This window comes from Medicago truncatula, chromosome 8, assembly GCF_003473485.1.
Source record: "Medicago truncatula cultivar Jemalong A17 chromosome 8, MtrunA17r5.0-ANR, whole genome shotgun sequence".
In the NCBI taxonomy this organism is placed as follows: Eukaryota; Viridiplantae; Streptophyta; class Magnoliopsida; order Fabales; family Fabaceae; genus Medicago; species Medicago truncatula.
Window position 1 is genome coordinate 43654237 of NC_053049.1, and position 144179 is coordinate 43798415.

The window sequence follows — 144179 nt, forward strand, 5'->3', positions numbered from 1 at the left end:
ATACAGCATATGTTTATAATCAAGTATACAGCATAGTTTGAAAGAAATTGACTTGCATACATAAAACGCTGGAACACAGCATATGTTTATAATCAACATGTTTGAATGTTTATGTCAGCTCTTCTGGGGGCATTAGTACAGAATATTGACAACACTTGATTAACATTGTTCGGCAACATCAATTCTTAAAATAGCTTTAATAAATTTCATCAATGGTATTTATTGCATGATAACATAACGTGGGCATATACGCAAATGAAATAAGTATATGCTGCAATGCAATAATAGAAAAACATACTGCTACACTTCATAGTATGAACATCAATTACAGCCCGGATATCTAGTTTGTAATTATTTTAATCATGCAGTGATGGTGATGCTTCCACTGGTTTCAAGTCATGAGTGACTGGACTAGGTTTTTGCTTATTTCTGATGTTCATTAATCTCATTCTGGATCATCCTTAATCGCAGGCAACTACCATTCCCACCTAAATACCCTTCCCACATGGTATTTACTATTTAACCAAACAAAATCAAACGCTAAAAGGCCTATAAAGCAAAACTGAGAAAGATAAGAGATAATAATGATGATAAAGGGATGGAAGTATAGAACTCACAGTAACAACTAAGAAAGCCTCCCCTGATACGTGTGATTTATTTGATGAAGCTGCAACTCCGCATAGAATTGGGAAGCAAGCCACTAAAATGCATTGCATAAAAAATACAGATGCAACAGTCAACGTCAATGTTACCGGGGCTATACTTGGATTTGATTAAAGAGCAATCATGTGTTATTTTAAAATATTGGTTCAGGTTCCAGAAATACCCAGATCAAAATACTAGGATGTTTGGCATTTAAATCACTCAACAAGTTATTTTCATTCTTAAATTACTTTACCATCTAAGCACAAGGCAAGAGTAAAACTAATCATGACAAAATGAAAACAATATTCAAACAGATAAGTCTATTTCTAAGTGAAAAACTGAGATCATCAACCCATCCTTCATTTGGGCTTCTTCACAAAACTCAGCCGAATCTGCTCTTTTTGGGCTTTTTCACAAAACTTAGTCGAATCTGTTTCAAGCGTCTTCTCTTCCTAGCCATTTTCTCAGGCAAAGTTTCCCTCTTCTTCTCAGCCTTAACAGCCTTCTTCTCCTTCTTCTTTGAGAATCTTGGGTCAACAACATGCTCTTTTAGAGTCACATCCAATCCTCTACTACGAGCTTCATTGAATAGAGCATTAGCCTTATCAACACGATCATGCGCACCTAGTTTCTTCATCAACAAGTCATAAGTCTTAACACCAGGTTCACATCCATCAGCCTTCATCATAGTAAAAATCTTCAAAGCATGATTAATCCTCTCAATGCCACACAAAATGGTAAGAAAATCAAAATAAGCTTTCTTATCAAGAAAAGCACCGTACCCAGCCGATTTCATTCCATCAATCATTGCATCTCCTTCTTCCAACCTTGCAGCCTGATAAAGACTCTTAATCAAAACAAGAAAAGTAGTTTCATTGGGATTACATCTCCATTGTCTCATAAAATTGAACAACCCCAGAGCATCATTAGTTTTCCTAATCTTACAAAAATTAGTTATCAACACATTGAATGTCTCCAGATTCCTTGGAACCCCATGAGAATCCATTTCCACAAGCACTTTCTTAGACTCCGAATGAAGCTGAAATGGATCCTTTTCGCGACACATTTTACAAACACAATCAAGCATAGCATTATAAGCTCTCACACCAAGCTCAAACCCTCCACGATACATTTCTCCAGCAAGTCTACGCGCTTCTTCAATCTTCCCATCAATGCAATAACCAGCAACCAGCAAATCACAAATTTCTTCATCAGGAAAAAATTCCTTAGCTAAATCCGTCGTCATCTTCTCAGCATAACTAGCATAACCCTTCAAACAAAGCTTCTCCACAACCACCTTCATTGAACTCCGATCCCGTTTCAACCCATAATCCTTCTCCATTCGCTCAAAAAATTGAACCGCCTGGCTCTGCCGACCCGCCCGAACAAGCCTGTCAACCGCTGATAATAACGTTTTTTGCCCCCCACCACCGCCGGAGAGAATTTTGTCCGTTGCCTTGAAATCTTTCCGGCGACCGAAATAGTCGACAAAGTAAGATAAAGTTTCGTCGGTGTGTGTGAATTTGGGATTGGATGCAAGCCATTGATGAAACCCTAAAACGTTTCTACCAGCTTCAAGTGATAGATTTAGGGTCTCGAGAATCAAATTGGGCGTTGGTGTAATGTGTGAGAAGCTGAGATTGAGGCGCTGAGTGACAGAGGATGGATCGGAGTCTGGTTCTTTGAGAAGCTCCGATGAGATTGCAATGGCAATCGGATCGGGTTCAGTTGTAGAAACGGGTTCGGGTTTGGATTCCGATGAGAAGTGTTCGATTTGGAAGAGTGAAGGTGGAGTGAAAAGGGCTCGGTTGTGGAAATGTGATGAAAAATTGGAAGGGTTTATGTGAGGAGGATGATGTGGTGGTTGGATTGGAGATGAAGAAATGGAAGATATGGAACGAAAACGAACGGATCGGAGTAAGATTCTTCGGAGTTGCAGAGACGCCATTTTTAGGGTTTTAGGAGAAGGAACGTGAAGAAGGTTGGAAGGGATGGGAACAATCGTTACAAAGGAGTTTTAGTTTTGGAATAGACTTGCCTACAGTACCATACACACAGTTCTTACTGTTCCCCTATCACAACAACAAGCCACGTGTATTAAAATTCTCTCTCTTGCGTAGGTTTAAGGTACCGTTTGTCCCGGTTTTTTTTCAGCTTTTCTACAATTTTAAAGAGAGGTTAGGTCAAACACAATATTAATAAAGTACCTTCGAAAAAAAAAGTACTTTTTTTATGATGCATAAAATTGAATGGAATGAGCTTTAACCAAAAGTTGTTGAATGCTACTTCAAAAAACTACTTCTTTGTATTTATTTCACAAACACTTCTCCTCAACTCACGCACGAAACCTTATCTTTTATTTTTTAATATTATATTTCAATTTGTTTTTTTCTTCCATTTTTTTTTTAACCGGTACATATATTTTTTTTTAAAGGAGGATCAATTTAATTTTATTATCTATTTTTGAAGGAAATTTATTATCTTTTATCACTTATATATTTAATTTTAATATCGTTTAATTATCACAACCTCACAAATATTTTTATTCATGTTGTCATTGAATGACACCAAATATTTTTATTCCCTTTCTTGAACATCGCAAATATACACACACATTAACGTTTAGAGTAATATTTTATGTCTGCATGTCTATTTTTTTTTTGGTACGCTAATGCGTATAATTTTTTCAGTGTTGCGTAATGTGTAAAATTATTATTTTTATAAAATTTTGATTTTAACTAAAAGTACTAGTATAAATTCCTAAAAAAATTATACTTATATATATTTTACACATTTATATTGTAACAAACTATGCATATCTTTTTCTCATTAAAAAAATTAAACATATCTTTTTCAATAACACCAACAATGTAAAAAATATAATATCATATAATATAAATTCTTATCTTTTTAAATGACACCAAAAATATGATATTCTTATAACAAAATTTGTTATACAGTATAATTGGAAAAGAAAAAACAAACTATTCTCTAGTTTAGCTCAGTTGATATAGACAATGTATAAATATATGCAAGGTCGCGGGTTCGAACCCCGGACACCACTAAAAATAATAATAAATTCAAAGTTTTGCACAATATTTTGCCAAACAACTTTTAAATTAAAAATAACTTTAGAACTAAAAAAAATAAAGAAACCAAACAACTTTAACTTTTTTCTTATAGAGCTTTATTTTAACTTTGTTTTAAAGTAGCTTTTAGACCGAAAAAAAGTCTGGCCAAACAGTACCTAAAATTGTTTTACCTGAGATTTTTGGTTCAATCGGTCCAACCGGTTAAACCGTTATAAAACCTACGAGAATCAAATAAAATTGAAAAATCTGAGAAATCGGGAAGTGAAAAGCTAGGAGAATGGTTGTTTACGGGAGTTTTGGAGGATTGATGTTTGTGATGATTTGTCTGAAGTCGTCATCAGAGAAAGCGGGTTGATGGGTAAAGCTAAGTCGGTTCCTTCCAACCCTTTCTTTGTGTTCCCTTCTTTTAGGGGTGGATAAACGGTCGGTTTCGGTCGACGGTGAACCAGAACTGCCAATCCGATCAAACCCACGGTTGCACAATCAAGGCCAATCCCGTTCGTTCATGTACTTGGTTATCGGTTTGGACGGGTGACGTTTTTTCGGGTTGTTCATCTCCGTTATCAACCAAAATCCAAGAATAAAAACAAAAAGACAAAATCAAAGAGTGGTGAAAAAGTTATGTTTTTGATTTAGATCAAAGACTATGTCTCATACACACCAGCAGGTCGAGAAATAAGTATGATAATAGAAGATGAAGAGGGGGGGTGTTTCAATCAAGAGGAAGATCTTTGTTCTGCGCACTATTTTCTTCTTTGTTCACAAATATAAGGATTTAATCACTTTAACCACCAGCTCTCTTTGAAGCAAGAAACACAATGAAGAAAGAAGATGATATTTATACAATGCAAATAAACACATCATCTTGCTTCTCATTTCATTAACTTGTGGAATGTGTTGATAGAAAAGAGAGAAAGACTGGTGTGTTGGCGCTAATCTTGTTCCGCGCACTATTTTCTTCTTTGTTCACAAATATAAGGATTTAATCACTTTAACCACCAGCTCTCTTTGAAGCAAGAAACACAATGAAGAAAGAAGATGATATTTATACAATGCAAATAAACACATCATCTTGCTTCTCATTTCATTAACTTGTGGAATGCGTTGATAGAAAAGAGAGAAAGACTAGTGTGTTGGCGCTAATCTTGTTCCGCGCACTATTTTCTTCTTTGTTCACAAATATAAGGATTTAATCACTTTAACCACCAGCTCTCTTTGAAGCAAGAAACACAATGAAGAAAGAAGATGATATTTATACAATGCAAATAAACACATCATCTTGCTTCTCATTTCATTAACTTGTGGAATGTGTTGATAGAAAAGAGAGAAAGACTAGTGTGTTGGCGCTAATCTTGTGAGAGAGACAAATGCAAGAACTTGTATTTGTGTTTCAAAGCAAGAGAAACAATTAACAATTGATTGAGAAAGTGAAAGTCTAAAAGAAAATACTAGACAAAGTCATGTGATAGCCTGTACAACTTTGGATTCCCGAGATGAGCAATGCTAGGGACAGATGTTGTGACAATCGCTTTTGACCACTTTCCTCCCTATTGGTCCACATCATTGTTATTAAAACATCTTTTAACCGGCAACCAGCTATGTTTTTTATATTAAAAATTCTATATTTTCTAATTAACTTTGTCTCCCCTACGCACGCCTCAAATCACCATTTACTGTCATAACGACAAGCATCTTCATTGCCAAAGCTTGATGTAGTTGTGGAAAAGACAATTGGATCTTTGAACTGTGAGATTAGATGAATCTTTGAAAAATATTTCAATAATATTCCATCAGATTGGGTGTGAGACTGATGACAAAAAGCTCAATTTTGCAGGCAATTTCTCTTTGACAAAACACCACAACTCAGTCCTTAAGTCACTCTGCAAAGAAAATTCAGATTCATTCAAACCCAGATCTGCCAATTATTTGCATGAGAAAAATAATTTATTGTAGATTTAAAGTTTATTGGAATAATTAGACTTGACCCTTAATGAAATTTGGGAAAAGATTTGGTTTTTGGTTGATGTTTATTTGATTAAGGGGCTGAAACTTGAAGGTTGGTTATGGGGTTGTTGTGATATCAGTACAAATTCTTAATTCTGCCAATTATTTGCTATGAGCATATGGGTTGTTGTGATAGCCATGAGTGATGTGGGCATGTCTTTCTAGATCTTCTTCCTTCTTGCAAATAATAATAATAAAAAAATAAAATTAAACTTGAGGAGCCTGGAAACAAGTAAATGAGTTTAAAGAGAAGTGTGATGTGGCCCAATCCGTGAGAGAGTCTCCGGCCGAGAGTGTACAAGCGACTGATGCTAGCATGGCTCTTCCCAAGATATTAAGTAGAGATAGCTACCAATCTGTACACTTTTTTATATAGGATAGGACAAGACGCAACTTAGCCTATAATAATAATACTAGTAAACGAATAAATTCGGTCGGAGTTGGATTCCAATGGTTCAATTTTTGTCATCCGAACCAGCTCATTTATATCCAACACAAGCCGTTTTTTTAACCCACACAACCCGTTCATCTGATTGAACCCGCCCGTTTCAGTTTTCTATGGTCCGGTTTACGCGGGTTTGGGTGTGTTTGGATATTTTGTCCACCCCTACCTTCTTCCATATGAAAATAGTCAAAGGAAATTGGAAACTAAGCGGGTTTGGGTGTGTTTGGATATTTTGTCCACCCCTACCTTCTTCCATGTGAAAATAGTCAAAGGAAATTGGAAACTAAAGGTGTTACAATGAAGAATATTAAGCTTCTAGAACGCTTTTACACGTTGATGTTTCAGTTTTGGGAGGATTATACTACGGAGGAACATGAATCTAGCATTGCTTGTCCAGCAACAACTACAGACAAAAAGAAAAAAGAAGAATATAAATAGACAAGTTTGATAAAAAAAGCACAAGTAGTAAGCACATACAATTGCAAACTTGTTCCAAAAAGGGCGTAGTCAGAAGCAACCTCAAATATTTGTGATTAGAGGATTAGGAAGGTTTGATACTCTAATATTCTACGTAATTGTTGCTATGTCTCAGTAGAATTTTTTAGGGGTTTGTTTTTCTTTTATGTAAACAGGTTCAGACATTCATCACAGTTTGCAATTTATTTTCATTGTTTTGAAAAAAAAAAATCGTAAATGTTTCAGTTTTAGTGTTTTTTTCTCGCCATGGTCTAACAAAATTATCTCTTGATTTAATTTTAAATAACAGTGCTATCATTTATCTTTTTTCGCGTTATCTTTATGTAATTTTGATCGTTTGTATATGAATTTTTAAATATCAAACTTAAGATTCATAATTTTGATCGTTTGTATATGAATATTTAAATATCAAATTTAAGATTCATAAGAAAACGTCAGCAAAACAATATAGATTTAAGGCTTAAATATGATTTTCGTCCCTGTAATTTGGGTCAGTTTTGATTTTTGTCCCTGTAAAAAAAAAATTGAAAAACATCCATGTAACATTTTTTTGTTTGAAAAAGATCTCTGGCCCCATTTATTTGCTGACATGGTATGGTTTTGGCCACGTGGCAGTTGCTGACTGTGCAACTTTTGCCACGTGGCAGTCCATGTCATTAAAAATTTGAAAAATATTTTTTAAATTCTGAAAAAAATCATAAAAAATTCCAATATTTTTTTAAATATGAAGAAAAAATATTGGAAATTACTATTTTTTTTTTACATATGGAAATAAATGTTTGAAAATTTAAATATGAAGAAAAATAAAATTAAAAATTATATAATCTCAAAATTTATAACTTTTGAAAATATAATTTTTTAGTATTTTCGAAAAAAATGTAATATATAATATTCAAATTAAAAAAGAGAATTAATTTTCACTTTTTTTTTCAAAATTTTTAACTTTAACAGTTTTTTTCTGATTTTTTAATTTAAAAAAATAATTTTCAGAATTTTGGAAAAAAATATTTTTTTAATTATGTGGCATGCCACGTGGCAAAAGTTGCACAGTCATCAACTACCACGTGGCAAAAACAATGCCAAATCAGATCGGAAGTGGGGCCAGATACCTTTTTCAAACAAAAAATAAAATTACAGGGATGTTTTTCAATTTTTTTTTTACAGGGACGAAAATCAAAACTGATCCAAATTACAGGGACAAAAATCATATTTAAGCCTAGATTTAAATACCATGAGCTCAAATCTAAACAAAATATATATTTGAATCTTAAAAATTTATATGCAAATTGATCAAAAGAACAAAAATGACATTACAAAAAATAAATGACGAAAATGATATATAAAATTAAGTTAATGGACGACAAAAATCTTTTTTTTTTTGGTATAGTAAAATATTATTTTTATTGAGTATGATAATGGTATTCATTGAATGAGAGAGTACAATTAATTCATTTTAACAACTCTAAAAATTATGATTCTGAAGATTGTTCTGAACAAATGCATAGCAGAAACACAATCTGCTTTTGTTCCTGGAAGATCTATTCTTGACAATGCAATAGTTGGCATTGAATTGGTTCATCATATGAAAACTAAAACAAGAGTGAATGAACAAAGTGTTGCGCTAAAGTTGGATATCAGTAAAGCTTATGATCGGGTTGATTGGTCTTATCTCAAGAATGTTATGATTAAAATGGGTTTCTCTAATAGATGGATAGATTGGATCATGATGTGGGTCGAAACAGTGGACTATTTGGTGATAGTTAACAAAGATATGGTTGGACCAATTATTCTGGCTCGTGGATTAAGGCAAGGTGACCCTCTATCACCGTATCTCTTTATTTTGTGTGATGAAAGTCTCTCAGCCTTAATCCGAGATGCAGAAGGTCGTGGAGAACTCCAAGGTGTCCGTGTTTGTAGGAATGCACCGGTGGTATCCCATCAGCTCTTCGCAGATGACTGTTTTTTGTTTTTTCAGGCGGAGGAGAGTCAAGCCAATGTGATGAAGAGGATATTGACTACTTATCAAGAAGCCTCGGGGCAAGTTATTAGTCTGCCCAAGTCAGAAGTTTACTACATCCGCAATGTGCATCAAAAAGTCCAGCAAAGAATAACTGATATATTAGGTGTGCAGGCAGTGTTGGGAACTGGAAAATATTTGGGACTACCGTCCATGGTAGGTCGTAGTAAGAAGGCAACGTTTAATTTTATTAAAGATAGAGTGTGGCAGAAAATAAATAGTTGGAGTAGTAAGTGTCTGTCTAAAGCGGGACGAGATGTTATGATCAAATCAGTTCTTCAGTCTATCTCGTCGTATGTTATGAGCATCTTCAGGTTACCGAATACTTTACTTGAGGAAATCGAAAAGATGATGAATGCCTTTTGGTGGGGGAATGGTGGCGCTAACAATAGAGGAATGCATTGGTTATAATGGAACAAACTTTCGGTTCATAAAAGGCATGGAGGAATGGGTTTTAAGGATCTTGCGGCATTTAACGTTGCAATGCTTGGGAAACAAGGTTTGAACCAGATTCTCTTGTGGCTAAGGTGTTTAAGGCTAAGTACTACCCAAATAGTAATTTCCTTGGTTCAAAGCTGGGACACAATCCTAGTTTTTTTTTGAGGAGTATCTTTAGTGCGAAGCTGATTCTTGGGAAAGGTGCGAGATGGAAAATCAGAAATGGTTTTGATATTCTAATTATAAGTGAACCGTGGCTAGGAGCTGGCTCTAGCAAGGGCGGCTACACCCCCCCAGCTAGCCTGGGCTAGTGCCCAGGCTCTACTTCTACTTTGTTTGCTAAAAGCCCAACCCAATAGCCCATTCCCACTTAAAAAAAAAAAAATGGGCAGAATGATGTTAATTTTTTCAGGGGTGCGTAGTAAAAATTAGAACTCTTCTCCTTCAGAAATAGTAACCCGCGCGACTCTCCCTCTCCGGCTCTTTGCGTCTCTGTTTAACTTTCCTCTCCCTCTCTCAACTCTCAGTCTCTATTTCATTTTCATTCCTTCTCCTCTCCTTTCCTCTCCACTCTCCACTCTCCTCCACCAGGTTTGTTTTTCTCTGTTATTTTTTTTATTTGTTCTATTTTATTGCTGCTTGTTATTTGTTAATGGGTGAATCAAGGAGTTGAGTTGATTATTCAAATTCAAAACTACAATTTAGATTGTTGATTATTCCCAATTTTGATTTTCCAAACCCTAATTTAGAATTGTGCATTTTGTGTGAGCAGTAGAAAATTATATGAAATAATGAGAATTAGAATTGTGATTTGTGATGTTTATAACTTAGGCAGATGAACTGAACTTCATTTCAACTTTTTGTTTTGTTTTGTGGATGGTGAATGACGTAGTGTAAAGAGGATATAAGGGCAAGGATATGATGGAGCTTCAAACATGAGAGGTGAATTTAATGATAGACAATTCTCCGTGCTTATTGATGAGTCACGTGATATATCCGTCATAGAGCAAATGGCGGTGATGTTGAGGTTAGTAGTTGTATTTTCCAATTTCTATTATAAGAAATGACAGTAACTGATATGAAAATGGCCACATTTTGTTTTATGTTTTTCTCATTGTTGATGTATTTGTACCAGTCACAATAACAATGATAGTAGCAATGACGTGATCTGCATACATAAAGCTGGATATAGCATCAATTAGCCTTTTGTTTTTGCTTGTTCTTTTTATCTTATGGGTGCAGCTGGATCAATATATATGACTTGAATGGTTGATTTGTTAGATTTGGCACGTGCTTGATAAGTTGATTGTGGCTTCTTTTATGTTCTTGTCATTTCTTGTATGAACTTCTTTTGGTTGATATTGATTAGTCTTGTTATCTTGACTTTTAATCAACCATTATCATTATATACTACTACTTATTTATGTCTAAGTGTTGTTTTGTTCCAGAAAATCATACATACTTCGGTTGATTATTAGTTTGCCTCTTGCTATTGAGTGTGTTGCCTTTGCTTCTCAGCAGTTTGAGTATTTTATGCCCTCAATCAGATAACTTTTCTTTAGAAAAGTCTGTCAAATTTTCCATTCCTTGAGCTAAACATATGCAGCGCCCAATTTTGCCCAATTTTGTCACATGTGAATTTGCAATAAATTCTTCGGTCAGGCTCTATAAAATTCCTGGCTCCGCCACTGGGCTCTAGTATACTTCCTGTAAGTCAAGCAGCTATGTCTTTAAGAGGATATACGGTTGGCAATTTAATGGAGCAGAATTCAAAGTCTTGGAATGAAGAGGTAGTGCGGCATATTTTTACAAAAGAAACATCACAAATGATATTAAATATACCGCTGTTCCCGCAAGTAACTGAGGATAAATTAGTGTGGAATCCGGAAAAGAATGGACATTATTCGGTAAAACGTGCGTATCGCTTGTGCGTGGAGGAAATTGTGGATAACTCGCATTTACGGAAAAATGGATTTTGGGTTGGAATCTGGAAATTAAAAGTTCCTCCAAAAGTCAAGAGCATGGTGTGGCGTGTTTGTAGAGAATGTTTGCCTACTCGCGTCAGACTGAATCGGAGAGGGGTTACTTGTCCGTCTACGTGCGTGTTGTGCAATGATCCGCATGAGGACAGTTATCACATTTTTTTCCACTGCTGTACAGCAGTAGGTGTGTGGCGTACAGCAGGATTGTGGCACTTAATTGAGCCGTTACTAAACAGGTTCAATGACGCGCCGGAAATCATTTTTCATATTTTGGAACATGCAACAACAACACAAGCAGAACTGTTTGCCACGACCTTGTGGAGCATATGGAAAAGGAGAAATCTTACCTTGTGGCAGCAAGTGACAGAAAGTAACAGGAATGTGTTTGAAAGAGCTACACACTTGCTTGAAGGGTGGAGACATGCTAATATAAAGCAGCTGCCGAGAACAATTCCTGTGGAAGAGGCAGCTGCTGTCACGAGACAGCATGGCAGTGCAGCTTCGGATAGCAGCAACAGGATACATAAATGGCAGAAACCGCGGCGTGGAAGGCTCAAGTGCATTGTCGACGCTTCCTTCTCAATGGCCGAGAACAAGTTGGGTATAGGTATGTGTATCCGTAACGAAGAGGGGCGATTCATACGCGCAAAAACAATGTGGTTTTCCCCGGTTTGCTCAGTAGATGTTGGTGAAGCTTTGGGACTGTTTTATGCTATTCGATGGGTTCATGAGCTAAGACTTCAAAATGTTGATTTTGAGGTTGATTCGAAACGTGTAGCAAATTATTTTAACCGAAGCAATAGAGCTATCACTGAGTTTGGAAACATTATGGATAGTAATATTCATTATTGCCATTCCAATTTAGAAAACTCTCATGTTGAGTTTATTAGGAGGCAAGCGAATGTGGTTGCCCACGAATTAGCAAAGGCATCCACTTCCTTGACTAGCTTCCGTATTTTTGATGATGTACCGACATGTATCCATGACTTGATTTTTAATGAAATGTTATAAGGTTATTGCTCAAAAAAAAAAACTCGGTTGGTCATCGATTCGACATGGGTATTGAGTCACTGAGTCAATGGTCGAACCACTAAGTCATTGGGTGAACCGCATGATTGAATCAAATTAAACCGAATAACTATCTTAGATGACCCGGTCTTAAAATTAAATTTTTATATTTACTTAACCAAATTCAATCGGATCAAACTGGTGACTCAGTCACTTAAAAACTAAAAAACTTACATATAATCTATATTTATATTACGGGTCTTGTTAACCGGTGCCCCCGGGCATGGGTTAAAGAATCTATAATTAGAATTTCTGTCTTGAAAATATAAACTGTCACCCTTTATCAAGTAATAATTACATTACTTTTTAATAAAAATTTACCTCATTTGGTGCTTAACTAACGCCCTGGGGGCACTGGTTAACATCTCTTTATACTATATATATAAAGAAAACTACCCCTTTTTGCACTTTTGGGCTGGATTTTTCCTTTCCAAAAATACCATTAATTTTCAATATTTAAATATTGAAAATGTCCATTTATTATAGATAAGGGGAAAAATGGATATTTGTGTTTGTTACACTTTTATTTTAATATTTAAATTTATTCTTATCTATTTATTACATGTGTTATTTGTATTTAAAATTAAGGACTTTTTTGAAAAGAAAAATCTAGCTCAAAAGAGATGGTAAAAATTGTTTTCTTTATATATTAGTATAGAAGTGTAGATTTTTATAATTTTCGTTAATTGTATTGTAATTCATATTTAATTTTATTATTTATTTAATTAATTTTTGTCAAGAATTTTATTATATATATTTGTTTCCTTTAATTTTTTTCGAACACCACACTACTAAACAATAATGATATCTTTCTTTTGTAAAAGAACATGTTTTTTTCTTCCTTATAAAATAAAAATCTCTTCTTTTCACTTAATTTTCTATCCTTTATCTTTCCTCCATCAACCAAACCAAAAAAAAAGAAAGGTATGAACCAAGTTATCCCGATTTATTTTCCAGACTTCTTTTTAATGACAAATGTTAGTGGTTAATTGTAAGATCAATATTCTCTCCTTTGTGTGAGTTAGAACCCAGAACCTCTAACCCCTTATACCTTAACCCAAATCACTTAAGTTGCCCAAGCTCTCTCTCTAAGACTAAAATTTGCATTTATTTTTCTCAAGTACTAGTTACGATTTTTCTCATAGATTAAAACGGGTCTTAACTCTAAAATAAATATATTATTAAGTGCAATAGAAAATGGAAAGATGAGCATATTAGTGTTTGTTTTGACGCTAGTATGTATGGAGTCTGCACCATCATTTAGTCATAATTAATCCTCGTTAGAGAATCTATAAGGAACACTAGGTGAAATCTTCCCTTTTATCCGAATTTTCATTGAAGTCAAGGATCAAATCCTAATTATTGCTTAAGGAACCTAAATCCCTTACCACTTAAATCAATATATTAATTGTTGCGATTATATATTGTAAAATCTTATTTAGATGGTAAATGATCATTAGACAATTTTAAAGAACTCCAATGTAGTGAGATATTGAACAAAAGTAACATATGGCAAATGCAACGAGTTCTCACTACATTATGGGAATCTAGTTTGTCATTATCAGTTTCAAAAATCTCACTCCAATCTAGTTTGTTCAATAGAACGAACTATTCTTCCTCGCTTCTTCCAAAGATTTCTTAACCTCACTTCCCTCCACGTCACTGGCCTATGCGGAGACACTCACGTCCAAGCGCTTTTTACCCACCCCTCCACTTCCTCTGCAGACATCACCTTGGAATGTAGCGCATACCAGCAGACACAGAATGGTGGTACTGGTAGTAGGATTGGAACTATTTACATTTTCTTTTTAGGCTATGGATAATTATGAATTAATGATGATGATATAGTTGGAGTTTTATTTTATTCTCATTTTGGTTTCACGTGCAAACACATGATGTATTGAGTTAGATATTATTTATCCAACTTTGAGTTTTTTTCCCTTTTATTTGCCGCATTATTTTGTTCAACCCATAGAATGTTATTACTGGGACTGAATTATGTCATTGTTTCAAATTATTATGTGTTGGTGGCCGTGGTTGGTGTCAGTATTTGTGTCCATGCTTCACAGGTTATAGATGAATGCATGGAGGAGACATATACCTTAGATGATGACGAAACTGCATATAGTTTTATAGGTTTGTTTATAGTTTCACTAAATTATTATTATGCAAGTCATGTTCATCCTTTTGTCAACTCCTTCTGTTGGAGTTGTTGTGGAAATGAAATTAATTTTATCTATTTGGTGGTTCATTCCTACAATTGCTAGTTGAGTTGACAGAATGACAAAAATGAATGATGTTTTTTATTTGGAGTATTTTTTGATTGATAATTGGCCTTTCATGGGAGAGTAAAATAACTTAGATTTATACTTGAATATTGAGAAAGCTACATGTTTAAGAGATGTAAGGGTTTCATTTGTAAGCTTAAACATGAAAGTTCTATGAGTCCTGAAACAACTTCTGTCAACATTAAGAACATGATTTTTCATACTAAGTTTGGTTAATGATTCTTAGAATTTTGTTTGAATTTTACTGTGGTCATACTATGGAAACTTGTTTTAAGAAGCACGATTTCACTCTTCGATCTAAGCCAAAGGGAAAATATTTTAGCTGCGAAGATTGTGGTAAGAAAATGGATAGTGGCAATCATTCTGAAAAAGAGATACCAGTTGCAGGGAAGGGAAAAGAAGAAAGAGCTGAACGTGCCTCACTAGTAATGAATGCAGGATCATGATATACCTGCTGCAGAAAACGGATTTGCACCAATTCGATGTTGATTTGCAGGGCACACATCAGATCAATCAAGCTAGTGTTAGAAGGACTGGTTCTTTAAAGCAAATTGAAGGTATAAATCATGTATTTACTTGTAGATCAAAATAGAGGTAGTCAAGTATGGATAGTCGATTATGGTGCAATTGATCAGATTCGCACATCATTGAATTGGTGTGATTCTTATCACAAGACTCTTGTCAATAATTACTCAAAGTCTTTTACATATTTTATGTTTATCGTTCAACAAAGCTTTTAATTTGGTTGACTCTCTAAACATCTATCCTCAACACTATCTTTAGGTTTGGATGACTAATCTAATATTTTTCTGTCGTTTAAACTTGTTAAGTTTCCTTATTTTTTTTATTTGATAGCTTAATACTTATTTCATTCATTTTGCTATTAAATTAGGCACTTTTCCAAGCAGGCAGAAATTTGGTGAAAGAACCCTTGTTCATGGCTCTGGACAGAGATAGCTCAGTTTGTTAAAAGGAATACGTCAATTGACTTTATGAGTTTGAAAGTAACAATGCTTTGCTGTCTTTTTGGTATTTTACTGTGCAAATTGCCCTTCAAATTTTTGCTGTCTACTGAGGTAGTTTACCTATCTTTGTAAATTTCCTTGTTTTGGTTTTTTGTTTTGGCTCATACAAAGGCTATTGTTCAACTCTCTTTCAATTTTTCGTCACTTTTCTTAACTTTCTCTGCTTCTCTACTTATAATACATTGATATTAAAAAACCGTGCCTTGATGCCGTTTATTGATACATCAAATTTTAGTCTCACAATTCTCTTTTTGAACACCAACTACAAATTACAAATCAATTATAACTGAGATATTGTTGTGTGTCAGTCATGTGTTTCGGACAACCTAACAAAACTACGGGATCCATTTCAAAATTTTAAAAATCCAAAATATTATGGCCATTACATTACGGCTGACTGGATGTGTACTGTGTCTCTTCTATGGCTACACAATCATAGAAGATTTGGGTTTAATATGCCAAAAAGATTTGAATTTGGCAACTGGTTATTTTAAATATGAAAAGTGTAGTATCTTGGGCAGAACTGCTAATTTTTTTATTTGTTTTCTTGTTACTGATCTATGAATTGGTAGGGTTGCAGACCCCTTGCCATGGAGACCCTTTGCAATTGGTGGCTACAAGGGCATCAACCAGGTGCTTTTTGCATAGGCAAAACATATTTGGTTCCACTAACTTCAAGTTTTGAAGGTTAAAATTTGGTTACATTTTAATCAAACTTTGTGACTACTACATTGAATAAAAGTGAAAAAGAGTTCATAAGCATAGCACCAGAATCTCATTGGGATAGCTATAATTGTTTGTATTCCACTTTTGTTTATTTGCTTTTGAGGGTTTTGGTTTGGTTCCCCCTTCTTGTATATGTTTTCCCTCTTTTTTAATATTTTTTTCTAAGGCGGAATATGATAGGGGTCTCTTCGGGGTGCCAAGTGCCAACCTATTTGGGATGTCGAAGGTTCCTTTTGATGCCTGTCCTACCTCCTAGCCTATTTAAATTTACATTCAATTACTATATTTCCTAAATTATTACTCGGGTTTACGTGTCAATGTGGTGTCTTTACTCTTGTGTCCATGCTTCATTTATTAAGCTCTTTGAAATCACTTGGAATGACCCTACTTGTGTTTGAATTATTGGTATTTGAGGCAAATGCTTAGCGTCTTAGTGATAGTGGAACTTGGAAGTTCAAGTCAAGAAATCTTAATTTGGCTAAAGAAATTTGCAGTAGACAGGGTTAAGTTAGGTTATGACCTGGGATGAGGGTTGATGATTGGCCTTTTATTTTTGAATCGATCTTAATTGGCTTTTTAAATTCTTGAAATGGTGCAGCTCTACGCTACCATTGGAAACCAATAGATACATCAGAGTATATTGCTACTGGGCCTCAATCAGATGCAAAGAGATATGAGTGCTTGAAGAGAACTCTTGAATTTTAATTCCAGGCCCTTAGATGATGTTGAATACGTTTTTGCTTGTTTCTTGAAATTGAAACAAAATCTGTCATGATTGCAGCTCTGTGATGGTGTGGGCATTGCTCAACTGTTAAATGGAACAAAAAATGGTTATTGGTTTGTCAAAAGGTTACCACCGGAGATTTAAACAAAAAAAACCTGTTCAAGTCGACTGTTGCAAAAGGAAAGGCCAAATTTCTTTTCTTTGATTTTCTTCTGTCTCTGCATATATCCTTTATATGCAAGAGCTGCTATGTGTCAAGCTTGTTACAAGGCGACCAAACCCTTGGAACCAGGAGCCTCCAAGCTTCTAGATTCAATGCCTAAACCCTTTTTGTCTCTCCACTTTCGTTTGGAGCCCGATATGGTTGCATATAGCCAGTGCCAATACCATGGCCTCTCACCTGCTTCCATCAAAGCCATAGAGGCAGAGGTAGCATTAGTGGAAAGAAAACCTGGGACTTGAGAGTTAGCCCGCATTTGGAGTGAAAGAACACGGGAAGTGTTCCCCCACACCTAATGAGAGCTTTAATACTTCAATCTCTTTCTATTCGGCCAACCATGAATATACACACACCGCGGCTTGAGATGGTCTGATGGAAATTGAAGGGTTAACATATATTTACAGTTTTACACCAATATATTCACAAATTCTTGCCTTCTCAGCGAAGAAGATTTCTCAAGTATACATGGCAATGTAAAAACTGTTTTGGATTATTTTATATCTATTAATAGTGATTATTCTATAGATACATATTTTGGGAACACTGACAAGATGGTTGCAGCAATGAGAGCTTTCAAAGGGGTTGTACAAAACTATTTTTGAGTGAAGAGAATTTGCTGAATTAACCTCATAAGGTTTGAAGGGAAAGGATACAAGCCCTAATTGTGTCAAGCCTAACTACAATCATCATGCAAATTAACATAAAATTTCAAGAGTATGGATACATTTTATTTGACTGATATATGTGAGGAACTTCTAGGATGTTACAAAACAAGTCATAATGGAATCTTCTTGTTTACGTTGCCATACAAGTCAACCATTAAAAAAAATCTTATAGTCTCATATTCAAATTAGGATTTTATAAAGCGGTGTTTTAATTTTTTATAGATAAAGCAGTTTTATTTATACTTTAATCGGAAGAATGGTATGAGTCTGACCTGCATGCATGTTATGCCAACTCTGTTTTTAGAATTAATTTAACAGATCCTGTTTACGGTTTCTTAGTAGTTGCTTGTTGCCGTTTTGGACAAAGCAAAGTCAAAATTTGATACTTCATGTTACGTATTGCCCATGTCATTTCATATAACATAGACAACAAATGCCCTGACACAATCATGTAGACAGTATGTACACACACACATTAATTGACTTGAGCATCCTTGTTATAGAAGACATTTGCTTGCAAATTCAAATGGCATTTTTTTTATCAATTGTATGAATAAAAAAAGACAGCCATTGTAAAAAAATGTCGAAGATTGGACTAATCAAACAGGCTTTTTATGGTTTGATATGAAATTGAACCAAAGTTGAAACATAATTTGGGAGCTGTGGTTAATTTGTTTCAGATGAACCTCTTTCTAATTTGATTTACATTAACTTAATTTTGTTTATTAAAAAAAATTAATGTAAAAATAAAAGCAACATGTTTTAGTTTTGCAGTTGAAATAAAAGAAAACAAATGCTACATCAAAATGAAGAATATATGTTTCCTTATTTTTCTTCATCTTAATGAAAATTTACATAAACATAAAATCCTAGGTAGTGCTAGATAAGGTACCCTCACCCAAACTCCCTTTGATTGAAGAATTCAATGCAATTAATAGCTTATGTCATGAATTATGGATTTCTCCCTCCCTAATACCTTGATTACCCTTTTTGGCATCATCCTTCTTCTTGCCCCATTCATGTAGCCTCAAGTGCAGCTCAGCAGCTGCAATCAAGAAGTGAATAGCTTGTTTTGGAGTCAGAATATTGACAATGCCCTGCAAAGCTCTCAGCCTTAAATCATCAGCTCTATAAAGAATCTTTTCCAAACCTTCCACCTTAGGTTCAAGAACTGATTCAATTCTCTCTTCCAATTCCTTCTTCTCATTCTCTCCTCCTCTAATCATCTCAGAAACCACATGAGACAACTCCACCATCGGAGCATCGGCAACTGTTTCCTGATGCTCGGCTAGCATATCAGTGATTTCCCTCTCTTCTCTAATAGTCTTCTTTTGCAAATCATCGAACTCGGCGAGCTGAGATGCGGTGAGATCTCCTAAATCGCATGTCTTTTGTCCTTGAATAAGGTCATTCAACCTTGCTTGAAATTGCATACTGCATTTTGAATATAGTAAATGAAATGCCATACTTGGTCTCCAACCACCAATCCAAAGAAAAGCTTCTTCTAAAGTACTTAACCATGGTGGTGAAAACATGGACAAAACATCTTTCTTTGCAAAACTTGACTTTGTTTTATAGTAACACTCATAATGCTCAACAACCTTATCAATCAGTGTATGCATTCTGTCATTTGTGAGCTGAGGTTGAGCTGATTTAGCTGCTACAAGCTCATTCAGATATTTGTTTTGCTCAACCATCCAACACTCAAAAAATTTGTTGAAGCTTTCAGCATCATTGCCATTACTTGGAAGCAAAGACATCATTTTTGGTGTTGTAGAATATTGCTCAATGTTGCTAAAAGCAACGTCTCTATGCTTTTATAGGCAAGTGAGGTGCTACACATTTATAGCGGTTTTCAGTTTAAGGTTTTGTGCCGTTGGTTTATATTACTATACATTTTTTATTTGATTACTAATATATGGTTGTTAATGAAGAGGTTTGGATGTGTGTGCGTGAGTGAAGACAACTTGCTCAAATTGTTTACAAGTGGGGTATGATATAATCATAGTAAGTTGAGATATGGTGAACTTGAAAAAATGAATGGCAGAACTAACTAGAAAGCTGTCTAGTGCAGGGGATCATGTGCCAGTGCCACTAACCTTGTTTCCCCAAAGTATTGATAACAAACAAGAGCAAGTTGTATTATGGTCATAGTGGTATATTCTTTTGACACAAAATTTACATCAAGACCTTACATTTATACTATTTCTATCTTTTATATTATTTTTCTCTCTCACCTCAATTCCTTCCGTTACGCTCCGATTTTTAAAGAAAAGGTTTTTATAATTTAGAGTTTAGTCTGGAGGTAAGTAAAATTTGGTATAAAATGTTTCATCCATGAGTTAAATTCAATTCTTTTAACAATTTGTCATTGGTGCAAATTGCTTGATATTATTGATTAGTGACCATCACATACTGAAAAAAGATGAACACGCACATGAAAGGGAGGATTATATGTAAAATATTCTCAATACTAAACCACTAGATTATAACAATTGAGTATCTATAAATTGATTTATTCGATCTTAACTCAAATTTCATAACAATCACTTGATCTCAAAAGGTGAGCTAGATACTATGTATCACTGATACTTTTAATCTAAGACGTGTTCGGTGTTCGACATGTATCAGTGTACGACAACGACATGACGGCAACACATGTAATTACAATTATGTCGTTTTTAAAAGTTATTAACGGTGTCAACGTGTTAATGTCAATGCTATATATATATTAAAATAATTAGTTCATAAATAATGTTTTTGGAGCTTATTCAGTTAATGTGGTCGAATTGACTAAACTTGTAGTCCAAAAAATTAATGTTTGTGAAATACTCTATAAACTAAGTGGGCACCAACAAAGTCTACCAAAGATCTTAATTACAACGAGTTTTAAGAATTGAAGTTTTTGGAGCCTTCCAATTTTCTCTACGGAGTATTTCATATTCTTGATGAGTCGTATGACCTAAAATTAAATCACTTAAGCATATTACAATTACGAAATTGATTATATAACGTCAGCAATTGGTGTGCATCTCAAAAACGTAAAAGCGGTCCAATGTCGACGACCAGTCGGCAATGTGCATCTTCACAAAGAAACAAACTAAAGAATACACTTATAACATTTTGTGAATATTATATTATTTTATATTTGTAGTAAGGTATAGATATGGATATTTGGAGGGATATAGATTTTGGTTGTCTATTTTCTATTATTATATATAATATAAGTCATACTTTGACTATTTGATGTTTTATGTTTATGTTATAGTCGCACTGGCATGTTGTTACTCACCTCGCATCTGATCTAGCTGGACTGGAATTTCATATTACGTTGAAGCATGTACTTGCTCCTTAGCACATTAAACCCATACACCTATAATTGAATAATGTGACTTATAACCCAGACAATGATGCACTCGTATCAAGGAATATACACGAACATTTACTCGGTCAAGGATACAAGCAACACGATAACATTATAAGGACAACTTGGCAACATTTATACGAAGGTCGTGATAATGATCACAACGAGGATACTAACCAGTACTTCACATCTCTCTATATATAGAGGATTTGGAGCAAACCCTAGATTATCCATTGTTTTACCCAAAATACTAAACACTTGGAGGTTTCCCCTAAATAAATAAATAAAAACTTAGAGGTTTGGTCATAGCACACTGCTAACAAGGTTTATCATCCATTAACTTAGCAAGAAAACACTATAAGCTAGTAAAAAGTTATACCTTTGATCATGAGTTTATAAACTATAAATTATGTTATAAGTTTGACAATTTGTATTGTCAAACAAAAGCTAAATATAAATATGAACGCTGCCAATGCCCCTAACTTGAACATTTTGATTTGAGGAGTGTTATTTGAACAATTAATTTGGTTGACAATCATAATTTACAAAGAAAAAATAAGTATTTGCACGGAAAACAAAGCAATAGAGAGATAAAGTATTCCATCCGTCCCTATATCTAAGTTCCCATTTGACTTTATTTTTGTCCCTAAATGTAAACCCTTTTTCAAATTACTAGATGCATTTATTTATTTTTTTCCTAAACATCTCCTACTTAATGCTACTAACTTGTCTTGAGATATGAAAAGTCAAATTTAATACACATACAAACAAAAGACAATTTGGTAATAATATTAACGCACAAAACAGACACATTAATTACACGGACAACATTTCTTAAGAAATATGAAAAAGGCAATAGGTGCCTACATTAAAGGACGGATGGAGTAAGAAATAATGTCAGTATGAGAGAGAGAGAGTTGTCATAAAAGTTGTCACAAAATTAACGTTGAAATATCATTTTTCTTTTGATTTAGGTTAAAGATAACGCAACATTCATATCCAAACACATTCAAGGTAGCACACTTTGAAATGTAGCTCAATATCCTTTGGGAAAAGATACATCGACACACTTTTAAGCATACATCCCTCCTACCACTCTTAATTTAGAAAAAGAAATATTAAAATAAGATACTAAAGTGACATGGAAAACCTATTAAAAAATAATAAAAAGTAATAAAACAAGAGAAAAGGAAAAATAATCGGATCTTGAAGAAAGAAGAAGGCTCTGGAACAGTTTTCTCTACCTCTCCATTCACCTCACCGTCCCACTCTCCTCCGCTGTCACCATCCGCCGCTCCTTCATCCTTGTCTCCGTCGTCCTCAACACAACTCTTCCCTCTCTCTCTCTCTCTCTCGCTCCTTCTCTCTTTCTCTCTCCGCCGTTTTTGTCTTTCTCACGCCGCTCTTTTTAGACGACGGCGGTGGGGGTTCAAATATAACTCATGTCCTTGTCTGCGACGACGTGAGGTCGCCGACAACATGAGTTTTTGCTACGGCGGTAGGGTGGGAGGCGCGGATCTGAGATGGGAAATATGACGTCGCCGGCGTGTTGCAGAGAAGACAGAGGTTTGAGGTGAGAATGGCAGCGATGACCGTGGGGATGGTCAGAGGGGCTGGATGAGAAAGTGGTTGGAGGCAGAAGAGTGGTGTTGAACACGGCAGAGAGATGGATGAAGGAGCGGCGGACGGTGACGGCGGAGGAGAGTGAGACGGTGACGGTGGAGGGAGGAAGAGAAAACTGTTATTTTGTTTGATTGTTTTCATTTTTTTTACAAGGTTTATACGAGCTTTGACAAAACTGCCCTCAATTAAGTGTTGAAATATCAAAATTGCCATGCCAGTTGGGGGTGTATAAGGATGTGTTGCCAGCTATTTTATTGGTTATTTGAACCTTAAATTCTTTTTACCTTCAGATTCTTATCAATCTAATTTGATGTCGGTTGTTCTAAATATATTAAAACAAGTGGTGTATAATCAAAGTTTGTAAAAGTAAAAAAATAATGGCTTAATACATCATTTGGTCCCTTAACTTATTTTCTGTTTTCACTCTGGTCGCTTAACTATAAAGTGTCTCAAACAAGTCCCTTATGTTTTCTGCCATTATCTATTTTGGTCCTCACAGTTAATTTTTTGATGTTTAATATTTTTAAAATGATTATGACCGTTTGATTGCAGGTCCATAATCTATTAGAGTAAACCAACCATCCATATCTAATTTGGTTCCCTATTCTTCTTCCCTATTCCTCCTTTTAATGTTCATCATTTTAACGTTAAATTCATATAAAAAACAATTGAACAAACAAGCCTAGAAAAAAACAATTGATTGAATCCTTCACCATCTTCATTACAAAAAACTATAAAATCAAATTCAATTTTTTTAACTAATAATTTTTTTTTTATAAAAAATAACACTAGAAAATCAAATCCGAGTTGTACGTTTTTCTTCTTCATTCCAAAATCAAACTCAAAAAACCATAACACTGTAAACCTTTTTCTTCTTCTTTCTCTTAAAAAAAATGGATTACCGAGAATCATCATTTCTGTATTTGTTCCTCCTTCCTTCTTCTTTTCTCTATCTTTCTTTTTTTATTCATGATGATGATTATGAAATGAAGTAAAAAAGATATCTCTCTCTCTCTCTCTCTCTCTCTCTCTCTCTCTCTCTCGATCCGCTGTTGCTGCAGTTGTTGATTTGATAATGAACATATGCTATCAGAAAGAGTACTCTTTCTACCTATAACACAAATTTGTTGTTGCTTCTTCTTTTGTCTGTTTTAATTTTAATTCATGATGATGATGAAAGACAACTCAAACTCTTTCATCTTCTCTGCAAATTCAATTTCAACCAAGAAAGGTTCAATGGCTTGAGATGCAACTACAACAACCAAGAAAAGTGGAAGGGGCAAACCCGAAACCACCAAGTCCGTTTCCAGATCAAGCAAAGCTGATCTCCAGTTCCCCGTTGGCCGCATCGTTCGCTTCCTCAAAGCAGGTCGTTATTCTCAACGTGTTGGACATGTGATTATTGCTAATGGTGGTGATTGCCTAACATTCACCAGACTTTGTTACCTAAGAAGGTTTCTGGAAAGAAGGGAGAAATTGGATCCGTTAGTCAAGAATTTTAGGGTTTTTATGTGGTATTTGGTTTTTTAGATTTAGTAGATTCAGTTTTATTGTTATTTTGTTATGTTATCGTGTTCTTATTATGAGATTAGGTAGGATTAATGTTGGATGATGTATAGATCTTCATTCTGATTAATATGATATTAGATTTCGCCAGATTTTGTCTTCCACTTATGCATATTTCTATTGTTTGGTATTGTTAATAAAAAAAATGATGATGATGATGAAAGAAAGAAAAAAAGGGTTGAATTTGAATTGCTATTGTTGTTGGTTCATTGTTGTTGCTGTTGTTGTGGTTGATTTGTTGCTGATGTTTTCGTGGATGATGATTAGAGAATTAGAAGAAATTCTTTTTTTTTTTTTTTTAATTTAAGATAAGGAACTTAAAAATGACTGAATCTGGATTTTTGTCTGAGTTAATGGAAGATTGATGAAGATGAGAGAAAAAGATGAAGAAAAATGAAAAAAAATTAGGTGTTTGTGGTTCACGGTAAAATACAATAGATCCCACATGATCCAACAATCCTCTTTTAAAAAAAAAATCAAAGGGTTAAAATTAATTTTTTTACTAAGGTCCATGGTGGACCACCTTTAAACATGGTTCATCTTAAACATTTGATGTTAAAAACTAACGGAGATGACCAAAACGGTAAACGGCATAATATTTATGGGACCAAATTGAGACACTTTAAAGTTAGGGAACCAAAGTGAAAACAGAAAATAAGTTAAGGAACAAAAGGATGTATTAAGCCAAAAATAATTTATATTTGTATCATTTCAATATTATATTATTATTTTAAGATCTCTACCAATTAGTAAATAATGTCTATATTAAATATATTTTTCAACACACACGCACGCACGTGCTCTTTTTTCTCCTACAAATGATAATGTTATCAGTAGCACTATACTCACACCCTCTCTTGTCCCCATGTTACTAAGTGAAAATCTGTTTTTGTACAATAAACTAGTTAAGGAGTTTGGCCTCTCTGTTACAATTATACCGATTTCTGACGGAGATTCTCGTTCCAAGAATGCTCTGGAGTTGTGTAGTGGTCTTGCTTTGGATTGGAAATACACGAATCTCGAAGATGCTCGTTCCAAGAATCTTGTGGAGTATGGCAGTGGTTTGTGTAATGGACCTGCTTTGGATTAGGAATACATGGTCCCATCGACATAGATGATAATCATGGTCCTGCTCTGCACCGACATTCCAAGAAGTCAACTTTTTTAGCCGGAGATTCTTCTAAGAAGTCAACTATTTTTGCCAGAGATTCTTTCAAAAAGTCTCTCCCCAAAGATGCTTTGGATTGGCACGTGGTAAAGCAAGATTATTGATGCGGAGAAGATCGACTTTTCAAATCACATGCGAATATAGCAATTGCAATTGCTGCGACGGTTGCGGCGACGAGAACAACCGTTGCCGCAACCGCTGCATTAAACACAACACGACAGCAGTTGAAGCAACTACTGTTGTCGCGGATGCGGCGGCAACGGTTGTGTCAGCAGCATGGGTCGGCAAACGTGGTTGATAACAAGTTGAAAAGAATCAAAAGCATAGCAAAAAATATATTTTTTACAAAAGTGTCTTTTTACTTTTTGCATTCGCGTAACAGAAAATAAATTATATAATAGAATAAATGAAAACAAATGAGAGAAAAAATAAATAATTAACTTTGTTGATATTTCCGTTCTAGTTTTAAAGTAGTATAAATGATGTAATTTATAATATTTTTTTTCATAAAATAACATAACATTATTAAATCTTTTGTTCCCTAAAAAAAAGTTTACTAAATCTTTTGTGACTATTTATAAAAAATTAATTAATTAATTTGATAAAAAAATATAAACATAATTCACAAATGTAATAAGGGTTAAATGTAAGAATATCTTCGTAATACTATCATTTATAATATTTATTATCACATAACATACATGATTTAGAGAGGCTTATTTTATACATGAAGAATGAGAAAAACATGTAATCTTTAAAATATATAATTATGAATCATGCATGTAGTTGATGTTATTTTTTGTGATTGAAATACATAACTTCAAAAATTATATATTTTTTTTGGTGGTGTTCAAAAGTTATGTTTAATACATGAAGAATTAAGGCACGTATACATTGTAACCAAAAAAAGAGAGGCACATATTTGAAAGAAATATTAGTGGTGCGTGCATGTATAGTTTATAAATGAAATACATTAGTCCAAATTCATGTTTATTTGATGACTCCGAGAGAAAATTAATTATGTATGATTTATTTAATATTCATTTTTTTAATTTAAAGATTTATCTAATAAAATCTTGCACTGTTAGTCTAATAAAATTGTCTATACTTTATATAGTGTTTTACCTATTATCACGTACACGTACGTTGAGGAAGATTGAAAAATGTAACCGATCAATTTTTTATAAAATTGAGATGTATAAAGTATTCATTATGCAACATGAAGTCAAGTTAATGAGGATTTGTAACTTACACGGGAGTCTTAGATTTTTGGATAAAATAAGATAGGAGAAATTAAGGTTTTCTAAAGGTGTCACGTATGGACAATTCTAATTTACAAAGAGATATATAAATGGATGAACATCTCAAATTTTATCATATTTTTTAATGATAAATATCACTGGAGGATCAAAAGTAGGACAATTGATCTTCTCTTGTGACCGGAGAGTCCAGTGGAATCCTAGCCATTAAATAATAAATACATGTGATATTTGTTGAATTTGACATTAAATATCAAAATGAAGAGAAATAATATATTTAATGGTTTAGATTTAAACAGTAGAAAACTGGAAAAAGTTTTCAGAGGTGGAAATCTGCTCCCGCCATTGCAAACCTATCTTGTATTTTTATTCCAAACAAATATCATCATCTTTTTCTATGATGACAAGACAATTAATTTTAGCACCAAAGTCATCGGCAAATATGCCTAACAATCTAACAATGCCCTCCATGCACAAACATCAAACAATATAATATTAGTCGACAGAAAAAAATGTGAATATGGATCACTTAAATTTAGGTATCAAGGGAACTAAGTCATAGAATATATATAAATTATTTAATTAATGTCAAATTCAACGAATATTAACACAATGTAGAATAAAAATATTCGTTTAAAATACAAATAAAAATGGAAATTTTGTTGGAAAAACCTTCTATTGACCGTTTTCCAAGAGCGGATTGAACATCATATAAATTTATATCGTATGGATTTATAATGTTTGATTGTGAATAGAGATGTGAGATGAGAGTGGTAGGACAAAAAGAATTGATGTGCACCACCAAAACTCCATATTTATAGTGGTAAAGAAGATATTTGAGATAAGAGGATGAGGGCTAAATTGTAGAATTATGACAATAAATGGAAGGTAAAATAGTCATTTTAGACAATTAGGGTTTGGAATAAGGTTTGCACCTTATTCTCGATCCATTTTTCAGATTGCTCAACACTTGAAATGAATTGAACGAGTTGTATCTCCCCCGTTTAAAAAAATGATTGGATCGTATTATGTGTTAGGTTTAATGTGATTGAGAGTTACTATCCAATAATTCAAGGGGCTTTCTCTATCGTTTCATTATTTTTACACAATATCTTATTGGACTGATTATAAAGATAAAAAGTTAGAAGGAACAATCATACCATTAAAGTGTGTCGAAGAGTTTGTTAAGATCCCCCAACACAATGAGATATGACTTGGTATCAAGGTTCTTCCATCATACCAGTCAAGATGTTGATCTGATATCAACCATTAATTAACTTATTTGTTTTAAACTTATTCATGATGGTACTATTATTATAACTATAACAATAACAATAACAATAACACGAGGCAAGAAAAAACATTTGGATAGCAACTGTTGAGTCGGGAAGTGGCAGAAAGCGTGGAAGCAGAACAACCATACCAATCAAGTTACTTCATTTCTTCAATACTTTCCAATGTTCATTTCTCCAATACTACTTCGTCGATAAAATCCAAACCCTAACTTCATTCTCTATCTCTTCTTCACAATGTCACACATTGCTTTATCCGCATCACCCTCCCTCGTCGCTTTTCACCGTACGCGCTTTCTTTCTCTTCAATCAAATTATCACTATTTTTTCTTTTAACAATTATTTACTTTCAAATCCACACACTATCAGATTCACAATTTTTTTCATCTATTAGGTGGAGCTAAACAATGGAGCACGCTGTTCCCAAGCAATTGGAGAAGCAGTGGAACAAATCCATCCCTATTCGCTAACTCTAACCGAAAACGGTTACAGTTGCGGTTTTTCGCTTCGGGCAAAAATGGCGGCAATGGTGGTGTTGTAGATGAGATATCCGAAACCGTAAAGGCGCACGCTAATTTCGTGTGGCCTGACAACAAGGTTTTGAATCGTTCCATTTTTATTTTCGATATTGAATTCGTATAGATTTTGATAATTTGTTTGTAATTTTGTGTTTACTCTCTGATTAATCCCTTGCAGAAGCCTAGAGTGTGTATATTAGGTGGTGGATTTGGTGGTTTATACACTGCTTTAAGGTTGGAATCACTTGAGTGGTCTGAGGATAATAAACCGCAGGTAAGTGTTTTAACATTGAAATTTGATTCAGTTTTTTAAGCTTATGGAAGTTGATGCTAAATCCAATGATACGAGTGACTTAGGAGCATCTTCGTTGATGAAATCGTGTGTTAATAAGGAACATTCATCAATGCATGAAAAGGGAAAAAAGGAATCACATTAGTGCCTTTAACATCATGGAAATGATTATTTTGATGTATGTATATTGTATAGTGGAGCATTATGTGTGATTGTAAGAGATGAGAGGAACTGATTTTAAATTTTAATTTTAATCTTAATCATGGGCAGTGTTGTTAAATAGCAGCTATAGTGTAGCTGAATTTAGACAAACCGCTATTGTTTTGTGATACACTATTGAGTATGAAGTGTTGTCAAATAGCGGCTATAGTGGCACTATAGCCCAATTGCGTAGCAGGATTTTAACAATCTTCTATCTTCCTCTATCTGCGATTGACAACTCTAATCATAGGTCATAATTGCATGGCGAGGTATGGTTTAGAGATCTATTTGGATTGACTTATTTGAGATTATCTACGGATATAAGCATTTGTGAAACTGTTTGGGAGAATTTATGGAAACAACTTATGACATGTCCAAAAGCTGTTTTTAACTTATTTTTATAAGCTCTCCAGGAAAGCTTATGAAAACAACTTATAGCTTGTATGAAGACAGTTTAGCTTTATTTTATCTTTTATTATGGAAGTAGGTTATACATAAACACTTATATGATAAACACCTATGTTGTTAGGTGCTTGAGTTGTTTATCCAAAGACGGCCTAACTCACCCACATGATAAGCTTCCATGTATTTTGTTCTTTTGCAACTTGATTGCACAACTATCATTATGATACTATCTTCTTATACCCATTCACTGTGATGTGACTTAATTGTGTAGTTTTTCTGCATTTTTTGCTTCTCGGGGATGTTTTGAATACTAATAGAATTCCTTATTTGATATGGAACAGATTGCTCTTGTCGATCAGTCGGATCGATTTGTTTTCAAGCCAATGTTGTACGAGCTTCTATCTGGTGGTATGCAGTATTATATTTATGCGACATCTGCAGTTTTCTCTGATTCAAATACGATTAAGCAGATTTACATTATGGCATACAGAAGTGGATGAATGGGAAATAGCTCCTCGCTTCTCGGATTTGCTGGCCAACACTGGTGTGCAGTTTTTGAAAGACAGAGTAAAAGTTTTGCAGCCCTCTGATCATTTGGGCGTGAATGGATCCAACGCATCTACTCATGGAGGAACTGTTCATCTTGAAAGTGGCCTTCATATCGAATACGACTGGTACAAATTATGCACTGTTTAAGTCCCTCAGGGTATCCTGGCATCAATTATGTTTTATATTCTGCCTAAGATGATATGTTTTTCTCTGGCTTGGTGTTCTGCATATTGATCTAGGTGTGAAAAATGGGTTACCTTCAGTGACCACACTCTTAAGTTTATTCTTATTGTAATGATTAGAGTTTATGGGCAAGATGCCTATGTTGTAGTATTCTGAAATGTTTCTGTGTATCTAAAGTATCTGCTAAAGGAAAATGAACCCGTCTATTTTTTACTGGTAAATGAAGTGGACTGTCAGTGTATAGTGTATAGAATTGTATAGTTTCTATTAATTTGAACATTTTTCATTTCTTCGACAGCCAGGCTGGTTCTTGCATTGGGGGCTGAAGCTAAACTGGATGTTGTACCAGGAGCAACAGAATTCGCAATTCCTTTCTCAACTCTAGAGGATGCACGTGTAAGTGCAATGAAGGACGGGTCAATTATTTAATATCTCAGGACTAATATGCAAACTTTATATTTTTATTGATTTCACATGCCGGTGTCTTGTTGCAGAAAGTTAACAATAGATTAACAATATTAGAGAGAAAGACCTTTGGTAAGGACTACCAAATTAGTGTGGCTATTGTTGGTTGTGGCTACTCTGGGGTTGAATTAGCTGCAACAGTAGCAGAGCGATTACAAAATAGAGGAATTGTGAGAGCAATTAATGTTGATACAATGATCTGCCCAACTGCCCCACCTGGCAATAGGGAAGCCGCACTGAAAGTAAGTGGTTTAGAGTTTAAATTTAATGCTTTCTGGAACTTGAATATCTATTTTGTACAGCCCTGGCCAAGTAGGTGATGGTCCACAATGTTGCTTTGCACTTCTCTCCATGGCAAGGCAGTGAGATATACCGCTCTAAAAAAAATCTTTTATACAAATTCATGTTGATAAAATGTGATTGAGTGAAGTCAGATATTTAGAGGCCAAAGGTTTATGTTTGAAGATGTTAAATAACATAAAAATTTAAATGTTCTAATGACTCTAAACCTAAAAACTAAGTGCTCAAGTTTACAATGTGATTATTTGTTGTTTGGATTGAAGAAATGTAAGTATGTATTATGTAACCCAATTATATATGTCAAGACGAGTTGATCCTTGCTTAAGATTAATGATGCCTAAGAAAACATATATAGTCCTCTTAGAAAGACTTGATAATTTATTTGAGCAATTACTCTGTAAGTTCCTGTATTTTTATAAACACTACTTTAACCTACTCATAAAAATTATTTGGAAGGAATTAATTCTGAGAAGTTTGAATACATAATTTCCTTATACATAATAATTCATATTCTCTAACAAACACATTTCAAATTGATCTGCGAATAACTTAAGCCTAAATTATATAAGCATTAGCCATGATTGAATGCTACATCAGTGCCCCAGGATGAAATTGAAATACCAAATGCTATTTTAACCCTCGCTTATAATCCTGGTTTTGTTGTTAAAGCTTCTCCAGCATGCAATTATCCCTTTTCTTAAACTACGGCAGCAGTAGTATTTTATTACCATTAATTTTAAGTCCTTAAATTTCATTACCAATATTATTGTAAGAAATTTTATAATATCTGAAGGGAAACATTATGCTGTGGATGTTAGGTTCTTTCATCCAGGAAGGTTGAACTTTTATTGGGTTATTTTGTCAACTGTATTCGGAAGGCCAGTGAATCCGAGTCTTCAAATACCCCAAAAGGGCTTGATTTTGAAAAGTATATATTGGAGCTACAACCTGCTGAAAGAGGAATGCAGAGTAAAATCATTGAAGCAGATCTGGTATTGTGGACTGTTGGATCCAAACCTCCTCTTCCTCATCTGGAATATTCAGATGTACCATTTGTTATTCCACTTAATGCCAGGGGACAGGCGGAAACAGATGAAACTCTTCGTGTTAAGGGTCACCCACGGATATTTTCTCTTGGCGACTCTTCGGCATTAAGGGATTCAAATGGAAGGATCCTTCCAGCCACTGCACAGGTGTGATTTTATTGACATCGTATCTAATCTTATAGTACTAGGAAATGTATATATTTTGAGCGTACCATCATCTTTATTTGACAACTGTTTTCCTTTACTTTGTAGGTTGCATTTCAACAAGCAGACTTTACTGGTTGGAATCTCTGGGCTGCAATCAATGGGCGTCCGCTTTTGCCATTTAGGTATTGTTGCATTTAGAAGTTTTTATTTGCTGATAAAAGGGGAAAAAGCCAATCTGGTCCTATAAAAGTCCCATCATACCGATCTTCGGGGAAGTATCAGACTCAGAAGTTTGTTATTTGCTAATAAATTTGTTTAATTGTTTTGTAATGTACACCTAACACTATTCATTCTTAATCTGGGTGCTAGGTTTCAAAACCTAGGTGAGATGATGACTTTGGGAAGAAATGATGCTGCAATTTCTCCGAGTTTTGTTGACGGGTTAACTTTAGAAGGCCCTGTTGGCCATGCTGGTATGTTGGTCTTACATGCCATTCTTTATTATGCTGGAAACCCTATTAAAGACATTAATAAGAAGAAAAATAAGCTTGAGGTTTTTCTGTTTTTACAGCTAGGAAGATAGCTTATTTGATGAGGTTACCAACAGATGAACATAGACTTAAAGTGGGGATCAGCTGGTTTACAAAATCTGCTATTGATTCAGTGTCATTGCTACAGAGTACCTTATCCAAGGTCCTTTCAGGCTCCACATCTCGTTCAGATTAATGTATATATAGAATGGCTTAGCATTTTTATGTAGAGACTAAAGCATATTAGCATTTAAATGTTATGGCCTTGTTCTTGGCATCACAAATGACTGTGCAAGATGGGTATCATTGATCCAACTTTATAAGTATGAGATCCAGTGCACCAGTTATTCAATTTAAGTTTTAGCCTCATTTATGGCTATCAATTTTTATGATAGTTTTAAGAACATATTGTATCACTGGCTTTTCTAGGATCAAATATCTGGTAATATATGGAGCCCTGCCAATAACGACTCTCAACTTAGGAAGAAAGTTAATGTCTTTATCTGTGTCGTCCTTAGTCAATAGACAGCTTAACAATATTCTTTATCTCTAATTATGTACCGAGTCGTTGTTTTATCAACCAACTTTTCCTAAATTTTAATTTTAAGTAAAAATGTAAAAATATTGTTAAGATTAAAACATTCTAGTTTCTGCCATTTTATGCTGGGCTTTATGGTCTACTTTGTTGTATGACTCCATTATGGTGCAGTTCCTCAAAGGAGTTCATTGATTCTCAATGCTTAGTAACTCACGCTTTTATTTCCATCTATAGCTGAGCTGAGAACTAACCAAACACTTGGTTCTTGGTAGTTATAATATTTAGTTGATATTATTGTGACATGGTTATAAAAGTAATTATTGGTCCATTACACAACTGGTTATGAGCTTTGAGCGGATTTTGCCTTTTAAATAGAAGAAAGGTTTTAATTTGAATAGTTTGCGTACTATAAAAATATAAATCATGCATGCCTGCATACCATAAGCCTTGTCTTGAAGGAAAGTGTATAATTTTTTTTCAGGGGAAACCTACACAAGTCTAGGTCATCCCTAATTTGCCTAATTTTGCCTTACAGGTTTGCTGAGGAAGTTAACACGATCACATGCTTACGAAACTAGAAAGATCCAAAGCAATGCAACTTATACGAATTAAGAAGGTTTATAAATGCAGCCGCAGAAATATAAAAGCAATACAATTAATTAATAGCACTATATCAAGACACATTGCTACTTTTAAAAAAAGGACACATTGCTTCTTCTAAGTTAAGACGGTCACTTTCGAAGATCCAATACTGGTAGTGATATCTTCTCACTTTCCGTTGATTTAACACCATTTTTATAGTTTTCAATCTGTGAGCACAATTAAGTTTTCACTCTCATTTGATCAAATTTTTAAAGTCATTACTTTTCAATTTCTCGCGCGTCCTGTTCAGATTTTAAAATCTGAAATGTTTCAACGTGTTTTTGAGATTTTTATAGGGTGTTTATGTTGTTGGATTATATAATTCAAACTGCATAGGACACGCGAGAAATCAATAAAGTGAGTCAATTGAATTAAGATTTGTGGACGTTACACCATTAATTTCATCATTAATATGCGGTGCTTATAAAAATTGAGGAAGGGGTACTACTATTTTCCATGGCCCATCCTGATGGCTTCCACCACGCTTTTCATTTTCCTTACCAGATTATTATTATCATCATTATATTTCCAACTGTCATATCTTATCTTTTCCTTAACGTTCGTTATACATTACATCAGTATATGAATGAATACTCTACATGCGTTGTACACTTGCTTGCGAGAGATGCCAATCAAAGCAAAGCATAATATCGCATCATAAACTTATTTTTGATCATTTTAATCACTTCTAAAGTGATGAATAACCTGAAATTTGGCACACACTTGCTAAAGCGAAATTGAGCAGAAGGAATATACTGTAATAATTTTGAAATTAAAATAGGCTTTTTTTACAAATAAAAATACACACATGCATGCATTGGTCTGAAGCTATTACCTAATAAGATGATTTACTTCCATTCTACTTGACTGGTTTGGTATAACTACTGCAGACTAAGTGGCAGCTTGTGATGTTCCTTAAAGCAAACAAATACATATTGACCTGGTAAAATTTCTCTCCTAACCACAACGCTTGCATGCTTTATGTAAATAATCTTACCAAAACCATTAGCTCTGATATAACATTCAAAAACTTTTGTTTCTACAATTTCTTAGCCATACATTGACTTTGTCCATCACCATCTTATTAAATTCAAGCATAAAGGACAAAGTAAAGGTCATTTTTCGATATTAAGATACCAATTTCACAAATTAATTATCCATAGGCCCTGCCCTACTAACATTTTCCCCCTCAAATAAATAAAAAAAGTTAACATTTTCTTTTGCTTCATTTGCACGACTTGGAGATGGTCCCAATAAAACCTTTCATTAATTTAAAACTCTTAGAAAGAGTTATGACAAAGCATTAAATGGCCGAAATTTTTAGGACTACAAAACATTAATAATATAATTTACTATGGATCTGGTTTATTATAGTGAACCCCAGAAACATCATCTACAGTAACAACTTTTTTGCAATGGACCACTAAAAATTTAATGCTGCAAATTAAACTCTACGTAATTGATCTTTATGCAATGACCTGGTTTGGAAAAATATATCTGTCTTAATTAATAAAAATGTCACTTAAAGTTAAAAAAAGAAATTAAGCGATTAAAAAAAAGTTTTCGGTATTTTCTATACAAAATATTAAAATCAAGCGATAAAATGAAAATTAAGTAATATCTTTCTAGTAAAATCTAAAATAAAAAACAATTGTTATTACTTCAAATCAAGCAAATCTTAGAAGTACATACATATACATGTTTAGAAACAAACGAACCTCGTGGTTGTGGGGACTATAGTTTCAGAAAGTACTATAAAAATGAGCTGGCTAAATTTTCAGCTTTCAGACAAAAACAACAGTGCTTCAAAAGAACTTAAAAAACATTTTGGAATATATATATATATTAAGCAGGAATAAGAATAGGTGGAGGAATATAATGTTCAGTCCTTAGTTTTTTTTGCATGCAAATTTCTCACTGTTATAGTGAAAATGACATGTTTTCTAGTAGTTATCATGCCAAATCCAAATCATCAATATCAAAACTAAGAATATATATATATGTACGTTAAATTAATGTTTTGATCCTCTTGCCATCACCGCCTACCCTTCTTCCTATAATATGAAATATTTTTGTTGACATTTCCATTTTTCTTTCCATCTTCTAAAGAGTAACAACTTCTTTAGACTGATGGGTTTGTTCAAAAGTAAACGTGTGGTTTACAAGCCAGTGAAGGATGTCAATTTAGGCCCTGATAGTACTGAATTCTATCTCCAAGCCAATGTTAAAGGTTCATAATCCATTGTTTTTATTATTACCATTTCTTAGTTCTTACAGTTTTTTTTTTTTTTTATAAAAAAATATTGATTTGAGTATGACATGAAAGTATGGTATGGTTTCTTTTATAGAAAGTTTGTTATCATTTTTTCACTTAATTATGTTACTTTACAACTCTGTATCCACCAGATGCAGAGGAATTTCAGTATTGAATATGTTAGTTAGTTAGTTAGTTAGTTAGCTTAGAATGAGATATAAATATTCTCCAGATTTCAATTACAACGTAAAGTTTCGAATTTAATTTTTATTTCAAAACCATTGATTGTAAGTAAATTTTAATGTTTTACTTACAACCATGATCATGGTATGATTCATTTGAATTATAGCTCCACGCATGACTGGAATTTTGGTGAAGATTGTCGCTTGGCTCTTGGAGTGTCGAATAATTGGAGCTTTTCTATTGTATATATTGAAGGGAAATAATCTTATTCATAAGGTATGCTCTTGTTCTATAGTCACTTGCATTCTATTTTCATGAAATTGTGTTCTGATTCAAGAACAAATTTTCACCTTGCTTTCGCACTTCCCATATGTTTCTACAACAACTTTTTGGACTTTGAGAGACTAATCATATATGTAGACAGCTTAAATAGCATTTTCCTTTTCCAAATTCTGAGCAAATGTTTTTTTATCTGCATCTGCAGTATATTACAAATGCAGATATAGAAGAGCCACCTCTTTATGTTCCATTACATCATTTTGAAGGTTTGTTATTTTCAACTAGTAGGAAATTCACTGCAAAATATTGTGAATATGGATATTATTTTTCTTGCAGGATACTTGCAATAATCATAGATTTCATTTTGTGTTGAATGTGTCTATGATATTTGAATAATTTAGTGTATTACTGATTTAAAATTAATCTAGCAGACCACAAAGAACAAGAAGTGAAATCCTTGGATTTGGCTTTGACTCCACCAGACAAAGTTCAAGTTGCAATAGATTGCTTACCTACAACTTTACAAAGACCAATTAATGGAACAAAGCCTTCATTTAATCGGTGGACCATAATGGACTATTTCAGAGCTTACAGCTCAGGAGATATAACACCACACATGGTATTGCTCTTTCACCTTCTTAGATATTTTTTCATCAAGTCCTAATCCTACCATTATTGTGTTAATTCTTAGTCATTGACTTTTTCAGAAAAACTTTGTCATTAAAACAAGTTTGCAAAACATTGATATTTTATTGTTCGAAGTTTTACATTGAATAAATATGCTTTCGTAAATTCATTTTATCTTCGGTAATTATTTATACATCAGAATTCTTCTTTGTTTGAACAGGTTGCAGAAAGATTTATAGCTGCTGTTGATGAATCCTCAAAACCTACACTTCAAATGGGATTCTTCATTAACTACAATGTTGAAGATATACTTAGGCAAGCAAATGAATCAACTCTTCGGTATCAGAAAGGTACTTTATAGTATCAATTCAAATGGCAATTCAAAATGAAAAGACCTCTCTTGCAAAACCATAGATCTTTCGGTTGATAATTAATGTTATCTAATAGTGTTGTTGAAACTCGTATATATGAATTGTTTTCATATGCTATTGGAATCCATAAGATGTTGTATTCAACTTACTCAAAGTTCCAACATATATTTCATATGTTGATGTGTGGTGATTGTGCATTCAACCCTCTCGAGTTCTGATACTAATTTAGTGCATGTTGTTTTTTTAGGAGAACCTATATCTGTGCTGGATGGAGTTCCTGTTGCTATCAAGGATGAAATAGATTGTTTGCCATATCCTACTACAGGTAGTGCAAGGTGTTACTAGCCACTAGCCAGTGATGTATTTGAAATTTGAAATGTTTTAGCTTCTGATTTCATTATTGACTTGCGCGTCTTTAAATGGTATCCTCTAGGTGGTACAAAGTGGCTGCACAAACAAAGGCCTTGTACAGATGATGCTTGTTGTATTAAGCGTTTAAGATTATGCGGTGCTGTACTTGTTGGAAAGACTAATATGCATGAACTTGGAGCTGGAACTAGCGGTATAAATCCGCATTATGGGTAAGAAACCATGTTTTATACTAGTATTCACATTTTGTTACATTTTTTGTGCTTTCTGAGCTATATATTAATGAATTTGTATTGAATCAGTTGATGACAAGAGCTTGGTTGTTTATTTACACTCCACAGGGCTACAAGAAATCCACATAATGCCAGTAGGATTGCAGGAGGTTCTTCTAGTGGATCTGCTGCGGTGGTGTCGGCAGGGTTGTGTCCTGTTGCACTTGGTGTTGATGGGGGAGGTACTTCATTTATATTTGTAGATGAAAAAGATAAGCTAACTACTCGTCATTCATTATTTTTTATAAGCATTTCACTTTTGAGTTTAATGTTGATACACTCTCAGTATAAAAAAAATAAATTATATTGCCAATAAATCACAACCAAACATATATATGTATGACTTTAGAAGTAGTTATGATTAAAGTCAAACATTTTTAATGATATGGTGATTACGATTGACTGTTAGTGTAAAAAATATTTACCCGGACAGTTTATATGAATCCAACCCTTTATTTTCTAACCAAAGTGATACGAAATTACCAAATATGTTCATATCATAGGTGCATGAAATTTTAGTCTGCAATATACATATCAACAACAAAAGTTAGTGAAGTAATATTTTCTTTGCATATATCTGTCCAGGCTCTGTGAGGATGCCTGCAGCACTTTGTGGTATAGTTGGTCTGAAACCGACTTTCAGTCGTATACCTCATTCTGGGTGAGTATTCAATCACCTTTCATCATGCTGATATATACTTTTGGAATATTGTAATTTGTAATGATTTTAGAAGAATGATATTTTGTTACATTCAGAGTTATTCCTCTAAACTGGACAGTTGGTATGGTGGGAATACTAGCAGGCACTGTTGAGGATTCACTCATCACGTTAGTAGTTATCCTTTCTGTGCTATTTTTTCTTCAAGTAAACTTTAACATTGGCTTTACAGATTTTAATATTTCAATATTTACAGTTATGCAGCAATCAGCGGCGAAATTCCATCGCGTCAGCCCTCTAGTATACCTGTAAGATCTTGTTCTTTCGAAATTTCAAGTGATTTTGACAACTTATTCAATTTCACAAATGACTTCTTTATTTCAAACACCTTACTGCTTGTAAAGTTCAATAAACCGTTCTGAATTTAACCTCCTCCTTATCTCTTTAAACTAATGAAAATGTTTTGAGCAATATCTTAGGCCAAGATAAATCTTCCACTGCTGCCCCTAACAAAGTCAATATCAAAAATCAAGTTGGCAAAGTATGGCAAGGTCAGAAATACATTTTTATGCATTGAATATATTGATTGGTTATTTATTCATATATATTGGAAAAAGTAAGTTGTCCTAACTTCAGTTATGTCATTTAACCACTAATTTCATCAACTAGTGGTTTGATGATTGCAGTGATGATGTCAGAATATGCTGTTCCGGTGCTCTGAACAAGCTCCAGGGTCATTATGGTTGGAAGGTACTGGAAAATATAACTCAAAAACATCTTCAGAATGTTGTCATAATTATCATGCTTGTTTTTATTGACTTATTTGAGCTTGCATAATCACGTGTGAGAATATTCGGATGAACCTATGGAAGTAGCTTACGACATGTCTGTTAGCTGTTTTCAGCTTATTTCCATAAGCTTTTCATGATAGCTTACGAAAACAACTTATAGTTTAGATGAAAACAAATCGACTTTATTTTATACTTTGTTATAGAAATAGCTTACATGATAAGTGCTTAATTCAACTGTTGATGTGAATTTAGAAAAATTTCAGAAAAGAGCTTCTAATAAAACCAATGAACCTTTCATCGAGTAATTCGATTACTTACTAACCTGCCAATTTTTGTTTAAATACACAAGATTGTAGATGTCACTATACCAGAAATAGAAGTGATGCGCCTGGCACATTATTCAACTATTGGATCAGAGTGTAACACTTCACTTGATTATTTTCAAGATAAGTAAGACATTTTAAACCCTTGAGTTTATTCCTTATTTTCCTCTTGGGGAGTTATAATTACTGACATTACTAAAATTACCATTGAAGAAATTTAGCAGACTTTGGATGGGATGCAAGGGTAGCCCTTAAAATCTATGGTTCATTCAGCAGCATGGAGTATATTAAAGCTCAGAAAATTAGGTATACATGACAAAATTTTCTTATTAAATGACGTGAAAAATTAGACCAAGGAGTTCAGAAAATTTATGTTAAATTCAATAACATGAATCAAGAGTAAAAGAAAACAGTGATAAAGTTTTCTCACCTACTAGACAATTTTAAACCTGCACTCTTCCCTTTACTCAATATTCTATACCTACAGACACACATACAAAATGTATAAAGTGAAAGGACTAGTTCAGATGAGTTATTACTTAATATTAACTATCACATCTTATATGAAAGATAGAGATTAAAAAACATAAATTTGTTTTTAATTAATCATGTGACTTTAGGTTTTTCTTTTATTATTAAACCTTAATAATCGACTCATGGTTATATGTTTTATGAACACAGGAATCGCCAATTGCAGTTTCACAAGAAAATATTTTCCGAGGCTGATATCATTGTGTCACCGACAACAGGGTTTGTCCCATTTTCTCAAACTTACCATAATACCTATATTTTTAACATGTAGCAATCTTTTTCATGGGTAACATATGCCTAATACATATTACAGTGTGACTGCATACCCAATTCAAGATGATGCACTGAAGACTGGTGAACTTGACTATGTCAATGGAGGTATATAGATTCAGTTTAACTGGTATTGATGCCATATTTATTGTGAGAGTGCCCTAAGCTGTGCATGCTACATATAAAGATGTTGGTAACATAAAATCTGATTTTTTTGTCGCCATTAATTCAGCTGCACTTATTCGGTATTCCATAGCAGGAAACTTCCTGGGACTTCCTGCTGTCACTGTTCCGGTATATTCTTCTTTGACAGTTATATTTGTCACATTACACCTTAATTGTAATCATTTTTTAGAGAACTCAGCTTTATCATCCTTTATCACACAGGTTGGCTATGATAAATTAGGTTTACCCATTGGTCTTCAGTTTATAGGAAGGCCTTGGGCTGAGGCAACATTGATCCACTTGGCATTTGCAATGCAGGTAAATGAATAGTGAATAACTTGCTTTGTAAGATAATAAAATATAGTATATGTGACTAGTAAAATTTTTATTGAGTGGTGGTGATCCACACTCAAGAAAATGAAGTTTTTGTATGAATCTGTTTTGTACCTAATTTGAGTGAGTACTAACATTATGGTGTTGTTATGATCTCAGACCATATGCTTGTCAGAATACAGAAAGCCAGCAATTTTTTATGATCTGCTCAGAACAAATTAAATAGATTCTTAAATCATTGGGGTATATTCAGAAGGAAGGGGGACACAAGCAGTGACAGGTCTATTCAATCAAAGCCAAAAGAAGCGTTATGTTGTCTTATTTGATCTATTGGAGAAATTTTATGTCCCATCTATTCAGTTTCACTAGAATGAACTCTGTTAGAATATTTCTTTAATGGGAGTTAGAACTTAAAGATTGAAAACGAAACATTTGCTTAACGAATACAAGTCTCTTACCACTTGAACCAATCCAATGTTGGTTTGTTAGACAATTTATTTGAACAAATAAAATAATAGAAGATAAAAATAGAACATAACATGTCCATTTAAAGTCTTTGACTTTCTGATAATCTTTTATAACATGATTTTTTTTGGTACAAACATGAAAATATTTATTTTACATAATATTTAATTTGTAAATCATTAATAGAAGTGGAGTTCGATATGTTACTGGAATTCAAATTATGTACATAAATACCACAAAAAATATGGATATGGATTGTGTGCATTCACAACCCTGTGACGGCACGTAGTCAACCACATCTTAATTGTTTGATCAAGATCGAATAACCTAGATTTTAGGTTCAATATTTTCATGTGGTTGACTGCGTGCAATCATATTGCACACAACCCAAATCTCAAATGTAGTTGTGGCTTTAGTTGTTAAAAAGAAGTTGTTCAGTTCGATTTGATTCAAATCACGTGAATAATGGTTAATGATCATTCATGTTTTAAAACAGATCCTTATGTCGAAAAAAGAAATGAATCCGCTAATTCATATTTCATCTGACTCATTGCAAGTGTCACTTTTAAAATAGTTTTTCATCTTATATTATTTTTCACTTTAGAATACTAAGACAATTTTTTTTAGGGACTAAGACAATATTCTTTTATGAAGGATAAGACAATAATTATAAATGTTTCCAATAATTTCCTCACATTATCAAAAGTCTATCCGCCTTTTTTTTTAAGGATCTAACTATTTCATTACAAGTATATGAGTATTTAACTGCTGAAATTAATCTTTGTGGAAACCATTTTCAAGAGTAAAGTACGCGTGTAATTAGTTAATATTTATATTAGTAGTGCATTTAATATGAGTACTTACTACTTACATGCGTACTTTACTCTAGAAAACACAAGTGGGTGAGGATTGGTTGAAATGGAATTTATAATTCTCCGTAGTTGGATTAACAGTGATTATTATTTGTTCTTAAAACCTATCTCAATCTATAATGTAGAGATTGTTAGGCCTGACATTCTTTATGATACCGGATTCAAATCGAAAATCTCTCCTTTGTGTGTAAGTTTTTAGTTGATATTTAATTTGTTTTTTTCATAGTGTTTTAAATATAAGAAGATGAAAAATATTAATTTTTGCTTATAAAAAAAATAATTAGAAGATGAAAATAGACAAGTCATAGACTGCAATATAAGCAATTCAACTAATTTTACTATATTTAATGTCACCATTCTAAAAAAAAAAAATCATTCATTTAAATTTCTCATGAAGTTTTCAATGAACATAAATAACATGAAATAGTGGCTTAGAGAATACAGTTCATTTTTTTAAACAAAAAGAAAATATGATTAAACTAATTGACATCCTTTATTTGTGTGTATTTAATTATTTTTGCTTTTGATTGAGCCATGGGAAACATGAGACTGAGACTCACCGACTCTTGTGATTACTAATATGTTCATTAATAATCATTATCCTATGTCAATATCAACATAGCTTGACACTGTTGGCAAATAATTGAGTCCAGAAAAAATGTGGTTAGAGAATCAATTCATAGATAATGTGTATGAAATGTGGTTAGAGTATCACCTATTGGAATAGGTCAATCTTTTAAACAAATATGCAGACCTCAAGTAATTATTATTTATTTATTATTTAGCTTTTGGAAGGGGATATCCAAGAAAACAACAAAAAGAAAATCATATACATCAGTACAGTTGAATTAATTTTCAAAATCTTGTGCAATCTGGTATGAGAAGGACTTCCGGTCACTAAAACCAATTTGTGGTTAACAAACTTTAAAGAATTTGAGTTTTAGTTTGTCTGTTTGGATTCCTTTTCTTTAATATCAAAACAAGTTACTTGGAAGAAGAAAAAAAAAAATATTAACACTAGGATTAGCCTTGTGGTATTCGCTTGTGACATGAGAAATGTGCACTTCCTCAAGGTCTCAGGTTCAGTTCTTCCCAATGTCAATTTAGGTGGACTAATTTGGGTGTTTAGGTTGGCCTCGACTCAATAGGATTGATATGTTTGTTATACTAACCTTCAAAATTAAGCTCAACTCAAACACTAAGGCTATGTTTGTTTCAAGGGAAAGATAGTGAGGAGGAGAGAAAGGTTGGGGAAAGAAAGACTTTCCATTGTTTGGAACTCTCCAAAAAGGTGAAGGAAAGAAAGAATATATGTGGGACCCACCTTAGAAATCTTTCCCCACACATTTGGATGGAAAGTAGGAGGAAACATGTGTTTTGTTTAAAATGTCTAAAATGCCCCAACTTTTATTATTTATTTTTAATTCATTTTACTATTTTAGTTGGTGTCTCTTTATTATTTTTTCAATTCACGCCTAGCTTTTTTTTAAGTAATTCACCATTTAACTTTTTGTTAGTCTCTAGGCATACATGATTCGATTGCTGTATGACATATTTTATTCTTCTACTAAAGTACATACAATGTTTATATATACTAACATATTATTTTTGTTTAAGGGTAATTATGTCAATTACAAAATGTTGATCTTTCTTTCCTCCAACTTTCTATTCCACTTTCTCGTGTACCAAACAACCAAAACAATCCTCTCACTTTCTACTCTTTTTCTTTCCTTAGACAATATTTCCCTTCTTGTTCTTTCCTTTCACTTTCTTAGATGCATCCAGGCTTTGTTTGGATGCTTAAAGAAAGTATAAGGAAAGAAACTAATAGGAAAGATTGTTGAAGGATTGAAAGTGAATAGAAAGAGGATAGATTGTGAGATGATTGTTTGGTTGTTTAGTATAAGTGAGAAGAAAGTGAAAGGAAAGAAAGACATATATTTTATTAAATGACACAAGTACCCCTCATTTAAAATATAACATTTTATTACAATTATATAAATATATATAATATAAATGGAAAAAAGAACCTGCCCTTATAAACATTACATAAAAAATGGAAAGGTAGTCGCATGTCTAAGCTTTTATGTAATTAAGAAATTTCATGAATTACACTAGAGTAGGTATGTGATGCAATGCTCTAAAATAAGGGTTATTTTGTCTTTTTACTAAATTCAATGCTCTCTCCCACCTTTCTTCTCAATCTGGTGCAGAAAGTTTTTTAGCCATGGGTCCACAAAAAGTACACTTTCTTTGTTCACTGACATGCAAACCAAACTATGGAATGAAACTTTTCCATAAACTTTATGTCCTCCCTACTATCAATCCTTCCACAATCAGTGGAAACAAACAAGCCCTAAGGGTCTGTTTGGATGAGAAGAGAAAGTGAAAGGAAAGAAAGTATGAGGAAAGAATGTTGAAGGAATGAAAGTGAGTGAAATGTGAGTGAAAAGTGATATGATTTTGCGGTTGTTTGGTTGAAGTGAAAGTGAATAGAAAGTGAGAGGAAAGAAAGAAGTATACTTGTAAAATGACAAAACTAACCTTATATAAACATGAAATGTGTGTATATAGCAGATTTCAGTTATTAATCAAATAAATCCTAAAAAAAAGTTATTAATCAAATAATATATTTTTTCTAATTTTTTTAGGCTTAATTGTTATTTTCGTCCCTTAACTAATTTTTTGGTATCGCTTTGGTCCCATAATTGATAAAAAGTTCATTTGAGTCCTTTAAATATGTCTCTGTTACATAAATTGGTCCCTTCCGTCAATTTTATTAAAAAACTGTTAGGGTTTGTACAAGTCATCACCTTCATTCAACTTCTTCATCTTCTTCCTCATCAACCTTCATGAAAAAAACTCAGCAAAACAAAAAACTGAAGAAGAAAAAATCGAACATTGAAATTGAAATTGGAAGAAAACAAATTGATTCTTAAGCATGGAAACAGAAAATGGAGAAAAAAAACTCATTTTCAAATTCAATCTAAACCCTTCATCATCATCAATCCTTCACAAAAACCCATTTTCTTATCTAAACCCATCACCATGATAAAGGGTTTAGATTTGGATTTCATATGATAAATGTAAAGTTTTATCTGATGAGTTTTGTTGTTCATTCAAATCTGCAGAAAATTTCCTTCTTTTTGGTTCAATCTGTAAAAAAAAAAATCCAGTTGCAACAACAACACAACACAATAAATCGGGTCCAAATTTGCTCCCCAACAACAACACAACAACAACAACAACAAAATGGGTTTAGATTGGGATTTGGAAGAATTTAGATTAGATCCAAAAATGGGTTTAGATTGGAATTTGAAAGGATTGATATTGATGATGAATGATTGGCATTCAAAAATGAGTTTTTTATGAAAGATTGGAAGAAGAGAACAGGAACAAAAAGGAAGAAAGAAGAGGAACAACAAATAAAGATTGGAAGAAGGTTGAAATTTGAAGAAAAAAAATGTTAATGAAGATTTGTGTGTGATGTGTGTTGGTTTTGTGATGCACGCTGATGTTGGCTTTGTGTTTGCGCGTTTGTGTTAAAAGTCAACAAATAATGAAAATTGGGGTTCAAGACAAGAACAACAACAAAACATATAATTGGTGTTCATAACCTTGATGATGAGATTGCATGGTTGTGATTGAGAAAGTTTGCATATTGTTACTGAATGGTTTTGATAGGCAAATACAATAAAGAATAAGTATGTTGATGGTGTAGTCATTAAAGAATAAGACTTAATTTTATTTTATTTTGATTTTTTGTGTTTCTTGAAAATTTTATTGATGAAGATGTTTTTGATGATGATGAAAAGATGATGGAAGAAGATGAAGAAAAAGAGAAAAAAAATAAAGTGTTTAGATTTGGATTTCAAATGATAAAGGTAAAGTTTTTTTTTTCTTCTGGGGTTGTATGAAGGTTTATGAAGATTTGTTGAAGAAGATGAAGGTGAGGAGGAAGAAGATGAATATAAATTTCAACCAATGCGAAAATGACACGTGTGCTTGAGTTAACGTTTTTTTAATAAAATTAACGGAATGGACCAATTTATGTAACGGAGACATATTTAAAGGACTCAAACAAACTTTTTATTAATTATGGAACCAAAACGATACTAAAAAATTAGTTAAGGGACAAAAATAGCAATTAAGACTTTTTTTATCAAGATTTTTCTTATTAATATACCATTTTAGTATAAACAAATGAATAAATTAATATTACTACTTACGAACAAAATGACAAAATATCAAACTTTCCCTTTCCAATGCTATATCTAGGGTGGATACATGCTTTTGATTTGCAATTTAAAAAAAAGCTTAAAGTTCTTTAAAAAAAAAAAACTTAAAATATAGTTGTATTCATTAAAAAATAGAAAACGATGAGGTGATAATAGACTTTGAGTCCCTTCCATTCCTTTCCGTCCAATATAGAGCGGAAACAATTCTGAGCATGGACCCCACAAAAAACAATCTTTCTTTGCTACAGGAAAATATATCCAAACTATGGAAGCCCGAATTTCAAGAAACTTTCTATCCTCATAGCTATCTTTCCCTATACTTTCTTTGGTTCGAAACATACCCTAATGAATTATGCAAATTGATAAGTCAAGTTGACCCATTTTCAATATTACTGATTTTATAAAATCAATATTAATAAAGCTACTCTTTTTAAAATACTTCAAAAAGGATAAATGACAAATTATTTTTTACAAGACTATTTTTTTTTTCAAATAGCTTAATAGTTAAAAATTCATCTTTAAAGATGAATACGCAGAAAATATGAGATTCAATCTTCGATCCTACATATATAATATAATATCCTTACTTAAACTAATCTGATAGGAACATTTCTTTAAAAGACTATACTTGGTATAAAAATAGTCAATGTAAAATTTTGATTCACAAGAATCAATTCTTGTGCAAATCAATGCAAATATTCATTAAATCAAATTTGTTTCATGCATTGATAAACATAGTAAAAATGAATTATAAAATATCCTTGAGGATATTATAAAATAGCAAATAAAACAGAAGAATTATTAAAACCAGATCAATTACATGTGCACGATTTGATTAAGTGTTGATTTAATGAATTCATGTAACAGATTTGATTTAATGAATGTTTTGATTAAGCGTTGATTTAATGATTAAGGGTTGATTAAATGAATTCATGTATCAGATTTGGTTTAGAGTTTAGGATTTGATTAAGTTGAGGATATTATATGAAGTTCACTTAGAGTTGCCAAAGTGCAGTGAAATAAGTCAAAATGAATTATAAAATAGATAACTTCTTTTGCATACATCTACCATTCATAATAATATATGAGAAGTTAGTGACTAAAATGTGAATGAAAAGCCATTGTTGAGTGTATAGTGCTACACCAGGTACAAAAAAAAGGTCCTACCGGGAGTCGAACCCAGGTCGCTGGATTCAAAGTCCAGAGTGCTAACCACTACACCATAGAACCCGTGCTGATACTTTCCTGCACTCGCAGTAAATATATAATCTTACATTTAAGCAAAGATCTAATTTGAATTTTTCATATGTGCTACTCCAACCACACACTTGATAACGATACATCTCAATGTATGTAACATGAAGAAGAAAAAAATATGCTCGAGAACATCTTTGTCTAGTAAATAAGCGGTTACTATATTTTGAATTTAACATCGCATTTTAACCCAAAGTTGTAAGTCTTTCATTATATAATTTATTTTATATTATTTAGTATTGGTTTTGTAAATACTTATGGTGTAAAACTAATGTTGAGATTGAAAAGATATAAAATTCAAATGTTACGTTAAAAACTTAAAAAAGAAAAACAGCGCCAACAATGTCCGTTGGCTATAAGAATGTCCTCAATAAGAAGGTCTGTTGTTTGCTGAGTTTCTAGAGAGTGGTCCCCCTTTCCAACATGAGTGTTCACTCATACGCTCACTCACGTGTGTGGGGTACGAGGAGCTATTAGCAGTTAGCACCATGCATGCTCTGGCATGTGTTTCTGATTTCATATTAATGCTCTTTTCAATATTTATGTATGCTTGCATGGTGTACAAGCAAAACTTTTTCTCTTTATAATACCAAAATTTCCGTTTTTTTATGTACCCAAATGCAACTTCTTTCAAATTCATTTATTTTTATTTAAAAAGAAAAAAAACTTGTTTTGTCAGTGTCATATGATATCATCGTTATAGTTAAGACTTTTGACATTATAAGATATTGCACACGTTACACATGGAGGCTTTCGAACTTTTAGATGTTGAGGCTGGACTGGGCCATAACAAGGTTGAAATTGAAACAGAAGTTTAAATGAAGTGTGTTTGTAATTTTTGAAATATAAATACAATACGGTTTGACAATTTAACATCATGGGGTGGTGGCGCAGTTGGCTAGCGCGTAGGTCTCATAGCTAAGAGTTATCCTGAGGTCGAGAGTTCGAGCCTCTCTCACCCCAACAATCTTTTTCTGTCTAAAAACATTTTGTTTTCAACAATTAAAATTCTTTTTCGACAGATTTTTTCTTACAAATAAATAAATTTTTCAAGGTAGTTTATGAGAAATAAAATTGTTTATAAAGATACAATTTTCATTAATAAAAAATTATTAATTAACATAAAAAGTTTATTTATTTGCATAAGATATTTTTTATAATCCAAATGAAGACAAAAACACAGGCTTAAACCGTCTCGTTGTAAACAATTATATCATTAACGACCAATTGCCATGACTAAAATTGTTTAACTGTACTAGCGTTAAAAGGTACTCCCTCCGTTTTTAAATATAAGCAAATACTCCCTCCGGTCCTATTTATAAGAGAATTTTGGGTCAACAAAAGTTGATGTATCTAGTTAAAAATTCAGTCCAAATACATTCACTTTTGTTGATCTAAATTTCTCTTATAAATAGGACCGGAGGTAGTAATTTCCCTTAGAATATAGGGATGAGCCTACCCACCAGTTGTCAAATTATTGAAATTAAAATAGTAGACACAAGCAAACGCTAGATAAAGACATTCTATAATTTGAACTTTTTATGTATATTTTTGTTTTGTAACCATTTCAATTTTTCAAAGTTCAAACATTACTATTTATAGATACATAATTTTGGACTCATACAAAGTTGAATCCAAAGATATATGATATGAATGAACAAAACCATTTATTTACAACTCAGCCTGATATCCTTATCGTCTTGTCTCCTTTTCACATGATTTTCAACGAGCCCTGCTCACACTCTTGCTTCTTGGTATGAACTTACCAAATCCATTACGGCTTTTCTCATGAGTAATAGATGAGTTTATTGAATCTCTTTTGGGCATACTCAAATCACTATGATTTAATTTCAATTTTTCACCTCCTTTTTGGGGACTTTGTGTAACTTCACAAGTTAACTCCATAGGGCTGTTGTCTGAATCAAGTAGGAAGTCTTCCAATGTTGCAAGTGACTTCAACTGCTTTCCAAGAGATGCGATGGTTTTTTGGCACTCGGCAAACTTGCTAGTAGCCAATGCAAGTTCTTTGTCCTGAAATAGCAGATACTAAGTTTTTTATATGGAAAAAAATGACTAATGCAATATGATTACTCAACTGCCATTATGCTTTTTATTTAACAAAAATTAGCTTCAAATGCTCACTAATACATATATGATTAAATTTATGTTGATCATATAAACAACAACACAAAGGAATTGGGGGCATCGCAAGTTTCCTGCTTCCAAAGTCCAAACTACAAATGCAATTTAGTTGTAGTTTGGACTATGGAAGCAGAGAAGCTGTTTGACTAGCTAGTCAACAGCAGCTTGTCGATAGTCAACGGACTATGATTGTAAGATTTCTTTGTAAGTGTAACGACACAGAAATTGTTTCAACCAACAAAAAAGGATTGAAGAATGTATTTGCACTTGACAATTTTTATCATAAAAAGTAATGCTAGAAGGTTAGCTACTACATTGCAAAGTACATTAAACACGGCATAAAAATTTGAGCTCCAAATAAGCATTAGCAAACTGACCTGTTTTGACTTCAAATCGCGATTAATATTTTCCTTGTGCAAAGTCTTGGCATCTTGCTGAACTTGAGCTTCATGCTTCATTCTTGAAAGCTCGCCCTCTAACTTCCTGCTCTTGATCGAATTCTCAGCAGACAAAGCACGTTCCTTTTGAATCTCTTCCTCCAATGAATGGATTTTTGAAATCAGTTCTTCTACCTCAGTTTGAGCAAATTTGAGTTTCGACTCAACTATCTCCTTCTTTGTTTTGGTTTCTTTCAGTTCTTCATATGCTTCTTGATTCGATTTGTTTGCAAGAGCTAACTGAGTTTGAAGCTCTTCTACCTTCAATTCTGCTGCTCTTATCCGATTCTCTGATTTTTCAAGCTGCATTTGGCACTCAGTTAAACTCATCTCTACATCAAGTTTAGCTGCCTCCATTTTCTCCAGCTTCTTTTCCAATTCGGCGTTCTTTTCAATCATAGCTTCCATTGTACCTTGACCAACAATAGATTGATCCAATACTCGTCCTCCATTAGCATAATGGCTTCCACTTTCTGTATCTGGCAAGGCAGCAAGCCTTTCCATCTCAAGGAAATCATCCATGAGATTGATCTCAGTTGAAGTCGCAATATGATTTTTTCTAGTAACCTTTTTATTCTTGAATTGATCAAATTCGGTAATTAAAGCAGATGAACATGAGTCAGAACAGCTTGGTTCATATTCATTCAGCTCTCCACCATCTGAAATGCTATCTGTGAGGGACTCAATATAAACTGAAGATGCGGTCAACGACCTATTATCATTCACATTAAATGTTTTACGAGTCATGGATTTCAGTCTACGGCACTCAGCTTCAAGCTTAGCAACCTTCTTGGTGCTCTCCAAATGTTGCTTACTAGCTGTTTCAGCAGCTTGAGTACTCAAATCCCTCTCTGCAATCCTGAATTCTAGTTCCTCAAGTCGAGATTGCAGCTCAAGCTGAAGACTCGAATTCTCCTTCTCCACAGCTTCAAGTCTCCTCTGAAGATCGGAGCGAATAGATGCAGCAGCTTCTGCTTTTGATGTTTGAAGTTGAGCCTCAAGCTCGGCAACTTTTCTCTCAAGTTCGAATCTTCTGGATCCTGAGTCATGAGAGTTATTTGCAACAGCTTCATGGATCTTTTGCTCTTGTACTTCTCTGGCTTGGCGAAGCTGCCTCATACACTCTTTGAGGGCCCCATCAAGGTGACTAACTCGGTCTTCAAGGCCTGAGTTCTTCTGCCTTGCAGCATCAAGTTGTTGTTTTAAAGACGACACCTCGTTTTCAGCCTTCTCCCAGCCTAAATAAAATGAAAAACAGTATAACTTTTCAAATGCCTTTGCTTAAACTTCTGTGAAACCCATTAAGGTAGAAGATTATGATGATAGTCATGGCTTCCCAAGGTAAGAAAAATGAACCATGGACAAGCAAAAAGAAGCACATTTTACTAGATTGTCCTAACTCCTAACGTGAACCAGGGATCATGATGATTGTGAAGATAAATTCAGCTTTAGTTTTCAATTTTCGTTCGTCAATACTCAATAGCTGCAACTAATTCAGTACTAGAAGAACTGTAAAACAAAAAATATTAATTACAGTTGCAAAGGATTAGCTTTCTCGTTTGAAAAACTTATCTACCAAACCAGGGCAAATTTATTGATATACATGATACATATTGAAAAATGAAGTCTTCGAGAAAGAAATGTATGAAGTGTAAAACATGAAGAATCTACGAATTAAATATCTGTTCCAAACAGTAAATACCTGAGATAGCTTCTTCGGCAACTTTAGAATGCTGCTTTACCATGTCTTCTTTGGCACTAATTTCTAACAGAGCTGCAGCTAATTCGTTTGTAAGAGTCTTCACGTCAATACCTTCTTCATTATATTTTTTGGGTGTACTAACTTCTTCATTAGGTGCAAGCTTAGATGTGACCTCTGGTGATAGAGTAGCTTGGATTGGATATACCTTCACAATTACAGCATGGAAAGAAAAAAAAATCAGATTCGTCACATTATTGGCATGCAGACCGAGCAGATTCATTACAACATAATCCTGAATGCTTAGAAAAAGAACAAGACCATGAAAAATGTGCAGACCGAGCAGATTCATTACAACAAAATCCTGAATGCTTAAAAAGCAAACTGGACCATGAAAAATTAGCAGACCGAGTAATAACCATTGTTTTCATGTAGTTAGACATTTACAAACTATCTCAAGTTACAGTAGGGACAACATTTGCAGATCGGTCTCCTGTTATTATAGATGAAAATAGTTATAGTCAGTAATCAGCGAGTAGTTTATTAGTTGTTAATTACTCTCTTGTTCTGTACAATGTATCCCCTTAAAGTAAAGACACTTTCTTAACACCTCTTTCACAATGTCTGTAACATGATAAATAACAACTTTTTCTAGTTTCCACATTCACGCCCTCAATTTTTTTCATCTCATTCAACAAACACCGAGATTTTCACTTGAGAAAATGGTCATACCATAACCCATATTATCTAGTACACCAACTATAAGAGCTAGCTATTCCCACGAGAGTGAATGCTACCAAACTCCGTGACAGTAAGTAAAATTGAACTTAATAACAATTTAACACATGAAATCAAAAATGGGGAAAACAAAGTCAATTAAATTACTTATACACAACCTGTTCATCAGAAAATCTTTCTGAGAGAGAAGATAGTGATCCTGAACTCTCCGTTTCGCCTGGACTTTTCTCCGATGACTTTCTCCTCCATAACCAACTCCTCCGGTCCATTTAAAATACAACCAAAAACCACCACCACCACTAGCACTAGCACAAACAACCACCTACCTCACTCCCTCACAATGATTTCACCTACAAATTCATCAAATCAAGAGAGAAAATCATAAGTTTTCGATCTGCGAAAAATCAACAATGCAACCAATCAAGTATCAAATCTGAATTGTCAAAAAAAATGAAAAGAAAACAAAGAAACAAGTGTAAAATACAGAATGATATTTAAAATATAGTAAAAAAACAGAAGGTGGGGTTAGTTATGAACTTTGCTTAGAATTCAATTCAATTGAATATTCATATATGTATCTATCTACCTCCATTTTGAACAAGTTATGAAGCTTCCCAAATAAGGATACTGCTTTGAATTAAGATCACCGCCACACTTTATTGTTATTAATTAATATCATCATACGTCAAAATTGATAGATTGAATGTCTTTTACTTCACACGCACAAAATTGTAACAACTTATCTGACAATTACACACCTACCATACCAGGGATTCAAAAAATAAAATAAAAAAATCAGAAAAATGTAAAGTTGAAAGAGACATGAGTAGGGATATAATTGTACTTTACCTTCTACTACACATTGCAGAAAATGAAGATCGGAGAAGAATGTTACTATGTCAGAAGAATTTTTCAGAGTTTAATGAACAGAACACATTCATTCATATTCATAATAATAATTGATTTTTTTTAGAAATATTATTTTACACGTTTCTTGGTGATAGAAAATATATATTAAAAGAATAAAGAAAGAAATAATGTGTGTGTGAGAGAGAAGAGGATAGCATGCGTGGACCATGTGCAAGACAACGAAAAAGTGCAATGGTGAGTTTTTATTATCTTTTTGTTTGTTTGTTTTACTTTGAAGAGATTTGGTGTGTGATAATTATATTGAATGAGACTTAAGGTTGTTGTTGTTTGTTTTTGTGTTTTCAAATGAAGAGCGCGTTATTCCCGCCTATTGGTCTTGTCATTTCACTACACAAAAACAGTAATAATATCTTTTATTCTTCCATTTCGAAATATATTGTTGCTTTGTCATCTTCTTCACACACAAAATGACATGAGTGAATCAATGATATTGATGTACTACAGATTTTGGTTGTACTCTTGCATTACCTCTACTTTAATTATTCTTTTCCTTTTTTGACATGGTATTAAGTGGTTTTCAAATATTTTAGGTGAATTGGATATTTACTTTCAGTTCTTCACGTCGATATTAGAAGTTAAAATTATATTCTTGTGAAATATGAATCAACTTCTTATATTTTAAGTAAATAAAATAGTCGATTATCCCACAAATTCGACTCATTTTTCAACCCGATTTAGATATGAAAAATGATAAACCAATGATTATTTAATTAGACAACGGCAACACCTAGTTTATGAATAAAAAGAAATTGACAGCCATATAGTTTAGGAGCAACACAGATAAATGCACAATAATTTGTTTGACTTCATAATCGGGTTGTTCTATCACCAAGCTGTCAATAATACAGCAATGGAATTATGTGTACTCTCTACTCCTACCAACAATGGAATAACCAAATACCAATTTCATTAATAAAATACATCTAAATTATTACCTAAAAAAACATCTAAATTATATATTAATAATATAAATATTGAGTTTTAGTTATTTTATTTACCTAATCAAATTATTTTACTATCATTTTGATCTACATGACTTACATTTTAATTTATATTTTTATTGAAAATTTTAAGGAATAATGATTAATTAAGGGTCCATAGTCTATGATCTATCCATATTCATAGTATCTCAATACTAATCTAAAAGTTTAAAATAATTTATGCAACAAATAATTCAAAATAATAAATGTGTACTATTGTATGTTTTCAACAAGAAATTTTAAAACTTATAATGTATTACTCATGGAGAGTTATAGAGTTTGATAGCTCGACTGATTTAAATTTAAAAGAGTTAAGAAGTTTGAGGTTCAAAATTCAAGTGTTAACAATAAAAAAATAAAAAATAATAAAAAAAAACTAATGGAGAGTTAAATAACTCATGTTGTCACATGAGACAGATTTAACCAAACAACTCGTTACAACAATTGAAAGTAATTCCGACAAAAAAATTCCGAGGAAATTTGGTTCTCGCTAAAATAAAGGTTTTTTTAGGAACTATTTCCTCGGTATGCTCGTGTCAGAAATACCCATTCTCTACATAATCAATTTAACACAGTTTTCAAGATTACATACCGAGGAACTACCGAGGACAATGTTTCTCGGAATACATGTTGTCATTGTATTCTCTATTATAATACAATATTGAAATTTAGAAAGAAGAAGAAAGAAAAAAACCGAACGTGCTCCATCATCGCTCTTAAGTGAGACACCATGCTCCATCTCACCTATACCTCACAAAACCTCCATTTTTGAGCAATTGAAGTTTTGCATGTATCTTTTTCTTCTCAAACCCTTTAAGAGAAGCTAAAAGAATCAAGGTGAGTTGACATTCTTCAATTTTCGTTTTTGATTTTTTGCTAAACCCACAAAACCCTTTTTCCCCAAAATTTCATTTTCCCTTTTAATTGAATCTCATTTTTCCCTTTTTGATTTCGTTTTTTAAATTGGTTAGTGGATTATAGGCCGAAGATACTTATTTTTCGTGGTAGTTCTTATCTTAGAGAATGGGATTATGCAAGGTTTAGGAAGATTGCTGATAAGGAAATTGCGAGTCCATTTGATTAATGTGATATTGTTACACACTTCAGATTTTTCATTATTTGTGTTGTTGTTACACACTTCTTCCATTTTGTTCATTATCTATGTTGATGTTACAAACTTCTTTGATTTTGTTCCGATTATGTTCAATTTTGTGCATTATTTGTGTTGTACTGTATTCAATCTAGAATAACTTCAATTTTTTGGTGTTGAATCATGTTTTTCTTTTTATGTATTGTGTATTGATGCAAAATTTGTGAAAAACTAAACAGTAAATTCCTGCAAGTGTGAAAGTAGTGAAAAAATAATTTTTTTTAGTGTGAAAAATTAGTAAAATTATGTTGTTTGAGTGTTGAGTTGTTTGAAATTTGAAAATAAAATTGGTGCTTTTTTGAAATTTGAAAATAATATTGGTGGTCTTTTAAAAATTTGAAATTCAAAAGTTTTGGCACACAAAAAAATAATTATATTTTTTTCTTCAATTAAATACATTCCGAGGACAAAGTTCCTCGGAAACGCTAGTCACTTTATCATTATTCCGAAGACATATTTCCTCGGAAATTTCCTCGGTAATAGGATTGCAACCAGCTACTTTTCCAGGACATGGGTTCCTCGGAAAAAATTGTCATTCCGAGGAGATATGGACGATTTCTAAGGAGTTTTGTGCCTCGGAATTTCAATGCTTTCTTGTAGTGACTCTATATATTGTGATGCCTCTAAAAAAAAAAAAAAAAAACTCTATTGTGATGATCAATACGATTAAGGAAGATGTTTGACAATCTCATACGTTCAATGCGGTTAATCATTCGCAGTAAAGAAATGTGATAAAGCATCCCATCCTGGTGTGACTGTGTGAGGCAGTAGAAAATGGATCTCTCTATGCTTTTCTTCAACAAATGATATTTGTCTCTCTGTACAAAAAAGAAAGAAAAAGGAGTGGATACATGGGATAGATATGCCAAAAAAACTTGATTAGAGTCGTAGAGAACTAGATGACTAACCAAATTTATTTCTTACGAAAAAGGAAGATGTCGACTTGTACAAAATCTATTCTGTAAGAGTTGTATCAATAAACATGATGAATGAATGCACGTAAATGATGACTTTATGTGTAGTTACTTTCATTACAATTTTTCATTTGTTGCCCTGTTATGTTTTGATTTTCTCTCTTTTAAAAAAATTGTTCATAAATAGTAACAGAGACGTAAATAGTTTCAATTTTTTTATTAAAAAAAATCTCTAAATTCTCTTAACAAAATTTTTGTTTTAAGTTAAAACAAACGCACTTTTATATCCCAGACTTGGTTTATTTATAATTTAGTTGGAAAACATGAATTATAATAACATTTGTCGTCATGCTACAACTCCATACATTAAGTAAATGGATTCTCTCAATTCTTTTATCTCATGTTTTATGATCTACACCGATAAAACACTTTTTTTTCCTCTAAATGGTGTCACAATCCTAAAATGTATAAGATCTGTACCATATAAAGGTGATATGGTGTCACGATCCTAAAATGTAAAAACTTAAAAAGTTGTTCATATAGTATAAGATCTGAAACGAGCGTTGGAGATTGAACGTCTAGAAAACGAGGACTTGTTAAAATATCGAGTCATGATCAAATGTTGCTATTGGATCCATTGGCCTTTTTTATTTTTATTTATGCATTTTATTTTTAAAATTACCATTTCTTTATTCTTTAAAAAAACTACCATTTATTTATTCTTAATAATTATTTATTAAGTAGTTTTTTGTTTTAATATTTTTTGATAAAAAACAACCTCACTTTTCCTCTCAAAAAAATGCTTTGAAGGTGAGAAATCATATTATTTGTTGGTATGAATAAGATTTCATGTACGTGTAACTAGAGTTGTAAAAATGAACTGGTATAATGGGCCTATTAGCCCACATTTTAGGTTGGGTCAGGTCTCAAAAAGCTAGCTCAAAATGTACTCAGATTTTTTGGCTCATACAAAAATGGGTCGGGCTGGGTCGGACCGTCGAGCTTCAGGCCCGGCTTATTATCAATATTTTCAATTGATTTTTGTTAAAAAACATTTATATTTTTTGAAAAAATTATCAATTAATTTAAAATTTATTAATAAAATATATTTAAATAAGTAAACTTAATAAAAATGAATTTTTTTAGGGAATAAAAATGAATGAATTTAGCTCAAAATTTTAAAATTCGGAAGTTTATAAATTACTATTTTGATTGAATTGAAGGAAAAATATAAAGTTTAATTAATATTCGATGTTAATATAAACATTATTTACACTTATATGTCCATCCAATTATATTTTAGCAAAAAGATAGTTGTGAGTAACTAATATATAAAAAATAGTGAATAAATTAAATATAAAAAAAAAAAAAAAAAACTAAAACGGGTCGGGCTGGACTGACTCAGGACCTGCACAGTCTGGGCTCTAAAATCTATGGTCCAATTATAAATGGACTGAACTGATGGTTATTTTGGATAGATTTTTCAACGGTTTGACACAAGATTTGTTTATGCTATTGTGCAGACGTTTAGACTTTGGTTTTTGGAGATGACTTCTTGGTTTAGTGTTTAGTTTATATTGGTTTTGAGGGCCCTTCGTGGAGGCTATTTTTGGTTTGTTAGTAGAAGTTTGTATTTGATACATGAGTGTTTGTTTGTGTGTTCCGCATATATACGACACACTTTTCCTATGTATGCAGTGGCGGATCTTGAGTTTATTTGTCGAGGGAGCCAAATATTTGTAGAATATATACTAAAAAGTTTCAAAAATTATCCAATATTGTAAACTGGTGTGATGGTACAATTGATTGAATGTGACATGAGGGATGCTGATAAAAAGACAGCATAACCGCTGCAACACCAGCATATAAGTTGTTATATCATGCCTAATATTATATTGGTTTAAACTCACTTTTTACCCCTTAAGTTTGCAAAAGTTATAATTTTGACCCCCTTTTAAAAAAAAATGGCAAAAGTGACCTCATGTTTACTCCCTTTTGCAAAACATCAATTTTGACCCAGTCAACCATACTTGGTATGCCACATGTGTAAATTTTTAATTAAAAATTACCAAGCGCGTATAATTTGAATAAAAAAATTAAAAAAAGGAAAGAAAAAAGGGAGAGGCACGTGAGGTTCTCTTTTCTCTCTTCTTTCTTCCTTATTTTCCTCATTGTTGTTTCTACCTCTTCCTAACCCACTGCCCCTTTTTCCGGCCACCCACCACCATGGTGCTTATGACCACCATTTATAAAACAAAATACATAATATTTATCATCTCTTCCTTCTATATCTCATCCTTAAATTTATTTTTTGATTGGAGATATTTTCTGATTTTTCAAACGCCATCTTTATTGTTAGATATCGTCCACCACAAATTGCTTTTCGACATATTACCACCATAAAAATACTCTCCTTCGTATTCCCTACAAAATCCACCAAGAAAAGTCATGTTTGGATGAGCTTGCTCCGGCGATAACCGCACTGGAAAACATCACCACCATGCTGGAAAATTATGTTTAATGTTTGCTTACCGCAACCACAACGGATGTTTGAGCATAAATCAGAAACCATGCTTATGTTTTTATTTAATTTGTCAAACAAATATGCTAAACGCGTTTCAGATCCATGACTCCTTGTGTTGTGTTATTTATGTGTATTTTCACAAAAAAAGAAGAAGGTATTTTTGTGTTGTGTTGAGAGAAGAAGAGTGAAGGAATGCTGGCTGTTATGTGTGATGATGATTGAGAAGATGAAGAGGGAATTTAGAATTTTTTATCATAGAATATAAAATAGTTGATGTGAGTAAGAGGTAGAAGAAGGAGAAGTGAGTTTTTGTGTGATTTGGGTTTATGAAAGAGCAAGAACAAAGGAAAAAAATGAAAGATAGAAGCTGATGATGGTGATAGCCATTTGTTCTTTGAAGTTCTCACGTGCCACACAATCTTTTTGGTGAATTTTTGTTTTTTTATTAGCTAATTATACATGTGGAATAAAAAAAATAAAAAAAATACACAGGTGGCATGCCAAGTATGGTTGACTGGGTCAAAATTGGGGTTTTGCAGAAGAGGGTAAACATGGAGGGTCACTTTTGCCATTTTTTTTAAAAGGGGGCCAAAATTGCAACTTTTGCAAACTTAGGGAGTAAAAAGTGTGTTTAAGCCTATTATATTTATATAAAGGTTGGAGGGTGCAGTGGCACCTGGGATCTCTAAAGAGATTCGCCCCTGTATTTATGTTGCTTTTAAGTCTCATAGCCTAGCATTCTTTGTGCTTGTTAGGATTGTGTGTTTTTAAATAAATTTTATTTTAGCTTCTTAAAAAAAAAATATACTGAGTTGAGCTGGCTCATTTATGTACTCGAACCTCTCAGACCAAACCACGCTAGGTCGAACCATCCCATTTGATAACCCATCAATCACTTAAATCATAATGAATAAAAGGTCTCTCTCAAAATATTTATCATTGCTATATTTATAAGGCTAAATTCAAAGTTGGTTAAAGTGTAATAAATCTTTTACCTCCTATTTTTTTTTACTAACACACGGATGTCACATTTTAAAATGAAAATTGTTGTTGACACATATGTAAAGGTTGAGAACATGCGAGTAAATTATTCAAATATCCCTCGGCAGTTAACTATCGAGAAAAACTTCGGCAGTTAACTACCGAAATTCAATTGAACGTGAATTTGCTTCTTTCTCGTTCTTCTCTTCCTCTCTCCAAAACCCCTTTCCTCCTCCACTTTCTCTCTTCATCCTTCTTCTTGCTGGAGAATCCCAAATCCTTTCTGTTCCACTTATACATAAATTCATCTTTCTCTGTTATTGATAGTTCATGCCATCCATTGTTTTTCAGATCTCAATTTACCTTTTAAATTTCTGTATTATTCATCATTATGAGTACAAATAAATAAAATTAAACCACAACTAAAACTTGATTTTGTTTAAAAAAAACTGAAGCTTGATTTTGTTTAAAAAAAACTGAAGCTTGATTTAATTTAAGATTTTGGTTCTCGTAATGGTAGTTGAAAATGATAAACAGGAAAAACCAATGGCACCAGTAAGAATTGTTGGAGAAAAAGCCAGTTTTATTTATTTATTAACATAAATCACACTCAATCAAATTAATGCAAAAAATATTCATGTCTTCAACCTCTCAATAATTTGCGATGGTAAAAGCTTAGCTTTTGAGAAAGAAAAAAACTGAAGAAAGTTGTTAGATCTATGGTCATAAGAATCATTTAATTGAAAGAAGAGAAGAAGTAAGTTTTATTTTTACAGGAGAGGTAAATTAATACACTGGAACAGTCAAATTGAGGGGATGAGAAAACAAGATAAATGGAGGAGATATAAAACAAGGACGAAGAAAAAAAATAACACGTTCCATCATTTTTCAGAACGAGAAAGAAGCAAATTCATGTTCCTCGGCAGTTAACTGCAGCCGATTTTTTTAGAATTCGGCAGTTAACTGTCGATGGATATTTGAATAATTTACTCGTATTTCTCAACCTTTTCATATGTGTCAACAACAGTTTTCTTTCAAAATGGTATATACGAGTGAAAAAGGATTAATTTATCTTTTCATTTGAAAAATGATATATTTTGATTTATTTTCATAGTGATATATGAAAAAAAATATTCATTTTTCTTAGGAAAAAAAAAACACTTCCTCCATTTGCTATAAACAAATATTCTATTTTCAAATACATTGAATAATGAAAATAGTCAATTTCCCATCTGAAATTGTAAGTTTCGTCAATTATCCTTCTGAAATTAACAAAACTTCAATTACCCTCCTGAAATTGCATAACGTTAATCAATTTACCCCTCCGTCAAATTTTTCTGTTAACTGTTTACGGTTATGATCAAACACCCCCCTGAAATTTTGCACTTATGTGCAAAATACCCCATAAACTTAAAAATTTGGTTTTTTTTCTTACCAAAAATCATACATTTAGTTCTTCAAGTAGTATATTGTACCTATTGTCATAAAAATTCTATTCACAAGAAAATGAATGAATATATGCCAAAGAAATCATGATTTTGTCATGTGCAGTCTTTTCATTCATATTTCATATTTATCAACAAGGAGCAAGATAATTTTTTTATAAAGAAGGTAAAACTAAAAACCAAACATTAAAAAGATATCAAGCTGTTGAAATAAACCAAGACACAGCAGAAAATTGATATCTATCACATAACTTTGTAGTACAATGTGATATACCGGCTTCATGCAGAAGGTCTATGACATAATCTATTTAACATGCTGCAGCTAATAGATATGACATTTTCTGCATTATAAAAATTATATCATTAATTAAGCTGCAAATTCACAAACCTAAGCCTTGTTTCTTCTTCCTTCTGTAGATATTAAACTATGAATTTTCTTTATGGACACACAATTATCAAAGATTTGTGTACTTTATGACTGCATACTCTAACATAATTACCAACTTGTGTAAAAAAAAGTCTTCTATATATGTATATATTTAAAACACATGAGAGTAACATACCTTCCATAAATATTTATATGACCAATAGCTGCATAAACATACTGCCTTTAATATCTTTTGAGTCAAGGATTAAAAAAAATATAAATTTTCAAGTTTAGGGGACATTTAGCACATAAGTGCAAAATTTTAGGGGGGTATTTGATCATAACCGCAAACGGTTAACAGAAAAATTTGACGGAGGGGGTAAATTGATTAATGTTATGCAATTTCAGAAGAGTAATTGAAATTTTGTTAATTTAAAGGGATAATTGACGAAATCTACGATTTTAGGAGGAAATTGACTATTTACTCATTGAATAATTGATATATTTCATTTATAATTTTTCTAATTATAAACCTACATTACTTTGTTTTCTAAAAAAAAAACAAACAACTTTTCCTCTAATAAGAAGAAATCCATCCACAAAGTTGGGGTCCATGTCCCGACAATCGGACACATACAACAAATAGAGTTGTCAAAAATGGGCTGGTCCATCGGCCCATATTTTTGGGCCGGGCCTAAAAAACCAACAAAAAATGCATTCGGGCTTTTTCGGCCCAAGCCCATTTGGGCCATACAAAAGTTGGGCCGGGCCGGACTGGCCCATTAGCCCATATTTAATTTTATTTTTGTTAAAAAAAACATATTTTTTAAAAAAATTATCAACTAATTTAAAATTTATTAACAAAAATGTATTTAAATAAATAAACTTAATAAATATGGATGAATTTAACTTACAGTTTTAAAATTTTAAAGTTTATAAATTATTAATTCGATTTAATTGAAAGAATAATCTAGAGTTTAATTATTATTCAATATTAATGTAAAAATTATTTATATTTTTATGTCCATCCAATCATATTTTAGCAAAAAAATAATGGTGAGTAACTAATACATAAGAAAATACATAAAAAAAAGTAAATAAATTTTAAAAATAAAACATAAACGGGGCCAGACCGGACTGGGCCATTTGACACCTCTAACAACAAACCACAACTCAAAAATCATTTCTATTTTTACAAGCAAAACAAAATTCAAATCATATCCAATATACTCACTCATTTTGTTTCAAAATTTAGCTTCACCTTTTTCTTTTTAATTTCTCAACAAAAAACAAAATGAAAATTGGTGCAAAATGATTCTCTGATCTGACTGAGATATGATAAAAAAGATAATAATAATAATAATTTAAAAAGATATAAAATATCGTAATTAATGAAAACTAAAAAGGAAGAAGAAAAGAGAAGAGAGAGGAGAAAGAGTTTGATGGTGGTGGCTGGTGGAGGAAGAAAGACAGAAACAGAAAAAGAAGAACACTAACCTCTGTCTCTGTCTCTGTCTCTCTCTGTTTAAAGGAAAAAAAACATGAACGGTCTAACGAGGAGGAACAGTGGGACCCACAGAAAACCTCCTTCTATGTCCAAAAAATTTGAAAATGGAATCCACAGCGAACCTTCCAGCAAACCTTCTTCTCCTCCTTCCCTTGAGTAATTCTCTTTTATTTATTTATTTTATTTAGTTTTATTGAATCTAGAGTTTTTAATTATGATTGTAATATTGTTGATTTATTATAATTATGTTTGTTATTGTTAATGAAATGATTTAGGTCTGATGGAGGTGAAAGGACGGTTAAGAAGCTACGGTTATCCAAAGCCCTAACTATATCCGAGGGGACATCAGTTTCAGATGCATGTCGCAGAATGGCCGCGCGGCGTGTCGATGCTGTTTTGTTGACTGATGCCAATGCTTTGTTATCTGGAATTATGACTGACAAGGTTTGTCAATTTTCTATGTGAATGTATGTGTGTTCATTGAGTGTGTGTGTGTGTGGATATTGTATTTGAGATGTAATGTGTAATGCAAGGATGTGTATCGTGTATCTTGTGTTTAGGATATTGCTACTAGAGTTATTGCCGAGGGTTTGCGACCGGATCAGACAATGGTGGCAAAAGTAATGACTCGGAATCCTTTATTTGTGACATCGGATACGTTGGCTATTGATGCTCTTCAAAAGATGGTACAAGGTTAGCTTCATTCCTAGTGTTAATACTTAATATCATTGTTATTATTGGGAACTAGGATGTCATGTATTATAATCGTCCCGTCAGAGTTCTAAGTAGTTTTTCGCTTGGATGATGCTATGTTAAGCATTTTTTGCCAATCGTAATTTTATACATTTTGTGAACATTTTATTCTGATTTTCTTGTATGTGTTCTTGGGTTGATGCTCATGCTTCATTATGATTATGATATTTCTGATATGACAGGATATAGAGGATGTGGATTAAATTAGATTTTCTTTTTCTTTTTCTGTTAAATAATTTGTTTGCATTTAGTTCGTTGTTACTATACTATCGTACAAGAACGATGCATGATTAAAGAAATAATCACTGACCATTATAATCATATATCATGGTTTCCACACAGCCTGCGATCTAGCAATAGAGTTATTTGAACTGTAGCACCGAATACCGATAATAGTTTGGTAATTTATTTTAGATGCCTTTAGAAAGTATGCTGGGGGTGACAAGATCTCTTTGTGTGGATTGGGTTGCTGGACCTATCTTCTTTAATAAGAATAGACTCCCGTAAGGAGACTTGTTATTACAGTGAGAGCATATTTGTTTTTTCTGCGATATCTTGTAGGAGCCAGCAATGTCTAGTGTGTTCCAAGTTGATCTAGTCGGTAGAAAACTATTATAAATTACAACAACTGAATGTAGAAAAATATTGTAATTGTTTGGCATATCATAGTAAAAAAGATATATTGTCAATGAGTTTCTCAGGCAGACCCGTTATCACTTATGTTATTGAAACATCGGTGATTTGAGCTTGATCCAATGATTTTAGGAACACTGTAATGATTTAAGATAGATCCAATAGAATAGGCCCAAGTTACATTAGAGGTGAGTCATCATGTTCTAGAAGGATCTTGAGAGATCCATTATGGTGAGTAATTGGTTAAGTTGTTAGAATGCAAAAGCTATAAATAAGGGAATGATCATTGTAATCATTATAAAAAAGTTAAGTTGTTAGAATGCAAGGCTATGGATAAGGGAATGATCATTGTAATCATTATAAAAAAAAATGAATGAAGTTAATGTTTAGATTAGTTAGTTATAGCTTTTAGTCTCTTTTAGAATATTATCTCTCTCTCATCCCCGTGAGCTTAGCTCAGTTGGTAGAGATATTGCATTTTATATTCAGGGGTCGGGATTCGAACCCTGGACACTCCACTTCTCCACAATTAAATTGTGTGAGCTCTAGCCACTAGGCTACTTGACCAAAAAAAAAAGAAAAGAATATTATCTCTCTCATTTACGAACAACCAAAAAGTTGTTCATAACAAACACTTTAATCATATTCTTTCAGTGTCCTATCTCAGGGGGGTGAGTGTGTTTTGTTCACTTACCTCCGTTTTAAAGGCATATGCTTGGAGCACAGTTTAGTTATAGCTTTTAGTCTCTTTTAGAATATTATCTCTCTCATTTACGAACGACCAAAAAGTTGTTCATAACAAACACTTTAATCATATTCTTTCAGTGTCCTATCTCAGGGGGTGAGTGTGTTTTGTTCACTTACCTCCATTTGAAAGGCATAAGCTTGGAGCACAGTCTGTTCAGTGTGCATTTATGGGGACTAACTCATCCTTACAAATTACAAAACCGGCTTATAAGGTGAGGAGTGCTTCCTCTTTATAAACTCTTCTCTAGAATCCTATCCATCTGATGTGGGACTAAATCCACTGAGTGTTGGCTGCTAACACACCCCCTCACGCTTCAGCCTGGCCCAATGGGCCTAGCGTGGATGAGGCAGGAAGCCCAACGATAGATGTGGCATAGGCTCTGATACCATGTCACGAATTATGGGACCTAACTCATCCTTACAAAACCGGCTTATAAGGTGAGGAGTGCCTCCTCTTTATAAACTACTCTTCTCAAAAATCCTATCTATCTGTTGTGGGACTAAATCCATTGAGTGTTGGCTGCTAACACAATAATAGGTAGGGTGGTTGGACTTTGCCCTCTTTTTTCACCTAAAAAGAAAGAAATAATAGGTATGGTGATAATTGATAGTGTCGTGTCGTCACCTCGGGGCTTGAACTAGTAACTATCTGTAGTGTTCAATTTGATGAATTAAAAGCAATTAGTTGTTCATTGTCTTATTGTCTGTTCTTTGGTTTTTCTTGGTTCTATATCCATGGTTTTATTGATTTTGTTTGCGTGCAATGTGGCTGTTGTATGTCTTCGCTCTTTGTTACATGAGACTTTATGAGATGTGCTGTCTCGGAAAAATATTATTTTCATTTTTAGCTATTTTTGCTTGTTTTCCATTCCATGTTATTGCCCTCAAAATAAAAAAAATGGCATCTGATTCTGATTTGAAACAAAACTTGTACCTTTCTGGTATTTAAAGGCTAAAGCTATGGCTTACTCCAAGTGAAGGATCCAAAAATTTCAAATGGTGGGGGAAAGATTATACACTGTAATTTTTTTATTTTTTATTTAAAAAAAGATCAATGCATGAGCGATAATAATCATAACATAATTATTACAAAGCAAACATTTAGAGACTACTACAATTATGCTATTTGATATCTCAAAAATTGAAGACATCTATATATTTATGATTTAATATCATCTACGTGTCTTTATATTTTAAAATTATGGTATACTTTTTCATTTTCAACACTATCAAATACATTTTTGTAAGTACATGACAAAATAATCATTCAATCATTTATCTCCCATACCATTGTGTATTTGATTTTTCACAAATAAAATTTTCATTAGTTTTTATGTGGGAACAATACCTAATTTTTAATATAAATAAAGTAAAACTATTCAATACCATACAACAAAATAATTAAGTAAGTGGGGGCACAAGCCCCCAATGCCCGTGCCTGCTTACTCCCTCCACCTTCAACGAGCGACACATTTGCAAAAAAAAAAAAAGTCAAGAACTGAATGTGACTCAATTTTCAACGTAACATTAATTAATTTTTTCCGACTGTACCCTCTAATTAATACTACATGCACACTCTCAATTCAATATCTGCCACCTTACATTTATTGCAATGATGAACACACCATTACTTGAGAAGGTTAATTTGTTCCTTTCTTTCATTTATAGTTTTTTTTCTTCTTAAAACTTGTCAAATGAAGAAATGCGTCATTCTCTTTCATTCTAGGACGGAGGGAGTATTTATTTGACAATATGTGTGTGATACCTTATTCTGTTACTTCTCTGTCACATTATACCTTGCACCTTTGACCTGTTTCTTACTATGTCTGTTTCTTTAAATAATGATGCCTGATGGTGCAAGAATTGGGAAATGTTTCTACTAGATTCCATGTTTGCATCTTGTAAAGATGTCTACCCTATAAAGTATTCCATTAAGTGAGTTATAATCTTTTTTTTTCTTCCTCCAACGGATAGGTAAATTCAGGCACCTGCCTGTTGTGGAAAATGGTGAAGTCATTGCCATACTGGATATTACCAAATGTCTTTATGATGCCATATCAAGGATGGAGAAGGCTGCTGAGCAGGGGAGTGCAATTGCAGCTGCAGTTGAAGGCGCAGAACGCCAGCGGGGTAGCAATGCATCTGGTCAGTTAACAATTATATTTTCATACAAGTATGACAGTTTTAAACCACCGATTGTAGTTGAATTTGTAAATTGCATCCACATATAAACATATCTTTTTAATGTTTATTATACATTATATATATATATATATCACTGTTGTGAATTCCACTTTTTAGTTATAACTTTGCTAAAAGACACCTTCATAAAAGGTGTCTTCTAGCAAAACCCTATATATATATATATATATCTATCACTGTTGAATTCTGCTGCAGTTTGGTTTTTAATATCTAAATCCTATCATTTAGTATACTCTTAAGTTGACTTGACTGTTTCTACAATCAAAATTTTAATCAAAAAGCGTATGGAGAGTAAATACTGTACGAACCCTCTATTTGGCCAATCAATCACTTGAGGTTAATTATTCCTTAAACTTGGTATTATGTTTTCTGGGCATTCCTCAAATGTGATCTGTGATTTTCTTATAAAAAGTTCTTAATTTATATTGTTGCTCTGAGGACATGATTTATTTATTTTTATCTAAAATGGACTGGGCAACGGGTTCTCAGTATACTATACTTTGATTGCATACTTTAGTGCTTAACTGTAAAGGTTTTATCTGCAAATAGTAAGCCGAGTAGATATGTGAATGGAGAATCAAACACTATTAAGATAATTGCATTGAAACTCTGCCAGTTTAGGAATTAAGATTAAACATGTACCTTTTAACGTATGCAGTTATACTTTTTGTTTCTTATTTTTAAAACTGATTTGAATGGTTTATACCTTTTGGAAATTCTGCCTCTATTGCGGTCCGCCCCTAGCCGCCTAATTGCGGCATTTGGGTGCCTTCATTGCAGTCTCCAACACCTTCATTGTGTTGGTGTGAAGGGGTGGATATAGTCCAGCATTGCTTAGAGATATGGCCTGTCTAGTGTTTATAAAGCATGGGCAGCCCTCACCTTACAAACCAGTTTTGTAAGGATGATTTAGGCCTAATGTAAAATCTGATAATACTTTGTTTCTTATCTTCACAATTGATTTATTGAGTTTATACTTTATGTTTGTCTTTAAATTGATTTGAGTAGTTTCCATATATTTAAATGTTGTTAGCCAATCCCAGTTAGTGGCATTAGATTTGACTTTTTTTTTACTGGTCCTCCTTCTGTAAATTTTCAAGTTCTATATCCTTGATTTATCAATATTTAGAAGTGCTTGACATATGTTTCCTTCATATTGTAATGATGCTAATATTTTGTTTAAATTGTTCCCATCTTTGTCAGCTCCAAATGCTTTGTTAGACACATTGAGAGAGAGAATATTCAGGCCTTCCTTGTCAACCCTAATCAGCGAAAATACGAAGTAATTTCCGCATTGTATTTTGTTGTGTACTCCCTCCGGAATGAAATATAAGCAAAAATAACAGTCGAAAAGTTGATGTATCTGGACTAAATTTTTAACCACATACATTGACCTTTCAACTAGCACTTTTGCTTATATTTCATTTCGGAGGAAGTATGTATGCATGTATTGCCACATGATGCTTATACTGTCAGATATAATTGTTTTACAAAGTTCTGTAGCTTTATGTTTCTAGGGTTGCTATTGCATCAGCAGCAGATCCCGTATATGTAGCTGCAAAAAAGATGCGGGAGTTGCGTGTTAATTCAGCTGTTATCGTGTCTTTGTCAGGAACCAAGATTCAGGGCATACTCACGTAAGATTCTTTTCAGAGGCTTCATGACCTATTAGAATTCCCATTATATGGAATAGCATAAATGATTGTATGTTTTCTTCGATCATATTTCCCTTTAATGATATTGAAATTGGGCTACGAACCCCTCTTTTTGTACATTAGAGAATAGAGCACTGCTGAATTTCAAGGGCCTGCAGGTCTCAAACGCCCCAAAACGGCAAACCCTTTCCGAATTCACACCTACTTAATCCTAGCCCTTCTCTCTTTCTTTTATTCCATCATTTTCCTTCCTTACCTTATAATAAATCCCCTTCCTGATTTCCCTCGCATCTTGCCAAGTGGATTGGAGGTTACATTGCCGTTCAACGCTGATGTTCTTATTTTCTCCCTTAATTTTTCACGCGATCCAACTCAATGCTGGCACTCTATCCCTTCCTTCCTATCTTGCTCCATTGTCGTAGTATGATGCCTAACATTCTATACATCTTTCATGCAGTTCAAAGGACATACTTATGCGTGTTGTGGCTCAAAATCTCTCCCCCGAGTTGACTCTAGTGGAAAAGGTTAAGATTTTATATTTTTGAAGTAACATAAGTGGAAAGAAGGTTATTTTAATGTGTGACGCTATTTCTTCTGTTTTGTTGCCTTGTTTTTGCTTGATATTGAGAACTAGATTGATTTTCTTCTTGATTCTTCCCTTTCTCACTTAGGTAATGACTCCAAACCCAGATTGTGCAACACTAGATACAACAATACTTGATGCACTTCATATGATGCACGATGGGAAATTCTTACATCTTCCTGTGGTAGACAGACGTGAGCTTTGCTTTCCTAAATTTGTTGGCAGATTCTAAATTCATACTTTGCACTGACTATTATTGTTTCTGCAGATGGATATGTTGCTGCTTGCGTTGATGTTTTGCAGATAACTCATGCGGCAATTTCCCTGGTAAACTTCATGCTTGAGATACATATAAATTATAGATAGCATTCTGTAGACTAGTTAGAATGGGATAAAACATAACACGAAGTGTTATGTATTATGTATTGTGCATTTGGAAGTGTTCAACGGATCAGCTCAACTGTCCTCATAACATTCCTCCTTGCATCTTCATTATTTGCAATCGTTGTGGTGTCCACTTTTTATAAAATTGAAGTTTATATTATCTTGCGTAGAAAGAGTCATGTACCTCTTTCTAGTAAAAGTTGATACAGATTCCAATTTCTGATTACTAAGATGTACCTTAGGTTGAGAGTAGCTCTGGAGCTGTTAATGATGTGGCAAATACAATTATGCAAAAATTTTGGGACTCAGCTTTTGCTCTAGAGCCACCCGAAGATTCTGATTCTCATAGGTACGCTGGTTGCACAAATGTTTAAACATGAAATTTTTTCTTTTTTTCTTTTCTTTCTGATCTGTGGATCAGCCTCTACAATGTTTTATTGCAGCGAAGTTTCAGCGCTCATGACCTCTGATGGAGCAGATACAACAAAGTCTGCATATCACTCTATGGGTTTTGGAAATTCATTTCCTTTCAAATTTGAGGATCTCAATGGTCGTGTGCACCGATTCAACTGTGGTAACTATCCCGGGGGGAAATTCGGAAGACTTGGTCTAATTTTTTCTGTCTTGTTTGTTTGATTCTTATAAGAACTTACAGTTATTTATGTTGCTGTTTTTCATAGGTACTGAACATCTAGATGAGCTAGTATCTGCAGTCATGCAGAGAGTAGATATCAATGACAGAGAACGACCTGCGATTGTGGTTTGTTTTATGCTAGTGCAAATTCTTCTTTCTTATGAGTACTGCATGTCTTTATTCTAACTTTTTCCTCATTTTTACAGTACGAGGACGATGAAGGTGATAGAATTGTTCTTGGAACCGATAATGATCTTGTTTCTGCTGTCAGCTATGCTAGATCTGCAGGAGTGAAGGTGAAGATATCTGCTTCTACTAGCTTTTTCATCTGATGATAGTTGCTTCTATGGAAGTTCATTTGGATTTAATCAATTCACTCTCTCTGGTGTAATCTTTGTATTTCAGGCATTAAAGTTGTATTTGGATTTCGGCAATTCAGCCAAACCAACAACACTGCAATCTAGTACATCCACTATACAGAAATCTAGTGTTTTGTCTCGCCGCTCCAGTATTCTTGCAGGTGCTATTGTGGTAACAAGCATTGGTGTATTAGTCTACCTAAAACGTTCCAAATGATGTGTTTTGCGGTTTAAGCGGGGAAGAAGCAATAGTCACTCTGCATGAATCCCAGAGCTCTTTCGTCTTTTAAACAACTCATTGCGGCAAAGGAAATACTGGAGATACTGAAATAGGAGAGCTTCTCTAATACTTATTTTTATGTTTGGGATTAGTATTTATCCCAATGAGATGAGCCAAAGTTATCAGTTAAGATGGTAACATATTTTTTCGGTCTCTGATGTAATTGTCGACGGTAGTCCTTTCTCCTTAATCCTTCTAAACGATAGTATGTATAGATATTGTCTTGTTATTACACAATAACGAGAAATGTTGGGGTTCTGCATTTTTTGTTGATGTCAAGCTTACTTGTAAATTGATTGCAATGATGTCTTGCAAATGCTGATTTTTCATGGTAATTTACTCGAAGTGTCTTGTTGCCACGGGACAATTTCATTAGTCCTTTAATGTTACGATGATGAGTGTTACTTAGGAGCACTCTCTAATATTCTCTCTTTTGTCCCCCAAAAAAATAATATTCACTTTTTTATTGAGTAAATTCAACGTAGCTCTTAATTTATGTGAGATCCATTTTCGGAGTGAAGAACCTAATAAATTTAATTCAATAAGAAAGTCATGTTAGAAACTCTTCATGTGTTGCAAATTATGAAACAAACGTCTCATATAAATAATGTATTATCTTATAATTTTAAATATATCAAATAAACATGTCGAAGTGTACTCTAGTAATTAAAATATGGGAAATGTTAACGAATGCCCTCGGGGCATTGGTTAAGGATCTTAAATGATAACTTTTTATGAAAGTTTGTATAATCAGTGTAATGAAAATTGAAAACTTTGATATTTATAAAGAATAATTTCTTAATTTAGCATTCTTAAAGAGTGTTCCGAGGCACTCGTTAACAAACCTTTAAAATATAACAAGTTAAACTTAAACACAGATGAATGATTGAAATATTGTTTGTTAGTAGTGGTGGATTTAGGTGTGATTTGCACAAGATTTTATCTTAAATCTCATTATCAGAAAATGAGCACTATTTAATTGAGATCTCAACCATGACATTGTAAGTTAGACGAATTTATTTGTTTGTAAGCCACCAATTTCAAACAATAAAATTATTATAAACAATATACTTTCCAATTCTAATTTGATTTGGAAATATCTTTTACCACATATCTCAAACAACAGAAACTTCTTTTTAATTCTAATTTTAATTTTATTATGTGTCTATACTAGTGTGTTGATTGATGCAATTCATTTGAATGTAATGGTAGTGTATCAAGTTGGGCATCACATATGTAAGTAAAAAACATTCTTTCAAATTTAAGGAGAACGGAATATGCCCATAAAAAAAGAGAATGAAATAGTACTGGATTTGTAATATATATATTTAAAAGTGAATTAATGTAATTACATTAGTTAGAACATATACATCATAAAAAAAAAAGTAAGAACATATATATGTGTAAATTTGAAACTAGAAAATCTATATTTAATAATATTTACATTTCTCTCTTCAAAAAATATTTGTAATTTAGATATTATATTTTTTTCATGTAAAATATTTAATTTGTCTTGTGTGTAATTTTGTATATATGTAGTGTAAAATACCTTTACGGACGCATCAAATCATATTTTAGTTGATAGATATTAATTGACATGATAATTTTAAATGTTTTGAATAGTTATGTATACAAAGTTGTTTTGTACCGTCAATCCATCCACACAGTTAAACTTTTATAGTAATAGGAGTAATAATGTATATAAACCAAGTTATGCATTATGTAGACATCAAATCCGCAGTAGCTTTGGCAGGTGTTAGATTCTGGAAAACTTGTTAAAGACTACAATATTTCTAAAATCCGGATAAGATTCCTATACATCCCGGTTTCGATTCCCGGCTGCGGAATTTTTTTTCTTGAAATAAACTAATTTACATTTACTGGCACGTGCATGCATCAGATCGAAATTAATATAATATAATAATAATTCTCTCATTACCGTTACTTCCATCATCAATCTTCTTTTTCTTCTCCATTATAAACTCTCGCTGATTTTTTCTCCACTTGAAGATTATAGAAATGATGATCGACTATGAAGACATGCCTAAGTTATCTCAACTTCATCTCTCTAATTCTAATTCCTTTATCAGAGATGTAAACTACAGGTTATCTCGCTTTCTCGGTCTCTATGTAATGTTTGTGTAGATTATTATTATTTATGAATGTTTTAATTTGAATTGTGTTGTGATATTGATGCAGCTGTGGTTCGTGTGGTTATGAGCTGAACTTGAATTCAAGCAACCGCAACACAACATTGTCTCTAACTGATTCAAATTATGGAAAATCAATTAAAAAGAGGAAGAGATGTCTGATTTCCTTCTTCTCCGTCGACGAAACCAGATTCACTCAAATACAACAATTCTCATTCTCATTCTCATGGAGGATTTCTTTTTTCAATTTCCAACGGACAACAACAACCAAACTCCTCTGCCGCAACTGCAGGAATCATCTAGGTTATGCTCGCACTTTCCCTTCTCAATCTCATTCTCATTCTCATTCATGGGATGGTATCTCTGATTCTAGAATCTTCTACATCAAACTCAATGCCATACAACCTTCCTCATAAGTTAATTTCATATTTGTACGAATGTCAATTATTATGTAATGGAGAAGTAAATGTTAGTTGCTGTACTTGTTATTCAGATAGAGTTAGTTTTTTTTTTTTTTTTTTACATAACTCGGTTATAGTTCTTTAAAATTCGCTGTTTCTCATCTTTATACATACAGTTCTATCAATGTAGTTCTATATCTTTTGATCACCATGAAATTGGCATATTTGATTCTGTTTCATCCACTATTGTGTTCTACGTTTTACTTGTTCATCATATTTTGTGATTACTACTTGTGTTAAATAAATGAATTTAGATCTCACTTTCAAAAGTTAGCTGAAAGGATAAGGCATCCAAGAACTTTGACAATGTGTGACACCGATGCAATTTCAATATTTGAATATCATATTACCCTCATCCATTGAGCTAATTTTAAGGAGTGAGACCCAAGCCATCTAGAGTTGGGTTAAGTGTGACAATGTTAGAATCCGGGACACACGCTAGACGTTATGATGGATGTTAAAGTTGTATGAATCCCATACTCTCAAGGTTCAGAAGTTGTTGGATGTACCCTCATCTTATCTTATGAGCTACCTTTTGAAGTCAATTCCATGTTCTTTTTAACAACTTGATCATATTTGTGATAAGTAATAACTGTGATATTTGTCAAAACTGTAATTGGGAGGACTCCATTGTTTGGTTGGATTGAGAAATTGCTCAAAACCCCTTCATTGATTAAAGGAGAAAACTCAGAGCAACTATCAACTGAACTTTTACAAATGGAGTTTTTCTTATATACTAAGGCTAACACAATTAAATTTAATACGCTACGCGTGAGTGTGAGATAGTTAAAATTGTGTAACAAACTTCTAACAAACTCAGTAACTAAGTAAGTTTATAATTCAACAATATTCCTCATACACATTCCTGAAGCAATGTTTTATGTTTTACAAGCGAGTCATACAATTTCAGTTGTGGGATTATAGGAACATGCAAGTCCACGCAAACTGTCATAGCAATAATGATCTTTCATTCACCTTCCCTTTTTTTTTGCTCATTTATGAAATAATCTTTCGTTTCCCCTTATCATGATTATAGTTTCTCTCTGTCCAAAATGCGCCAAGTGAAAGGAAGAAAATTTACCAATAAGTACATGGCATCAGTATATATTAAAAATTATACCCACCAGCAGCCATATTTTGCCATTGAAGGGTGCTCAACGCAAAATTATAGACAATAGCAAATTTACATGTATACTGCCAAATGAACCTGCAACTTGTTACCGGCAGAACACCGTCAGGAGAATCATGTTACCATCAACACATAGTTGTACTTAAGCCAATGTATAAATATATTTATACTATCTTTACTCAACCCAATTTATGTCCAACTCTTTTAGTTCTGTATGCCACTTGTGTGTGTCTTGAGAAATATAAGGTCTAGATGCTGCATTGATCTCACTATCTACATCTGCTGATTCTCTGTGATCATTTTTCTTATCCTTGCCAAGGTTGTTGTCCTGTCTGGTTCTTTTTCTCCTTGCCTTGAGAGATAGAAGGCGAGAAACCTCATGAAGTCCACCCCACTTTTCTAGCGCTCGTGCAATATCAAAGCGGCCTGCAAGTTAATTCCATTATCAACTGCTAAGCCCAAAATTAAAATGGTAATAAGATACATATGCCATGTTGCATGCTACATCAATATCCTTGAAAGTAAGCTACGCAAACAAAATATTGAAGTTGAGAAAGGGAATATTTCAACCTACCAACTCGTTCAAATGACTTTCTACTGGGCATAAATGATGGGTCCATCCCCCAGCACCTCTGAAATCTACTTATCTGCATGAAGAAATGAATTATGTTATGATTGAACCTGTAAACAATGCTACACATGTTCTTTATCATGAATTCATATTTCATTGATGCATAACATCCATCCTTCATCATGTCATCACCAATTAACTTTAGCTTGTTATTCTGGCAAGTAGCAACTAAAAATGGAACTTCTGCAGAAGTCTACCTCGTCCTGCAAATTTTCAAGATTGTCCCAGTAACCCTTTGGTTTGCGGTATTTGTAAGCTAGAGAGAGGTTCATTATGGTTGCAATCTTTCTGAATCCACCCATGCGAGTTATAGCCTTCTCAATATCCACTCTTCCATGCAGCCGAAGCTGCTTCCTCATTGGCATAAACCCTTCCTGACCATATTCAGCAACAAATTTCAGGAGTTCAGATTTTAGGACTTCAATATCCCTCTGTAGTCCCGGAACTCTTGACCTTTGATTAGATGAGCTTTGAACATTACAATCAGAAATATCATCAGCTGAACTAGAGTTGTTATCATCTCCAGAGCCAGATAATATAATTTGTTGTCCTGAATTCGTATTTTGCTCACAAACTTCCAAAAATTGTGATGCTTTCTGGTTCTCAACGTAGTCTCTTATTGCACACAAGTTTGATGGCAGATCTTCATAAATGACCTGAAACAAAGAACTTATAACATTTCAGCCATTTAAACATGGATCGATTTACCCTCAAAAGATTGTATCCAATACCAACAAAAACAGTTATTTACTCTTTCTTTTTTAAAAAGGAGATATGGATAAATGTGTCTTGCTTCAACTTATATGGGCCAAACATTTTGAGTGAAAACAACATGAAATACTAAAGTTGATGATATTGATCAACCAAATCAAATTTATAGACAAACCTCTTCCATGATAGCTTCAGAAAGGAACGTATCTCTGCGCATTTTTGAGTCCACAGAGTACTTTAGCAGTGTGTGATGATTTCCTAGTTGCTCAAAAGTCCATTTTCCATGGAATGAGTCGAAGTCACCTTCAGCCTGTTCAAAACTAATCTCTTGTTCTAGCTGTTCACACAAATCTAACACAACACGAGCATGAAGCACCATATAAAGCAGGCCTTTACACCCTTCCTGCATATTGATTTAATCAATAAATTACATCAATCATATACAAGTTCAAACTTTTATCGGCGCTTGTGCTTAGGAGATACATATATGTATATTACTAACGGTGGATTTTGATGGTAAAACAATTGCTAGCAAGCATAATACAGTGGCAGGAAAATATACAGTTAAGAGTTAAGATTCTCTTGTTTTAACTCTGGTTCATTTTCAGATTGGTCCGTACCTGAAGAATGCGGACTTTATTGTTATCTCGTGATAAAATCTTACTGATTGCTAAATTTGGAACTATCCTGCAACAAATGTTTTTTTGTCAATTGGAGTTGAGTCAGAAAAATGAAAAATAAGACCTAGAAATCTTTTAAAGCATGCTCTTTAATATCTCTAGTGTAAAAAGGAAACACACATTACTTACTCAGGAAGAGTCTCATACGAAGACATAACATTCCATACATCACGAACAGGAGCTTTGACTGTTATGCTTGCAACGACACAACGATGAACACCTCCATTTTCCTTCACATGAAAATAATTTTTATTGGTAACTTTGACTACATCCCATTCTAAGAATTAAGGCAACCTAATAAACAATTAAGGATAGATAAGTTACCAAAAGTCCATCAAATCTGCGGAGATGAACTTCATCTACAACACAAGGCTTGTCAAGGCTACAAACTTTTCCAAATATACCCCAATTGCTGTTTAACTCACTGGAAGACGCAGGCAATGAACCGGAAATTGAAGTGTCCAAACCTTCTTTATCCTGACCAGGTGCCAATTTGTCGGTTTCACATAAAGAACCATTTATCTTTTTGACAGAAGATCCATTAACAACCAAAGAAGTTTTATGCAAGTCGTCTTCTGGCTGGGGAAGTTTCTGATTCCCCAAAAGATTCCTTTCAACTCTATATGCTAAGGCTCGGAGATTCACAGGAAGATCCGATCTGACAATCCTTTCCAAGAAAATAGCTGGGAAATTGAATCTTGGTATCACATTAACCTCATAAGATAAATTTGTTGACGATGACCTGCAAAAAGCAGAATTGAAGGATATAAAATCAAAATATAGTTTATTTATATCATTCATGGTTGCTTAGTAAGTATTAACTTTAAGAAACATAGGTTCTACCTTGTTCCAGATTTTACAGACCATTTTCCCTCAAACTTCTTAAAGTCTCCATCAACCATTGAAAAATGAAGTTCTCGATCCCATTCCTGAAGCATTAAAAAAGAATTTTGTAGTATTAAAAAGTCGAAAGTTCTCTCTCGTAGACTATTAATTCTGTTATCTGAGTTTTACTAATGTGTCATAATTTTTTCAATTTCATGTATGTTGCCTTTGTTCATACAGTTTTTAAAATTTATTTTTATACTCTCTGTGCTATACGTCATAAATTCTATCCACTCTTCTCAATGTTATCCACTTCACAGTCACACATAGAACTAATTGCTATTTTTCTAGTATGCAGTAACAAAATCATTGAAGAAAAAACAACAGCAAATGTTTAAGAATGTGCTTACAGAATTGAGTAATTCTTGAAGATCCAAAACAACACGAGCTTCAATGTGCCAATACATTGCCCTTTGAAATCCTCTTTGCTCTAACCATATCCTTCCAGGAAATGGGCAAGGAATACGCCCACTAACAAATAAGTAACTTAATCAAGTGTTTATATCATATAAGTGCTTATGTACAAGTTATTTATTTCTATAACAAAAAAAAAAAGTCAAAACATTTTCATAAGTTGTTTTGGCAAGCTATCCTGAAGAGTTTATGCCCTTATGATGAAATTGTGTTTAATTTACTTGATAGATTACCTCCAAACAAGATTTGGTATGAAATCAGCTAGATGTTCATAATCAGTTAAAGCATTCCAAACAGAGTTAATATCAGCATTGATAGAAATCTCAGCCTTAACTCTCCGTTCTCTCCAAGAAACCACTTGAAGCTCACAGTGAACCTCACGGTCACCATCTTCTTCTAGCCCATTATTCAAATTTCCACCCAAATGGCTTCTGGGTTTGCACTGTGTTGTTGAGGAGAGAGCAATGCTCTTGTGAAAGTGGCGAGGGAAAAAGAGACTCAAAGATAAAAATGATGGTTTGGAATGTAGGGAAGAGCGTAGAGAAAGTGGGTTAGCTCTTGAAGAAGAAGCTCTGCAAGCAGTGATCATTGAAGTAAGTGTGAGTGTGTGAAGACGAAGCTGAGTTGTTGTTGATGATGTTTCATGGCATGTTGGCATAGGCTACACAGTGCGAGCATTGTGGCCACTGGTTTTTGGTTTGTTGTTATCTGATTCTGATGTTGTTTACTACATTTTTGCGATTCTGAATTGGTGGTTCCAACTCTATACACGTTTCTTTTTGGAGGAAAATGTCATTTGAGAATTGCTATTCCCACATTACATAAGGCTGTGCCACACGAGTAAATGACGTTTTTACCTTCTCGACAGTTAACTGCCGAAGTTTTAGAAATCCGGCTGCAGTTAACTGCCGAGGAAAACCTCGGGAGTTAACTGCCGAGGAAATCTGGACTTAATCATTCGCAGAACCAGAACTTCCCATTTCCAAAACAATTTCAAAATTCTCAATTTCTCTCCAATCTTCGCCAAATTCATTTTCACGAATTGCAAGCAAATCAACTGCACATTATCACAAGTAAGTTGTGTCAATCATTTTAATGTTAATGTTAATTTGTTTAGGTTGATTTTTTTTTTTTTTTTTTTTTTTAAATTAGAGTAGTTTGTATGTGGTTAGGGTTGATTTTAAAATTGACAATTTGATGATTGCATGTGTAGTTTAGGAATTGATAAATGAATGTAGTTGTTGCCTATGTTGTTTAAATCATAATGTGGCTTTGAATGGTGGCAAATGAACACAATTTGAATATGTTTTATACTTTGCACACAAAGTGTTTGATAAAATGCCTCAATGACAATTTTATTGATTATTTAGTTAGTTTAGGTTATGGAAATGATAGAAATGATGTTAATTATATTTTGTTTAGGTTTATTGATTATTGTAATGATGATTATATTGAATGATTTTAGGTTATGGAAATGATGTTCATTGTTGTACTTTTAATGAGTTTGATTATGTTTATGTTTAGTTTAGGTTTAATGTGTTTGATTAGGTTATCGAAATGATGTTAATTTTATTATTTTTTGTGTAGGTATGGCCGATCAGGACCCCATTGATCCATCTAAGATGATTGGTGGTAGGCGTGCGATGACTCAGAGCCACCGGAGGGAGAGGCAGAGCGGCCACATCCCAAAGAGGGGTAGAGGTCGGAGGGGAGATGGTTAAGGGAGCTCTCAGGCTACACAGCCTGAGGAGTCAAAGGTTGTTGACCCGTCACAGCTTGTTGACCAGTTTGGGGTGGAGTACCTGAATTATCAGGATCAGGTACACCACGATGTGACTGATGGTGGGTATGACCAGGATCATATACCACAACAGCAGCATGTAGGAGACGGTGATGACATTGCAGCAGCTGCTGCACCGGAGGTGTTACCTATGGACCCTCCCTTTCCTGGTGGACCGGCAGACTTATCTTTACTCCACTCTTATGCCAGTCATGTGGCGTTGCCACTTTGGTATAATTCAGATAATGTAAGTGTAATTTTTTTTAATTCTTTTTCTTTATGTTTAATTATTTTCTTTAAATGTGTGTTTGTTTAAACTATGTTTATTTTTCTATTATTTCAGGTTCGTAAGCTCCGTGTGGTAAAACCGATTAATCATGGGGCTAAGATCATGAGTCTCAGACGCCCAAACGGGAATGAGAATTGGTTTTGGGATCCGCTTAGGGAGAGCGGGTTACATGACTTGGTTTACCTGGGCTACGCCACCGTGCCGCATGCCCTACTGATGACTCTATGCGAGATGTGGCATCCCGAGACCAGCACCTTTCACATGCCCTTGGGGGAGATGACTGTGACATTGGATGATGTCGCATGTCTCACACATCTTCCGATTGAGGGGCGGATGTTGAGCCATGAGAAGAAGATGCTGAAACATAAGGGAGCGACACTACTTATGAGGCACCTGGGTGTGTCGCAGCAGGAGGCGGAAAAAATTTGTGGGCAGGAGTACGGTGGGTACATCAGCTACCCGAGCCTGATGGACTTTTATACGACGTACCTTGGTAGGGCAAACTTATTGGCTGGTACGGAGGATCCAGAGGAGCTGGTGAGGGTTAGACCTTATTGCGTCCGGTGTTACCTTCTCTACTTGGTCGAATGCTTGTGGTTTGGCGATAGAAGCAACAAACGCATCGAGTTGGTCTATCTGACGACCATGGAGGAAGGCTACGCAGGGATGCGTAATTATTCCTGGGGAGGGATGACACTCGCTTACCTATACGGCGAGTTAGCTGAGGCGTGTAGGCCTGGAGACAGAGCTCTTGGGGGGAGCGTGACACTGCTCACTGTAAGAAAACTTATATTTTATTTTTTTGTTAACTTTTATTTTTTTTGTTATATTTTCCGTGCGTAATAATTTATAAATGTGATTTGTTTGGTTTGTGCAGACATGGTTTTTGGCGCATTTTCCTGGCTTTTATAGTGTTGATCCCAACACTGACTACATGGAAAACTATCCGGTTGTAGCGAGGTGGAAGCTCCAAAAGGGTCACGGGGAGGGGGTCACGTATCGGTCACTGCTTGATCGTATACAGTTTGATGATGTATGCTGGAGGCCGTACGAAGAGCACAGGGAGATCCAGGACTTTGAGGTGGTTTTCTCGTATTCTGGATGGATTATGTGCGGTGTTCGTAGGGTGTACCGTCACTTGCCCAAGAGGGTTTTGAGGCAGTACGAATACGTCCAGACCATCCCAGACATCCGACGGATGTTGTAGACCTGCCACCGCCTTACATTGTGCAGGCGTTCGTCGACTTCCGCACTCACACGCTTAAGGTGGCCGATTGGGGTGAGCATGCAGGAGAGTAGACATGACGGATGGCGGATGACTATGTCCTATGGTACACTAGGGTGTCTCACCCTCAGATCTTGCCACCTCTTCCAGGAAATCTTCTGAGGCCTGCAAATGAAGAGTAGATCATTGCAGAGCAGTGTGAGCGGTATGAGGCGAGAAGCTCGCCTGACACCTATGACATGGTTTATGGTGCTGTTGCCGAGAGGGCAAAAACGTCAATTACTCGTGTGGCACAGCCTTATGTAATGTGGGGACAACAATTCTCATGCCATTTTAATGTCTATGTGACTGATAATTTCTATTTTCTAACAAATAATACAAGGTAATTGATAAAAAAATATCAATTAAATAAATTATAAAATAAATAAAAGAGAATAAAATACACACACAAAAAATGAAATAAAAAAGAAGCAAAAAGTTGTCTTTTTTTTGACTCACCAAATCGTAATCGTATATATAAATAGGAACAGACAAAAATAACATAAAAATAAGAAAGGTAATGACAATAATTACATATGTTACACTAAAATATTAGTAGATAAAACAACAAAAATATTATTCGAACAAGGAAATCTTTAGATGAGATGAAGTCATGAAACTTTTGATCAGATATTTTTACAAAATTCAATTTCAGTACTAATATTTCTAGGAAAAGTGATGTCACAAAACGAAGTATTTAAATTGTAGCAAACTTAGACTCATTTGCATAAGTGTATGGTAGAGAGTGAAAAATACATAGAAGGATTGATTCATTTTCTGGAGAACATGTCGAAATCCTTAGCCTTAATTACTATCATGTTGGTGATTATTGCAACAATTATTGTCCCTACACATTGTCAACATGTAGATTGGAGTCCCACAAAGACAACAGTACGTATTTCAAATGATATGGGCACTGTTGTTGATGTGCATTGTAAATCAAAAGACGATGATCTTGGCAGCCATGATCTTTATCAAGGTGAAATTACAGAATGGTCTTTTCGTGCCAACATTCGTGGCACCACTTTGTATTCGTGCGTCCTTAAATGGGACAGTGTGACAAAGAACGTAGTAATTTATGATGCTAAGAAGGATGAAGATTTGTGTATTACCAAATGTTGGAGAGTTCTTAGAACTGATGGAGTCTATTTTTATAATCAGAATAGAAACTCGTGGGACAAAAGATATGAATGGTAAAAGCTTCAAGTTGTTTTCTATATGTTGTTAATAAAGTGATGCAAATTCTCAACTGCTTCTTTAATATCATAATCACAAACCAACTCTTAATTTGGTCTGCTCCTTGTAGAACAAATAATAGTAGTTGCATGTATATCACTTATATCTATGCAACATTCCAATTAGGGGTGTGCAAAAATATGGTTAACTGAATTGTATCCATAAATTGAATCAAACTAGACCACAAAAAAACTGAACTATATTAAATGGTTTATAAATTATGAACTGAACCACAAATTTAAACCAATTCAGTTAACCAAACTTAATTTAAAAATCAGTTTTAAATTACTTTGAACTCTTTATTATTTTCTTTTACAATTTAACCAAAATTTAATTTTAAGTCAAATTACAAATTTAAAAAACAAAACAGATTTATATATATAAAAATAAATATTGTACATATAATTCATATTGGTGTAGTGGTAATTTGATGTTGCATAATGTTAAAGGTCATGAGTTCAACACTTTATTTGATAATTTTTTTTATTAAAAAGATAATTTAGATTAATTTATAAGTGGCAGCCACCACCTTACCTACCGGAGCGCCGCCGCCAACCATCACTGGACCTCGCCGGATGTCCGCCACCGTGATGGTCGCCGGAGGTCCAACGTGAACCACCACCGACGCCCACTCTAAACCACCACTTGCCACCCTCTCTTTGATTAATATTATATTATTCATTTAAATTATTTAATTAAAAATTAATATAAAAATCTGAAGAAAAAAAATGATATGTAAAAATCTCTCAATAAAAAACTTAAAAAAAACTTGCTTTAATATAAAATACGGTTCAAACATATTAAACCGGTTTTGAATTGGTTTTAAACCTGAACTGAATTGTTTTTAAAAATAAACCAAGTTTTTTAAAGTGGTTTTAAAAAGTGATCTGAACCATTAATGTGTTCAGTTTCAATGCAGTTTATGCACCATGAACACCCCTAAATTTCCAACTACATGGAATGAAATCTAATTGTAGTAATGGATTTTTACACACAATTTAGATGTCCTGGATCCTTTTTTCTTCAATGAAATAGAGAGGAAGAATGGGGCGTTCATTCAGAGCGAGTCCACAAGGTGGTGTGTTATGGATCCAAACACTAAGCCAATTGAACTTGCTAATTCAAGTGGGGGTGAAGAGTAGGAAGGGGACTGGATCCATGTTACTTTGGTTTGGGCAAAGAGGAGTCGTACCCAACCCAAATACTTGAGGAACTATGTGGACCAGTAAAGCATAGGATACCTTGTTTGCCTATTAGGAATGGATAAGGCCTTAGTGGAACATTCTTGTATTTCCACCAGTTGTAGGACCGTTAGGATACAGCTGTAGCAGTAGCCAAGACTGTCCTTTAAGGATGAGTCACTATTGTATTATTCCCCTATATATTACTACCATCTAAATCCCCTTTCACTGGTGCATAGTCAGTAGTTTTATCTATTATCTTTTATCTCTCTGTTATCAAATCCCCTTTCACTGGTGCTTTCATTTGTTTGCTACCATGAGCTCAAACAAATCACCTGATGTAGCAGCAACCTTACAACAAATCCTTTGTTACCAGCAAAACTGTTAGAATGATATAAGTAATCTTTCCTTAGAAATGAGCAATTTACGAACTCGATTTCCACCTCCTGGGTTCTCATCCTCTTATGCTAACACATCCAACCCCTATGCTTTCTCCAACACCGCCATAAAACTTGACATACCACGCTTTGACGGTACCGACCCATTAGGTTGGATCTTCAAGATCAACCTATTTACGAACTCGATTTCCACCTCCTGGGTTCTCATCCTCTTATGCTAACACATCCAACCCCCATGCTTTCTCCAACACCGCCATAAAACTTGACATACCACGCTTTGACGGTACCGACCCATTAGGCTGGATCTTCAAGATCAACCAATTTTTTGAATTTCATCAAACAACTGAAGACCAACGTCTTCGTATCGCTTCCTTCTACATGGAAGGTGATCATTAGCTTGGTATCAATGGATGTATTCCAACAGTTAACTCCTTTCACGGACTACTTTTCTGCACGTGCTGGAGCTGCGATTTGTACCTTCGAAGTATGAAGATCCTCAAGGTGCACTTTTTAAGCTATGTCAAACTTCCACTGTTCGTGCGTACTAGGCAGAATTTGAATCCTGGCAAATTGGATTATCGGTCTTCCTCCACAGTTCTACCTCAGTTGCTTCATCTCTGGTCTCAAACCAGAAATTCGAAGAGAGGTACAAGCTTTTCAACCCTTATCTCTTCATCATATTATCAGTTTGGCAAAACTTCATGAAGAAAAATTGTTGGACCATTTTACCCTTACCTAGAAACGAATTGAACCACACAACCTAAATCGCCCCCTTTCTCGTCCAGCCATCACCACCACACCCACACAACCAAAACCACTACAAAAATCCTCACCACCTATCAAACGCCTTTTCCCGACCGAACTCCAAGCCCGTCACGAACGAAATCTTTGTTACAACTGCGACGAAACCTTCCACGCAGGTCATCGTTGCCGTCATCTATTCATGATTTTAGTGGCTGAATCAGATGAGGAGGATACTACAAATGAAACCCAAACACAATTATTGCTTACGAAAATCCCACATAACCAAACCGACCCGCAACTCGCTACTCCAAAAAATCCGGCCCAAATCAGTCTACATGCCCTTATGGGCCACTCTATACCTCAAACATTAAAAGTATTGGGCCAGATAAAAAAACACCTAGTAGCTGTTCTCATAGATAGTGGGTGCACCCATAATTTTGTCCAAGTCCGTGTAGCCAAACAATTGACACTAGGGAGAATCAAACTTGAAATATTGAGAAGAACACACTCCAATATCTTAAGCTAGAGAATACACAATATTTAATTACATAGTTCAATCATCTGTGCTTGCATTTATAAAAGACAAGAAGAAAGAAACAAAGCAGATTAGTTGCAGTGCATTTCTATTATAACGAACAATTTAGGCTTTATAGGGTAATGAAAGGTATGCAATTGTTTTGCAACTAGAGATAATGACACAATTGATCGAATTTTGTGATCAAATATCATGTACGATTTGTTTGCGTTACTTTTGTATATTTTCTACTTTTTATCCAAGTTGTTCTAACAATTGCTATTGGATTCTAGTTCAAGTTGGTGGAAGAGATTCCCTTGGTTGTAATCGTGATGCGAGTATAGGACATAGGAGATTTCCTTAGTTATACTTGAGTGTTAACCGTTAGTTTCACATCGAGAATGAATAATTTAAATGTTGGATTTATAAGATGAATGAAAAAGTATAATGAATGGAAAAGTTCTCACTTAAAATATTTAAAACAATGATAACTGGACACAAGATTTTTGACACATAAAAGACACCATGAGCAAATAAGTAATTTTGTCTAAAAAACATAGGAAAAGGTCTCACTTAAAATATTTACAACAATAATAACTGGTCACAAGTTTTTTGACACATAAAAGACACCATGGGCAAATAAATAATTTTGTCTAAAAAACATAGGGACAATTTTGTAATTCCATCCCCATCTTCTTCTTCCTCCCTATTCTCTGCTGCGACCCGTCTTCTTCCTACCCATAACTTCTTTCTCACCCTTCTTCTTCTTCTTCTTCTTCTTCTTCTTCTTCTTCCCGTGTTTACTACCGACATCCTTGTCGACTGTTTTCCTTCAGATCTGCACTCTAGCACCACTTTCTCATCGTCGGTGCAATCGAATCGGATTTTCTTCGTTCTCCTTGATCCGGGTCGGACTCAGACCCTGCATGTCCTCCTTCCATGGTGAATAACGAAATAAGGGTTATCTCTCTCACGCCGCCGGAGACCGACGACAGTGAGAGAGAGGTCGCCGATGAGTGGCAGAGAAGAGAAAGATCGGAGAGTAACAGAGAAGGGGAAAAGGAAGAGGAAGAGAGTGAAAGAGAAAGCAAAAATAAAAAATAAAAAAATGAAGTATTAGTGAACAATGACATACGGTAGACATACGATATATGGTGTCGTATTTGTGTTTGTTTTTTGTGTTTGTTTATCATTTCTGAAATATTTAACACCGATGTCAAGGAGGGTAGAGATTTTATGGAGGAAAATAAATGAGAGAGTTTAATTACAAATATGTTTGACTTGAAGAGAAGAAAGAATTTTAATTATACATTAGTTCACACGGGGATGAGAGAACTTTTATAATTAATGTGTATTTTATCCTTATAATCTTACAACAATCTCATGATAAAAATGTTGGGTCATGTTAACCGGTGCCCCAAGGTACTGGTTAAGGAACCTAAAAAAAATAAAAATTAAAATAATTCTTTTTATGCTTTTGAGGAGTTGACAACACAAGTTATAATACAATACTTATAACATTTGTTTTCTTAACCAGTGTCCCGAAGGCACCGGTTAACATTACCCAAGAATGTTTTCACTTCATAATTATAATCGGCAATCACACATAATATATAATCATAAATATACACCAAACAATATATCAAGTAAGCGAGAAAAATGGGTAAACATGAAACTACATTTATAAGAGCTCCATAATCTTTTTTTTTTTTAAGGAAGGAGCTCCATAAACATGAAACTACATAAATAATCAAACACAAAATTTCTAACAATATTTTGTGTTAAACCATCTTTTGATATCAATTTTTGGATCTTATTATCCATCTAATCCAATAAAATATTTATAAAACTAAATTTTACATGAATGCATATTTTTTTTTATTAATTGTTAACTTTTACAAGCTAATAGATCCTCTAAAAAAATACACAAGGTAATTGATAAAAATATCAATTGAATAAATTAAAAAAATAAAAGAGAATAAAAATACACAACAAAAATGAAAGAAAAAAGAAGTAAAACGTTGTCTTTTTTTGGTCAAGTAGCCTAGTGAGCTATGCTCATGGGGACAACGTTGTCTTTTTGAACTCAGCAAAACGCAATCATATAAATAGGAACAGACAAAAATAACATACAAATAGGAAAGGTAATGTCAATAATTACATAAGCTAATTAATATGCTACACTAAAATATTAGTAGATAAAACAACAAAAATATTATTTGAACAAGGACAACTTTAGATGAGATGAAGTCATGAAACTTTTGATCAGATATTTTTACAAACTTCAATTTCAATAGCAATATTTCTAGGAAAAGCGATGTCACAAAATTAAGTATTTAAATCGTAGCAAACTTAGACTCATTTGCATAAGTATATGGTAGAGAGTGAAAAATACATAGAAGGATTGGTTCATTTTCACAAAAACATGTTGAAACCCTTAGCCTCAATCACTATCATGTTGGTGATTATTGCAACAATTACAGTCCCTACACATGGTCAACAACATGTAGATTGAAGTCCCACAAAGACAACAATACGTATTACAGATGATATGGGCAAGATTGTTCATTGTTGATGTGCATTGTAAATCAAAAGACGATGATCTTGGCGACCGTTATCTTTATAATGGTGCAATTACAGAATGGTCTTTTCATGCAAACATTCGTGGCACCACTTTGTATTCGTGCGTCCTTAAATGGGACAGTGTGACAAAGAACGTAGTAATTTATGATGCTAAGAAGGATGAAGATTTGTGTATTACCAAATGTTGGAGAGTTCTTAAAAGTGATGGAGCCTATTTTTATAATCAGAATAAAAACTCGTGGGACAAAAGATATGAATGGTAAAAACTTTAACCTGTTTTCTATATGTAACTCGAAGTGAAAAATAAATAAAATAATGATTAAATTATACCCATTCTAGCCTAATATTTATCTATCTATTTTTTATACTAATGAATTAGATTTTTTAATTTATTTGGTCATATGCGATATTTTGAATAAATCATCAATTCGCCTCATGAAATTGTAGAGGTAGAACAATTATCTTTCTAAAATTTGAAAATAGGTAAAAAAATACTCTGATTTCTAATGACATCGAACACCTTGGATTCCTGAAAAAAAATCGAACAACTTGGTCATTCAGTTAATATAAAACTGTGTTAAGATTTTTGCTGTCCCTTATTATTTTATTTATTGGTCGCTATTGGTGTTCCATAAGACTTCTTTTTAATTTTAAGTGCATAAAACTAGCAAGACAACTTCCATAGATAAAAAAGAAGAACTTAAATAATTAATAATTGTTTGCTATATAAAACTATTAGCATCACTATCACAAATAAAAGTGATACAAATACTCGACTACTTCTTTAGTATCATAATCACAAACTAACTCTTAATTTTAAGTGCAGTATTTCAAAGTCTAACTCTTAATTTGGTCTGCTCCTTGTTTTTATGCAACAATATTCCAACTAGAGGGAATGAATATAATTGTAGTAATGGATTTATACACACAATTTGGATGTCCTGAATAATTTTGTTTATATTGGCAAGTTAATTATTTTTGTTGTTAGAGCTTTGTGTTTGCATAATATGCTTTATTTTCATTAGGTATGTGGTTGAATCCCTTTTTCTTCTATTTGTTGTATAGAGTTTTGACAAGCTGCAACTTGATTTTGAATTAGAAGAGAGAAAGTTTTTCCCTCTTAATGTGTTTAGTTAATTAAAGTCATGATATACATAAGAAATAGTTCTCGTGGGAGAAGCAAAGACACTGCTGTTAGCTTCGATTTCTTTGGATCATTGGCCTTGTTATTGAGACAAAACTGCTGTTATCTTCTCAACAAATGCCAAATATGTAGCAAGACAACTTTAATTCATTGAGACATGACAAAACTGAATATGATTTTTTTATCATGTCCTTCACTCTTCCGAGACAAAAGATGCAGCAGCAGCAACAGGTTTCAAGCATTAATGCAGCTGCTAATTAAGCTTCCTTTCCATGCAACTTTTTCTCACTAACCAAACCACAACATCATCATCTTCCTCCACTCCTTCTTCAACCCTTCACATCTTACTAACACCCTCCCTTTAATAATTCGTGACCGGTTTTCCCAATTCCGGTAAAAAAAATTGGTCAATTCACATCATGGGGTGGTACTACCCATTAATTAATTTTAGACAATTTGTAGTATGTGTTAGTATTTAAACCTGTGTTAGTAAAAGAAATGTGTCAGAATAAATACGAGCATGTGTTCAAAAATAGATATTGTAGATTTATTGTTACTTTATATACATGTATGTACGTACATGGCCGGTCTTAACATTTTTGATGTCCTGGACAAATTAATAAAGTGATACCTTTTTAATCATTTGAAAGTCCTTCTCCTTATATTTTTTGTTGCAAAATCAAAACGAGACAAAAAGAAATATATATATATATATATATATATATATATATATATATATATAATACTAACTAGTAAGTAAAAATAATCATTTTCATGCCCCTAAAATTACAGTGTCCTAGATTGTCTCCTTTCTAAAGAATATATGATTAAATAAAATTAAAAAAAATGGTTTTCTTTTTGAAACGACAACCTTAATAATTAGTTGTTAGATTAATTTTTCTACTTTATTGAGATTTAAATCTAAGACCTCTAATTCTTTATCTATTGACTCAAACTAGTTGAAATATCCAACAATCCACCACACACAAAAAAAGAATGGTTTTTAAATCTCATTCTTTATCTCGGTAGTCAATACATAATGTAGGGATATTGTTTTTGTGTCTTAAGTTATATTTGTAATTTTCTCACCTTCTTTCAATTAAGTTTTATTTTGATGTTAAAAGTAAAATAAAAAATGAAACAAGTTAATGAGGTTAAAAACCAAAATAGGATTCACTGCAGTTGTTTCTTGTCCACATTTACGCGGTCAAGACATTATTAGTCGTCCGATCTTAATCGAACGGTTAAGAAAAAATAGATTTAATTTTTAACAAGTTAACATTTCCTTAATTCTTAAAATACCGAACTCAAATCAAGAGTGTTCGATCTTAATTCAACGGTCACCAAAATATGACTACGTAATTGAGTTGTTTTGCTGACTACAACAAATCGTGGAACTTAAAAACTCCGAACCAAGCCAACAAAAATGGCAAGTTTAAAAAGGCTGATCAACAAATTCATCCAATTTTCACACCCTTAAAAAATGAAAACATTAATCAGCGAGTCAACTTTACTTTTGTCTATTACTTATATTTAATACCTGCATGTTTATAATATGATTTTATGACCTTATTAGTATGTTATATTAAGAAAATATTATTATAAATAACAATTAAAAAGAAGTATTCAACAATGAAAGGTTTGACTATCTTACAAAAAAAAAAAAACTTTGACTACAAAAGAAGCTTTATCCGTCAAAGAGATGAAACTTTTTGACCATCTTTATTGCAATACTTTTGGTGGTGGCTTATAAATAGAGATACATAGTGTAGGATAGTGCATTAGACTTGATTAAATTTGAACAGAGAGTTAAGTGTTGAGTAAAAAATATGATGATGAATGTCTTGATTATTGCTGTTATATTGGTGATCACGGCAGAATTGTAGAATGGTCTTTCCAAGCCAACCCTGGTGGAACTACTCTCTATTCGTGTGACATTAAATGGAATAATGTGCAACATAAATTTGTAATTTATGATTCCACAAAGGATGAAGCAACATGTACATCCAAATGTATGCGTAGTATTAGTCCAGATGGAGTATATTTCTTTAATGAGTTTAAAAACACCTGGGAAAAACGTATCACATGGAATTAATCTATTTTTTCATCTGCTCCTCAAGTGAGAAATAAAATAATTAAATAAATTTTCTTGTGATGTGATACATGTTATATTTATCTCTCTATTTTTACCTTTTTTTTCCGCGTAAATAGGTTTGTGTATAGGACCAAATAATTCGAGTGAGGGCACAATTATTCTTTTTAGCATAACCAAATAAATTTCATTCTTGTACCAAAAAAAATAAAAATAAGAATTTTTTTTTCATTCAATATAGAAAGAAGTAGAGGTAATCAAATTCACACAACGATATGAAGTAGAAGTGCTACTCTACTCGGTACTCACTTGAAACTCTCCAATACCTAGCATCTCCATGTTGTTTTCAGGTTCAATTGGTGATGCATTGGCCCCATTTCCATGCTTTAACTTCAACTTTTTAAGTTCCATTATCATAACATTAACCATATGTCTATAGTGTTCCTCATAGTGGTATGCCTCCTCAGTAACTTCTTTAAATAAAAAGTGCACATAGTCGCCACATAATTTCAGCTCGTGGTATGTTTTAATTTAATTACTAATCTATATGTCATCAACACAAAAATATTTAAATAAAAAAAAAACAACAAATTTATTCGTAAATAGATGACTCCAACTTTCTTCAAAATACATTCCTACTATTTCAAGTTTATCTTTTCTTGTATGACAACTCATTCAAGTTAGTATGATACTATGATCAACTATGAAGGTAAAAGGATTTCAAGTTATCATCCCACCATGTAATTCTACATGAAAAGGGTTTGACTATGATAAACAACAAGCGAGAGTTCATACTCTTCTCTTCACATGGGAAACACATGATATGACGATTAATCTAATATAAACAATGGATTGTAAACGCAGGGGATACATGGGGTTTAATTTGTTGGAGGAGTGACTATACAAAGCCCCAAATTGAAATAAGCATAATTTTTTTCTTCCTTAGTATATGTGTTTTTGTGTCTTGAAATAAAAATAATATATATAATTAATAATATAAATACTCTTTAGAAAGACTAATTGGCTCCAATAAAAAAAGGCTAGACTTAGATTAGCAAAACAACCCTATCAAATTTGATAGAATGACCTACATATGTGTATCTAATAAAAAATTATTGTCGATATTAAAATAATTCTCTAAAAAAGTATATGAACAAATCATCGGTGGTTATGGGATACTCCTAATATATGTTGGAGTTGATAGATATATGTATAATTACTTTTGTTATAACTCTGTTGTAGATTTGAATTGGTGTGAACGTTTTAATATTAATGACTTTTAATTTGTCTTCTACAATATTTTATTTCAGTTGAAGATGTATTAAAACAATTAATGATTGGTTTCTTGCACATCCTTTTTATCTTTTATGTACAACCTCTGTTTCTTTTTAATTGTCACATTTTGATATTTTACATAAACCAAGACAATTAATAATGTTGTTACTTTTGATACAATAATTTTTATTTTTACTATAATAACCTTATTTATTTAATATCTCATTATATATATTTCTCATTTCACAATAATAAATAAGGATAATATTAGTAAAATAACATTTAATGTTGCATTGAACGATGTAAAGTGACACTTAAATAGCAACAAAAAATTCGAAATACTTAAAAAGGAACGGATGTAATATTAAATAATCAAAAACACATTTCCACACTCACACAAAATAGGACTCCAAATTCAAAGTTTTCACAAGACACTCAAAATCGGTCTTGTGTAAAATAAAGTGAGATTTGTCGCCCTGCACATCGTTTTTCCTGACATCGTTAGTTCCAAAACAACTTCAAAAAAGTTGCCGAAAAGTCACTTTGAGAGTATAGATAGTCACTAATGAGACTACTATTGTTCCTTTCACTGCAAAGCTAATAATGACAATTTGCATAGATATCAAAAACAAGAACTTAAATAATTAATAATTGTTTGCTATATTAAACTATTAGCATTACTATCACAAATAAAAGTGATATAAATACTCGACTGCTTATTTAATATCATAATCACAAACCAACTCTTAATTTGGACTGCTCCTTGTAGAACAAATAATAGCAGTTGTATTTCTATGCAACATTCCAACTCCAGGGAATGAATCTAATTGTAGTAATGGATTTTTGCACACAATTTAGATGTCCTGAATAATGATGTTGGAGAAAGAACAATGCACAGTGGACAAGTTGTAGAATGGTCTTTCCAAGCCAACCCTGGTAGAACTACTCTCTATTCGTGTGACATTAAATGGAATAATGAGCAACATAAATTTGTAATTTATGATTCCACAAAGGATGAAGCAGCATGTACATCCAAATGTATGCGTCAAATTAGCCCGGATGGAGTCTATTTCTTTAACGAGTTTAAAAACACCTGGAAAAGACGTGTTACATGGAATTAATCTATTTTTTCATTTGCTCCTCAAGTGAGAAATAAAATAATCAAATAAATGTTCTCTTGATATAATACATGTTATGTTGTCTCTTCTTTTTACCACTTTTGCACGTATATGTTTGTGTATGAGACCTGATAATTCGAGTGAGGGCACAATTGTTTTTTAGCAGCAAACAAATAAATTTCTTTTAATGTAAGAAGATATAAGTACTAGAGGTAATAAATTCACACAACGATATGATGTAGAAGTGCTACTCTACTCTACGCACGTATTTTGGCACCTCACTAATGGACTGGGGTCTAAAACTGCCAAATAATCAAAACATAGGGGGCTGTTTTGTATTTAAATTAGTTAGGGGGCCATAACCGCAACTTTTGGAAAGATAGGGGTCCAAAAGTGCAATTAAGCCTATATATAAACGATGACACAACATGATGGGAATGAAAAGCTCATCAGTGAGGAGAAATATTAGGGATCACGGCATTTTAGTGGGAATTTGTTAGGTTAAATTGGTGCGCTGCATTTTAGATGGAATTTGTTAGATTAAGTTGGTACTGCTAATCTAATGCAGCATTTTAGAGGAAAATTATTAACTTAAGTTGTTGCAGGCCTAATAAAATTAATAAATAAAGATTTATAAGATGGATAGAACAACTTATTGTTTGTTACTAGTGTAACGCCCCGTGCCAAGCACGGGATACATTTTATTTAAATTTTTTTAACAGGGTTTACATATAGATAAGTTTTTTAGATATTGTTTGACTTTTTTAGTTTGATTTCATTCAGAATTTTGATATTATGTAGTACTTTATCTTCATATTTAAAATTAAGACAGAGTTGGCACGGACATGCCAACTCTGCTTAAAATAGTGAGAAAAAGTACAACTATGCTTAAAATATAAAAATACTATAAATAATTACTATATTCTTAAAAATATATCTAATTAATAAGAGGTATGATTACCTCTGTTATAATCTACCATTATGGCTCTGCCCTCTCTTTAGAAATCTTCCGCCACCTCGCCCCCTTTTTTCAAAACCTTCATCACTTACGATGTACCAACATGCAACGATGGTGCGATGAGTGGCGTCGTCCCCCCGCACCACCCTTTTTCCGGTTCCCACAACCATTCGTGTTGTTTGTTTCCGATTCAACCAGTACCGCATCTGCTACGGGTGGTGGTTGCTTAGTTGTTGGTATTCGTAAATTGTTGGTTGTCACCGGCGATCTTGTTTGATTCTGTGTGTTGGCTTCTCAATGGCAGAACTCCGCGTTGGTTTGGTTGAAACCCGAAAGGGTCCGTTCTTTATCATATATTTTGCCACCGTTTTAGACCTTTTTCGCCGCCGTGTGGATTGGTTATGGTAAGTCATTCGAATCCTCCGTCTCCTCCCTTTCTTTGGAGGTGGTTGCGGTTCTATGTTGGGTCAGAAATAACTGTTAATTTGATGTTGATCATAGCAGTAAACAGTTAGTGCGTGTGAATTTGTTAATTACCGTGTTGGTGGTTGAATCTACTCCCCACTCTCAAGAATATGTATGTGTTCGTATCCCATTAATCCTTGATTGACATGAGACCGTGTTGCCGTTGTTGCAGGGTGTTGATAGCACGTGATCCGATTTTGTATTGAAGATCGATCAATACGCCAAATTATAGACCCGATTTGCCCTCACAAACGTCTATCGTTAATGGTATTCGTTTGTTAGAATTAATTAGGGTTGAACCCACTTTGTTGATCTTTTTTTGATGTATTACCCGTTAGGGTGGATCCACTTGGATTGACTGGATCATATTTTTTGTCCTCTCAGATTTTATATAATTTTTTCCTTTTTTTAATAATATATATGAGCAATTGGCAATCGATTAAAGTAGGGTACCAACTTAATTGAGATTATTCTTTTTGCTCTTGTCTTATAAATATATAATAAAAAATCTACCACTTTGAATAAAGCTATTACTTTTTTTATTTAATCACTCTCGGATTTCAATTATAAAAAAAATATCCAAGTTCAAAAATTTACTTATATGCAATTAGTTTTCTCGAATGTTTCTAAAAAAATATAAAATTATGAAAAGTACCATCTATTGTAACTTGTTTCATGAGAATAAAAAAATATTAAAAATAAAACTTACATGAATTAAAATGTATATTAGGATAAATAACATTAAATAGAGTCAAAATAAGTTATATATATTTTTTTTTAATTTAAGATAATAAAATGTAGTTGTTTATTTGTTATATCTAAGATTGGAGAGAGTCCCTAAAAAAATATTGGAGAGAGTATTTCTCTCCAAAGCAAATTATCTCTAGTGAGAAAAATTTCAGAAAACAATTTTATTTAATCTCATATCTTAATTTTTTTTAATTAGAGATCAAGCGTCACAAATTAAAACAATCTAACCTAATTTCGTTATGTTTTAGTGTAGTTTTTTTTTTTTGAGAGATGTTTTAGTGTAGTTATGATTTCCAATTCATCGTTTCCCCTTTTTTCCAAGCAAACACTTCATCCTTTTAATGTTCCTAACCGAAATCCACAAACTAAAACCTCGATCAAACATGGGGAAAAAAAGGTAGGAGATCTATGTTAACCCACTCAATTTCATGCAAGTTCTTCAACTCCAATGGTGATCATAAGAGTAAGATTAAAAAATTCTTCTAGTATGCTAATGTGGGATAGATCAGGCAACTAAAAATAAAGGTACTTAACTTTTGAAACAAATAAAATGGTTCAAGTAAATGAATAAATATGTACCTTTTAATGGTATTAAATAATCAAGTTGATAGTTATAAATACTTACCTAGGAACAACTTAACTTTTGCAACAAAATTGTCAGATTCGCCTTTTTAAATTTACCGGAAGATAGAAAAAAGAGTACGTTCAAACTGACATCTCTTAAAAATTAATTGACAAATAATTAAAATAATAATTAAATATCATAATGTATTATATATTAAAAATGAAAACAAATAGATTTTACCCATTCGAATTCAATTTAATGTTCTTGTAATGTATCTTTGTATTCTCCTTCAATATCCACCACAATTGGTTTAATTTCTTTCATTCTTCAAGGCTTACTTAAGTAAAAATTATTTTATTGAATCCTTATTATTTTGAGTGTGGAGAGAGTGCGGAAGCTAGTAAAGTCAATTGGTTTAAGTGAGATAAGGTGTGTCTTGGTCGATATAGTTGTTGCTTGAGGGATCATATAATGCAGAATTTTAATTTATCTTTGTTACGTGAATAGTTTTGGAGGCTGATATGGATCAATGAGTTTGCATTTTAGAGTTTTAGCTTCTTAGAATAGGTTGGGTGAGTTCATGTGAAGAGTGAGGACAATTAGGCGTATGTGTGGTAAAATTACTTCCATGGTGTTAAAATAGAGGCGGAGATGGGGATTAGAAATTGGTTTGATGACAACTTGATGATAGTGGAGAGTAATGAGAAAAATACTCCTTTTTTTTTGCAATGATTCGTGGTTGTAGAGTGGTCCTTTGTGTGATATATTTAGAAGAACTTTTGAGTTATATCAAAATAACTCTATGCCATTTAAGGAGATACGTAGGTTAGGGTTGGATGGGGTGGAGACGGTGTCATGGAATTTTTCTTGGAATGAGGTGCAGGGGATATATTGTTGTTATTTGTTGGACAACATTATTTTTAAGGCTAGCGTTTTTTATAAGTTTCTTTAAAGTTGATCGTGGTGAAAGGTACCCTGACAAAGAGGTATATCATCTAGTTGCAAGTGGAGCATGATGAACCTATGGCTCTAAAAAATCTCATTAGGAACAAAGTAGCTCCTCTAAACGTCTCTCTCTTTTTGTGGAGGCTCTTGAATATCTGAATTCTAATAAATGGCAACTTAGCTTGATGGAGTATTTAAAATATGAACTTATTTTTATGTTCTGGCAGATGTGAAAAAGAGGAGAATTATCTTTTTTATTTTTAGTGTGAATTCTTTGGTAGCATATGACATAATATTCTAAAGTGGTTGGAATTATTGTGTTCTTCCAATTAATTATTGTCAGGGTACTCTTCATTTCAGTGGTTCTCAATTGTTCCAAAAAAATTTGTTTTAGTTTTCAGTTGATTTTGCTGACTTGCATTTGGATTATTTTGGAAAGAAAAAAATTCTTACATTTTTGTCACAAGAACCAGTTTATGGTGTTGTTAGATAAATTATATTTCTCGTTTATTGGATACAAAATGCTAAGCAATCATGTATGTATTTTGAGTTGAAATGTTGGTGGAATAATCTTTCTACTTCTCTTGGTTATTCTACCTCATGATTTGATTCTTTTGTATCTATGCATCTTGAACTTTGTATTTTCCTTTATTGGGCACATCTTGTGCTTGAAGTGTTTTTAATATAATTGATTTGAGGTCTTCATACAAACAAAATCCACCGCAGTCAAGACACCAACTACATCAATATATAACTTATTTCATGTTGTTAGAAAGGGATGGGGGTTTGAAATTAGTTTGATGATAAAAATATGATTCAAATTACATTTCATGTCGTAAGAATCATTAAAAACATCATATGCAGTGTAAACGAATACATGTTTGTAGGGACCAAAGAAGATTTAGATATTTTGATTTTTGTGTTAATTGTAAAATTCAGTTTTTATTCGTTGTGTGATGGTTTATACAAACCACTGTTGTAAGCAAAATCAAATGAGGAAATCGTGAACACCATTCCCTCTTGGAGTTGCTCCTTGAACTTGTAGATCAATGTTCTTCGTATAAACGCACCTATTCGATCACCCTAGATAACAAAGATTAAAATACTATACTTTAAACAAAAACAAAAACAAAAACAAAAAACAAAAACAATATGAAAAAAGTACCTTTCGATCCATTAGAACCAATTCCATAGAAAATGATAGTTTTTTCTTTTTGTAGTCTTGAACAAACCAAACACGAACAACCATCACAACCAATGTCCACGATTATTTTCTCGGCCAAACATTAGAGATGAAGTCGTGTTTGGTAGACGTTTTTCTTTGCAATAGAAAAAATTAAAAAAATTACTTAGAATATAGATATCAGAGAACCAGAGAACAAAAATAGAAGAACTATATTTTGTGATTGTTGTGTACTCGTACCCAAAAGCGCTACTATTTATATAGAAAAATAGTATCATAACGGTTAATATCTATTAATTATTAATTTGACCGTTTTAAAATTAATATTATCAACGTATTTAGTATTATAAAATGTGTATTAAATAATTAGATTATATTTTATGTAACCTACAAAAAATTAATTTCATAACATTTAAAATTCAATAATAGCTTATTAATATTAAGTAATATAATTTTGTAACGAATAAAAATTAATTATATAACCTTAAAACCTATTTACTACAATTAAATTTTTAATTAGTAGGTTACTATCATAGTGTAACAGACCAAAATTCAAAAAATAATTTATTCAAGTTATTTATTATAATTTTGTAACTTACCAAATTTTTAATGTATTATATAAATGTTAATCGAATAATAATTATATTAATAATCATTTGATTGTAACGTACAAATTTTTAATGTATAATATAATTTTTAATCGAAACAATTATTATATTAATAATTATTTGATTGTAGCCAACTGTGTATTTTATGTACAAATTAATGATTAATAAAAAACAGTTTTTAATAATAATTATAATTATTAAGTTTGTATTAAAAATTAGGAGAAACTTTTGGAACAAATGCCAAGTATGATTATGGTGATGTGGACATCTTTAGAGAAGAGGATTTTGGAATAGGCTATTTCTAAAAACTCTAAATTGTTAGTATAAAGATTTGATGAGTTTATTTGAGCATGCTATTACAAACAATCTCAAATAACCAAACCTAGAGGATAAAATCTTGCAGCGATCTGCGGATCCAAGGTGTTGTGATTAACTGGTAGGCAATCAAAATTAATAAATGTAGATATGATTTTTTTGTTTTTTTTTTAAAATTTTTAGCTTTTGGGACTTTAAAATTAATTGTAATGATTTAAGGAGAAATTTTCCCACATCAAACATTCCAAAAGCACACATTTAAAAAATAAAAATAAAAAGTTTTTACACCATCATCCTAACGTGAATTATTGGGTAAAAATACATTTATCATTTAATATGGATGTGTATTTTCAGAATCCTATTAAATTTTCCATTGTAAATGGATTCAACGTGCAACACAATATTTTTCAAACAACATGCAAAACTAAAAATCATTAACATATGAAAAAATGTGTTAGCCAAACGAAATGTATAACTATATATAGTATAATTCACATGTGGATAGAAGAAACAACAGAACTAAGTATTAAATCTTAACTAAACAAGGTTCGTGTTAAAGCAAAAAGCAAATAATGCAACAATTATCTCCCACTAATCATTACAGGATGAATTGGTATTTAGTCTAAATGATCATATGCTATGATTTAATTCTCTCTATTGAGGGAGCAAATATCTTTTTCCCCACCAAATAGAAACAAGGAATAATAACACGCAACCTAAGACTGTGCCACTAGTTGTGGCCCAAAATTGACTAGGTTGTCCTTGATAGAGATCAATATGAATATTCATGCCAAACACTCCAACAACCAGAATACCCAAATTGACTATGAAGTTCATTGTGTTGAGTATTATTGATGCTTGTAGAAGCTGATTTTGCTTATCATCCAACATTATGTTGATGTAGTCCTTTGTATTACCCACATACTCACTCAGCTAAACAAGTGACAAAAAGCACGTATCAGTTAATACATAAGATAATACTTTCCTAGTATACAAAATCAAAGGAACCTCTCATTTTAGTTTCAAATAGATAAAAGAGTTTAAATGATATACGTACAGTGGACAATTTTTGCAAGATTCCATTTATCTGTGCAAAATATGCTTCTAAAAGCATTTCCAATTCTTCAACATCAGGCTTATGATCATAGGATTTGTATGTATCCGAATATGATCTTTCACTGCAAAGAAACAAATTGTGAGAATAGTATATAATTGATGTGCATAATGTTCATAAGTTTTAATGCAATTTTATGTTCCACCTTTTGTCTATATCTTCGTCAAATGCTTCATTGTACGCTTCTTTTACTGATGTTTGGTCTGATAACTGAGCATCAAGCTTTTGTGTCAAGTACATTTCAGCCATGTCATTATCATCATCCAACAAATTTTCGATTTGATATGCGACCTGTTAAATCCGAGAATACTATTAATCCTTTTTGATTTTTTGAAGAACAATATAGTATTATTAAACAATCAAAAAATATACTCCACTTTTATGTAGCAAAAGATATATTCATACATCTATAGTAAGACTACTTGTAAAAGCCTATACATGTCTACAAGCTGTTTTTCATCAGCTTATTCATAAGTTCTTTAGAATGGCTTATGAAATTAGCAAATAGCTACGAAATTGACTTTATTTTATAATAGACACTTCTATGATAAGCGCTTATACTCTAAGCACTTAATTGAACTGTTTATCAAAACAAGGCAATCCAAAATAAAGGAACTCACAAATCTAGTTTCTTGCATTTTGTTGAGATTTCACGTTTTAGATTCACAATCTACAAATCACGCTCTTATCTAAAATTCTTGGTGATAAATAGAAAAGGAACTATGTATGTATTTGCGTGTGTGTCTGTCTATATATTAAATTTCCACAAACCAGCCTAGCTACTATCATTGAATTTGAAATTAAATGTCAATGTAGACCTGTGATTCATGGCTGGCATAGCAACACTCTAATTCTCATAAACACATGAATGATTAGTAGGATAAAAAATGGTCTTTTGGCACCAAATCGCTTAAAATCCGGTTAGGCTAAGTTGCCAATCTCAAATGCATTTTGCACAAAGTGTGCTAGATTAATAACTTAACATAAATGAAACCTATAAAACAAAAAACATGTCAAAAGGTAATCCATGCATAAATTATTAGATGTGAATAATCCAACTCTGTATTGGCATGTGGTTTAGCAACAAAAAAAAAATCATTTTGAAAATCAGAAGCAAGCTTTATTTTCATTATTAATGCTTTTAACTTACAAGTTAGAATTGATTACATGGTGTTTGAGTTTGACGATTGTAGTGTTATTTACCTTATGTACACGACCAGAAAGTGCAACCAGACGAGTCTTGATCTGCCTTACACGTTCAAGATTGAGAGTACTAATTTGAGAGGTCAATTCACCCAAAGCTGGGTAAGTCTCTTCTTCGAGTCTTTGAGTCTGATATAAACACAAGACTCAGAATCTCCAACTTCATGTAAAATATGTGTAATTCTACTACTGTTTCATTGTTACTAGGAAAAGACTCAGAATCTCCAATTATGAAATATCCATCTACAACATTGATGTATGTCTAATAGTAATGTGATCTTCCGATTTAATATTAAAAGTTGTTGATCCATAACTAAACACAACAAATGGTAAAACCTAGATTCTTTTGACTAACTAATTATTTCTGTATGTTGCATGAATTACGTACCTCATATTCAAGGCAGGTACAAGCAGATTCAATACAAGACTCAAGAGCTTTGAACTCAAACGGAAGCTGCTTAGGAGCCGACACACCTGCTACGCCAATTGATTCATTATTTGGAAAATGAGTAGGACTCTGCACCGATGGCAACAACTCCTCCAACAAAGGTTTGACTTCACAATGACTATCAACGTCATCGCTCCCCCGCATGGGCACTTGAATATTATTAGAAAGAAGAACACGCTTTTGAAGATCTTGAAGAAAGCGAATAAAGAAAGGGTCAATTGAATTAATCATAAGCACTTCATTCGAAGTGATAATCGCTCTAATGTGTTCTAAGTTAACAATAATGGCTTTTTCTCGTCCTAAGATAGAAGAAGGCTGAGAAAGCTTTGTATCAAAGACTCTAAGGTCACGTGCAGGTAAACCTGTTCGTCGCATGATGGAGTGTTTGTCGATATCCTCGACACGTGATTCACCTGTTTCAAATACTACCATCCAACTCTTTGCAATACCCTTTTGTTTACTTCCTCTCACTGTCGCCACCATTGTCGCTGCCATCCCTACTGCTGCTTTTTCCTTCTCTTCTTTACTCAACATTCCCATCGCACATCAATCTTAATCAATTCCGATGCAATATTTCTCTGTTTGTAAGCTAATACTAATTTTGATGAATAACTAGGTCTTTCGATCTTAGTTTAAATTTCCTTAAATAGTTTGTTAGGTGATTACTGGTTAGTTATGATAACACTAGAACTTCTTTTTTCCTATATTTTTGTAATCCGTTTAGTTTGATGATAAGAGATAAAATTCCGCCAAATTCGGTATTTTGTAACTGAATACGTCTTTTTGGTGGAATTGTAATTATGAATGGTGTTTTTTTTATATGAAATTTTAATTTAATTAAAATATATATAGATTAGAATGATGTTTGAGAAATATAATATTATTATAAATAAAATTGTTCGAGGATATAATTTGAATAATGAAAACAACAGTTCAAAATCTTCTATTTATTTAGGTTTAATTGCACTTTTGAACCCCTATCTTTCTAAAAGTTGCGGTTATGGACCCCTAACTAATTTAAATACAAAACAGCCCCCTATGTTTTGATTCTTTGACAGTTTTGGACCCCCAAGGCAAAAAATAAAATAAAATATTGACACGTGGCACCTCACTTAGGGTGCCACGTCAGCGTTGACCGAGTCAACAATGGACTGGGGGTCTAAAACTGCCAAAGAATCAAAACATAGGGGACTGTTTTGTATTTAAATTAGTTAGGGGTCCATAACCGCAGCTTTTGGAAAGATAGGGGTCCAAAAGTGCAATTAAGCCATCTATTTATATATAATATAGATGTTAAAAATAAAATAAAATCCCCTAAAAAAAATAATCAAGTTAATGAGGTTAAAAACCCCGACTCAAATGGAATACGTCTTTTCATTCTTTTTGTTGCGCTAACGTTTGTAAATTGTAATTATGAATGATGTTTTTTTTATGAAATTTTAATTTAATTAAAATATATATAGATTAGAATGATGTTTGAGAAATATAATATTATTATAAATAAAATTGTTCGAGGATGTAAATGATGAAAAAATCAATTCAAAATTTTCTAGATTTTTATATATAATATAGATGTTAAAAATAAAATAAAATTCACTCAAAAAAATTATCAAGTTAATGAGGTTAAAAACCCCGACTCAAATGGAATAAAAAATGACCAGTGTAAAAGGTTGATCAACCATCATCATATTTTCACACCTTTAAAAAAGGCAAACATTCATCAACGAGTCAACTTCACTTTTGTCTATTACTTCTCTTTAATACCTGAATGTTTATGATATGATTTTATGACCTTATTAATATGATATATTTAGTAAATATTATTATTAATAACTATAAAAACGATGTATTCAACAATGAATCTTTGACTATCTTACCAAAAGAAAAAAACTTTGACTACAAAAGAAGCTTTATTCGTCAAAGAGATGAAACTTTTTGACCATCTTTATTGCAATACATTTGGTTGTGGCTTATAAATAGAGATTTCATGAGTGTAAGATAATGCAATACACTTGATTAAATTTGTTTAGAGTTGGGTGGTAAGTAAAAAAATATGATGATGAATGTCTTGACCATTGTTGTTATATTGGTGATCACAACAGCTGGTCATGTGCATTGCCGATTAGGAGTAGATGTTGAAAGTACGACAACGGTGCATGTTGAAAATGATTTGAAAGTTGACACCGTTCTCATTCTACATTGTAGATCAACAAATAATGATGTTGGAGAAAAAACATTGCACAGTGGACAAACTGTAGAATGGTCTTTCCAAACCAACCCTGGTGGAACCACTCTCTATTCGTGTGACATTAAATGGAATAATGAGCAACATAAATTTGTAATTTATGATTCCAAAAAGGATGAAGCAATGTGTACATCCAAATGTATGCGGGAAATTAGCCCAGATGGAGTTTATTTCTTTAACGAGTTTAAAAACACATGGGTAAAACGTGTTACATGGAATTAATCTAAATAAAATAATCAAATAAATGTTCTTTTGATATAATACATGTTATGCTGTCTCTATTTTTACAACTTTCGCACATATATGTTTGTGTATGAGACCAAATAATTCGAGTGAGGGCACAATTTTTTTTATTTTTTTTTGTATTAGCAGCAAACAAATGAATTTCATTTAATGTAGGAAGATATAAGTACTAGAGGTAATAAATTCACCCAACGATATGAAGTAGAAGTGCTACTCTACTCACTTAAAACTCCCTAATATCTCACAACGATGGTTGATCTGATAACTGAGCATCAAGCTTTTGTGTCAAGTACATTTCAGCCATGTCATTATCATCATCCAACAAATTTTCGATTTGATCTGCAACCTGTTAAATCCGAGAATACTATTAATCCTTTTTGATTTTTTGAAGAACAATATAGTATTATTAAACAATCAAAAAGTCCTGAGCATATATACCCCACTTTTATGTAGCAAAGATATATTCATACATCTATACTGAGACTACTTGTAAAAGCCTATACATGTCTACAAGCTGTTTTTCATCAGCTTATTCATAAGTTCTTTAGAATGGCTTCTGTTTCATTTTGTAACTGAATATTTCTCTTTTTGTGGAATAATCGTAACAGATTAGTGAAATAGAATAAACTATTATTTTCCCATCTATCTATTTTTCGCGCGTTCTATTTTTTTAACAATTGCTATTCTTCTTATCTATAGATTTAAACTCTTATTGGAATCATTGTTTGTAATAAAAATTGTTTAAATTTGAAGATAACAAGAAACAAACTTTTTTTTCAAAAAAAAAAAAACAAACTTTAGTTTTCCAAATAGATAACATTAATTAGTTTTATTGAAAAAAATAAGAGTAATTGATAAAAAGGTATAATTGACAAATCGTACCCTTAGGGATTGGGAATAGTTTTTCAAATAGCTCACTGGCCTTCTCAAGAAGGATAATTACTGTTGGATTAACACCATAAATTAGGGATTGGGAATAGGCCAGGCCGGCCTACAGGGGTCTACGGCCTAGCCTACGTCAGATCAAGCTTTTTTCTTAAATAGAGAAGGCTTATGCTTTTTTAGAAGCCTATTTAGCTTAAAAGACTAGGCTACATACTATTCAAAAATCCTTTTAAGCCTATTAGGTCGACCTATTTAAGTAAATATGAATAATATTATTTATTATTATATTATATTTAGTACTTTGAATTAAAATATAAATTTGTTAGCTTTTTCAATCATTTAAGCTTATTAGTATACATTAATTTTTCGCATATATAAATGTATTATTATAAACTAGAATTGAAATATACAATAACTTATATTACATTGTTTATTTAAAGATGTTCATATGATATACTCCCTCCGTCCCAAATTGTATGTCGCTTTAGGGAAAAAAATTTGTCCCAAATTATATGTCGCTTTACAATATCAATGCAACATTAATGTTACTTTTCCTATTATAACTTTAGTTATTTATTACTCTCTCTTCTTTCAATTCTTTCATTTATCTTTCCCATATTATTTATTAAGGACAATTTTGTAAAATAACTCATAATATCTCTTTTCCACACAATATTAATTGCATTTCTTAATATGTGTGAAATGCCTAAAACGTCATACAATTTGGGACGGAGGGAGTATGTTTTTAAACACACTAGCCGGCCGTAATAGGCTTTCAGAAGGCCAGACTTAGACCTAAAAAGTAAGCCTACGTCAGGCCGCAGGCCAGGCTTAACCTTAAAAAAAATTGACAAATCAAGCTTAGGCTTTGCAAAACCTAGCTCGGCCTAACCTATTCCTCACCCCCTAACCACAAAGGATGATTTTAACAAACTAAAACACTTCTGCACTAGTCTTGGCCAATGAAACTTCCATAAACCATCTGTCATAGAGACAAATGCATCAAGCACAAGGGTAGGTGGCATCCTATAACCTACTTGTTAAAGAAATTAGCACCCATAATGCAGAAAATGTATCTATATTTTAGAAAATTGATTTCCATCATAGAAGTGTCGCGTCATTTTTTGGAGATCAAGGCTATTTGATTAGCTTTTGACTCACTAATTATTTCACGACTGAACATTTAATTTTATTAAGAAAAGGGGAAAAAAGTTCAAACTACCCCTATTTGAAAAGATTTAGGGTTCGGGGGTTAGTTACATAAAGGGAAGGTATTAGCACCCTCTATGTCCGTAGTACTCTACGGGAACCTCTTGGTTTTATTTAATTCAATGTGCTATAACCTGCTTGCTTATTTTGAAAAGAAGGAATTAATATGATGAAAAAGAAAGAGAAAGTGAGACCTAATTTATCTACATTTTTTATTGTTTGGAAGGACGAGTGTCCTCTGCCTACGTACCCGTGAAGGATCAAAACCTCGTAGTTCGGGGTAGAAAACAACGTTTGATTGGTTTTGTATTTTTTTATTAGTTTTTGAAAAAAGGTTTTAAAAATAAAAGCCAAGTGGCAAATAAGAATTTGTTTGTGTTTTTTATTAAAAAAAGAGATAAACTCGAAGTATGATTAAATTGATTGATATTTGATTAAGAAAATAAAACGAAAAAAGGACGATCACTTGATTTAGGATCAAGGTTTATTATGGAAAAATGTTTTTGTGATTTTTTGGTTATTTGCATGTTTTTGTGATTTTTGAATAAATATATAAACTAACGGAGCATAAAGAATAAAAACGCGGCTACCCTAAGTTAGAAATATAAAATCTATGACTATTACATAAAAAGCCTATTTACATTCTAAGGTCTGTGATAAAAATTAAAATGCTAAAAAAAAAAAAAAAAATAAACGAATACGAAAAGGAATAAGGAAAAATAAAAATATGGTCCAAACACAAGGTGGGGTGCAGTAGTAAACAGGGGTGTGCAGAAAGCAGAAAAGGAATTGGGCTTTAAAGAAAACGAAACGGGTCACGGGTCATGGGTCATGGGTTGACCCGGTTTGGGGGATATATAAGGGTTGTAAACCCTAAAATTCTTATTTTTCTTTTCCTTTTCTCTCTCTTATCCCTCAAATTCTCTCTTCTCTCTCTGTTTCTTTCTTCTTCTCCGGTTGGAGATGGGGCGGCCGGGAGAATTCCGGCGCGGTGGCCGGCGAGCCATCGCGGCTGCGCCGCCGCGCCGGAGCTAAAAAAGCTCCCTTTTTTTGATTTTTTTCGCTCTTTCTCTTCTACTTCCCTCTCTCCGTTCACTTCTAAACCTAGATGTTCAAAAACATACACACAGAGACCTAGATCTAAAGGTAAAGAAAATACTACCTCTTTTTGTTTTTTCGTGAATCCGGTTTTGTTATGGTGCTGGCTTGCGCTGCTGCGTGCTTGGGGTCGTGTCGCTTCTGTGTGTGTGTGTGTGTGTTGTGTTGCGCGCCGGTTCTGCCTTCTTCTTTGGATCTTGTTGTTGTTGTTTATCGCTTGCGATTGCTCCTGCTTCTGTTGCTTTTCTGTGTTTCTCTGTATGTGTTTGTTGTGCGATGCCGTCCTCTGCTTTTTTTTGTGTTTCTTCGTGTGCTCTGCCGTGTTCTGTTGTGTTTTGTTTTGTGTTGTGCAGGTCTCTATTTATAGTGCTGGGCTGAGGCTAGGGTTTGTTGAGAATGAGCAGAAAATCAGTAGCTTGTGGAGGAGAAAAAGGGAAACGCGTCTGTTTTTACTGGATTTGTTTCAGATGAGGCGTGAACTGGATTTGGATTGGGATGGAAAAGGAACAGAACGTGTATAAGGATTGAGATGAGAGACTGTTTATCTGAATTTGGACTATTTTGTTGGACTTATCATTGGACAATTTTGGGACTTTAATTAAAAAGAAAAATTAATAATAAAAGGATAATGTCTATATTTTTGGTTTTTAAAAAAAGGATAAAAAGGAAAATTTAAAATGGGAATGAAAGAAATTTAATCTAAATTGGACTAAAATTTAAAATTAGAATTCTAAAAGATGGAAATAATTAAAGACTGAGAGAAGAGGGCCCGATTCGGAACTTTATGAGGTATTTCAAAATACCTCCCTGCCGAATTTTTCACTGAAATGTGAGTCTGGTCCGAGTTCGGAGACGTGTGTCAGTGAGACCTTAGGTCAAAATTTGGGGTATGACAGATGCCCCTATTTAAGTTTCTTCGCTCAGAGATTCGAAGGTAAAATCTTTGACTCGACGAGCCGATGAGACTTAAATACAAAAGTGCACCAATTTTGACCTAAGAGGTTTATGAATGCTCATGATTTAATTATGAATGCATGATGACAATGACGGCTCGACTGGAATGAAAAGACACTAGGATACCCAAATTCTTCGAAGAAAGGGATCCGACTTTACTGGGGAATCTGGTTTCACTGGGGAAAATGGTTGTTCCTCATTGTCTCGACATCTCGAAACAAAGTGCAATGGTTCAGACTCCAATGTCCATTTGTGGACTTGGTTTTGAAAATGAAATAATAGAAGGATACAAGCTATTTGTTGGTTGAAATTGGCCACTTGTTACAGGCTGTTCGTTGGTTGGAACTGGTCGCTGAGCATAAAGATAAAAGATTGACATGAGTTGTTCGTTTGTTGGAATCGGTCGCTGGGCATAAAGATAAAAGATTGTCATGAGTTGTTCGTTCGTTGGAACTGGTTGCTCGAAAGGGAAAAAAACTGACATAGGCTATTCGTTTGTTGGAATCGGTCGCTTGAAAAGTTTGGATTGGTGACATCTCTAGAACAGCTACGCTGGGGATGATACCTGGAGTTTGAAGTTGACATCGAGATTAACTAGCGTCGTGACTAGTACGGCTTTCCGCCGGGGATGACACTTCGAAACTAAAGTTGAAATTGACATTGATTAGTGACATAACTAGCACGGCTTTTTCGCCGGGGATGACACTTTTGAATTTGAAATTGAAATTGACATTGATTAGTGACATAACTAGCACGACTTTTTCGCCGGGGATGGCACTTTTGAAATTGAAATTGACATTGATTAGTGACATAACTAGCACGGCTTTACGCCGGGGATGACACTTTTGAAATTGAAATTGACATGGAAGACGCTCATTTGTAGAAACTTGCGGCTTGACACAATGGTAAGCTTGGACTGATGCAATTATGTGTGAATTGATGTTATGCATATGTCGTGTACGCATAAGCGTATGATTATGTGAAAATATTGGTGAATGCATGATTGTATGAATGTACATGACACGTGAATCGATGAACCGAGACAAGACAGGTAAGATGGGAGTCGGACCGACATTGCATTACAAACACTCGGCAACCTTCCTTAGAGATGATATTATTGTGAGCAAATCGAGCCGTTGATGGTGTAAGAACCTGGCACTAGGTAGCCACCGATGCCTCCTGGGGGGTGAGCCCATTGTTGATGAAAGAAGTCTTGAAGAAGTCGCCATTTGTAAACCGGCACAGAGTGTCCTTCCATTGGTATGCTTCAGCAGTCATGCCTTTTGTTTTATTAAAAAAATCCCTAATTTTTGCCTGGACCGCCCTTTCGGGTTTTCAGTCCACCGGGAATATTTTTTTGTTTTGCCCCTAATTTTTGCCTGGACCGCCCTTTCGGGTTTTCAGTCCACCGGGACGCTCTCTGTTGCTTAAGTCGCCTTTTCAGGTTTTCAACTTAGCGAGCTTCTTTGTATTATTTTTTGTATTTTTTGACTGTGACAGCATTTTGTTCAAAGTATAGGACCTCTCCATAGTGCTTAGCCATGTTTCTCTTCCGGAGTGTAACCGTTATCGAGGCGGATGCTGATGTATACTTCACCTACTCACGAGTTCAAAGAGAGTGTGTTTATTGTTCACACTTTTCAAAAGATGTAAAACAAGTTTTTGTATTTTGAAATTTTTGCTTTAAGTATTGCCATAAAAAATAGAAGAAATTATGCAAATAGAATAAATGAGAGTTCCAAATAAATGGGCACATGCTCAAATTTGATGAATTGAGGGGTGACCTGCCAAGGGCATGGTTCCACGGATTTTTGAAAATTTTGGAATAATGGTAATTGTAATGGGAAGGGTACATTGAACACAAATAACCGCTATTCTCCCTAACAACTTTGAATGCCCCTGTTCCGAGTCTTTGATCTGCAGATGCTTCGAGTCGGAGGTCTTTTGATAGCTGGATGCCCCAAGTGGATTGTGCTTGACCGGATGCAGTTACTTTGTCTTTTGATCCTTAACTTTTGCATAGATCGCCCTTTGGGGTTTTCAATCTATCAGGATAACCATTTTTGTTCATGTCTCTAACTTTTGCCTGGACCGCCCTTTTGGGTTTTCAGTCCACCGAGACGCTCATTTTTGCCTAAGCCGTACTTTAAGGTTTGCGACTTATCGAGCTTTATTATTTTTTTTTTACAAAGTATTTCTTGACCGCACCGGCATTCATAGGAAGTGCGAGTTTGTCATCCATAGTTGGAGAAGTTATTGCACGCGATCCTTCATAGTTAGGCGTCCACTTGCCCCTGGAGTCTGATTGGAAATATAGTATCCTTTTGAGCACAAAGTCTCATTCTTGAATTTCACGGGGACGAACCTTCTTGTTGGAAGTTTGTTTTCAAACTTTTTTGACATGATTGTACAAGGTCGTCATGCATTTTAAGTTTGTTCAAGCTTGGACTTTGACATAACTCCTATTGTTGGGACTTTGATCGTGCGGGAAGCATCACCTCCCTGTTGTATACTTGAGGGAAAGAGGGGGAATGCCCCTGTTGAAATGTGTACTGAAGCACGATATCCGAGCAAAGCGAATGGTAGCACCTCGAACTAGTCTTTGTAAGTGAGTGCCATCTTCTGGATTATCTTCATGATTTTTGTTTGGTAGCTTTGATGGCTAGATGCCCCAGTAGGCGAGAGATCTTGTCATGAGTCTCTTCATTCATGTCTCTTTCAGCTTCGGATACAAGGAACTCAAAGTTGGAAGAGAGTACATGGTAAATGTGTTCAACGGGTTTATTAATGCATGATTTATTGTTGATTTTGACAAGTAAGTATAAGTTATGATTATGCAGATATTTGAGAATGATTAAAGAAAGATTTTTTGGTTTTTTGTATTACCATTTTCCAAGAAAAAGCACAAAATAAAAGCAAAGTCGGGATCAAAAACGACCTTTTTATTAATGATGACAATTTCTTAAAGTAAAAAGCCCTACACCAGTTCACTTTCATCTCGGGCGGGACGAAAGGATGTTTTTTGAAAAGGTAGTAAACAAACAAACATATCACTAGAAACAAATCGAGTAGCAGGAGAAGACATAAACATCAACCCAATTGCAGTTACACACTCGGATTCAATTTCTCGAAATGCAACACATTGTCGTCGATCAGCTTCTGGACTTCAATTTCCTAGGAGAAACAGTGTTCAACGTCATGACCTTGTGCCCCTTGATGGAAGGTACAAGAGAGATCCTGTCTCCACCTAGTCGGCAATTTCTTGGGTATTGTTGACCAATCGTCCTTCTCGGACTCCTTCTTCCAATTGTACACCCATACCAACCATCTCAGCAAAGTTCTTGGGCGTGCTTCCGACCATCTTCTTGTAGTAGAACTGATTGAGAGTTTTTAAGAAGAGCTTGGTCATTTCTTTCTCTTCTACACGCGGGCTGACTTGGGCAGCGGTATCCCTCCATCGCTGGGCATACTCCTTGAACGTTTCCTTGCTCTCTTGAGTCATAGCCTGAAGATCACTTCGGTCCGGCGCCATATCCATGTTATAACTGTATTGCTCCACAAAAGCTTCACATAGATCACGAAAAGTTTGGATTCTCGTTTTCTCTAGATTCGTGTACCATTTTGAGGCGGGACCAGCCAGACTTTCTTGAAAGTAGCAAATGAGGACCTGATCGTCTCGAGCATATGCATACATCCTTCTTACATACATTTTCAAATGTTCCTCAGGGCAGGAGTTCCCTTTATACTTCTCGAAATCGGGGATCTTGAACTTGTGAGGTATCTGGATATTCGGCACCAAACATAGATCGTAAGCGGTCTTTCCAAATTTTCCTCTCTCGCGGAGAGCTTTCATGTCTCGGCGTAGTTCATCATACTTTTCTCGTAGATCGCTTACTCCCTCGTAAGCCTCTGCATTCCTTGAATGAAAGATAGGCTCTTCAGTTTGCGGAATTGTATGCATCACAGGTGCTGAGTAGGTCATGGTGGCTGGAGTGACCCTCATGGTAGGTAGGGGTACTTGAGCCGTGTGCTGGTGAGTAGGCATCTGAGCTTCACAAGCAATAGGACGAAATACTTCACTGAGACAAATAGGGACACCCCAAGGACGACCTTCTGGCATAGAATTTGGTGGAATACCGACAGGTATCGCCCATTCAGGGGCAATAGAGACAGTTGCTTCGGCCTGAGTGCTGATAGGAGGAGGAGGTGGTGGTTGATTATGTGCAGCCGTCAATGCTTTCATCAATTCAGTCATTTCATCCATCTTAGTTCGCATGACTGCCACTTCCTCACGAAGCAGTTGATTTTCTTGTTCGAGAAACTCCATCTTTTCCTCATGATTGTTCGAGTGTTGTAAATGCGAGTGGGTTCCAGACGACGATGCCATGACTCTTTTGAGATGGACTGACCTTTAGTAGAAAAGACACAGTGTAAGACTCTGACTTGAAACTATGAATGCAAATGATGCATGCTTATGCAAAAACAGACACGTTTCTTTTTTGAAGGACTTGTCAAAGTAATTGTAAACTTGATAAGGAACATTGTTCTATTTAAAAAATTGTAAAGACGTTGCAATTGGTTCCCTTTCAAAAGTAAGAACGAAACCAAGGAAAAAGTTCTTAACAAAAGCTAAAGCTTTTTTGAAGTTTTGGGTTTCTTGGTGTTCCTTCTTACAAGGACCATATCTTTGATGTTTACGAAAACTTATCTAAGTCCTTCGATATTTTGATGGGAAAAAAAAAGTTTTTTTATGGATGAATGCATGTATGCATGATCATGCATGGTGAGGTTAAGTCCACAATGTTGGAGCTTAGGGTAACAATGCCATTTGGTAAGGACTATGGTTTCATTTGTACCTGTATCACGGGTTCTACCAAGTTCCCAAAGTCATTAACCACTTCCGAATATTATCGGGTTACAAGACTACTCTTGATCCAATAAGATTCGTAGGAAAGTTTCGTTTGAGTGTAGTATCGCGTATCAACTAATTCAAGACTACTCTTGATTAGCCACCGCACTACGTCCTAAAAGGCCAAGATGGGTTTAAGGTAACTAAAGGTCCTCAACTTTGACGGTCACTTGAAAATACGATGCCAACACGACTACTCATGTCAACATAAAATTACTTCCAAGATCCCTCCATTGAGTGGGGTTGTACCACATGAACCCAAACACGAGACTTGACTCTCGGAAAGGCACTTTGGTTATACCACCGTCCTATCTTATGTTTCTCTCAAGCCCGGGTGTAGGACTTATCTCACCACTCATGTTTAAGAGAAAAGAGGAGAAAGAAAAGAGAAGATATGTACAACTATTTCCATCTTTTTGTTTTTTTTTTTGTTTTAAGCAAGTTATAGCATAGAGAATTAAATAAGGCCAAGTTAGGCTCAACCCTCTTTAGGGGGTTTTCCCCAGTGAAGTCGCCATTTCTGTCGCGTCATTTTTTGGAGATCAAGGCTATTTGATTAGCTTTTGACTCACTAATTATTTCACGACTGAACATTTAATTTTATTAAGAAAAGGGGAAAAAAGTTCAAACTACCCCTATTTGAAAAGATTTAGGGTTCGGGGGTTAGTTACATAAAGGGAAGGTATTAGCACCCTCTATGTCCGTAGTACTCTACGGGAACCTCTTGGTTTTATTTAATTCAATGTGCTATAACCTGCTTGCTTATTTTGAAAAGAAGGAATTAATATGATGAAAAAGAAAGAGAAAGTGAGACCTAATTTATCTACATTTTTTATTGTTTGGAAGGACGAGTGTCCTCTGCCTACGTACCCGTGAAGGATCAAAACCTCGTAGTTCGGGGTAGAAAACAACGTTTGATTGGTTTTGTATTTTTTTATTAGTTTTTGAAAAAAGGTTTTAAAAATAAAAGCCAAGTGGCAAATAAGAATTTGTTTGTGTTTTTTTATTAAAAAAAGAGATAAACTCGAAGTATGATTAAATTGATTGATATTTGATTAAGAAAATAAAACGAAAAAAGGACGATCACTTGATTTAGGATCAAGGTTTATTATGGAAAAATGTTTTTGTGATTTTTTGGTTATTTGCATGTTTTTGTGATTTTTGAATAAATATATAAACTAACGGAGCATAAAGAATAAAAACGCGGCTACCCTAAGTTAGAAATATAAAATCTATGACTATTACATAAAAAGCCTATTTACATTCTAAGGTCTGTGATAAAAATTAAAATGCTAAAAAAAAAAAAAAAATAAACGAATACGAAAAGGAATAAGGAAAAATAAAAAAATGGTCCAAACACAAGGTGGGGTGCAATAGTAAACAGGGGTGTGCAGAAAGCAGAAAAGGAATTGGGCTTTAAAGAAAACGAAACGGGTCACGGGTCATGGGTCATGGGTTGACCCGGTTTGGGGGATATATAAGGGTTGTAAACCCTAAAATTCTTATTTTTCTTTTCCTTTTCTCTCTCTTATCCCTCAAATTCTCTCTTCTCTCTCTGTTTCTTTCTTCTTCTCCGGTTGGAGATGGGGCGGCCGGGAGAATTCCGGCGCGGTGGCCGGCGAGCCATCGCGGCTGCGCCGCCGCGCCGGAGCTAAAAAAGCTCCCTTTTTTTGATTTTTTTTCGCTCTTTCTCTTCTACTTCCCTCTCTCCGTTCACTTCTAAACCTAGATGTTCAAAAACATACACACAGAGACCTAGATCTAAAGGTAAAGAAAATACTACCTCTTTTTGTTTTTTCGTGAATCCGGTTTTGTTATGGTGCTGGCTTGCGCTGCTGCGTGCTTGGGGTCGTGTCGCTTCTGTGTGTGTGTGTGTGTGTTGTGTTGCGCGCCGGTTCTGCCTTCTTCTTTGGATCTTGTTGTTGTTGTTTATCGCTTGCGATTGCTCCTGCTTCTGTTGCTTTTCTGTGTTTCTCTGTATGTGTTTGTTGTGCGATGCCGTCCTCTGCTTTTTTTTGTGTTTCTTCGTGTGCTCTGCCGTGTTCTGTTGTGTTTTGTTTTGTGTTGTGCAGGTCTCTATTTATAGTGCTGGGCTGAGGCTAGGGTTTGTTGAGAATGAGCAGAAAATCAGTAGCTTGTGGAGGAGAAAAAGGGAAACGCGTCTGTTTTTACTGGATTTGTTTCAGATGAGGCGTGAACTGGATTTGGATTGGGATGGAAAAGGAACAGAACGTGTATAAGGATTGAGATGAGAGACTGTTTATCTGAATTTGGACTATTTTGTTGGACTTATCATTGGACAATTTTGGGACTTTAATTAAAAAGAAAAATTAATAATAAAAGGATAATGTCTATATTTTTGGTTTTTAAAAAAAGGATAAAAAGGAAAATTTAAAATGGGAATGAAAGAAATTTAATCTAAATTGGACTAAAATTTAAAATTAGAATTCTAAAAGATGGAAATAATTAAAGACTGAGAGAAGAGGGTCCGATTCGGAACTTTATGAGGTATTTCAAAATACCTCCCTGCCGAATTTTTCACTGAAATGTGAGTCTGGTCCGAGTTCGGAGACGTGTGTCAGTGAGACCTTAGGTCAAAATTTGGGGTATGACAAGAAGCCTTGGCAAAGTTTAGGCATTATTTGCTAGGTCATAAATGCAGGATTAAAATTGATTTGAAAATTTTGAGGAGCCTATTAGACTAGTCCATCCAGACACCAGAACAAGAGGGGCTGCATAAGTTCCTAGGCTATGATTTTCCCATCAAGTAGAAACCGGGTAAAGACAACATAACTGCAAACTCTTTGTCACAGGATTTTTAAAAGATTTGAGTAATCCAACTAACAAGACAAACAATTCTAAGAATTGATAACCAAGTGTAGCGTCATGTAACACCCTTAACCATAGTCTTAGATAGAGACATGGTTTCAACTTGGAAAAGGAATAACACTGGCTAAGAAATTGACCTATAACCCACAGACAAATGAGCAATCAGAGGCCTTAGAAAAGGTTTTAGATAAGTATTCGAGATGCTTCAAATTCAATATTCCAAAGGGGTGGCACAAGGCCTTGACCTGGGCCAAGTATTGGTATAATAATAACACCCTTTCGAACAAGCATATCCACGACTCCGATCAAAATTACTCAGATATACACCTAACCTAAATGATTCACATGAAATTCAGGAGCAACTTACTCACATAGATGTGGTTTAGACCTATAAAAGAAGAAATTGAGTAAAGCACAACAAATCATGAAGCATTAGAAAGATAAGAAAGTGAGGGACTTCAAGCTGCAAATAGGTGAAAAGGTTTTAGTTAAAATTCAACCCTAGTTTATCTACCCAAAGAAAAAGATCAATCACTAGCTTAACTAAAAAAGAAATAAAAATAAAAATAAAAATTGGGCATGGCTTCTTTGGTCCATTCACCATTATAGCAAAGATTGGAGAGGTAGCATAAAAACTAAGTGCTTGTTTGTTTTCACATCAAAAACCAATTTAACGTGCGTCTATTTCAATGCTACTTTTTTCAGCTTCTAGATTTCCACGTTAAATTGTCTAGGGACGCGATAAATTTGAATGAAACACTGATCTAAACGGGAGAGGATTGTCTCCTGTGACGTTAGAGTCCAGTGAATTTCCATCCCTTGATATGCAATGAGAGAAAGAGAAAAAAGGGAAAAGATGCATTTAAGGGTGGGGATTAAAACTGGAGAGTCCGGTGAAAACCTCATTGGAGGGGATCCATTCCCGTTCTAAACAGGTGTTAATACTCCCCGACACAAAATGTATCCATACGGTGTTCCACATATCGCAATTGAAACTATTTCAAGGAGAGACCAAGGAGCAATACACGACGCCATTTTTCGCTTCCCATGTCTAGGAGTGAACCAATCATACGACCTGGAGTAGTGTTACAAACTAAGTTTCCAGACGTTGTATTATTTTATTTTTTTGGATAAATAACGGGCCGAAGCCCAGGAAAATGAAATTACATCATAATTACATGTGGGTGATAATTCTACACAAAATTATCTGTCTACTATGAGTTATACGTTTTTTTTTTTTTTTTTTTTTGCAAAAGTTAAATTAATCCACCCAGATTGACACCGGAGAGAATCGAAGATGAGACCTTAATGAAGAACACACTCCCCTATTACAAGCCAACACCACCAAGCAAACCCAAATGGGTTTCCTATGCGTTATACGTTGCTCATGAAAGATCGCTTTGGGTGCGTTTGGTTTGCAAAATAGTAAGTATTGTACAGAATAGTACAAGAAAGAACAACACAATGTAAGAGAGAACATCACAAGACAAATTTTTATGACATTGAATAATTTTTTGTTTTATACAATTTTTGGGGGATGAAATGCTATTTTGGTATTTTAGACAACCTGTACGTGGGACAGAAAGTTGTGTTGTGGTTTGGTGAGGGACAAAAATATCAGTTTTTATCTTGTCCCTTGCCTCCAGTTTGTCCTGTACCTGAAACAGTTTTAAAAATCAAACACTGGACAACTGAAGTTGTTCTGTCATGTCCTTCATTTTTTAGCAAATCAAACGCACCCTATATCAAGCTTCATACCCCATCGAAGCTATCACACCTGCACACTTATTTGCTTCATGTTAACGTTGGAGAGTGAAATTAGATTTAAATAAATGATTTAGATATCTTGTTTAAGACTAAAATTATATTATTTTGTCTTTCACTTTAGTTGTTGCTAGTTGGGCCTTAAGTTAGGTCTTTAGTCTTAAGCCCATTAGGGTTACTATCCTTCCTATATTTAGTGTTTTTGACACACTATCCAAATAAATCAAATGAATCAAAATGTTATTTTTAGAAAAAATAAAATGTTAGGAAGTTGGAACAACTTTGCTGGAAATTAAAGAAGCAACGCAATAAAAAGTAAAGAACAAAGAAAGATAAATAAACTAAAGAAAATAAAATAACATTTTGATTCATTTAATTTATTTGGATAGTGTGTCAAAGACACTATATATAGGAAAGATAGTAACCTTAATAGACTTAAGACTAAAGACCTAATTTAAGGCCCAACTAGCAACAACTTAAGTGAAAGATAAACTGATATAATTTTACTTTTAAACTAGATATCTAAATCATTTATTTAAGTCTAATTTCACTCTCTAACATTAAGAGTGACACCCTTTCACTTTAGAGTGCACATGAAGTTCAACTCATCATCCACAAGTCCAAGCCAACTCCAAACCTACAAGCAAGCAAACCCAAAGCTTTGCTGCATAAGCAGAACAACAACCTAATTTTCTTTTAAAAACCACACATCCAAATTACCATGCTCATCCCTAATCTTGTATTATTTTTCTTTTCATATGATTTTTCCACTTAGTTATTTTTTATCTACTACCCGGGGTGGGGGAGTGAAAATTTTAATTTTTTTTTAATGTAATAGAATAGATATCATTGTGGTTCCACTCCATCATTTTTTTACCATCCAAACACAATGAAACATGACTTTATTCGATTTCATTCATTTTCATCGGCATTCCATCAATTTAAACATAACGTAACGAATATCCACCGATAAATAAATATGAGAAATATTAACGATTGATTTCAGGATACTTTTCAAGCACTTAAAGTGGTAATATTTTATAAAAGTTTGTACATCTATTGTATTGGAAATTGTAGTCTTTACTTTTTTTAAAAGAATAATTTTTTAGTTAAGAATGCTTAAAGAGTGCTCCAAAGACACTCGTTAACAAGATCCAATAAATATTAACATGTATATTTATATTTGGTAAAATGTACAAAATGCACCTAGCTTTAGTCCCTCGTGTATAAAATAAAATTTGTTTAATCATCCTTAAGTTAAAATATGTTTAAAATATAGCAAAAAAGTTTCTTTACTGAAATATAATTTTTTTTAATATTAACATAATTAAATATAAATGTTTTAAACGTCAAAAATCCAAGATAAAAAATAGCAGTCATATTGACTTAAAAATCAAATTTTAAATTTATTTTTAGTGGAGACATTTTTTATAATGTTCTAAACATTTCAATTAAAAATGATTCATAAGAATAAAATTTTGAAAATAATTAACAAATTTAATTTTATCATATATTAAAACTGTGTGCAATTTTTTTCTCAACTAAAAAATCAATTACTAAAATTAAGTAAGAATTAAAAATCTCTAATTTATGGAGAAACTTTTTTATGACAAGGCCTTCTTGTTTTTTTTAATCAATTTTTCAATGGAAAAGGAGACGTCATTTCATTAAATCCTCTTCACATTAACTAACCTCCAATACGTGGCCTAGTAGCGTATGCCAAGAGGATCCCTTAGATGACATATGGCATTGTAGAACGCTTCAAGCTTGATCGGACCCAGCTTTGTTCCACAACATCATTCTGGCTTGACATCTGTGAAGATCATGTTTCCCTTCCCTCAAAAAAATCTGTGAAGATCATATGGTTCACTTTAATCCAATTTAGTGGTACAAAGAAATTTGAGACGTCATTCTATTTTTTCTTTGGACCTTTCATTGTCATTGTCTCTTCTATTGAATACATTTACTATTTATTTTATGACTTTTTTTTTTTTTTTTTTTATATATATAATATTTGTGAGGATATAATGTTTGATTTGGATGTTAGATTGTAGGTTAAGGAGTGGAGTATTAACTAACACTCGAACAACTAGTGAAAAGACGAGAACATTCCGCTCTTTTTATTGCATTAATATGTGTAAATTATAAACGTGTTTTATATAAAATTTTATTAAAATGTTAAAATATGTTAAAATGAATTATATAATTTTAGAATCAATTTTGTTTCCTCTAATAATGGAACTAAAGATGCACTTGGTCAATAAAAAAACAAATGATATAAGCAAAGTTTAGAAGTTTTTTGGGTTTCCATATATATTACATCCACTAGTGATAATGTTATTCGAAATGTGTAAATCATTAAACATAAATATTTCTCTAAGTCAACTTTTGAATATTGTTTCTCCATGTTATGAAATTCTAATTTCTCAATGTTAGTAAAAAAAATTAATACTTCATTCATCTCATAAAAAAGTCACATTAAAAAAAAAGTGCGATCTCCCATTTTTAAAAATTAGTTGAATTTTTCTAACATACATAACTTTCAAGTTATTATTTCACATTTTGCATTTATGATAGTGAAAATAGAATAATACTCCCTCCGTCCCAAATTCTATGACGTTTTGGGCATTTCACACATATTAAGAAATGTAATTAATATTGTGTGAGAAAGAGATATTATGAGTTGTTTTACAATTATCCTCAATAAATGATATGGGAAAGATAAATGAAGAAATTGAAAGAAGAGAGAGTAATAAATAGTTAAGGATATAATAGGAAAAGTAATATTAATTTTTCATTGGTATTGTAAAGCGACATACAATTTGAGACAAATATTTTTTTTAAAGTGACATACAATTTGGGACGGAGGGAGTATGTACAAATTGATATAGTACATCATAACAATAACATGTTCTTCATCGCTAAATATGTAAATGGAAAATCTACGAACAAACTCACAACACCCAAGTTAACAACATATAACAACAAAATAGCTACAAATAATATGATTAAATTTAAGTCACAAGAATATCATGCTTCGGATTTGCAACGTTTATGCCTAAATCATTGATTGAATATGTAATTGACTATAGTAGATGTTTCAATATAGGACCAAACAAACACTACAACAAATTGCAAAATCAAACAACGCCGCACAAGACCGCGAACAACACAATGTCACAATCATACGTCGAAATCACAAAAAAATAAACTTGATATATGTTAAAATTACTTATTTAAATTGAAATAAATAAAAAAGAAAATGGAGAAGGATGATTTTAGGTCAAAAATCACTCTCCCTTAATAAGTGAAGGAGAAAGAGAATTTAGATAGATGTTTTTTATCTTCAAATATTTTCTTCGTGTATAATTTGTTTCCTCTAAAAAAACCAAAAGTTTATGAATTTGTTTAAATAGAAAAGAAAAGAGTAAACTTTCTTCAAAAAGAAAAGAGTAAACTTGACCAAAAACAATAATAATAATAATAAAAGAAGAGTGTAAGAAATGGTACATTAAAAAAAGAGAACTTCTACGGTACACTTATAAAATAAGGTGTACCGGTACTCCTACTTCTTAATTTTATAAATGAACGATCGTTTTTTATGTAATAATTAACTATTTGTCAATATTTATATTTTATAGAACAACATTTCATAAGAAAAAACATCATTTAATTGTTTATAAGAATCATAGTAATTTTTTTTACATATTATCGTAAAAAATAATTAATGTTCTCAGTTATGAGTGATAAAAATTTAAAAAAATAAAAAATTATTTCGTGAACACTTTTGATGAATAAGATTTAGTTATTATAATTATAAATGATAATTTTTTTTTCTTCAAAAAACAACTCATTTAACTATGAATTCAAATATAGTAGATGTACCATAGAATTTACCTTATATAGCATTTAAGTGAGATGATATGTCTCTTCTAGTTTTTCTCTAAAAAAAAAAAAATCTTTTAGTTTAACTAAAATCTTATGTTCAAATCTAGTCTTGCACATACAATAATGTTAAAATTTTTGAAAAGGTTCATAAAACATTTATAAGTGTGTGTAGAGAAGAGAATACTCGATTTATAAAATAAATAAAAAAATATTCTTTTTTTTTTTGGAAAGAAAATAAAAAATATTCAAAAACGCGTCGGCCACGCACAACCCCATGCCATGCCTACGGGGAACCCAACAGGGAGGCCGTGTATTGAGGCAATGTAAAGCCCGCCCTTTTTACGTCTCTCTCTCTCTCTCTCTCTCTCTGCTTTTTGCTTTTTTGATTTTCTTTATCTTATTTAATATTCTTGTTTTGAGAGGGTTGATAATACTAAACCACTTTTTAAAACTAATTAAGGCGAAACAAAAGGCGATCCAAATCAAATCTAAAATGAATAATAATAAATAAATAAAAATAGTTGGTATCGCACTCCAAAATAATGTGTTTCCTTGGAAGAAGGGGAAGGAAGGGGTTGTAACAGGATTCTGTTTCTGTTAAACTCCAAAATTCCTCTCTCGTTCTCGCTCTTCAGGTTTTTCTTTTTCTCATTCTACTACTATTCCTTTACGATGATGATGATGATGACGACAACCACGAAAATTTCTTCTCCATTTTGATCTCTTTCAAATCGATCGTGATAGGTAAACACCAATACAATACAATATAATACAATACAATACAATACAATACAATGTCTCTCATCTTTCTCTAGATTTCATCATAGGTTGAATCTGTTACGAATTTTGAATATTAGGTGCAACGATTCTTAAATCACTTTTCACAATTTTACCGTTCAATTCTGCAACAGTACTTTCCGTGCCCTACAATTTTTTTATTTTATTTTTTATATTTCCATTATCATTTTATTTGGTATTAATCGCTTTTTTATTCTTATTCTTATATCACATCATTTATGAATACGGAATAATGCACTAGTATAACCAAATCTTGATTTTTCGTTTGATTCAAAGTGTGTTTGGTTCTGGTTAAAATTGAGTTGAAAATGGAGTGTTTTATGTTTGGTTACATTGATCTAAAAACTAGTTGAACAAACAATTTGAGTGTAAAAATCAATTCTAGAATCAGAACCTATAGTTCCTTCCTAGCTTGAAGTAGGATCCATTTTGGGGGTGAAATCAATTTTACTATAGAGAAACCAAACATGTCAAAATCAATTATACATCTCTAGAATCAATTTTGACTCCTCTAAAAGTGTAACCAAACATATACTACATTCATGTAAAAGTGAGTTGAACAATGTGCAAAAACCAAGTTTGGAGTCAAAAGCTACAAATCCTAGCTTAAAGTTAGAATCAGTTCTAGAGAGAAAATCAATTCTGATTGAGGGCATCCAAACTTGTCAAAATTCAAACCGAACATACACATGCATAATTTACATCTCTACATTTTTTTTTTTTATATATATTTTATCTATGATTTTCTATGTTTATGGAAACTGCATCAGCCTTGTGAACCCCATTCTGGAATAACCAACTGTCATATTCTCTTCAATTTTGCTGCCCATACTTTATATTTAATTTCAGTTATTTTGTCAGTTAGATTGATTTTATTTATTTTTTAACTTATCTGTTATCTATAACAATGATTGAGGTTTCTTATTGAATGATCAGGTTGTACATTTTGGTAGCTAAGTAGAAACGAATGAGTTTTGTCATGTTCGATTTGGGAATTGTAATTTTGAGGTTTCTTACGAGCCCTGATGCTTCCATTGCATCTATTTTTGGATGGCTGATCACTGGATCATTTGGACTTGTAGCCGTCATATACGCTGTTCTCAAGTGGCAGCGACGAGCATCTTTGAATTGGATTAAAGCTGCGGCCAGGGAAAAGAAGAAAGTTTGGAAAAAATTTAAAGTTCCTCTGTCGGATCATTTATGGGTTGAAGATTTTACTTATGGGGAACAACCATCCACTTGTTGTTTCTGTTTGACTTCCCTATGGCCTTCTCAAAATATAGGTGCAACAGCCTCACCACGTACTCCCCTCCATCGTTGCTCGGTTTGTGGTGTCGCAGCTCATTTCATTTGTTCACCGTATGCAGCAAAGGATTGTAAATGTGTGGCTCAGGCTGGGTTTAGTCATATTAGACACCATTGGTCAGAAAGATGGGTTAATGTGGATGATCATCATGAGATGTCTGCCTTCTGTTTTTACTGTGACGAAGCGTGTGGTGTCCCGTTTGTAAAATCCTCTCCTACATGGCATTGTCGTTGGTGTCAGCGCCTCATTCATGTGAAATGTCATAACAATTTGACTAGAGATTCTGGTGATTTTTGTGATTTGGGTTCTTTGAGGCCAATTATCCTCTCTCCTCTTTGTGTCAAAGAAGTTGATGAAAATCAAAAGGGTGGAAAACTAAGTTCTATTATAACCTCTTCAGTTCGTGGTCAGATTAGAAAGCGGCGTAACCATAATAAAAATGGAGGTGGTTGTCATACTAATGGTAAGTCACGAGGTTCAGCCGTTGCTGATCCAACTTTATTAGAATATGTGTTGAATGGTCTTAAGCGGAAAAAGTACAACGATGGGAAGCTCTTTGACCCCACAAACAATGGTAGAGTATCAGGGGATGGTTTAAATGTTACCCCTAGCCAAATCAAGAAATACACGTTGGTTGATTTGCCAAAAGATGCTAGGCCACTTTTGGTCTTCATCAATACCAGAAGTGGTGGGCAGCTTGGGCCTTCTCTTCACAGAAGATTGAATATGCTACTAAATCCTGTTCAGGTGATTACTTGATTCTTTATTAAAAAATATGCATTCTATTGAAGTAGTGGCTAGCATCTTTATTAAGCAGAGTGCAATTATGTCTTCTAGATGTTTTAAGTGTGAGATTGGTTCCTATGATTTAGGAGTTTGCTGGATTTGAAGTTAAATTTTGTGATCTTAGATCAGGAATAACTTGATTCCAACCTTTAATCTATCCTTCGTACTGCCTTGAATATATTATAACAAATCTGTTTCTTAAGATATAGTCTGTTTTGGATAGGAATGCAGAGTGATGACTGAAAGTTGCAATCTAACAGTCTAACTTTTTTTCTTTCTTTTTGTACTAATGTTCTGTAAAGCAAAATTTTTATTGAGCAGCATGCTAATGTTTGCTTACCTTCACATTTTTAATAAACAACTTATTATTTGTTATACACTTTCTTGTAATAGAAGATTTTAATTCTATATATTGTTCAGACTGTGACCTGTTGGCTTTAACATTATGAGTCAAGATCCTCTCCATTTCTTACCCTTTCCATTTTGTCCATTACCAAAGTTTTGGAAATATAGATATGCAATAATGTGAAATTTGGTGGATCCAATTATTTAATATACACTTCAAAACTACAGTAATGGAGAGGATTCTGACCAACATTATATGATTTGGATGACTGGATTCATGACCTTCAAGTATAAAATATTTTTTGCAAGTAAACTCTAGTAGAAATTTCCTGTTCTTTTCTTTGAGAGGGAAGAACATTTATAAAAAAGTAAAAGGCTGTAATCTGTAATTGCATTATTAAGCATTGATATAAAAATTAGAATTACTTAATGATGAAACTTTCTCCTGACAATGACCCTGTGGCTATGTCTTGAGTCCTATAATTTCTGATTGTATAAACTTGATGGGCATGTTATCATATTCTGTTCATTATTTGTGAATGTTTACGAGTGAGTGTTTTGGTGTTTGTATCAAGCATTTAATCTTCTTAAAAACTGTTGACAGTGAAAAGTCAACAAAGCAACAGAATGGTTAAACTGTATTGAAAAAATTAAGCATGCTTGTTATTGGTATCCGTTAATTTTCTCATCAATAGGGTTTCTTTTGAAAAAAGGTGCTTAAAATTATTGTTCCCTTATGACATTGTATGATATGAATATACTGTAGATCAATGTTTCATTGAGAGCAACAACAACAACCAAGCCTTATCCCACTAAGTGGGGTCGGGTATATGGATCAAATTACACCATAAACAATGTTTCATTGAATCCCACTAAATAATTATTTAAGAGCAAATGGTTGATGAAAACGGCTTTCTCCTTTCTTTCGCATTTTAGCAATACTTGTCTAGACATTTTAATTTTTTTCATTTCATATCATAGTCTCAATGGGCATGTTCTGGTTTGGTATTTTACTGTAGGTCTTTGTATTGAGTGCTTCTCAAGGTCCTGAGGTAGGTCTGGAATTGTTCAAAAATGTGCCATATTTTAGAGTATTGGTTTGTGGTGGGGATGGCACTGTTGCATGGGTCCTCGATGCTATAGAAAAACACAATTTTGAGTCACCTCCACCTGTTGCAATTATTCCTCTAGGCACTGGAAATGATTTGTCCAGGGTTATGAATTGGGGAGGAGGCTTCTCTGCACTGGATGGACAGGGCGGACTGACCATGCTTTTGCATGACATTAGCATTGCAGCAGTTACTATGTTAGATCGTTGGGAAGTTAAACTTGCAGAAGAAGACTCTGAAGGAAAACCACATAAAGTGAAAACTAAATCCATGATGAACTACCTAGGTACTTCACTAAAACAAAAACTATCTACGATTATTTCTTAAGAAACACTGACACCGATCTACTTTTATAGGAATTGGATGTGATGCAAAGGTTGCATATGAATTTCATGTTACTCGAGAGATAAATCCTGAAAAGTTTAGTAGCCAGGTACATATTCTCCCTCCTTGATGTTTCATGTTACGTTCAATGCTTATTATTTACATTACCATTTTTACGGCTGGGCAATATTCAGTAAAAATTATACTTCTATTCATGCCAAAAGCTTAGAGTTATCCTAAATTTTCCTCATTGGCATTAGGGTGCTAAATGCAGTTTACTGAAACATTCAGAATTATCCTATTAATGCTGTTTATCATACCTCTAAATGAAAACCTGGAGAGATCCTAGTGATGATGAGTGGATAGCTAGCAATGTCACTATGGACATTTTAACAAATTATACATGTTTATCTCCTCTTTTACCCTTTTTTATTGAAGACTTCTGGTTATGTTCTAATTCTCATAAGTCTTATCTAGGTTGTTTAACTTATGCAATGCTTGAAAAGCTTTCACTTTTGGGTATATTTATATCTAATGGTAATTCTATTGACAGTTTTTTAATAAATTACGATATGCAAAAGAAGGAGCAAGAGACATTATGGACAGAACATGTGCTGACTTGCCATGGCAAGTATGGCTTGAAGTGGACGGAAGAGACATTGAGATTCCCAAGGTTAATTACCGACGCTGATAATTATTTTTTACACTGTGAATACCGCCTTCTATAAATTTATATGTAAAGCTTTATTTTTTTAATTTTTTTTCCATGCAGGATTCAGAAGGCTTAATTGTGCTTAATATTGGGAGCTACATGGGTGGAGTAGATCTTTGGAAAAATGACTATGAGCATGATGACGATGATTTCAGTCTTCAATCCATGCATGACAAGATGCTTGAGGTAGTATGTGTTTGTGGAGCATGGCACCTGGGGAAACTTCAGGTATAGGATACTTAATCAGTTAATCTTAATGCACTTCTGAAGTATAAACTCAAGTCTTCATAACAATACTGGTAATTTTAATTATTCTAATATTTTTAAAATATTGATGTGATTACATTTAGCTGAATTCTTGAGGTATTTAATATTTATTAGAGGATTGAGTAGATAGATTAGTCATTAAATGTAGTAATCTGATTATCAGAAGCAACAAACTGATCTAAACTGTAACATCAAAAAAAGGGGAAAAAAGTTATATGCTCAGACTTTTTTTTTGAATGGCAAATGTTAGTGGTTAATTGCTAGATTAATTTTTCTTCCTTTGTCCGGGTTTGAAACCTAGGACCTATGAATAAATCAACGAAGGTCTATGAATAAATCAATGAAGTAATCGAAGTTTTGGAATAATGTTGATTGTTGATTATTGTCTTGCTGCTTATGTATCCATACAGTATAGTATATTTGAGCTTTCAAATTTAATCGGATGTATGAACTGTTTTCACTATTAGCATCCTTAAGTAAGAAAGTTCAATACTATTGTGGCAACCAAGTGTCTTTGTCAATTTTTTTAACAAACCTCTGTCTGTTGAAATAATTATTTTGAAAGTTGTTAAAACTATCACAAGAGGTTAATGTATTTGGGCTTCAGCCCTCTTTCATCACCAAAAATAAAAGGAGGTTAATGTATTTACTATTTGTACACTAACTTCACTCTTTCTTTTTAGCAAATTCGTATGAAACAGATAAAAGACATTTACGGTAAATTAGTAAATAGTAATGTTTGATTTGCCCCGTAGGTTGGACTTTCACAAGCAAGAAGGCTAGCTCAAGGCAAAGTCATCAAGATACACTCTTCCAGTCCTTTCCCAGTTCAAATAGACGGGGAACCATTTATCCTACAACCAGGCTACATAGAGTTAACTCATCGTGGGCAGGTAATGTTATGCTTTTAGTGTTTTGTAGTAAACTTCATTTCCATATTTTTCTACCTCTTCAGTTATGTCCACGGATTCCCGTTAGGAATCTTAGGAGCTTTTCAAACGTAAATCTAACAGGAATACTGAACGCAGCAAATTTCACTCTTATATGTGGTGATTGATATCATTGCCTCTTATTTGCTATACTCAGGTATTCATGTTGAGGAGGACTTCAGAAGATGAGCCTAAAGGACAAGCAGCTGCTATAATGACAGAAGTATTATTAGAAGCGGAATGCAAGGGCATTATTAATACATCTCAGAGAAAAGTTCTTCTCAAGGACATAGCCATCAATCTTTCTTAAGATCCGCTTCTCGTTCAGCCTTCTAAAATAGTTGCCCAACTTTGGGTTTTTGCGCTCCAGTCCTCTTTTATAGGACCATTTTTGGTAATTTCCAAAAAATATAGAAAGGTATAGTTCCACACTTCCTCAAAGCAGCTAATGTAAGATGAGTGAAAACTGTTGCGTCTAACACCCTAGGCTGTGTATATTGCAACCCGGCGTAATTTTTTTTTTTTTTTTCTTTTCTTTTCAAATCTGTGTAGTTATACGACCAACACCCGAATGAGATTAGAGGGAAGAAAAAAAAAACCACTGATATGTATATGTTCATGGGTCTTGGCTTTTTGTATACGTAGTGTGTGTGTGTGTGTGTGTGGAGAGCTCTGTGCAAGTTAAAAAACAGCTTCCAAGGTTTTTTTTAATTTTTTTTTATATATAATTTATCTCGCTTGATAAAAAGTTGTTTTTAATTTAACAATTTTTGTTAAATACTTTTTACTTCCCCCTTGAAACAGTATCTTAAGTGTATAATGTAATGTTACACAAAAATCATTCTTGTGGTTTTTCTAACATATGCTAAATACTTCTCTTAGTGCTTGTAATTAACAAAGGTGGTAAGCGTTGAAATGGGAAGCATTTGTGATGATCCGTCAACATCAAGAAAAGATTATCAACTTTTATTCCTTCCTCTAGATTTTGTCCAAGTTTCGGGATGAAAAAGATATGGATCTAAATCATATAGTATGTGGCTTGCAATGGTCCAACCCATGATTCTCCTCCAATTCGAGCGACTTAACGTGTTTATTAATCTTTGAATTATTCTTCCCTCTCTATAAAAATATGAATCATAAAGGTGCATAAGAATCTGTTTGCATGTTCCGTACTCAGATTTCTTCCATAAATTGCATGAATTGAACATAATTGAACTCGTGAACGTTTCAAAAAAATTGGACTTTTTACATGTTGTTGCATCATCTATATTACACTTGAGTACACCGATAGAAGAAGGTATCCAACTAGCCGTGCTGAGAAATATCTGAATTTTTTGCATTTGTTTCGGCGTACAGCTATGCATGTAGGCAATGCAGTAGCCTGCACCATCTGGTAAACTGGTTCCTTCGTTTATTCTCGTTTAGCAAAACCATACACAAAAGCAGGCAAACAACAGGCCAAAACAATGGATGAAAAACTGAAAGGAAACAAAGCAACCAAGAACCATCCGAACCATATATGTGCAAACAAGATAAAAAGTTCCACTATCCAGTATCCACTCATACCAAGAGCAAGAGGACCCATGAAATTTATCCAAAAATCACTTTCCGAGAACACCGCATGCCAAATAAGAGTTAAACGTTTTTTAAACCGAGGATTAGCTGCCACTCTAAAAGCTACTAGAGAAGCGGGAAACAATAGTCTGCCCTAATTTTTCAGTGAGAGAAACTCTATCTTCTCTCTAAGTTTTCTTTCTCTTTCACTTATCGAGGAAAGGTGATTTTAGGTCAATTTTGTTGTAAAATAGTTCCGTAGAATCATCTTAAGTAATACTCCCTCCGTTCCAAAATATAAGCAAATTTGACTTTTTAGGTTCATTCAATTAATGATGTATGTGGTCCATATTATGGACCACATACATCATTAATTGAATGAACATAAAAAGTCAAATTTGCTTATATTTTAGAACGAAGGGAGTAATAACAAACAATTACAACTAAAAAATAAATTAGAGAACAAGTGAAACTTATCGAATTTGATTGCCGACACAGCTCCATCAAAATCTTCACAAATCAAATTGGAGGAAACCTGTGCAAAACAACACACTGTTAAGTAACCTGAGGCGTGACATAGTCACTGTCCTTGAGGATTTTATCCGCCTCATAAGTGCATATCCTCCCATGATACAACAGTTCTTCTCCGTTATGAATCATAACCGGATGTGACAGAACAGCTCAAATTTATCTCAAAGATAAGTTGGAGATGTAACCCAAGAAACTCAATATTTGAGAGAGAAAACTATATTTTGGGAGAAGAGTAAACTATATTTGTTAGGTGGCATTTAGGGTGGGTCAATGGAATACTTTCCCACCATGGCCCAATTAGTATTTAACCATGAGATCAACTAAAGAGTATAGCTTTATCATAGACTCGCCACATTGGATAGTTTTTCCACACTATCTTCTACCTCCATCTTCTCTCTCCTCCATGTCCCCACTCAACCACCACCTGTAGCAATCTCCATTTCAGTTGTGTTTTATTTCTCTACAAGTACCAAATGATTTTCACAGCGATACACAGAAAATCAAAAGTTTCTTTCCAATGTTGATATTAATCTCCCTAAACACAATCATCATTTGAAAAAGCTATTTATGTTAATGTTTGAGAAAAAGTCCAGTGAATAATGAACTGATATGAGTCATATAAGTTTGTTCAAATATTTCAAATCAAGCGGTTATCTTATGAACAACAATAGAGAATTTTCGCAAGCCAGTTGCTCTCTGAATTAAATTGAAACTAAATTCTACTACTGTTAATTTTAGAAAAAGCGTTGGAGAGTAGAAATTTGATGGATGAGATAGATGAAAGTGAAGGAAATGAGATAATGATGAGTTAATTCCGGTAGCTTTATGAGTTTTATTTCGGTTAAAAGATATAAATGAAAATGAAGGAAATGGAAATGGCCAATCGAGAGGCGTGAGAAACATTTTGTGATAATTTGATTAATTTCATCAAAGATTAATATGATTTTGTATTTATTTTAATTTATTTTATTTTATTTTATGGGTTTTCAATTTCTAATTTTTTGAATTTGTAATTAATTTGGTAAAGATGAAAATAATGATGAAGAAGATGAACAATTTGCGAAGGATTTTCTGAAATTGACTTTATTCATATGTTTACGTTAAAAAAAGTGTTTTTGATGTTTATGTGGTAGATGTTTATGTAGTTTTGCTGTTTCTCGTGAGGTTGAAGATGATATGGAAAAATATATGGTGTGGGTAGACCATCTTAAAAGTTATGTGCGTCTTTAATCTATTGGTAAAAAAAAACTTTCCTATAGTAGGAAACTCTTTCCCCTACCCACCCTAAATGCCACCTAATAGTTATTAGAGGATAGAATAAGAAAAGTAGAAGCTAATTTGCATGTCTATACACTACGTTCCTATTGACCTCAAATCCACATATATATGTTGTATATACATGTAAAAGCAAGTTCCTATTAAAGTTGAAATTGAAACCGATAAATCAGGAAATAAAAGGGAGGTAACAAGATTAATGAGTCATGGAGAGATTTTAGGAATTTGGGTCAGCAAGATAGGTGAATAACAACACGTATCAGAAACATATTTAAAAGGTAGTGACACATATTTAATAATAATATTTTTCTACTAAACTATTTTTCATGTTTCTTATTTAAAGAAAAAACAAATTAAACTTTTGAAATATCTTCAAATTTACAATAAATTTTTGACATAGAATCACCCCCTCTGCATCTTTTTTCTCCTTTTTTTCAATCTAAATAAGTTTTTCTTTCGTGTTTTTTCGTGATTTCGTCGTCTTAGTGCGACGTTGTATTGTTCGTCGTCTTGTGCGGCGTTGTTTGATTTCGCATCTTTTGTTGTGCGGTGTTCGTTTGGTTCGTATTGAAAGATTAGCTTCAGACAATCATAAATTCAATCAATGATTTGGACGTCAACGTTGCAGATCCAGAAGCATGGGTATTCTGGTGATTTAGATTTCATCATATTATTTGTAGGCATTTTGCCGTTGTATTCTATCAATTTGAATGAACGAATATCCTTTGTTTTTGTAAAAAAAAACTAAAGATAAATATAAGGGGATCGGTTATGGTGCATAAGGAAATCCTTATGCACCGTGCATAAATCCCAACATAATTGCTTCCTACACCCCTAAAGGAAACTAAACAAAACGAACCAAACGCGGAAACAAACTGAATCATCAACGTCGTTCATCATCATCACCACTGGAATCTTCAATCTCATCATCAACACCATCGTTCATCATCATCACCGTACCGGAATGCCAAAAAATTTTGCTGTGGAAAACCATTAGATGTACTTAATGGTTTCAAGCAGTTTCCCAGCCATAAATCCCTCTAACATCACAAAGATTTCGAATCCAGTAACAACTTCAGATCTGAAACCGTGAACCTCATGAACACTAAACCACAGAAAATCACATAAACATCATCTACCACTCTCGAATTCATCAATAAATTCATAATCGTTTAGAAGAGGTAGAGGGAGAGTTTGTACAGCCTACCACAACAAGATTCGAACCGGATCGGAACAACACTTCAACACAACAACAAATCCGAACCGGATCGGAGAAGAAGACCAAAACGCGAAACGGATCCGTGTGAGTTTTTTTTTTTTTTTTTTGAGAAATCTAAGGCGATATTTGGAATCAACACAAAAAAGGATGTCTAAAACCGTGAAAACTTTTTGATTCGGACGGAGTTTTGAACTCCGGCGCGGTGGTGACACCGGCGGCCGCCGTGCCGGAATCATCATGTGTGGCCGGAAGAGATGAAGACTCATTTGAATTGTAGAGAGAGGGAGAGCTTTATGTTTTAGTATAAATTCAATAAAAAATCATGGTAGGCTTCAAAGGCTCACAGGACCAAACACTTTCGCCTCAATGTGTAAATGATCGAGACCAATCAACAGTAAAGAAACAATGCAAGTTCTAGAAATGTAGTTGCACGAAACAAGAAATGTAGTTGCACGGAACACTCTATATAAGTAAATTGAAAAATAAAATTTGGCCATGAACCTTACAGTTATGATTCCTGGGAGTTGTGACTACCTATCACTTATGCCGAACACTTCGCCTTTGAATCACAAGTCACTCCTCCTTATGAACTTTTGGAATACCACTTGAATAAGCATTTGTTACTAAATTGTAAAAGATCAACTAACAAAAAAATTCATCAATAATAAACAAGTGCAAATTCAATACATAATAGGGGGTACAAGTGAGTTATTCAAACACACTAACAATTGTCTGACTCAACAATAGAAATAAAATACTGAAAATAAAAACATAATAAAAAGGATGGGTTGCCTCCCACCAAACGCTTTCTTTTGTTTGGCAGGAATTCCATGAACTTTGCATAAAGAATCAGATACTGCAATGTGTTCATTGTTACTCCTTCATAATTTAAGATCTCTCACCTTAGAAAAGGACATGCATCCATTTGCACACGAGTGATTTCTTTAACCCCCGTTGATTCAGACTTTGAGAAAAGATCGACACTCCTCACTTTTGGATGTTCTTCCACTACAACCTCGTGACTCTCAGTCTCCATCTTAACCAACTTCCTTTGAGACTCATGTGCTTTCTCAACAAGATCACCGCACTGAACATCAAACTTCTCAAATGAAACTTGATTTAACATCAAGAAATCATCTAAAATATTTTGAAGTTGACTATTGTAATCAATGTTGATCAACTCTTTCTTCCATTCACAATTACTACCTGGTTGATTCGCCTCACAACGACCACAACTCTCATTTAATCTCAATATTTTATTGTCCAAATATTTTATCTTCAAAGATAGAAAATATTTTTCATACTGCAACGTAACAATCTCTTCTGTGTCATAGAGGCGTAACCTGTCTGCTAACCTGTCTATTATAGCTGCAAAACTTGGATAAACTTTTTAGTAGCATAGTACAATGAGAAGAAAACGAAGAGCATAAATCATTTTTTTTTCAATATATATATATACACAAAAAAAATATAAATGACAGAAATCCTAAACAAAAATAAAATTGTCAAGTTGAAATGATTCAACAGTCCCCGGCAGCGGCGCCAAAAACTTGATAGATATTTGGCAAGTGTACCGAAACTATCGAAGTAGTAATAAAGTTCGTATCCACGAGGACCATTGTTAATTTCTACTTAGCAAGTTCGTTAAAATAAAGGATGTAGTAAATTTTATGGGGTTGCCCTAGGCAGTTGGATTTGGTTTTATAAAACGTAAACAAAGTAAATAAAATGGTTTGATAATTGGATTAAAACAGATGATCTAGCCTTTCGAATCCTCTATTGCTCACCGTGAGTAATTTGGCTCTCTTCTCTCTCAAAGAAATTAACCTAGCTTTACGACAAATTACTTAGTGGTTTTGATCAATCTCTTGACTCAAAACCCTTTCCTAAGTTATAACCTTTTAATCTCTTAAACCGATTGAATAACCGCAGAAGCATGGCGAGAACGTTACTTCATAAGTCATAATCCTCAATTTCCTATTTGTAGGTTCCTATGTTGAATTAAACAAAATTACTATTTCAGGATTAAAAGCTAGGGTTAGTAGTCATTCAATTCCTAAGATCAATTTATGTGATTGAAAGAAGTTAGGGTTAGTAGTCATACAAACAATCATAAGAAAAGCATTAAGCACAAATAATTCTGAATAAAGACTAGGTTTTCATTGATGTCAAAGAGAGTTCTTAACAAATTACATGCTCATAGATCATAAAGATTCATCTCGTGACTTAATCAATCTAAGAGTTTAGCTACTCATAACTAAACAATCAAATACATAGAAATAATAGAACATACATATATAAATCAGAACGTACTATGAGTTGGGTGAGATCCACCGCGCGTTCTTCAGCTTCCTGATGCCGTCTTTGCTCTGTTTAGGTCTCCAAAATCGCACACCTAATCTCTGATCGCTTCTGGCTTTAATTGACACAAAATTAGGGTTTCAGAAAGTCCACCATTGTGTCACGTTTCGAGACCATCGTGGCACGATTTTCTCATTAATCCTACGTGGCATCAAATTTACTCAACCATCGTGGCACGTTACACATCCATCGTGCCACAATTTTTCCAGCATCTTCAGGTAAATTCCACGCTTCAAACGTGCCACGGTTCAGGTCCATCGTGACACGATTTTTCCAGCATCCTGTAGCTAAATTCTTGCATCATTCTAAAATTTGTGCAAAACTTCTCTTATATGAATCTTGAGCTTATTTACCATGTATACAAGTATTTGACTCTCAAAACATTACAAAAACGACGCAATTATGACTAAAAAACTAGTGTTGACGTACTGTCATCATGCTAGTACCATATAGGAGCTGGAAATCTCTCCCCCTTAGAAACTCTAATTAAGAGCAGCAAAATAGTTGAACTTAAACAAGTACTCAATATACTTTCTTTCAGCATAAAAAAGCAGTCAATATACTTATCACTCCACCATTAGTTGCACTATATTTTCATTAATTCAATTATTTTATAGCTTGTCATTTAAGAAGAAGAAGTTAATTAGTGAATTGAATTGTACCACATATATATATATTGTATTAATATTGTTTTGTATGCGAATGTAACTGAAATATGATGAACTATGAAGTTTGAAATTTGTGATGAGAAATTAATAGTATTTGTGTTCGTGGCTGGCATTTGGTTGCAGTGAAGAAAGAAACACATGACCTCAAATGGTAATAAATTCAAGAAGAAGCTGTCAACAACAAATAAAGGAGAGTGCAATGCAATGCAATTGCAATAACACTTGTTATTTTTATCATGAAAATAGGTGTGTCTTTCTCTCAGTTTCATTTCCCAAGATATGTCAGATAGTGTATTAATTTATCATATTACTCACTCTCTCTCTCCCAAGAAATTGTTTTCAGTCATTCAATTTGAAACGCCAAAAGATATCTGACTCCACGAGGTAGAGGAAGAAGAAGCTGATAATATTGCTGATATGAGCTTTTTCCAAACATGGCTTCTGATTTTTCAACAACTTTAAAAGCTCCATAAATACATTACACTAAAACACACACAAATACATTGAAAATAGAAAATCCAGAAGCATACAGTACTGTCTTCTTTTTATTAATTTCTCCCTATTTTGAGCCTTAGTTTTGCATCATCTTATACATCTTCCAGATATATCTATAAATCTATCTAACTCAAGTAGTCATTGCATCACAATGGAAGCTGGTCATACTCTTTTTCTGCTCTCTTCTCTTGGAAATTACTAACAAGATGGTGATCATCACAGGACACAGATACCTAGCTATAGCTACATAGCTTCTCCTGATGATATATACTCAAATATATGAATGATTCTTTCTCTTCTCGTTAACTGTTCCACCTCCACATCTCTAATCTCACCTACTTGTTTCAACTTTCAATCAATACTTGATCATCAGGATTCAAGACAAGTACTTCCATTTCACTACACAACAAATACATCAATTAGTATATTAATTAATTCACAAGTACTATAGTACATTATCTTTCAAATGCTCACATCATTTTTTATTTTATTTATCTTTATATGTATGTGGACAATATAATAGTTTATGGTCTATTAATTATTTCATTTACTAGGCATATGTTAATTTGCCTGAAGTACAATATTCATTAATTCACATTAATTATTTAAAAAATAATGGAGGGTGGATCTGGGAACTGGGAAGTGGAGTCCCTCATCTTATTTCATCTCATGTGAATTATAGATAGTGTTACTGCTTACTGTTATTGAAAGACCTAGCTATGAGTAGTAGCTATATGGTTTGTACAGATGATAAGAAAGAATTTCACTTGTGATAGGTTTTTGCACTGTTTATGCTTACTTGCTTGCCCACGTGAAAACAAACATTCCTGTTCCTGCACCGGAGGGAGAGGAGAGGTAGTAGGGGCCTGGTGACAATATTAACCAAAGTTACTGTCATTTTATTTATTAATAATAATACTAATAATTATACCAGAAAACTAGAGAGATTTGCACTGTTCCTCTTCTTAAATCCCATAATCTGAAGATGTCTGAAAAGTTTCAGATCCAGAAAACTTTATGCAAAAATATCATTGTAAAAGTACACATCATGATGAACTCATTGGAAATTATATTTCTGTTCTTTCTTGCTTGAAATTACTACTGCTTTGAAGAAGTTAAGCTTCACAATAAACCAAAATATAAGATAAGGTGAATGGTGATGACAACAAAATATACAAGAGCTAATAATTTGAGCAGAAAATTCTAACCTTACCTGAGAAACAAACCATATCAACAACCATAAAAGAGACTTGTTTTATGCTATATATGTGACAGAAACTATGAGAAGGAGCAGAAAACCTTACCAAAACCAAACCAGAAGAAGAAAATGATGCTACATATGAAGGAGAAATTAGGAAAATGAAGTATAGCTAGCAAAAGTTTGCTGGGGGGAATGAAGCCTGGTCCGAGATTGAAAGTTAGTGATGAGTGAGTAGAGAGTACTCTTCCATCTCCATCACCTCGAGCCAGACAACGTTCCTCTCAACCTAACTCTTGCTTCTCTTTGATCTTTACAAATCTAAATAGGTAGATATATAGAGATGATTTCATATATAATAAGGATAAACTCACAAGAAGAAACAATTAAGATTTTGAGGGGAATGAAGCCTGGTCCGAAGCCTTATAGTTCATACAATTAAGACTGAACTTCCTTTGTGAAACTGAAAAGCCTCGAGCCAGCCAACATTCCCCTCAAATAAGAAGACAGACACCTTCAACTCTCTCTCACTCTCACTCTCACCCTTGATGAAAACCCTAACCTTCACATACCTTCTTATATATAGCTAGCTGAGAGGGAAGCACATTTATTAGTGTTACGAGAGAGAGAGAAAAAGAGACATAAGCACTGACTCACACCACACTAATGGTGCTTTTTACTTACTCTTTCACATGTTCCAAAATTAGCTTATGCAAAACGCTTCTATTTTCAACTAACTATACTCATCCATTAGGTGTAAGATAATACATAAGCAAAAAATAAATAAAAAACACCTAACCATCGTACATTATATAAAGGAGTAGTTAAGCAACAACACCCCATAATAATTCAAAGGAAAATGCTAAAAAAAATGTCAGAACATCGTTCATTTGTTTCTATTTAATTATTATTTTCAAATTTTAATACAATATTAAATGTTGTTTTACCAAAATTATTCTAATTAATTTTTACAAAGAGAGAAATACATGAAATAATATATTAAATTAATAAGACTATTATAGAAATTTCCTTAAAAAAAAAAGACTATTATAGAAAAAGATAAATTATTCTATCAAAAGTAATAATATTTATTTATTGTCATGATTTGTGTAAAGAGTCAAAAAGTAACAATTAAAAAGAATATGGGTTGAAATTTTGTGTTAGAAAATGGTTTTTTGAAGTCACTTTTTATTTTTCTCAATGCAAATTTTATATTTTGGTTTTTTTTAACAAGTACTCTAATTTTTAGGGCACTTGTTACAAATTTGTTTATGTGATTGATTATTATTGTTGATAAAATACCCAAAATTTCTTCAAGGGTAACTTAGAAAGAACCTAAATGATTTTTTAAGACAATTTTAACTCAAACATCTAATCCACAAAAACATGTTTTATAATCTTATTTTTGTTTTAAAATTAAGACAGTGTTTGCCGACCACAACCGGTCACCACTGCTAGTTACCACCGACCACTACTCAACTATCAACGACCAACCACCGATGGAAGTCTCCTAAACATCATAAATTTACGCTCATACCGCTAAGCCATTTTCGCATTACTGATATCAAGATCGCGCCATTTCCGCCATCACTTTGACTATCATTGCACCTACCTATGTGTCGATCACCATTTTGACTGCGGCCTCCCACCACCTCAGAAATCACCACTTTCAACCACTTTATTAAAAGAGAGGTGTTAAATAGTGTGAAGCCCTCTTCGATGAAATTTCACGAAGTACAAATTTTTCTTAAAAAATTGTATATATATTTTTTATATTTGGAAAATTTATAGTGAGACAAGATAAAGAGAATGATTTAACTCAACAAAAAATTGAAGCTCAACTGAAACTAGATTTTGTTTTTTAAAATTTCATAACATGAGGCTAAAAATCACCATGAACTTGGCCTTATATATTTTCATATGATTAAGTTCGAGTAAGTAAGGCAAAACCACCAAGTCATATAGGATAACTTATAGTTGACTTATAAAAACAAGTTTTTGACTTGTAAAAAGTTAAATATTTTACTTTTCTACAATTCTCAATGCAATATTTCTACAATGATCTTTTTAACTAGTTTCCCGAAAACACTAGTTAACATTTTTCTATATATTAAAAAAATGTATGTGCTTATCATTACTTTTTTTATTGTTACTAACGGAAAAGTGCTTATCATTGCTTATTACCAAAATGATGTTTTTTTAGTAAAGAGTGCAAAATTAAATAAAAAAAAACGAAATTTAAATATTACAAATTAATTTAATAGTAATAATAATTAAATGCTAACAAAAGATGGGGACGAGGAGCCATTGCACAAAATATTTCCTCTGATTGTGTCATTATTCGTGGTTGATTCAAAATAGATTTCCAACAAATTAAGGTCAATTTGATTCATCTTTACATCCTAAACTCAGATTGTTCTCTTTGTTTATATGACTTTGGGATGGAGAAAAACCGCCAACATCTACTTTTCGAATGCGCTTCTTTTGGTATTGTGTGGAATATGGTGTTCTACACGCAACAACAAGCTTTTTGGTCAAATCATTTATCAATCATATAAAAGTTTAAATTTGGTGATAGATTAAGGCAAAGCTAAAAATAAATCCCTATCATTTACATCAGTGGTGGATAAACCCATTTAGCTGTCTTGGTCATCTCATGACGTTTTGAAGTTTTGTGTATCTATTTTTACTTCTTTTATCTTTGTATTCTTTGAGCTAGAATAGTTAAATAGTAATATAATTTTGGCTTTTCCAATAATTAAATAAAAGATAATTATATAATATGGAGTATAATTTATATAAACATGTAATGATATAAATTTATCTCAAGATTAATATGAATGGAAGAAATTAAATATTAATTCATAATATTTTATATTTATCATTTAACTCTTAAAAAAAAAAAGTCATATCTAAACATATGTATTTAATTTCTGTAGTATGAAAACAAATAACAAAAGTAAAATAAAATTTTGGGAATGGAATAACCTGATGATGCCGGTGAACCAACCGACCCGTTACCTGCTACGTACCCCCATAAGACAAGTCAAAGAAAACAGATAGAAGAAGACAAAATGAGTATTTGATTTTTAAAATACACACTTTGCAGACACTAGACAAGTTGTTATGCCTTGAATTGAATGAATGAATATTTTCATCATTGCCTTATTATTTTTAGCCTTTTCTTATCCCTACTTACTACATTCAATCTTCTCTGTACCACCATGCTTAAAGGCTTTCGCCGCACGGCCACTGAATATCAATCAATATCACCTTCTTCATTTCCTTTTCCTTTCTACCAAAATCCAAATAATTTATGAGATTTTATAATATAAGATTATTTATTTTTATAATCTTTAATACGCATGCATGTATCTTAATATATATTTTTTTGAAAGGGTGTATATGTGTATATATAATGAATATTATTTCTTTTATATTTCTTAAAATTAAAAAGAGACAATAATAAAATAAGGTTTATATCTTTCCGCTTCAAAATTTAATCACTCACTGATACGAGGTTGTGTTGAATCCAACCACGATTTCATACATGATATTAGAACTTATCGAATTCAAGGGTTATCTATCTAGTCACGCACCAAGCTCAAAAAGAGTGATGGGTTTGAGGGAGTTAACTTTCGATAAGAGTTTATAAAGAATAAATACTAATCATCTTATGAATCAGTTTTATAAGTCTAAATTAGGCCTCTAATTTTAACAGTATCTATTGATAATTTGCTAAAAAAGTATCTATTAATATCTCTTTTTATTTTTAAAATTACTAACTTTTTGACCGAACCTCGTTTGAAAATTATATGTTTTATAACTCGAACAAATTTATGCTTTTCTTTAAGGAATTGATATGTTAACTCGCGTCTTTAGAGAACAAGTTTAAAAACTAAATAAAGAAGTTTTTTCCGTGAAGATTATGTATTTAATATTTAAAAATTTTATCTTTTTAATATAAAAAAGTTACTTTTAATTCTTCTTTTAGTTTTTTTTTTTTTTTGGATAGATGGACGAAATGGCAAAGCCATTATAAACTCATACACACAAGTGGAGGTATCGGGGTTTGAACCACAGTCATGGCATCCGGCCTAACAATTTCGGCATTTTGTCAGTTGAGTTAGGACTTCTGAATTTCATTTAGTTTTTTAACTCGTGTGTAAGCATCCCTTTTTTTTTTATCGTAAATACTGTTAATTTTATAGCATATGTGTGCTGCTGCTCGATAAATTTTAATTATTAAAATGCATTAGTCTATAATTATATGCAGACCTCTATGTTAATCAATACGTCTGTATAGAAGAGAATTTCTCCCCCTACCTGGATGGCCTAGTTGAGCTACAGAAAATAGTTTCTGCCTTTTGTGTCACACCAGTCGCTTCAATTATTGGACTTGACATGAAAATTACATTGACTCTATTTCTTCTGATCTCCCTTTACTCCATGATTTGTACGGTCGTAATTTCTTTAATTTTTCACACATTGATGTTAGTTTAGCATGATGCATGATTTGTTTAAGAGTGATGATAACAAATGTTTTTTTTAAGTGTATTAGTTTAAAGAACCTATAAAAAAAAAACATTGTTATGAAAATAAAATTCAAACAAATACATATGTAAAAAGTAATAACTACAAAAACTCCAAAAAAAAATTGTTTAGAAAATAAAATTCAAACAAATACTTAAATAAAAGTCATAATTACGTAATTTTTTATGTAAAATTTACTACTTTTCATTGATTAATCAATACATTAAAGACACTGTTTTTATGTTAGTTTACCATGATAGACCATTTATGTTAAGTTATGAACCGGGAAAGTTAGGGATGACAATTAAA

At 33.3% G+C, this 144179-nt stretch overlaps 11 protein-coding genes, 2 long non-coding RNA genes, 2 other non-coding genes and 2 pseudogenes across 18 annotated transcripts; 10 read left to right on the forward strand and 7 right to left on the reverse strand.

The window, feature by feature from the left end:
• Nucleotides 1-768: 768 nt before the first annotated feature.
• On the reverse strand, nucleotides 769-2749 carry LOC11442426 (pentatricopeptide repeat-containing protein PNM1, mitochondrial). The gene has a single exon (XM_003630305.4). It carries the CDS (start codon nucleotides 2591-2593, stop codon nucleotides 1028-1030), a length of 1566 nt encoding a protein of 521 aa, XP_003630353.2. The 5' UTR covers nucleotides 2594-2749; the 3' UTR covers nucleotides 769-1027.
• Nucleotides 2750-12922: 10173 nt separating this feature from the next.
• LOC112417278 (uncharacterized) lies at nucleotides 12923-16525 on the forward strand. 2 transcript variants are annotated; one of them, XR_003007892.2, is made up of 3 exons: nucleotides 12923-15013; nucleotides 15349-15532; nucleotides 16054-16525. It is a non-coding gene; the product is annotated as an uncharacterized lncRNA (long non-coding RNA). The 2 variants fall into 2 exon arrangements; XR_003007891.2 differs by having other exon boundaries at nucleotides 12925-15013; nucleotides 16062-16525.
• A 100-nt stretch (nucleotides 16526-16625) lies between these two features.
• LOC11442427 (O-fucosyltransferase 13-like) lies at nucleotides 16626-18013 on the forward strand (annotated as a pseudogene).
• A 577-nt stretch (nucleotides 18014-18590) lies between these two features.
• Nucleotides 18591-20020, reverse strand: LOC11429129 (protein DOG1-like 4). Its single transcript, XM_003630307.4, has one exon. The coding sequence runs from the start codon at nucleotides 19577-19579 to the stop codon at nucleotides 18761-18763; it is 819 nt and encodes a 272-aa protein (XP_003630355.1). The 5' UTR covers nucleotides 19580-20020; the 3' UTR covers nucleotides 18591-18760.
• Nucleotides 20021-23834: 3814 nt separating this feature from the next.
• On the forward strand, nucleotides 23835-24459 carry LOC25501955 (histone H2AX-like; annotated as a pseudogene).
• Nucleotides 24460-28132: 3673 nt separating this feature from the next.
• LOC11437509 (alternative NAD(P)H-ubiquinone oxidoreductase C1, chloroplastic/mitochondrial) lies at nucleotides 28133-34006 on the forward strand. Of its 2 annotated transcripts, XM_039829233.1 has the most exons (12): nucleotides 28133-28374; nucleotides 28483-28685; nucleotides 28785-28880; nucleotides 29846-29912; nucleotides 29995-30178; nucleotides 30539-30632; nucleotides 30731-30943; nucleotides 31820-32194; nucleotides 32300-32376; nucleotides 32564-32667; nucleotides 32766-32887; nucleotides 33798-34006. In XM_039829233.1, exons 1-12 carry the CDS (start codon nucleotides 28326-28328, stop codon nucleotides 33804-33806), a joined length of 1593 nt encoding a protein of 530 aa, XP_039685167.1. In that variant the 5' UTR covers nucleotides 28133-28325; the 3' UTR covers nucleotides 33807-34006. The 2 variants fall into 2 exon arrangements, with proteins under 2 accessions (XP_039685167.1, XP_003630359.2); XM_003630311.4 differs by lacking the exon at nucleotides 33798-34006 and having other exon boundaries at nucleotides 32766-33188.
• Nucleotides 34007-35716: 1710 nt separating this feature from the next.
• Nucleotides 35717-41818, forward strand: LOC11427064 (fatty acid amide hydrolase). The gene is made up of 20 exons (XM_003630312.4): nucleotides 35717-36134; nucleotides 36508-36617; nucleotides 36826-36886; nucleotides 37052-37239; nucleotides 37468-37597; nucleotides 37866-37943; nucleotides 38052-38199; nucleotides 38329-38441; nucleotides 38845-38920; nucleotides 39016-39087; nucleotides 39174-39225; nucleotides 39397-39468; nucleotides 39587-39667; nucleotides 40058-40158; nucleotides 40245-40337; nucleotides 40713-40781; nucleotides 40876-40940; nucleotides 41065-41126; nucleotides 41220-41315; nucleotides 41490-41818. The coding sequence occupies exons 1-20, from the start codon at nucleotides 36035-36037 to the stop codon at nucleotides 41550-41552; spliced, it is 1830 nt and encodes a 609-aa protein (XP_003630360.1). The 5' UTR covers nucleotides 35717-36034; the 3' UTR covers nucleotides 41553-41818.
• A 6245-nt stretch (nucleotides 41819-48063) lies between these two features.
• On the reverse strand, nucleotides 48064-48135 carry TRNAQ-UUG (transfer RNA glutamine (anticodon UUG)). The gene has a single exon. It is a non-coding gene; the product is annotated as a tRNA-Gln (tRNA).
• A 903-nt stretch (nucleotides 48136-49038) lies between these two features.
• On the forward strand, nucleotides 49039-49122 carry TRNAM-CAU (transfer RNA methionine (anticodon CAU)). Its single transcript is given in 2 exon segments — nucleotides 49039-49076; nucleotides 49087-49122. It is a non-coding gene; the product is annotated as a tRNA-Met (tRNA).
• A 563-nt stretch (nucleotides 49123-49685) lies between these two features.
• Nucleotides 49686-54183, reverse strand: LOC11413704 (filament-like plant protein). 2 transcript variants are annotated; one of them, XM_024772695.2, is made up of 6 exons: nucleotides 54025-54175; nucleotides 53762-53933; nucleotides 53334-53525; nucleotides 52441-52645; nucleotides 50679-51976; nucleotides 49686-50190 (listed from the first exon to the last, which is right to left on the reverse strand). In XM_024772695.2, the coding sequence occupies exons 3-6, from the start codon at nucleotides 53442-53444 to the stop codon at nucleotides 49882-49884; spliced, it is 1923 nt and encodes a 640-aa protein (XP_024628463.1). In that variant the 5' UTR covers nucleotides 53445-53525; nucleotides 53762-53933; nucleotides 54025-54175; the 3' UTR covers nucleotides 49686-49881. The 2 variants fall into 2 exon arrangements, with proteins under 2 accessions (XP_024628463.1, XP_003630362.1); XM_003630314.4 differs by lacking the exon at nucleotides 53762-53933 and having other exon boundaries at nucleotides 54025-54183.
• A 9667-nt stretch (nucleotides 54184-63850) lies between these two features.
• LOC11437238 (CBS domain-containing protein CBSCBSPB3) lies at nucleotides 63851-72592 on the forward strand. Its single transcript, XM_024773475.2, has 14 exons — nucleotides 63851-64129; nucleotides 64249-64417; nucleotides 64534-64666; nucleotides 68081-68251; nucleotides 69512-69590; nucleotides 69826-69945; nucleotides 70421-70487; nucleotides 70635-70740; nucleotides 70815-70873; nucleotides 71173-71279; nucleotides 71374-71504; nucleotides 71611-71690; nucleotides 71771-71860; nucleotides 71970-72592. The coding sequence occupies exons 1-14, from the start codon at nucleotides 64008-64010 to the stop codon at nucleotides 72138-72140; spliced, it is 1605 nt and encodes a 534-aa protein (XP_024629243.1). The 5' UTR covers nucleotides 63851-64007; the 3' UTR covers nucleotides 72141-72592.
• Nucleotides 72593-74133: 1541 nt separating this feature from the next.
• LOC11427600 (uncharacterized protein At4g08330, chloroplastic) lies at nucleotides 74134-74997 on the forward strand. The gene is made up of 2 exons (XM_003630317.4): nucleotides 74134-74308; nucleotides 74403-74997. The coding sequence occupies exons 1-2, from the start codon at nucleotides 74223-74225 to the stop codon at nucleotides 74767-74769; spliced, it is 453 nt and encodes a 150-aa protein (XP_003630365.1). The 5' UTR covers nucleotides 74134-74222; the 3' UTR covers nucleotides 74770-74997.
• A 645-nt stretch (nucleotides 74998-75642) lies between these two features.
• Nucleotides 75643-80018, reverse strand: LOC11437239 (uncharacterized). The gene is made up of 10 exons (XM_003630318.4): nucleotides 79498-80018; nucleotides 79201-79321; nucleotides 78809-78894; nucleotides 78290-78707; nucleotides 78095-78195; nucleotides 77906-77972; nucleotides 77461-77688; nucleotides 76772-77230; nucleotides 76518-76590; nucleotides 75643-76369 (listed from the first exon to the last, which is right to left on the reverse strand). Exons 1-10 carry the CDS (start codon nucleotides 79920-79922, stop codon nucleotides 76119-76121), a joined length of 2229 nt encoding a protein of 742 aa, XP_003630366.3. The 5' UTR covers nucleotides 79923-80018; the 3' UTR covers nucleotides 75643-76118.
• Nucleotides 80019-83383: 3365 nt separating this feature from the next.
• Nucleotides 83384-83794, forward strand: LOC25501956 (S-protein homolog 24). Its single transcript, XM_024773134.1, has one exon. It carries the CDS (start codon nucleotides 83384-83386, stop codon nucleotides 83792-83794), a length of 411 nt encoding a protein of 136 aa, XP_024628902.1.
• Nucleotides 83795-101184: 17390 nt separating this feature from the next.
• Nucleotides 101185-104160, reverse strand: LOC25501957 (magnesium transporter MRS2-F). Its single transcript, XM_013591456.3, has 5 exons — nucleotides 103377-104160; nucleotides 102989-103117; nucleotides 101931-102076; nucleotides 101729-101849; nucleotides 101185-101604 (listed from the first exon to the last, which is right to left on the reverse strand). Exons 1-5 carry the CDS (start codon nucleotides 103974-103976, stop codon nucleotides 101326-101328), a joined length of 1275 nt encoding a protein of 424 aa, XP_013446910.1. The 5' UTR covers nucleotides 103977-104160; the 3' UTR covers nucleotides 101185-101325.
• A 19711-nt stretch (nucleotides 104161-123871) lies between these two features.
• On the forward strand, nucleotides 123872-130784 carry LOC11437511 (diacylglycerol kinase 2). Its single transcript, XM_003630329.4, has 8 exons — nucleotides 123872-124204; nucleotides 125195-126311; nucleotides 127715-128090; nucleotides 128161-128237; nucleotides 128682-128801; nucleotides 128901-129068; nucleotides 129863-130000; nucleotides 130194-130784. Exons 2-8 carry the CDS (start codon nucleotides 125226-125228, stop codon nucleotides 130344-130346), a joined length of 2118 nt encoding a protein of 705 aa, XP_003630377.2. The 5' UTR covers nucleotides 123872-124204; nucleotides 125195-125225; the 3' UTR covers nucleotides 130347-130784.
• Nucleotides 130785-137931: 7147 nt separating this feature from the next.
• Nucleotides 137932-139894, reverse strand: LOC112417519 (uncharacterized). The gene is made up of 2 exons (XR_003008086.2): nucleotides 138939-139894; nucleotides 137932-138538 (listed from the first exon to the last, which is right to left on the reverse strand). It is a non-coding gene; the product is annotated as an uncharacterized lncRNA (long non-coding RNA).
• Between the last annotated feature and the right edge of the window lie 4285 nt (nucleotides 139895-144179).

Excerpts from the sequence above, each read along its gene's own strand:
- LOC11442426 (XM_003630305.4), bottom strand. The coding sequence starts at position 2,593 with ATGGCGTCTCTGCAACTCCGAAGAATCTTACTCCGATCCGTTCGTTTT.
- LOC11429129 (XM_003630307.4), bottom strand. The coding sequence starts at position 19,579 with ATGATGTCTTTGCTTCCAAGTAATGGCAATGATGCTGAAAGCTTCAAC.
- LOC11437509 (XM_003630311.4), top strand. The coding sequence starts at position 28,326 with ATGTCACACATTGCTTTATCCGCATCACCCTCCCTCGTCGCTTTTCAC. Across the intron at positions 30,179-30,538 it reads CTTCATATCGAATACGACTG|GCTGGTTCTTGCATTGGGGG; the intron begins GTACAAATTATG and ends TTCGACAGCCAG. Across the intron at positions 32,195-32,299 it reads TCCTTCCAGCCACTGCACAG|GTTGCATTTCAACAAGCAGA; the intron begins GTGTGATTTTAT and ends TTTACTTTGTAG.
- LOC11427064 (XM_003630312.4), top strand. The coding sequence starts at position 36,035 with ATGGGTTTGTTCAAAAGTAAACGTGTGGTTTACAAGCCAGTGAAGGAT. Across the intron at positions 39,668-40,057 it reads AGGGTCATTATGGTTGGAAG|ATTGTAGATGTCACTATACC; the intron begins GTACTGGAAAAT and ends TAAATACACAAG. Across the intron at positions 40,941-41,064 it reads ACTTGACTATGTCAATGGAG|CTGCACTTATTCGGTATTCC; the intron begins GTATATAGATTC and ends CCATTAATTCAG.
- LOC11413704 (XM_003630314.4), bottom strand. The coding sequence starts at position 53,444 with ATGGACCGGAGGAGTTGGTTATGGAGGAGAAAGTCATCGGAGAAAAGT. Across the intron at positions 51,977-52,440 it reads TGCCGAAGAAGCTATCTCAG|GCTGGGAGAAGGCTGAAAAC; the intron begins GTATTTACTGTT and ends CATTTTATTTAG. Across the intron at positions 50,191-50,678 it reads GCGATTTGAAGTCAAAACAG|GACAAAGAACTTGCATTGGC; the intron begins GTCAGTTTGCTA and ends CTGCTATTTCAG.
- LOC11437238 (XM_024773475.2), top strand. The coding sequence starts at position 64,008 with ATGAACGGTCTAACGAGGAGGAACAGTGGGACCCACAGAAAACCTCCT. Across the intron at positions 64,130-64,248 it reads TCTTCTCCTCCTTCCCTTGA|GTCTGATGGAGGTGAAAGGA; the intron begins GTAATTCTCTTT and ends GAAATGATTTAG. Across the intron at positions 68,252-69,511 it reads GCGGGGTAGCAATGCATCTG|CTCCAAATGCTTTGTTAGAC; the intron begins GTCAGTTAACAA and ends CATCTTTGTCAG.
- LOC11427600 (XM_003630317.4), top strand. The coding sequence starts at position 74,223 with ATGATGATCGACTATGAAGACATGCCTAAGTTATCTCAACTTCATCTC. Across the intron at positions 74,309-74,402 it reads ATCAGAGATGTAAACTACAG|CTGTGGTTCGTGTGGTTATG; the intron begins GTTATCTCGCTT and ends ATATTGATGCAG.
- LOC11437239 (XM_003630318.4), bottom strand. The coding sequence starts at position 79,922 with ATGCCAACATGCCATGAAACATCATCAACAACAACTCAGCTTCGTCTT. Across the intron at positions 78,708-78,808 it reads TCTGTAAAATCTGGAACAAG|GTCATCGTCAACAAATTTAT; the intron begins GTAGAACCTATG and ends TGCTTTTTGCAG. Across the intron at positions 76,370-76,517 it reads AAAGTCATTTGAACGAGTTG|GCCGCTTTGATATTGCACGA; the intron begins GTAGGTTGAAAT and ends ATTAACTTGCAG.
- LOC25501956 (XM_024773134.1), top strand. The coding sequence starts at position 83,384 with ATGTCGAAATCCTTAGCCTTAATTACTATCATGTTGGTGATTATTGCA.
- LOC25501957 (XM_013591456.3), bottom strand. The coding sequence starts at position 103,976 with ATGGGAATGTTGAGTAAAGAAGAGAAGGAAAAAGCAGCAGTAGGGATG. Across the intron at positions 102,077-102,988 it reads TTTCTGGTCGTGTACATAAG|GTCGCATATCAAATCGAAAA; the intron begins GTAAATAACACT and ends CGGATTTAACAG. Across the intron at positions 101,850-101,930 it reads GACGAAGATATAGACAAAAG|TGAAAGATCATATTCGGATA; the intron begins GTGGAACATAAA and ends GTTTCTTTGCAG.
- LOC11437511 (XM_003630329.4), top strand. The coding sequence starts at position 125,226 with ATGAGTTTTGTCATGTTCGATTTGGGAATTGTAATTTTGAGGTTTCTT. Across the intron at positions 126,312-127,714 it reads TGCTACTAAATCCTGTTCAG|GTCTTTGTATTGAGTGCTTC; the intron begins GTGATTACTTGA and ends ATTTTACTGTAG. Across the intron at positions 129,069-129,862 it reads GGCACCTGGGGAAACTTCAG|GTTGGACTTTCACAAGCAAG; the intron begins GTATAGGATACT and ends TTTGCCCCGTAG.